Source organism: Lepidochelys kempii, chromosome 12 (genome assembly GCF_965140285.1).
Source record: "Lepidochelys kempii isolate rLepKem1 chromosome 12, rLepKem1.hap1, whole genome shotgun sequence".
Classification (NCBI taxonomy): domain Eukaryota; kingdom Metazoa; phylum Chordata; order Testudines; family Cheloniidae; genus Lepidochelys; species Lepidochelys kempii.
Window position 1 is genome coordinate 33,201,311 of NC_136391.1, and position 120,414 is coordinate 33,321,724.

General features: G+C 41.4%; 2 protein-coding genes and 1 long non-coding RNA gene across 6 annotated transcripts; 2 read left to right on the forward strand and 1 right to left on the reverse strand.

Annotated features, from left to right (window-relative positions):
• Positions 1-2,269: 2,269 nt before the first annotated feature.
• Positions 2,270-5,096, reverse strand: LOC140896357 (uncharacterized). The gene is made up of 3 exons (XR_012154529.1): positions 5,044-5,096; positions 4,312-4,355; positions 2,270-3,708 (listed from the first exon to the last, which is right to left on the reverse strand). It is a non-coding gene; the product is annotated as an uncharacterized LOC140896357 (long non-coding RNA).
• On the forward strand, positions 3,094-48,431 carry BCO1 (beta-carotene oxygenase 1). 2 transcript variants are annotated; one of them, XM_073308033.2, is made up of 11 exons: positions 3,094-3,239; positions 24,576-24,704; positions 29,079-29,208; positions 30,126-30,273; positions 31,334-31,481; positions 32,656-32,876; positions 33,826-34,083; positions 35,826-35,931; positions 37,005-37,099; positions 39,222-39,333; positions 42,445-48,431. In XM_073308033.2, the coding sequence occupies exons 1-11, from the start codon at positions 3,176-3,178 to the stop codon at positions 42,615-42,617; spliced, it is 1,584 nt and encodes a 527-aa protein (XP_073164134.2). In that variant the 5' UTR covers positions 3,094-3,175; the 3' UTR covers positions 42,618-48,431. The 2 variants fall into 2 exon arrangements, with proteins under 2 accessions (XP_073164134.2, XP_073164135.2); XM_073308034.2 differs by lacking the exons at positions 3,094-3,239; positions 24,576-24,704 and adding an exon at positions 26,814-27,017.
• An 8,492-nt stretch (positions 48,432-56,923) lies between these two features.
• On the forward strand, positions 56,924-114,249 carry GAN (gigaxonin). 3 transcript variants are annotated; one of them, XR_012154531.2, is made up of 12 exons: positions 56,924-57,454; positions 75,381-75,495; positions 76,907-77,257; positions 77,771-77,988; positions 79,855-79,976; positions 80,455-80,567; positions 82,032-82,181; positions 83,319-83,455; positions 84,340-84,468; positions 94,468-94,577; positions 96,589-107,072; positions 111,338-114,249. XR_012154531.2 is itself a non-coding variant. In XM_073308040.2 (11 exons), exons 1-11 carry the CDS (start codon positions 57,108-57,110, stop codon positions 96,768-96,770), a joined length of 1,974 nt encoding a protein of 657 aa, XP_073164141.1. In that variant the 5' UTR covers positions 56,924-57,107; the 3' UTR covers positions 96,771-114,249. The 3 variants fall into 3 exon arrangements, 1 of the variants encoding a protein (XP_073164141.1); XR_012154530.2 differs by having other exon boundaries at positions 96,589-96,889; positions 106,839-114,249; XM_073308040.2 differs by having other exon boundaries at positions 96,589-114,249.
• The last annotated feature ends 6,165 nt before the right edge of the window (positions 114,250-120,414 follow it).

The window sequence follows — 120,414 nt, forward strand, 5'->3', positions numbered from 1 at the left end:
CAGCAGACATGTAGTCTCAAGTTCATTTTTTCCACCTTCTAATCTGGACCAGCCTCTGGGACGGAGTAGATAGAGGCGTTGAAACATTTTTACTTGCGGGAGGAGGAAAAGGGAGGGTAGTATTTTAAAAGATAAATTTTAGAGAACAAAGGGGACACTCTTTCTCAGTGAAACAGGCAATTCATAGTACACACCATGTTCTTTCTGTACAAGGTTGTATTTTGCCTCTTATACTGAAGTGCCTGCCACTTTGGTGTGAGTAAGCCATCACATGCAGCTGGGCAACAGAATTCAGCTTGCAGGCAGTCATGGTAAGCCCTAGGGGCATGCAGGGTTCTGCTTCTTTCACATTCATTTCAATGCTTTCAAACTGCCGGGCCCCCTTTCTCATAACAAGCAATGCCTGGGTTTGCGATATAAAAGGAGGGCCTGCAGGCTGTCTGGGATGATTGCTTCACACAACCCCCGCCCCCACCACATGGCTCCGATGAGGCTCTGAGCAGGGATGAACCCTTTAAACTAAACGCGAACAGCCCAGCACGGCTGGGTTTCCCCTCACCCCCACCGCATGGCTCCAATCAGGCGCACTCACCAGAAGTGCTTTCTCCAGGGTCATGGTCCAGGAGCATGCCTTGGGAGTGGGGGGCGGCTATTGGCTCCAGCGTTAAGAATAGTTCCTGGCTAGGGGGGAAAACGGATTCCCCACTTGCCGCCTTTGCACTGTCCTCCTCCTCTTTGTCCTCCAATAACTCATCCTCCTCGCTCCGTGCAACTCCCCCCCCTTGCAGGTGTCCATGGACAGTGGTGAGGTAGTGGTGTCGTCACCCCCCATAACTGCATGCAGCTCACGGTAGAAGCAGCATGTATGGGGCTGTGACCCAGAGCACCCATTCGCCTCCCTGGCTTTTTGGTACGCTTGCCTGAGCGCCTTGATTTTTGTACGACTGCTCTATGTCCCTGGAGTAACCTCTTTCTGTCATGGCCCTGGAGACTTTAGCATATGTATTTGCATTCCTTTTTTTGGAACGTAGTTCTGCCATAACAGATTAGCCTCCCCAACATGCAATGAGATCCAGTACCTCCCGTTTGGACCATGCTGGAGCTTGTCTGCAAATCTGGGACTGCGTGGTCTCTTGTGATGGTGGACTGTGCATGGTTGCCTGTGATGGTGGACTGTGCTGATGGTCACCTGTGCTGATGAGCTCGCCACGGTGACAAACAGGAATTGAAATTCAAAAGTTCCCAGGGCTTTTACTGCCTACCTGGCTAGTGCATCGGAGTGAACAGTGTTGTCCAGAGCAGTCACGGGAGCATTCTGGGATAGCTCCCGGAGGCCAATAACGCCAAATTGCATCCACGGTACCTGTGACCCAGAACTGTGATCTCGATTTTAGCGCTACTCCACTTGTCGAGGTGGAGTGCGGAAACCGGATTAAAGAGCCCTTTAAATCAACAAAACCAGTTTGGTTGTATGGATGGACTGTTTTATTTTGAATTAACTAGGCTAATTCCAAAATAACCATGTACTGTAGACCAGGCGTCAGACTCCTTGGGACTGATTCTCAGTGACTTCCTTCCTGGCCTTTGGGAGGTGAGGAGAAAAGGTGGTTTTAAGCCATCGTTGTGCTCCCCATTTTCTGGGACTGTGCAGGGACCTGTTTGGCTCCTGATGTAATTTAGATCAGACTCTGCTTTATGTTCTGCTTCCCCTGCTCCCTTATTTGCCCTGTGCAGTATACTCTGGCCATGCCCTCCTCACCAGGGCAGGGAACAGGACCAGTGGAGAGCCTTATGTTGCAAGAGAGGCTCTTTGCACAGGGGGAAATGGGTGTAGTGTGAGAATCAGGCCCCTTATCTTTCCTCCCAAATGCTCTCCATTCTCTGTCACTGCTAACAAACCCATTACTCAACCTTTGATTCCTCCCCTCTCAAGCCCTCACTGTTAAAATCCTTGTGCTTCTTCACTAATGTTACAGACTCCAGCAAAGCACCTTTATTTCCATATTTAGAAGCCGTTTTGTGTTAATGTATTATCCTTTATTTCTGGTGGATCCCACAGTGTGTGAGGTGTCTTCCAAATGGAGAAGAAGGCATGATAGCTGCCTTGAGGAACTGTGCAGTGTGAAGGCAGACCTGTGGGAAGACTGCGAGTAAGGATAAAAGGAGCAATATCCACAAGGAAGCAAGAGCTGTCATAAGTAATGAAAGCTACATTTTACGTAAAATAAGCATGTAAATATTTTCATTGCTTAATCAGCTATTAGGAGGTGATTTATACATATTATGGGAACAAATAAGTCTCTGACTTCCAAGGTAATCTCATATGAAGTTGTATAATATTCAGTTGTACAAGGAGTCTTATCGTTCATGTTAAATGTAGTCCCTTGGTTTGCTCAGCAATCACATGATTTATATTGAAATAATTCTTTGACGGGAGCATTTCAAAATGAACAACACTGGAATCAGCTCAGAACCTAATCTTGAAACAAAAGCAGTGAAGTTAAAACTCCTTTAAAAAGAAAATCTCTAACCCCACTTCACTCAAATCACACAACGGTATGTATGTTACAACCCTTGTTTGTGAAGACAGCCATTTGTCATTCAGAGAGGTGCCCTTTAGCTTACTTTCCAACAGTCTGGTCAAAAAATAAAACACAGAGCACTGCACTGATCATTTTCTGCTAATTCTTAGAATGGCACAAGCTTGTATTCCAGAGAGAAGGATGTGATCAGCTCTGGAGACTTTTTTTTTTAATTAGCTTCTAAAAACAGGATCACAGTAGCAGGTGGAGATTTCTTTTGCTCTTTCCTTCAACATTGTCATATGGGCAAGGATCCCTATCTAATCAATATCTAAAGTTTCTCAGAATCCCTGGGATTCAGGTGGGATCAGACAATAACCCCCTGCCGAACTGATCTCTTGTTCAATCATGAGCAACACGACAAATGAATTAGTTCTCTCTGTCCATCAAAGGAGCTGAGATTAAGAGTTAAGTGTGGAGAGGGAGGGAGAGAATTATAGTATTACGTGCTATCAGTCACCAGCAGCTGGCTGGAGGTGCACTTTGGCCCTATAAATAACAGGAAAGAACTGTTCTCAGCCCAGTCAGAGGGGGTACCACAAGAGCAACACCAGCTGTGCAGCGGATATACAAGAAGTTTAAGTGCAGCAGACATGGATGTGATCTTTGGTAGAAATAAAGAGGAGCACCCAGAGCCCATAAAGGCAGAGGTGAAAGGTAAGGAAAATCTCGTCCAAACTGGGTGGGTATTTTTGTGTTTTCAAATGAGTTAATAATCTAGCACTTGTTTCCCCAAGACAACACTGAAAAGGGGAACTGCTGGGTCTAATGAAAGGGAGACTATGAGAGAGAGGTGAATGGCTGTTTAGAAGATTGAGATCAGATCGAATTTCTATCCCCTAATTGCAGGACTTTTCTCACTTTATGGACATTTTTGGATGTATGTTTCCTGTAAGTAAGTTTGAAAAGGAGTCACTGAAACTGGTGGTTGCCGACAAAGTCAGGTAGATTCAGATCTGGTGCCACCCCCCTTCCCCCCCCCTTTCTTTGTCCTTTCAGTTTCTCTCTTTCTGTAGTCCGTCACTAGCCTCTAGTCACTTTCTCCATGTTGCAGTTCAGAGAAGTGGCTGACATTGTCATTTTCACTTCCTGGAGTCAGAGCAGGACACTGTAACTGTTTGTAGAACTGTTTCGAAAGACAAATAGAAAGGCAGACATAATTAATGCCAAGTGGCTTTATTACAAAGAGAGCAGAACAAACCAGAGAAAAGAACGGTTTTCCTGAGTCAGGATAATTTAAAGTCATGTGATTTAAGTGGGTGATTTAATGAAAAAAATATATATTTGTAGAATGCATTTTGGGTGAAGGTCAAGGTTCCTTCCCCACTCTGAATTCTAGGGTACATGAAATTCTTGGGTAACCTGCATGAAAAACCCCCTAAGCTTATTTTTACCAGCTGAGGTTAAAACTTCCCCAAGGTACAAACTATTTTACCTTTTGCCCTTGGACTTTATTGCTGCCACCACCAAGCATCTAACAAATATATAACAGGGAAAAAGCCCGCTTGGAAACGTCTTCCCCGCCCCCACAAATCCTCCCAAACCCTACACCCTCTTTCCTGGGGAAGGCTTGATAAAAATCCTCACCAATTTGCATAGGTGAACACAGACCCAAACCCTTGGATCTTAAGAACAATGAAAAAGCAATCAGATTCTTAAAAGAAGAATTTTAATTGAAGGAAAAAGTAAAAGAATCACCTCTATAAAATCAGGATGGTAAATATCTTACCGGGTAATCAGATTCAAAACATAGAGAATCCCTCTAGGTAAAACCTTAAGTTACAAAAAGACACAAAAACAGGAATATACATTCCATTCAGCACAGCTTATTTTATCAGCCATTTAAACAAAACAGAATCTAACGCATATCTAGCTAGATTACTTACTAAGTTCTAAGACTCCATTCCTTTTCTGTTCCTGGGAAAAGCATCACACAGACCAAGAGAACCTTTGTTTCTCTCCCTCCCCCACCCAGCCCCTCCAGCTTTGAAAGTATCTTGTCTCCTCATTGGTCATTTTGGTCAGGTGCTGGCAAGGTTATCCTAGCTTCTTAACCCTTTACAGGTGAAAGGGTTTTTCCTCTGGCCAGGAGGTGTTTACCCTTTCCTTTATATTTATGACAGAAGTCATTTCAGTAGATACTGTGTCCATGGTTAGTATTTTTGCCTTGATTTGATTGCCACATTTTATCTCATTCTAAAGAGTTTTGTGATGCAGCGAGGTGAAGAATGATTTATAAAGAGTGCTGGTTGTCAGAACAGCAAGTAGGCAAAAGTGGCACCTTCTGAATCAACAGATCTGCCCCTGGTGTGAATTCAGAATCATGTCGTCTGATGTTAGAGACAAAAACAAGATTTTATTGCTTTTCACTCCTGTAGTCATGGCTAACACAGATAAGGGGTGAGCTGGATTCTATGTTCTCTGGCTTGCAATCCTCAACCAGAATTGCTTAAAATCTCACCTGCAAAATCTTTGTTAGTAGAGATGCAGTGCCTCAGAGGACCCAACTTGACTCTCAGATTCCAGGTTTAGGTCATGCTGCAGAGACAATGAGCACAGAATCCCACAATACTGATTTTTAAAGTCACTTTTCAGAATAGAACACACTTAAAACAGATGATGGTCCAGTTACTTATTGATTGAGGAAACAAAGAAAATCTTTAAACATTCAATATTTTTTTCAGTCAGCTATGCACACCTCCCCTTCTCTGTATTTTTCAGTGGCTTCTATTATCACTCACTCTATGTACTGATCTCAGTCTGCATCTGAGGCCTTTATTTGGCTTTCCTTCTTTCCAGGAATTTAACTCACAACTCACTGTGCTATCCTATTGTGAAAGTAGAATGAATTATATTGAAATTATAATTCATTAAAGAAATGCTGCTTGAAGGGTTTGTTGAAATATAGTTGTCAGGAAGAGAAACATTAAGGAGTGTGAGACAATGGGTCCTCAAACTAATTAACTTAGAGCTCCTACTGAATTAGGAGATTGGTAAACGTTAGTATGCAAATAAGATATGTATGTATATTTGTCAGTTTCTGCTTTCTTTTCTCTTTTATGTTAAATTGGCTTTGGCTTAGCTGTATAAATAAGTTATCTTGAGCCTCAGAGAGGGGCTCACATCTGGGTGCATCAGCAAAGCACTTTGCTAATAAACAGAGTGATCTGACAAATTATGTGAGTCCTGAATCTGACTTTGACAATTTGGAGGTTCCACCGAGATGGCAACCGTCTTCTCTGGGGCTGTGTGACTCCTGACTGTTCTTAGGATGGCCGTGGCAAGCCGGCACCTGGGCATTTGGCCCGAGCGGTCCTCCGCCAGAACGGAAGGGTACATGACCACAGTGAAGTCTACACCATCGAACCTGTTGGTTCCCACTCTGTTCTGGTAGGGATCCCAGGATCTGACATCAGGAATATGGTCAGGTAATTATTTCTGTGTTTTGTCCGGACTGAGGACTGTCTTGTCTCTGTGTCTATCCGTCCTCCCTGTGGTGTGTTTGAGTCTGGGTGCCGTCTCCGTCAGGGGATCGGCTGACCAAAGGGTTCCTGTCCCCACGGTCTGAGTGAGTGAAATCTGCACAATCGCAGCCGCACCGCGCCTTGGGTAAAACCCTTGGTGTGAAAGCAAGGGTGATTGAGGCAGTAGCCTGTGGGCTCCTTTTGTGTGTTGCACCGGGCATCGCTCTGACGAACCCAACTTTCCTTCTTGTGTGATTGGTGTGTAAAGTCCTCCTGTATGGGTAACCAGGCGTCTAAGTCGGGACAGTTCCCTAAAGGAACGCTGGCTCAGTTTATGTATTTTAGGAAGAGTTCGGACTCCTGTAAATTTCTGGAAAAATGGTCTAGGCTAAGGGGGTCAGGTAGAGTGGCTACTACCACCACTACGCTTCTGTCCCCAGAAGCCTTTACAGCTATTCTGAGGGAAAATGGGCCCTTTTCCCACAGAAATGGTCTATAAGGGACTGCTGCAGGCAGAGAGAGAATCTGATCAAAATTGTTTGACGATTGGGTAATGTAATCAAAATCACTAAAGGATGTAAGGAGTTTCTATTGGAACTTAACTTGGCTGCTCCTGGTTGTGTCTAGTTGTACAAGATGGAAGTGTAATCGGGGTACAGTTGTGTAAAAGAGTAATCCCAATGCAAGGGATGTTAGGCAAAAGAGAATTTTGTGTGTGTGTGTGTATAGTGCTAAAATCTGAAGCTGTCTCAGCTATTACCTGAGAATAAACTTATAGCTTGGTACAGCAGAGAAACTATTGCAAACATGGTCTGTTGCACAAGAAGGGAAACTGAGGTACACCAGCTCATGAATTTCATAAATGATCAGTGAGTGGGGTAATTCACTAGCCTGACTATAGAACAAAATAAGGAGAGCCTGGAGGTAATTCTTCTGTTTTTCCTGCAATTAGCAAGGAAATTTGTAAAAGAAAGTGGTATTATTATGAAGCAATAATCTGTCCCCACCAGGGGGCTGGAAATTGTTTCTTTTGTTTTTAGACTCTACAAGCAAGCTGGCGCTGGTGGAAGAAAAATTCAGAATACCATGGATCTAGGTTTTGTGTTTGTCTGTGGTGTTTGTCTTGTTGCTAGCATTGTTGTGTTTTAATGAACAGAAAACCTCATGACATGGGTGGGGGGTGGCTTCAAAAGGCTGACCTTGGGGAGGTGGAAGGGGAAGATGTATATGGGAATGCAAAAAGCTAACTCAGGAGAATCCCAAAATTCAGTGGCCCCTGTTAGGATCTTGGGACAAAGACTGAGTAGACGTCTTAAAAGACAAACTCGGCCAACTTAAAACTAAATTGGCAAAGGGAGAGGTTGATTGTTTCATGCAGTGGTGGGAAGAGGCAAATCATAGGTGGACAGAATCAAAACTTGCCTCTCTCAACGATTCTGGCTTTTATCCCACCAGATGTAACTCATTTTACTGTTGTTGATTTGTGCTCTGCTTTCTTTTCTGTCCCGGTTCACCCTGACTCCCAGTTCCTGTTTGCTTTTTCTTACAAGGGGCAACAGTACACATGGACCACACTGCCCCAGGGGTATACTGAAAGCCCGTCATATTTTTCCCAAGCATTAGCCCGAGACCTTGCTGACCTTGTTTTCCCGTCCAGGTCCACACTAGTCCAATATGTAGATGATCTACTCCTCTGTTCATTGTCTGCCTCTGAAACTGACTCTTTAGTGCTCCTTACTGCCCTAGCAAATAAGGGTCACAAAGCTTCTCGCTCTAAACTACAACTCTGTCAAGCTTCTGTCACATACCTTGGCTTTCTCCTCTCCCAGGGTTCCTGTGCACTTTCTCCCACCCTTGTCCAAGCTATCCTTAGCTTTCCCCGACCCTGCTCCCCACGCCAGGTCTGGAAGTTTTTAGGCATGGCTGGATTTTGCAGACAATGGATTCCCCAATATGCCTCCCTTGTAAAACCTCTCCAGGAACTCACTCGATTCTCTGTGCCTGACTCCATGCCATGGCCCCCTGAGACCAATTCTGCCTTTGTTTCCCTCAAACAGGGTTTGGCTTCTGCCCCTGCCTTAGGGCTGCCTGACTATTCTAAGCCTTTTACCCTTTTCTGCCACGAACAATCTGGGTGTGCACTTGGAGTTCTCACTCAGATGCACGGAGAAAAGAACCGCCCAGTGGCTTATTTCTCTGCCACTTTAGACCCTGTTGCCCAAGGCTTACCCCCCGCCTGCGTGCTGTGGCTGCTGCAGCGTGCCTAGTCGAAATGTCTGATGCCCTTGTTCTCCGCTCTCCTCTTACCCTCCTGGTCCCTCGCTGACCTCACTCTGCTCCAAGACTCTGCCCCAGAAACCGAGAGAGAATCCTGGGTTGCCCAGGGTTGCTCTCTACATCCCGATTCCTTTTGGCGCTCGCCTACTGGCACCTTTGTAGCCCCCTTTTCACTCTGCCTATCTCTGGCCGCCCTGCTACACGGTGTTTCGCATGTCGGAAAGGAGGGGATGGTCTCTGCTGTAACAAAGACAAGATGGTGGGCCCCCCATTTTAGCTCTTTTGCAGCCCGCCACTGTGCAGCCTGTACCATTTGCCAAAGCCATAATATTGGTAAATCTGTAAAAGTGGCCCAGGGGTTCCGGGGCCTGCCTCAAGCACCGTTCTTGCACAAATGCCTAAGTGTCGACAATATGAATTTATATGGGTTATGGTATGTTTATTCTCTGGTTGGATTGAAGCCTCTCCTTGTCGCAAGGCTGACTCACTGTCTGTTGCCAAATGTTTGTTAAATCTCATTATGCCTGCCAAGGGAATTCCTGCTACTCTGTCCAGTGATCGGGGTACGCATTTTACTGGACAACTTGTTCAACACCTGGACCGTATATTGCATACCAGACACCTATTGCACTGTCCCTACCACCCAGAGAGTGCAGGTGCAGTTGAAAGACGAAATGGTGTACGTAAGAATAAGCTTGCTAAAATTTGTGACTCTACAGGATTAAGCTGGCCAGTAGCCCTTATGGACATGAGATCCACTCCATCCCAAAGGCATAAATTAAGTCCCTTTGAAATTGTTATGGGACGCCCTATGCGAGCTATGACTACCATTACTCCCGTTCCAGATTTGAACTTGACTCACAGTGCACTCCTTCAGTATTGCAAGGGACTAATGCAAGCTGTAAGTCACTTCCATTCACAGGTTCGAGCCGCCTGGCCCACGGAACCCACCTCCGACGCTTGCACAAACTTGAGCCAGGTGATTGGGTCTCTATGTACGGCGCCATCATCGAAAGCACACCTTGGAGCCCCGGTGGAAGGGTCCTCATCAGGTACTGCTTACTACACAGACGGCTGTTAAACTATCTGGCATCGCAGCGTGGATACATGCTTCACAGTGTAAGAAGGCACCATCCCCAGAGAACCAATCCTCACCTCAGGACAACGCAGAGTCTATTTTGACTCCAAAAGAAGGTGTAGAGGAACAGTCTGCAATACCTTACAATCTACGCTCTCATAAGGGTTGCCAGAAGCAGATGACGAACCAAAAAAAAAAAGCAGTATCGAGCCTAGCGCCTGCTGGGCGTAAAACTGTGACTGAGGTTCCCTCAGTTGAGGTTGTCAGAACCAGAAGAGCCTTGACTCCAACATGCTCCTCTGCCTGTTCCTCAGCTGCTGATATCTTATGGTCTGGGGAGACCACGATGACCATTCTTTTATCCAGCAGCAGGTGTGGATAGCTCGGACCCTTAATATTTCTAATTGCTGGGTCTGCAGCCACATCCCAGCCCACTCTCAAACTGGTGTTCCTGTCCTGGCTATCCCACTCAAGTCCCCAGACCTCACTGGAGGGCCTCATCAGTTTAACAAAATATGGATCAGCAATGACACTTGGGAAGCGGTGGGAATAAATGCATCTAAATGGATAAGTGTGGTGGAGGGAAAAGATCATTGGTGTTGGGTGTGTAATGGGACAGGGCTGGATCTGGGGAAAAGCCTTTGCCTTCAGCATATTGTGGCCAATGGTGTATGGGATTATTCAAACAAAACTAAAAAGTGGCGGGCCGGGTATGGAGATATGAATTTTTTTCTCAACCTGGGATCAAACCGAGAAATCAATCTCATGTTCCCCCTACAGTAACCTTAGTGAAAACAATACAATCTTTCAATGTCATGCAAATAACACCACTCCTCGTAAGGAGAATTACCCTGTACCCTTTGGGGGATACTACTCCTCCTTTGCAAACACCTATATGACAAATGGGTGCAACTGACCCTTCCCGGCCTTAATAGGCCATCACTGGGTGTGTGGGACCAGAGCTTATACCACACTACCAGCTAATTGGTCAGGAATCTGTTATCCCACCCGACTCTTCCCACAATTCCGAGTGCTAGGAACCTTCCCTCGAGAACGCCTCCGCAATTTCAAGTGAAAAAGAAGGGACTTAACAGATGCCCAATGGTATGTAAATAACATAAGCCCCTTAACCTGGGAAGAGGCTACTGGCGGTTCCTTCATACCATTAGGGGGAGTAATACATCATGCAAAAAGGCTCCTAAGGTTACAAGCAGTAGTTGAAATAATGGCAAATGAAACCGGAGAAAGTTTAAGAGCCCCGGCCAAAGAAACAGGGGCAATCCGACAGATGGCCCTCCAAAACCGTCAGGCATTGGACATAGTGCTCGTGGCAAAAGGAGGGACTTGTGCTCTCATTGGAAAAGACTGCTGTGTGTATATACCAGACAACACCAATGAGGTAATAGATCGTGCTAGCCACTTAGAACAAATCGCATATCTTCCCCACGAAGAGCCAAGTTCTTTATGGAAGTGGCTAAGTAACCTTTTCAATTTCTCTGGCATAGGAAACTGGTTGTTTCAGGGAGCCCTAACTCTCCTGTTTGGAATCCTAATAATTTTTGTATGTTTTCAGTTACTTTCCTGTTGTATTGTGTCAGGCATGCTACACAGATAGCTGCCCCAAACCAGAGTGCTAATTTGATGATTTTAAATATCACTGATGAACAAACAGATAAAGAACGATTGATATGTGGAACCCAGTCATTATTGGTCATTGCGTAGCTTGACCAAAAGGAGGGATTGTGAAAGTAGAATGAATTATATTGAAATTATAATTCATTAAAGAAATGCTACTTGAAGGGTTTGTTGAAATATAGTTGTCAGGAAGAGAAACATTAAGGAGTGTGAGACAATGGGTCCTCAAACTAATTAACTTAGAGCTCCTACTGAACTAGGAGATTGGTAAACGTTAGTATGCAAATAAGATATGTATGTATATTTGTCAGTTTCTGCTTTCTTTTGTCTCTTATGTTAAATTGGCTTTGGCTTAACTGTATAAATAAGTTATCTTGAGCCTCAGAGAGGGCTCACATCTGGGTGCATCAGCAAAGCGCTTTGCTAATAAACAGAGTGATCTGACAAATTATGTGAGTCCTGAATCTGACTTTGACACCTATCTAATAACATGCTAATTTAACATGACTTTACCACTGTAATGTCTGATCACTTGCCAAACATTTATGGATTCATCTTCACATCGCTCAGGGGACATAGGAAATATCATCTAGTCTTTGCAGATGGAGGGGGAAAAAATTCTCACTAGGGCCCTGATCCTTAGGTACTTTAGGCATTACTCTGCTCAGCATTGCAATGTTTGACCAGCTGCTCAGTGGGATCTTCAGCCATGAGTTAGGCTCCATTCCTCCTAGTATAGAATCATAGAATATCAGGGTTGGAAGGGACCTCAGGAGGTCAAGTCCAACCCCCTGCTCAAAGCAGGACCAATCCCCAACTAAATTATCCCAGCCAGGGCTTTGTCAAGCCTGACCTTAAAAACCTCTAAGGAAGGAGATTCCGCTACCTCGCTAGGTAACCCATTCCAGTGCTTCACCATCCTCCTAGTGGAAAAAGCTTTTCCTAACATCCAACTTAAAACCTCCCCCACTGCAACTTGAGACCATTACTCCTTGTTCTGTCATCTGGTACCACTGAGAATAGTCTAGATCCATCCTCTTTAGAACCCTCCTTCAAGTAGTTGAAAGCAGCTATCAAATCCCCCCTCATTCTTCTCTTCTGCAGACTAAACAATCCCAGTTCCCTCAGCCTCTCCTTATAAGTCATGGGGTCCAGCCCCCTAATCATTTTTGTTGCCCTCTGATGGACTCTCTCCAATTTTTTCACATCCTTCTTGTAGTGTGGGGCCCAAAACTGGACACAGTACTCCAGGTGAGGCCTCACCAGTGTCGAATATAGAGGGGAATGATCATGTCCCTTGATCTGCTGGCAATGTCCCTACGTATACATCCCAAAATACCGTTAGCCTTCTTGGCAACAACGGCACATTGTTGACTCATATCCAGCTTCTCGTCCAACGGCTGCCTAGCCATTCGGTCCCCAGTCAGTAGCAGTGCATGGGATTCTTCCATCCTAAGTGTAGGACTCTGCACTTGTTCTTCTTGAACCTCATCAAATTTCTTTTGGCCCAATCCTCTAATTTGTCTAGGTCCGTCTGTATTCTGTCCCTACCCTCCAGCGTAGCTACCAATCCCAGTTTAGAGTCATCTACAAACTTGCTGAGGGTGCAGTCCATGCCATCCTCCCAGATCATTAATGAAGGTACTGAACAAAACCGGCTCCAGGACCGACCCTTGGGGCACTCTGCTTGATACTGGCTGCCAACTGGACATGGAGCCATTGATCACTACCCATTAAGCCTGCCGATCTAGCCAGCTTTCTATCCACTTTATAGTTCATTGATCCAGCCCATACTACTTTAACTTGCTGGTAAGAATACTGTGGGATTATAATTCATGAGGAGAGAGTTTCGTGTATGGAAGGGATCTTCAGAATCTGGACAGCTGAGCAGGAAGCTGCCTAAACTAGCCTAGAGCGGTATGCTGAGGTGAGGGGTAGAGAGAAAAGAGGGGCTTAGGCACCTAAAGTGGCTGACCTCTGCTTGGGAACCTCAGCCGCGAATCCTCTCCTGGAGCTAGGTGCCTAAGACAGGTCATCTGCTTATGTAGCCCATGGACTAGCAGTTGAAACAGTGTGTCTGTCTCTCACCTATGTTTCCCAGTGCCCCGGGCTGCCTTTTGTGCAGAAGCTTTGCTGAGCCTCCATGCATCAGTGGCTTCCTTCTGTTGCAGGGCGCTGGTAGGAAGCAAATGTTAGGTGTGCTCAGAACTTGCCTACTTGACTGGCCTTTGCTGGCAAGATAGGCTTTCCCCCACCTAGTTTGAGAATCCTGATTCAGGGCTTTGGCTTGAGCTAGGGCTGCAAGCAGCTCATTACCTGTGGAGTGGCTTCAGTGCATAGGCAGCTTTGCAAATGTTGACCGGTGGCAATTTAAAAACCTACAAGGTTAGGCAGCAGCTGAGCAGCAGATCTGAAAATGTAAGTGGTGCCAAAAGGGTGGACTTAAGATAGATCTACACTGGTTAAAAATCCCACGGCAGCGAGTTGCTGTGTTGGGCTTGCTCTAGGGGACTAAAAATAGCAGTGTAGATGTTCCCACTCAGGGGTGGGTCTCAGAGCCTGGGCTCCAGCCTGAGCAGGAATGTCTACACTGTGATTTTTAGCCCCGTGGCGCAAGCCTCACAAATCTTGTTACCCAGGGTTCTTTCAACCCAAAGCTCTTGGTAACTTTTACTCTGCGCAAGGTGGTGTCCGGAAATAAATCAGGGGAGACACGGCCGTCCAACCGATAGATGGCTGGCACAAACAGAACAACACGAGTGCTTTCACTTAAAGCTAAACTTTACTTAGTCTCAAGCACTTATGCACACATCCACAACACCCCCAACCCTTGATAATTACCAAAGCTGAGTGTGGCTCTTGAGTGGCACAGCAGCAGCCTGTTTGCCGCTGGGGAACACAAGATGCATCCAGAGGGAGAGTCCAGTCCTGAAGAGTCCCACCACCTCAAACTTTCCCCCTTATTTATACATTAGTAATAGAATGACATGTCCCTTAAAGCAACTTGTTAAGAAAGCAGTTTCAATGGTCAAGTGAGAGGTTCCTTCTGATTATCGATTAACCAGGTGTGGGTTTTTCCAGAGTTTGAAGCCTGGAGGCCCCAATAGACATTCCTGGGACACATTCTGCTCTTCTAAAATGCTTGTATCAGCAACTTCAACACAATTCTTACCAGGAAGGACGGCGGGGGGCATACTGTCCTCTCTGTGGCACCCAGAAAACTCCCTCCCCTCCTGCCTTGGTTAAACTGAGACTGCTGAATGGCCAATTTACAGCTTGCTGACTTGGCTGCTTTTAGCAATAAGCCATAGTGGTTTCAGGCACTTTACTGGTTTGCCAAAGTCTCCCCGTACAATCTGAGTCAGTTGACCCAGGCTCTGAGACGGGTTGACATGGGTTTATTTTGCAGTGTAGCTGTATCCAGATCCTGAAAGGTATTTAGGTGCCTATATACACCTTGAGGTGCCGGAATACCTTTAAAATATGGCCCTGGGTTATGTGTACAAGGTCATGCAAGAAGTTTGTGGCAGAGTTAGAAATTGAACCAGGTATTCTAAAGCTTTATACAATACCTTAGCCACAAAACCATCCTTGCCCCATTATATATGCCACTGAAAGAGTTTTGTCTTTGTTGTTTGACTCTCCAGATATCTTTAGAGTATTTTTAATCTGATGTGAGAACATGTTTTAATTAGGACTCTCTCTTAACTTGAATCTAGATGTTCTTTGAATTGCAAAGATGATTGCCGTTTCTTATGTGAAATATCCAAGGGCAGAGCATAGCTTTACCAAGGCCAAATCCTCTGCCGATCGACAAAGCCCCAAATGCTGCAGAAATACTACCTTTTTTTTTTTTTTTTTTTTTTGGATGCATGGTAGGAAAGGCAGGTTAGCCTGATCCTTAGGGGTATGAGGGTTGTCTGGGACATGGCCAGTGGGCCAAGTTCATTGCACAGATTCCTGTTCCAATGCCCCATTTAGGGTTGGGAGGGGCCCACAAAGGGCCACAGTCACCTAGACTGTCTTTGGAGACTGCATAACCTGAAGTGTTCTGTTGTGCAAATAAGAGCGTTAGATAAAATTCCTATTCCCAGATATTTATACTGGGCTACTTCAACTAAATATACTACTGAGCAAAAATGTTGTATTGTATCTAACTTGAATAGGCTGGATCTCTTACCATATGTCATTTCTTGAGTACTACTACTCCCTCTGAACACTCTCTTGTTCACTCTCTTGCTTTATCATCTTCCCTTTCCCCATTTATCTTCTACAGTGCTCTTCACCTTTTAGGTAATTCTATGCATCTAGGGCCAAATCTTGCTCACCTTACTCCAAAAAGTAAATCTGTTCTCTCCACTGGGACTACTTGTGTGAATAAGGCCAATGAAGTTTGTCCCGTGAAGTTTGTATAGTCTGTAAATATTTTAATTATGTTGTTAAGCCTTTCCGTTCTTGAGTGATTTCACAGCTGTCTCCACTTCTTCACGCAGTATTGGAAAGTCATCCTCCTCTGTCGAATCTGGGCTGCCTAAGACACTAGGATCTCCATTTGTCTGGTGGTTGTATAGATCAGAGCAGTAGTTTGTCCACCTATTGATGTCCCTTTCTTCTGTAAGACTGTTCCCTTCTTTGTCTTGATGATTTATGGAATTCGGAGGAGAAATAGTAATAGATATACTCACCAAGATCTGCAACAAGATTTGGCAGACCAGTGAGTGGCCCTCCGTGTGGACACAGTCACTAATCATCTCTCTGTCAAAGAAAGGCCACCTGCAATTGTCAAAATTACCAGACCATAAGCTTAATTAGCCATCCCAGCAAAGTGATGTTGAAAGTCATATTGAACAGATTGAAATCACAAGCGGAGAGCATCATCACTGAAGAACTGGCTGGCTTTCATGCTGGAAGAAGTATCACAGAACAGATTTTCAACCTTCGTGTTCTATGTGAGAAGTACTTACAACACCAGCAGGACATCAACCACGTCTTTGTTGACTTCAAGAAGGCGTTTGACAGAGTATAGCACGAAGCTCTCTGGGAACCATGAAGTACAATGTTGGTGGCAGCTTATTCTTACCGTTAGACAACTGTGTGCCAAGGCCAGCAGTGCCATTCTCGTCAATGGCACAATAGGAGAGTGGTTTCGCACCACGTTGGAGTCCGGCAAGGCTGCCTTCTTTCGCCCACACTGTTCAACATCTACTTGGAGTGGATAATGACTGATACCCTAGAAGATCACATATGCACAGTCAGCTCTTGGGGGAGAACAATCTCAAATCTTCGGTTCGCTGATGACATTGATGGCCTGGCAGGCAGTGAAGATAAACTTGCCAACCTTGTGAAACGATTGGATGAAACCTCCTCAAAATACGGCATGGAAATTAGTGCAGAGAAAACCAAGCTGATGACAGACAAACGTGATGGGATCAGCTCACATATCACTCGGTGGACGAGCTGGAGACAGTGAAACAGTTCAAGTATTTGGGGACAGTCCTCACTGATGAAGGATCCAAAGCAGAAATTCTGGCAAGAATTGCGCCAGCAGCAGCAGTGGCAAAGCTAAGGCCAATTTGGAGGAGTAAGACCATCTTCCTGGAATCCAAACTGAAACTGCTGCACGCACTGGTCATCTCCATTTTTCTGCATGTGTGAGACACATGGACCCTGTCGAAGTTTGACTCAGACTTACAATTTATCAGACCACTCTGTTTTATTAGCAAAGCTGCTCTGCTAATACATTTAGAAGTGAGCCCCCCGAGTGGGGCTTGTGTCTCTTAATTTATACAGTTTTTGGAGAACAAGTTACAGACAAAAGAAGAAAAAAGATTTTAGTCACCACCCTTCGAGATCCCTGAGACCAGTCACGTATCTTCAATTACCTGCCACCCTTAACAATCTCCTTTAACAGCTTCCAGTTAACTTAACTAATTGCCCTTCACACCTTCCATTCTGATGCCTGCTTCTTAGACCTGCTGGCTCTATCTTAATTGCTTCTCCATTCAAAAGCTAACTGTCCCTACATGTGCTCCCTCAGATACTTAGTAACATGTTTTGGCATGCCCTCTCATATACAATGTATCCAGCATGTCCCCTTATACAACGCTATACTTATACAGTGTTATACTTCCACAATCCTTATGGCAGAACTTGAACAGAAAATACGAGTAGTAGAGATGAGATACTTCCGTAAGATCCTGGGAATCTCCTACTTCTACCACCTCCCTAATGAAGAGGTCCGCAACATCATCACCCAATGCAGTAGGTCATACGAAGACCTCCTGATGACTGTAAAGAAGCGCAAGCTGAAGTGGCATGGCCATGTAACAAGATACTCTGGCCTATGCAAGATCATCCTCCAAGGGATAGTACAGGAGAAGCGAAGAAGAGATTGACAGAAGAAGAGATGGAATGACAACATAAAAGAGTGGACAGGAATGGACTTCAGAGACTCAAGCACTGACACACAATTGTCAGGGAAGGAGACAATTAGTTAATTGCTCATAGGGTGCCCCAACAACCAAATGCGGTTATGGGAATGATGATGAAATATTTTAATTAGGATTCTAGCTGTTTTCGCTAAGAGAATGAAAATAGATACAAGATCAGTGTTAGAAATAGTCTTTTTCACTGTGTGCAGAGTAACTCTTCTACTGTATACAGTATTGTGTACATACAGTAACAATGTCTTCCAGCTGAGCCCCACTTAATGAAGGCTGAAAGCAATCCCACCATGTGTTGTTAGAGACCTACTTAATCTGTGTCTGCCTAGTCCCGTGCCTTGGGGAAACTCTGCACGAACGCATTTTATGGAGCAGGGAAGGTGTTTAGATTATAGGGTTGTTCCCCCCCCCCCCTTCCAGGTACGAATCCTTTTTGGGGGAATTGAGGTGGAAAGGGAGAGAGAGAGTTAGTGAATTTTTGTGGTTTTCCCCCTGCAATTCTGTTATACATGTAACAAGAAATAAAGCTTTTGCAATCTGAAAAACCCTTGGAATATATTAAACGTACATTATTTATCTACTCTCAGCCCTTTAGTGGCAATACTAAAGAGAGCCACTTTCTTCATATGGCTAACTCTTACAGACTAAAGGAAAGTACATGAGAAGACTAGAATAATAACATATACCCCCTCATATTTCAGCGATGATTTCTTATCTGGCTCTTGTGTTTGCACATGTGTCATAAATATAAAGGGAAGGGTAAACCCCTTTGAAATCCCTCCTGGCCAGGGGAAAGCTCCTCTCACCTGTAAAGGGTTAAGAAGCTAAAGGTAACCTCGCTGGCACCTGACCAAAATGACCAATGAGGAGACAAGATACTTTCAAAAGCTGGGAGGAGGGAGAGAAACAAAGGGTCTGTGTGTCTGTCTATATGCTGGTTTTCTGCCAGGGATAGACCAGGAATGGAGTCTTAGAACTTTTAGTAAGTAATCCAGCTAGGTATGTGTTAGATTATGATTTCTTTAAATGGCTGAGAAAAGAATTGTGCTGAATAGAATAACTATTTCTGTCTGTGTATCTTTTTTGTAACTTAAGGTTTTGCCTAGAGGGGTTCTCTATGTTTTTGAATCTAATTACCCTGTAAGATATCTACCATCCTGATTTTACAGGGGGGATTTCTTTATTTCTATTTACTTCTATTTTTATTAAAAGTCGTCTTGTAGAAAACTGAATGCTTTTTCATTGTTCTCAGATCCAAGGGTTTGGGTCTGTGGTCACCTATGCAAATTGGTGAGGCTTTTTATCCAACATTTCCCAGGAAAGGGGGGGTGCAAGTGTTGGGAGGATTGTTCATTGTTCTTAAAATCCAAGGGTCTGGGTCTGTAGTCACCTAGGCAAATTGGTGAGGCTTTTTACCAAACCTTGTCCAGGAAGTGGGGTGCAAGGTTTTGGGAAGTATTTTGGGGGGAAAGACGCGTCCAAACAGCTCTTCCCCAGTAACCAGTATTAGTTTGGTGGTGGTAGCGGCCAATCCAAGGACGACAGGTGGAATATTTTGTACCTTGGGGAAGTTTTGACCTAAGCTGGTAAAGATAAGCTTAGGAGGTTTTTCATGCAGGTCCCCACATCTGTACCCTAGAGTTCAGAGTGGGGGAGGAACCTTGACAACATGTAACAAGAATTTTTATGCTGTCAGAGTCTAGACTCTTCTGTAGCTCTTGTTAGAACAGTCAAATGTGCATCTGTTATCTTCATCCATTTATTCTCCCTCTGCACAGAATTGCAAACCTAATACCATAGGAAGGTGTGTATGTTTGTACTGTGCCTAGCACAATGGGATCCTGGTCCATGACTGGACTGATTATAATATAAATAGTAGTAATGTGTATCCAGTATTAGTTAAATAAATGTTCTTGGAATGTATTAAAGACGGGCCTGTTAAAATTGCCTTTTATTAAGGTTGCCTGACTCTTTCCATTATACTAGCTTGTTTTCAGTTGCTTAGAACTTTGCCAAACTTTACCCATTTGGACTGAAATTTTCCATGCCGGGTGTCTGCCTCAGGCTGAATGTGTTTTGAAAAATGTCAGCCAGAATTGTTCAGCCAGTTTTGAGAACAAGGCTGGTGGGACAAGATGTTCTGTGTATTTTCAAAAATTTTGGTGATTTTTTTTTAAAAACTGTATTAGGCCTGTCCTGCTCCCTGTCTCCATGCTTTGGAGAAAGGACTTGAACTTTGACAGGGGTTTGGCCTTTGTGTCAGGGATGTGCCTTTTGCTATCCCTGTGAAAATCTATGCAAATTTGGCCAAGTTATAAGTCTTTGAAAACATCTGAGTCCACACATGCTCGGTAGAGACTTGAATTTTAGTATTCAGATTCCTTGAAGATTCCATCTAGTCTGAGCAGGTTCCAGTTTGGGCTGAGCAGGATTGTCCCTGAGGTTGCAGCTCTGGGCTGCTGAGAGCTGTGCCAGGTCCAGATCTCCCTGGAATTGAAAGTAGGGTGTTTGATAGCCCAGGAGAGTCAATGCCTCCTGCTGGGCTGAGGCAGCATGGAAGAGAAAATTGCATGATTCAAACATAGTGAGTACAAGAGCCAGACCTGGGAGAGGAGAATAGACTGGGACAAAGGGCATGGAGGCTGGCTGGTGGTGGGAGTCAAGGTGGGGCAGGGAAAGATTGGGACTAGCTGAGCAAGGAGATTGGCACTGAGGCAGAGATTGGAAGGAGACCATGGGGGACTTGAACGGGTGGGGGAAGGAGAGAGGGACTGGAATCGGGGAAGGGGCTGAGAGTAAATAAGTGGGGGGGAGACGGGGACTGTCTGGAACGGAGATGGGAACTGAGAATGAGTGGGTCAGGAGGAAAGAGGTCAGAGGGGTGGGGAAACAGATTGGAAAAGGACCTGGGGCAAAGGAGAACTGGGACAGGCTAGACAAAGAGATTAGGACAAGGAGCTTGGGGAGGTCTCACTGACATTGGACAAAGATCCCAGGAGGATGAGTAGGAGCAAGTGGGGATGGAGATTAATTGAGGAGCGAGGACTGGGATGGGGACTGGGAATGTCTGGTTAAAGAGACTGGAACTGGGAGTTGGGATGGGGGGAAGGCTGGGGGACAGGGATTCCAGAGGGGTGAGACTAAGACTTGCTGGGTAAAGAGCCTGGAGTTGAAACAAGAAGCCTGATTAGTGCTGACTGGAAGTGGAGAATGGGACAGGGTGATGATACAGATGTGCAGAAGAGAGAGGACTGGAGACAGGACAGGCTGGCAGGGGTATGGCAGAAGGAGTCACATTTGGGGAGAACAGGCAGAGGTCTGTGCCTATTAAATAACACTCCTCCAGAGTCTGGAATGGAACTCATGATTCCTGAGTCTTACCATTCCTCTGCTTTTAGCAAATATCTGTGAAACACATTGTGAAAGTGTTTGTCTCATCCTCCTCTAGTGCTGGTCCACAGAGGATACCAACCTACTTGTACTATCAGTTACTTTTGAAGTGGCCGAGGTCTGAGTGGTGGCTCTAAAGGTTCCATCCCTCATGATGACCGTTGCATCCCTCATGATGTCACATAGTAGAATAGCTGTATTTTTGGTTTGTTTACAACCTTAATTTGGACCCCTTGTGAATATGCATTATGATGCAGTTTTTAATTTGTAAGGAAGATAAATATTTATTTGGAAACAGAGCCAAATAGCCCTCAAATACTCTACGAAATTACTTTTTTCCTCCCCGAACAACCTAAAGGGCAACACACACACCCCTTCTTCAAATTAATAAACAAGCAAACTTAGTCAATTAACTTCTCACTGTGGGTAATTATTTAAACTTTTACTAAACTAAGTAAGACCACACAATACAAATTTTCACATCAAGGTCACAGTTGGAATGAAGCACCTTAACAATGATATGGAATGGAATCACCAATTGATTATAGTAGCAAATGAACACTGCCAGTAATCAAATCATAAAATTAAGACAACAGGTCAATTATTTCAAATACTAAATGCTGGAAGCTTAAGAAGGTGGTGTTTCCTTCTCTGTCCTTGATGTGCCTCCTCAACCCGGTGGGAAACTTCATGAGACCTTGGCAGTTGGGCTGGCCCCAGCTGAATAGGAGAGGGGAACATATGTCCATCCCCTTTAGAGTCTCTAAGCACTCAGGGGCTCGTTTAGGATGAAGGGAGCTGGCTGGTCCCTCACCTCCCCTTTCATTAATTTAAACCCTGGCTCAGGCCATGTGGATCTGCTTTTTGAACTGATCTGCAACTCTCCATTCCCCTCTTAGTGCAGAGCGGTGCATACAGACACAAACCAGGTAACAAAATGGTTTAAGGGAGGACTCACTTAGCATGTTGGTTGGGAAATGATTCATGGCATATACTGTTACTTACGCTTTTGCTTACATGTGCACAGTTTGTACACATGCACACCATACACCCTTTAAAAGGGTTAAAGAAAAATCAGAAATATTGCATGGAGACACCTGCCAATAACAAAATAGGGTGGGGGGGAGAAGAAAGTTTCTTAATAAAAGAAAAAGATTTGCTCTTCAGCTTTCGTGGCCTTCAGAGCATCAGCACAGAGCTGCAGGTCAGGGGAACAGATGATATCTCTGGTTGGTATCTCATGCTGACCGGTGGGCTTTCTCTGTGCTAGTCAAGCTGGCGTAACCAGTGGTGGTCTTAGTCTCCTCCTCGTTAGAGCTAGCCTACAGAAAGCAAAGGCATCAGCCCTTCCTGACATTGTGGTGGAGTAGGAGGAACATGCCATTCTCCACATCTACCTTGATCCTTATGGTGGTGATTTTTAGCTTGTCCGAACTTATAGCACCTCCCTGGAGCCAATCAGGGGACCACAAATCTAATAACCCAGAAACATGGTCCTCTCCCAGTCACGGATGGACAAGCTTGGCTCTTGGTCAGTTTGGAAAGTTCCTCCTTTAACTGGAAGTTCTCTTCTAATAACCGGTGTTAGACTAGACCACAAGCATAGGCTACTCCAAAAATGTGATAAGCAGGAGATTGCTTCATGGAAGTATCTCAGCCCCCTCTGCTCCTCTGGTGGGGGTAACAGTTGGGAGTGCACATGGCCCTGAATTTACTAGGGCCTTGACACATTCTTATATGTGACTTATGACCTAGTGGTGACTGCCATTGCTTTTCACCCACTCATATTCCCACTTAGCCTTTCTTAAAATACTCCTAGAGGTCCCTTTTCAACTGCCCTTTGCCCTTTTTACCAGCAAAAAATTAGGGAACAAGTTGTTCATGGCTTAATTAGGTGAAGGGTCACCTTCCTATTTGCATCAAGGCTGAGAGACAGAGTGGCCTTAGAGCCTGTTAATAACACATCCTACTTAAACTACAAAGAATTAAAGTTTATACCTACTAAAGAAAAATAAATGCTGAGCACTCACAGCTGCAATTGAAGTCAGTGGGAGCTGTGCTTTTAACAAAGTGCTATATAATACTAAGTATGCTGAAAAATCAGGTCATAGGTATCTTAAATTGGACACCCAAAATTGGTGGATCATTTTGACCTTACTCTCTGTGCCTCAGTTTCCCATTAGTAAAATAGGGATAATAATAGCTCCTCATCTCAAAGGAGTGTTGTGAAAATACATTAATTGATGTTTATGAAGCAGTCAGATACTAGAGCAATACATTTCACAAAAAAGCCTATGAGGCAATGAATAATTAGAGCTGACTAGAGGATGACCATTCAGTTTCAAGACAGCCTTCAAGGTTTCACAATTTGTTTTCATTCTGCATTGGAACAAAACCAGAACTTTTCAACCATTTTCACAAACCAAAACTGTGTTCAAACAGCCATTTTTTGGATAGAAAAGATCAGGAATGCTTCTCGGTGGAAGTGACCAGAAAGACCATCCTGGACCTCAAAAATCTTCCTATCAAAAACTTAGTCAAAATCAGTACATCCCTGCAAAATGTTTCAGCTTTGATGGACCCAGATATTTTGACAAACATTTCATTGAAAGAAGAACAGGAGTATTTGTGGCACCTTAGAAACGAACAAATTTATTAGAACATAAGCTTTCATGGGCTCTAATAAATTTGTTCGTCTCTAAGGTGCCACAAGTACTCCTGTTCTTTGTGAGGATACAGACTAACATGGCTGCTACTCCGAAACATTTCATTGAAAGTGTTTTGATCAGCTCTATTAATAATTCTGTCTTTGGAGCAGGGTTTGAACAGAGTGTAGTGGGATCTCCCATTGAACAATGAGGAAGACACAAAATATTGAAGAGCTTTTCATTAAATGAGTGCCATCCATTTTGTGCACTGACTGAGGCTGAGGTCTTGTGGGGAAAAAATAGAATGTGATAAAGTAATTTAAGACAATAGCATATGCATATGACAAAGGAAAAACAGGCAAGCTTAATTCTGGCATTTCCTAACTTGTGAATGCTTGACTTGGCAACCTTAATGCTTTTTTAGCAAAGATTTCTTTTGTGAATAACATGTAGTAACTTAGCTGATTTCTTGTTCCTCATGTGTCATAAATCACCAAATCCCTATATCTTGTATTCAACCCTGGACAGCACTTATGTAGCATCAATACAATATTTATAATCTTTATTTACACTCTGAGAATTGACATTTAGTGTTCTAAAGTGCTGCCATCACAACGCTTCATTACACTGTGTAATTTCATTAGTGGGATTGTTACTGGAATTCAACCAGCCTTCAGTTTACAATGGCATCTTGGCCACTGAAGCATTTGATCTGTAAATAACTCCTATAATTTATATCTGGTAACGCCTGGCTTTTGCTGGGAATAGCAAATGGGATTAGATGGATAATTTTAAAATGAAAGTTCAGGAAGAAAATGCTCCTCCCTCATCAATCTCTTATAATTAATAAATTATGTTCAGGTAATTTCATGTTTTCAGGTTTGCGTATAATGAGGGCCACATGGTTAGGCAAACCTAAATGGCACGAGCAAATACGTAATTGTAAAATCCTGACTTGCATCACCCATGGACTTGCTTACCTTTGGAAATTAGTCCTTTAGTGCACAAGGTCACCTTTGACTTGGAGTGGAAGTGAACTGTGTCCTTTCTCTTTACAGGTGAGCTACCAAGCTGGCTGCAGGGGATTCTTCTTCGCAATGGTCCAGGCATGCACACAGTGGGGGAAACCCACTATAATCATTGGTTTGATGGCTTGGCTCTGATGCACAGTTTTACATTTAAAAATGGTAGGTTGCAGCCTTATAGCGCGAGCACCCAAACCAAGTCTTGGTCTCTAAACAGGAGTGTGAGGTTTTATAAATGTGGGTGGAGTCTGCTTACAATACTCGTGTATTGAATTGTTTCAGATGCTTAGCTAAAGGTCCTGTCGGACATACGGCTGGTTAGGAGTCCTGCAAAACATCAGACTAACAAGGGCTTGTGTAGCTAGTGAGGATCAAATGAAGGGAAGGACAGTCAATGCAGTCTTACAGACACAGCTGCCAAAGAGAGAACAGGTGCTGGTCTTGCCCTTCTCAGTGTGACTTTCCTTCTCTGAGGTGGAAATGCTGTGCTCACCTCAGAAGGGGAATGTGCAAAGGTGGCTTAAAGTCAGCCTTGCATGTTCCCCTGATCCTGGGGCTTCTGTGCTGGATCAGTCTTTCTAAAGGCTGCTCTAATTTGCACCAGCTACCATTGGCCCCAAAAAGCCATTTGAGAACTCAGTACCAATGTGGACACAAGAACAAATGGATATAAACTGGCCACTAGGAAATTTAGATTAGAAATTAGACGAAGGTTTCTAACCATCAGAGGAGTGAAGTTTTGGAATAGCCTTCCGAGGGAAGTAGTGGGGGCAAAAGATCTATCTTGCTTTAAGATTAAACTCGATAAGTTTATGGAGGAGATGGTATGATGGGATAACATGGTTTTGGTAATTAAATATTCATGGTAAATAGGCCCAATGGACTGTGATGGGTTTTTAGATGGGGTAAGATCCAAGTTACCCAAGAAAGAATTTTCTGTAGTATCTGGCTGATGAATCTTGCCCATATGCTCAGGGTTTAGCTGATCGCCATATTTGGGGTCGGGAAGGAATTTTCCTCCAGGGCAGATTGGAAGGCCCTGGAGGTTTTTCGCCTTCCTCTGTAGCATGGGGCACGGGTCACTTGCTGGAGGATTCTCTGCTCCTTGAGGTCTTCAAACTACAATTTGAGGACTTCAATAGCACAGATATAGGTGTGAGGTCTTTTTTAGGAGTGGTGGGTGAAATTCTGTGGCCTGCATTGTGCAGGAGGTCAGACTAGATGATCATAATGGTCCCTTCTGACCTAAATATCTATGTATCTATGTAACCTTAGGATTGCTGGGCAGCAGGAATGCCCAGCCATGCCCTTTTCTTCCAGCTACAGCCCTTCTCTGGCTGCAGGGAAAGGGGTGCCTAGGAGCTGTTGTAGTGGCTCAGTGGCACAAGATGATCCCCCCCTTACACTGGGGTGACCCTCCCTGGGACAGCTAAACTGGCTTTAGGTCAGATTTATGCTGGTGTGGCATGAGACAAACCTGCCCTAATGCAGAGAAAAAGCTGGCTCATAGTAACTCATTGAAATATTTTAAAAATGTAAGTCAATTATGTTTTCCTCAAGGATGTTAGTACCCATTAAAGGGCCAGGTCTTTTGACCCTTCCTGAGGTTGACTTCAATGGGAGCTGGGGCGTCTGAGGCTCTCTCAGGCTTGTGCTGTGGGTACTAAGCGTAGAGCTGTGCAATACAGAATATTTACACCGGGGTAAAATCCTGGCTCCACTGAAGCCAATGGCGAATCTCCCACTGATTTCAGTGGGATCAAGATTTCACTCTAGGCCAGGATTTCTGGTTGACTGGTCTAGATACCATGGTTTTGAGTAGACATTAAAGTAAAGAGAAAAGGAGTACTTGTGGCACCTTAGAGACTAACCAATTTATTTGAGCATAAGCTTTCGTGAGCTACAGCTCACTTCATCGGATGCATAAAGTAGAAAATACAGTGAGGAGATTTATATACACACAGACCATGAAAAAATACACATAAGATGAGCTATTACCAGCAGGACTGTGGCGTGGGGGGGGAGAGAAAACCTTTTGAAGTGATAATCAAGGTGGGCCATTTCCAGCACATTTCCAGGAGTTAACAAGAACGTCTGAGGAACAGTGGGGGGGAGGGGGGAAGAGGAATAAACAAGGGGAAATAGTTTTACTTAGTATAATGACTCAACCACGCCCAATCTCTATTCAAGCCTATGTTAATTGTATCCAATTTGCAAATTAATTCCAATTCAGCAATCTCTCGTTGGAGTCTGTTTTTGGAGTTTTTTTGTTGAAGGATAGTCACTTTGAGATCAGAAATCGAGTGACCAGAGTGATTGAAGTGTTCTCCAACTGGTTTATGAACATTATAATTCTTGACATCTGATTTGTGTCCATTTATTCTTTTACGTAGAGACTGTCCAGTTTGACCAATGTACATGGCAGAGGGGCATTGCTGGCACATGATGGCATATATCACATTGGTGGATGTGCAGGTGAACGAGCCTCTGATAGTGTGGCTGATGTGATTAGGCCCTATGATGGTGTCCCCTGAATAGATATGTGGACACAGTTGGCAACTAACAGACTAACACGGCTGCTACTCTGAAACCTGTCATTAAAGTAAAGGATTAAGAAACGCAGCTCACAATAGGAGTTGTATTTCCATTTACAATTTCCATTCTGCAGCTGTTTGGAAGCACGTAGCAGCTTTTGCCTCCACCACAGCTGAAGGTAACCATGGCGCATCCAGGAGGTATAGAGACTTTGCTACTATGCTTCCTTCCAGAGCCCCAGTACCTGCATGATTCCAAACTGAATCAGCTAATAGTACCATCATGTACAGAGGTTTCCTGGACATGGGCAAACAGCCTATTTACATTATGGGTTAAACACCCTTCTTAGGATTTGAACCTAGTTAAGACAGCAGCCAAGAGTGAAACTAGGCCACTGTGCCACTTAGCTTGCAAATCAGGTCTCATGTATATTTAATGTGCTTATATAAACAATACTTAAATGAATGTCCAAATCCTACTTACTACCCTCAGGCAAGGTGCTGGAAATGATCAGAAGCAATATTTCCTCTGTCCATATTCTTTTTAATCTGAACCTGACCGTAAAATATGGAAATAGAATATTATTTCATCTGCTTTAGAATATAATGGGGGCTGTTTTTCATTGTGCTTATTTGCTGCACAATATACTAGCTTTGTAGGAGAATTGGGTTCCCTGCCCCCATTTTTTTTATTTTCCATTGCTGTGTTGGGATGAGAGATTCCAGAAACACATTTCCTGTCTGCCTGCCCAGTTCAGTGCCTGTTAAGAATGCAGCCATAAACAGAAATGGCCAGACATTGAAACTGCCAGTTTATTGCACCATCTAAAGCAAAGGGAGCTGTGTTTGTTCAGACACACAAGCCCATATGCTTGAAGTGGCTTACTCTGTACAGGCATTCCTTCAGGCCTAGAAGAGTGCTGGTTTTTTTACAAATACTGGAGACTGAAATTTGCCAAGAAAATCAATTTCCACCACCCCTCCCCCATTGTCTGGGGATACATACTGTTTTCCTGATGGAGGAACCATGGGCTGGTGATTAAAGCACAGAAATAAGAGTTCTGGGATCTGGGTTCTGTGTGTGACTCTCCCACAGACTTATGTGATGACTGGCAAGTCACTTCACCTCTCTGTGATAGTTCCTAGTGTATAAAATGAGAATAATAATCCTTCCCTACTTCACAAGGGTCTGTGAGGCGTAATTCATTGTTTACAGGTGTTCAAATATGTTAGTGATGAGTATCATAAACATGCCCATGAACAGCTGCCTGCAAGTATTCCAGCTCTAGAGAGGAGGTTTTTAGGAATGTAACAAAGGGTTATTCTGGACTAGGGGTGGATTAGATGACCTAATAGGACTCTTCCTGCTCTGTAATCATCATCAGAGAAATTACAGATTCTTCTTGGGGACTGTTTTAGTGACAGCATCATTGAGAGTTTAAAGAAACTGCCTTTAAAGCTTAAGTGGTCAAATTTAGTAAAGTGGGATTTTTAAAAAGGAAAAAGCCATGTTGTCTTTCATAAATTTAGAACTCCCTCAATGTTTGTTTTAACAATTCCTTAGGAACTTGAAACTTACAATTTATTCTTCCCGCTCCATCATGTAGATAGTTAATGTAGAGTTGCTTTCGCGTGCTGGCATTTTTAGTTTAAAACCACCTTCTCAACATCCGATACACAAAATATTGCCTAAACATTTTGTGAACCAAGGAAAATGGGTAAGTCAAAATTTGGGCGATCAATGTTGACAGCCCATAAGTATAAACAATGGGAATAAAGTACAGACAGCCCCATTTTCCCCTGAAATTTTTTCAGAGACCCAGAACACCACCTGAAAAATTAGGGGTTGAAAGCAATCCATAGTCTGCTTAACTGGAGGCCAACCAGATGAGGTTCTGCTGTAATTTCTTTATCTGACAGGTGTTCTATATTAATTTTCTAAGGAAAATAAATATCTTCTGAGGATGCATGTAATACAAAGATTTTGTTTGCCCTTTGTCAGGCGAAGTTTACTACAGAAGTAAATACCTCCGCAGTGACGCATACAATTGTAATATAGAAGCAAACAGAATTGTGGTGTCAGAGTTTGGAACTATGGCTTATCCAGATCCATGCAAAAACCTATTTGCCAAGTAAGCAATGTTTTTCTAACGAGGTTCTGCTATCTATTTCTCCAACACAACTGCTTTTCAATTTCCCCTCTGCATATACAAAATAAGCCCCAATGTTTGTATGTAAGTTTAGAATTGACACACCATTGGCAATGCCAGGGATCTAATTCCCAGTCTTTCTATACATTTTAAAAAATTTAATACTTGCTTATAGAAATCAAAGGATTTATTGGCACATTGCAAGTAACAACTACAAATTTAAGTCCTGCCTCTGTGTGCTGGAGTTATTACTTGCAGTACTCCAATAAATCTTTTGATTTCTTTAAGCAAGAATTACAGAAAACAATCAAGCAGTTTATGCCCAAAGTCTTTATTTTAACGCTGTGGTGATATGATAGGGAATATTATTGGGAATAAAAAGGTATTGTCAGAGGAAGTATTCATCCACCACTTTCTTACCAAAGCCTATTGAAAAAGTTATCAATATCTATGACCTACTGGACCAGACTTTCAAAATGTGATCTCTAACTGCATGCACGCACACACACGATAGTGTCTACTCCCATTCAAGTCAATGGTTGTTTTGCCATTGATTCCAAGAGGAGCAGGATGGGCCAGATATTAGATGAACTGTTTGTGCATGTAAAAGCAGCAGTTGTGTGTGTCCACACTTCCAGATTGGGTTAAGACTGTTGCTGTAGGACTAGCCAGCAGAGAGAGTACAAATTCAATAATAAACCCACTTCCAATGATTGTGCCGCATAGAGGTCACATCCTGCTCTCCAATAGCAGGCACAACTTCCAGTTCTATGTGTGGCTCACGGGGAGGATAACACTAAACAAGTAACAAACAGAGCCATGATCACGTCTGTCCCATTTGAGAGCGAAAGCAACTTCTCAAAGATTAATGTATTTATATAACATTTTCATCCCCACAGAGCATTCTGCTACTTGTCCCACACCATTCCTGAGTTCACAGACAACTGCCTGATCAATATTATGAAAACTGGTGAGGATTATTATGCTACAAGCGAGACTAATTTCATTAGGAAAATTAATCCTCACACCCTGGAGACATTAGAGAAGGTAAAGCATCCATGTTGGATACCATGTTTTATCTGCTAATGAATACAGTGTCATGCTGACCTTTACAGCCTGGGGTGTCAGGTTAAAGGCGGCCAAATTTGACATAAGTAAATGTGAAAAGATGTTTTTTTAGCCAGTGCTTCCTGTGTCAGAATAGGCCATTTGGGAGCCATGGAGATTGGGGTGGTTGTTGTTGCCAACTTACAATGTCAGTTATTTTAACTTACAATATTTTATTCTTCATTTCTTTCAAACTACAAAATTCCCGGTGTCTTAGGGTAAGTATTGGCTTTTGCAGTTTTAACTTGTGCATAATCCTACTTGGCTGTAGGCATAATGTCAGGTCTTGTGTTTATGGCATCTGATTATTTTTGGTTGATTAATGATCCTACTAGCTATCCCCCCTATTATGCAACAATTTATATGATGTGTAATTAATTCTCTAGGCCAGTTATATCACAACTTTCTCAGTCATTAGACCATCTGAATTTCCTTATGCAAGACATTTCTTTAATTTTCTAAAAAAGTGAGTCTAGATACATTAAGACATGTTTTTAGTTAACCTTTTCTACTATGTATAACCTCCCAGGCCCTATCCCCAGCTATAATACGGTTTATCGACTTTAAATAACTTAGAAATCTTTTTGCTCATGAAAGCTGCTGGTTTAACAGCCTTGCTGTGTGAAGCCCATTCAGTAAGGGATTGGCAATGGCAATTACCTTTGGTTACACAAACCTTCTTCCCATGTGCCTCACCCTGGAGGTGACCTTTAGGATTAAATGCTCAGCATCCATGACCCATTCAAGCCCAGAATAAGGAAATCCTTTTAGCACATGCTTAAGTCCCACTGAGTTCAATGTTTTTAACTTCAAGACTTAAAAGTTAAGCAAGTTGTTTCCTGAATTGGAAGGCTTTCCTGAAACAGGGCCTGAGTCTTTGGTCTCATGCTGGGGTTGCCAGTGGAAAGGCCACTAGTGCCAAAGGTAGAGAGAGTTTTTGTGATATAGGTTAAGTAATTTCATGTACTCTTTATACATCCTTATGCTGTCACTTGGTTAGGTTGACTACAATAAATATGTAGCGGTGAACCTGGCGACTTCTCATCCCCATTATGACAGCGCTGGAAATGTTCTCAATATGGGCACCTCTATAGTTGACAAGGGGAAGACAAAATATGTTATATTTAAGATTCCTTCCTCAGTGCCAGGTAAGAGATGGCTTCTGCTAGTGTCCGAGTTCCTTGTTGTTTTCTTTTGAGGGTGGAAGGCTGTGCCACAAACGGTCTAGAAACCAACTGAATCACTGTTTGTTTTTTAACATCACTTCTTTGTACAAAGACATTTGACATTTCACTGTTAAGGTGACAGGTGGTAAGTAACTGCATGTAAATTACACTGAAAAAAGACTGATGGGACTCCTGAACTAGCTGCTCGGCCTAGTTGGGTATTTGGTGTTTGAACAGGTTCATCTTTATCACTGTATCCTGTTCATATTTCAGTACCAAAGAATGTCGTTGTTTCAGAAGGATTGGTCCCTACTCCTAGCTTGCCATTCTCTGCATTGTGAGATATGTTAGCGGATGATGCACAGAAAAAAAAAATGTATCCAGTATGTAGTATTTGAATTTGTAAAATGTGTCTCTTTATAAATATACTTTCAGGGAAAAGGACAGTGGGTGAAAATGCCTATAAAAGTGGGGACAGACAGTGTTTGGTTAGAGTGAGGCACAATACATGAAACTGTTTCCTCACCAGCTTTGCCAATGCTAGCCCTCACCAAAGCAAAGGCTGTTCATTGGTTTCTTTGCACTCGTGTCGCAGCTCATACAGTTGCTCCCCTTTTCTTCTTTACGATGATCTACTATCTGTGTATTTCTGTTAAATGTAGCAGTGGAGCAGGGCCTGGCTGCTAATGGCCAACACACCAGGACTGAACTTGAGCCTTCCAGAGTGAAAAGAATGAACGGCTACAATTTAAGAGCCAGGCACTATAGGTAGGGTTGTAATAGACTCCAATAATCTGTGGCACAGAGTGACCAGAAGCACAAGCTCACCAGGAGGTTACACTAGCATGGGGCATACAGTCACTTCTGTACAGCTATCAGTACGTACAGTACTTATCTTCTGTCCCCCTCCATGCTGGAACTTCAGGGGCAGTGGCCTGTGAGTAACTCCCCAGTGGCTGGGAGTAACTGCAAAGGCTCAGGTCCTCTGCATGGATGGCCCTGGTCTTATCTGTGTGAGTTGTTGGCTAGGGGGCCAATTCCCCTGATAATCCTGGAGAAGGGAAGGAACTCTGCCCCTATGAGGAGAATGCAAAGGATTCTGGGTGGCAAATACTATGTACATAATTATAGTTTCATCTTTCTAATTTATGTTCAGAGAAAGAAAAGAAGTTGTCCTATCTCAAACACCTGGAAGTGTTGTGCTCTATCCCTTCCCAGTCTCTCCTTCACCCAAGCTACTATCACAGCTTTGGAGTTACAGAAAATTATATCATCTTCATGGAGCAGCCATTCAAACTGGACATTCTCAAGTTGGCAACTGCCTACTTCAGAGGTGTCAACTGGGCATCCTGCCTTTCCTTCCATAAGGAAGATAAGGTACCTTTCCTACTACGTACCAAGCAGTGGGGGAAGCCAAGAAAATAATCACAACCACTCTCACTCTATACTATATTTTCCCTGGCTGTAAAAGTTCAGTAACTTCCCATTAGAGGAATGTGTTTTCCCCTCTCTTCCTACATATATTTTCAGTAGCTAGCAGGCTCTTTCCTTAAGACTCCTAAACCACCCCATCTAAAATTCCAGTAAGTAAATCTCTGGTGTCAAGGAACCTGAGAAAAAGGATAGAAATATCCCACACCAGCAGAGAGATTCTGCTCATCTGTCATGCCAAGTAACCACGTACAATCACCTCTAGTTTAAACAACATATTATATAATAGTATACACATTTAGGTCAATAAGTGTAGAGACTTTAGGTGAGATTCCAATCCCCATTCTGGCTCCTTTATGTGAGGCAAGAGGACCAGATTGGCATAAAGGCACTCTAAAAACCCTGGATTCGGCTGAGGGAGAATTCTCCTAATGCAGAAACAGGAGAAGGCAAATGCAGGCTGTCTTCTGAGGATGCCCCTGGTATGCCAGAGTTGGAATCATGGGTGAGAGGGCATGTTGGGCCTCTGAATGTAGCACTGTGTAGATTCCGGTCAGGTGACGCAGGTGACTGTAATTTAGACACCTCCCAGGGGTCCTAAATTTTTTTATGGGGGCCACTTCAGCTCCCAGAGAAGCCCTGAATTGGGAGGGTGTAAAGCTGGATTGAAAGCCGCCGCCTCACCCCACCTCCAGCCTGCATGCTCTGTGCTGTGCCTCTTACCCAGAATCTCGCCTCTTAATGGCACAACCTGAGTACTCCAAATCCATCATTATAAATAAACCAAATGTACCATCATTGAGTTAGAAACACTGGTTTGCAATGAAATAACTTTTTTTTAAAAAAATTAAGTATTCGCTGCTTATTAAACATTAGTGTGTTTGCCATCTTTCAGACTTGGATTCACCTCATAGACAAACAGACCAAAAAGGATATATCCACCAAGATTTATACAGATGCCATGGTCCTTTTTCACCATGTGAATGCTTATGAGGAGGATGGCCATGTTGTTATTGATGTCATTTCCTATTCAGACAATAGCCTGTATCAAATGTTCTATTTAAAAAACTTGAATGAAGGCTTTGAGGAAAACACCAAACTCACTTCCATACCAGCCTGCAAGCGATTTGTGGTACCTCTGCGGTTTGGCAAGGTAATGTTCAATCTATTGTATTTGAGCAGTAATTTTGAATAACTCACTAAATGAAAAAGCGTATGAAGCATTGGTTTGCCAGGCCACATCCAAATTCCTGATTTTTTTTTAAATGATAGCCACAAAATTTGGGGAGGTATGTAATTGTTTGTGTGCACAGGGCAATTTACATTTGCACAAGCAATGGGCAGTTACCTGGTGCCAGCTTCTGATTCCTTTGTTCATGGAGACTAGTCAAGTTGAATAGGACCTGTCTCTTCAAAGACAATGAAACTGTTTGTGGGGCAAGGTGCTACCCCACATGAACAGATGTATCAATATGGCTCTTGATTGGCAGGTGCAAGCATGGGTTTTTGCACATACAATCTGATGCACGTTAGTGGAAGCCTGTGAAAAATTATTCCCGCCCCCCCCGCCACAGAACCCCCGCAACCTACCCACCAAACTCCCCTCTGAAAAAAAGCTTAGCTGCTTTTCAATAATAATTTTATGAAGATGATGGGATTTTTATTTCAATGAGAGCTTTACTAAAGTGGGGAAAAGGATCAAACCTTTCTGTAGCTTTGAAACAGCTTATCTGTTTAACATCATTGTTTTGTAGGAAAAACTCATATTCTGCTCAGCAACTTGCCAGGCAAGTTTCAGCCTGATTCAGTTTGGAATGGCTGATACTGTCTGCCTTGTTACGCCCTGGAAACTGGGTCTTGTTAATGCCATGAAAACAGTTCTGCAGCAATGCAGGAGGATACATCTGATGCATGGAGAAGAGGTCCATAAATGGCTAATAGCCAAGATGGTCAAGGATGAAACCCTGTGCTTTGGGTGTTCCTAACCTCCCACTGCCAGAAGCTGGGACTGCACAACAAGGGATGGATGACTTGAAATTGCCCTGTTCTGTTAATTTCCTCTGAAGCATGTGGCACCAGCCACTGTCAGAAGACAGGATACTGGGCTAGATGGACTATTGGTCTGACCCAGTATGGCTGTTCTTGCATTCTTATGATGGATCCGCTCAAATTGTCCTGCTTTCCTACCTTGCAATCTAAGAATTCAGCAACATTGTACAGAAAGACACTATACTGAAAAATCTCATTGAACTACTAATATGAACACTCTGTGGCATTTTCATTAAAGTAAATATCAGCGTTAAGCTTTTTAAAAAACACCAAATGGCCTCAATATACATGGTGTCTATTTAACATTGTCTGAGGATAATACATGGGCTAGATATATACACACACACACACACACACACACACACATGCGCACGCTTAAAATGAGAAGCCATTACAATTATTTTTTTATACACTGGGATTTTCAAAGGAGTTGAAGGGATATGAGAGCCCAAGCCCTAATGACTTAGGTGCCTCACTCCCTTAAATGCCTGTGAAAATCCCAGCCTTAAGCCCTAATTTCCAAATAACATGATGAATTTACACTGCTGCTGTGATAAAGCAAAAATACCATCTGGGCTGACACCTTTATCAAGATTGACCTATAGCCGATTTATTAGAATTTAGAATCCCCTGCAAATTAAGGGCTTTTAAATGGAAATGCTCATAGTTTAATAATGCAAGATAAATGCATCTGAGAAGGCAGCCTTTTGAAGTTGGATCGTCTGGCTTATGCCAAATGGAACCTAATAGCAATTTACATACAGTAAAATCAACCTTGATGAAGGTCCTAAATTAGAAATATGTCCTTTGAAATGTCTTGTTGTTTTTAGCATCTCTCTCTTGCAGGATGCAGAAGTAGGTACTAATTTAGTCAAACTTCCATCAACTACTGCAACTGCTCTGAAAGAAAAAGATGGAAACATCTATTGTCAGCCTGAAATGTTATGTGAGGGTGAGATGTGTTCATTAAAAATCTTCCATTGTATTTTCTCAAATGTAGGTACATTATAATAACAGACTAGTGTGATATCGAGGGTGTTCGAAGTGGGGGTGTTGGAGATGCGGCAGCACCCCATGGCTTGAAGTGGTTTCCATCAAATACAGGGATTACAGTTTGGTTCAATGGCTTTCAGCACCCCCACTATAAAAAATTGTCCCAGCACCCTGCTTGTATCTCTTAAATACTTCTATATAATCTAGCCCTGATCTAGCAGTCAGGTCCTGGAGGTGAACAGTGGGGTTCTGCATGGCCACATGGGTTCACCTCGGTGACCTAACTACTAGATCCAGGCTAAATGAAGAATTAATGCAAGTCTAATAGGAATAGCTGTTCAAGGAACAGTAGATTATGAATGCTCAAAATATCATGACATTAAGGTTACAGGTCAGATCTGAGATCATAGGATCTAAATATGCAAGATTATCTATATGCATACATTTATCTATTTTTACTTTGGGGAAGAGATCTCCAATTACACCTCACAGGTAAACACTATATTACTATGTATTTATGGAAAAATGAAAGGTAACTGAATAGTAAGGCTATAAATACATTGGGGGATTATGAGGCTGAGGCTAAACCATGAGAGTGAAATGTTAGTGGTTTATGAATTTGTATCACCTATATACTTGTTCAGCTTTCAGTTTTTTAAAAATATATCCATATATCTGTACATAAAGTCTAAGCAAAACTTAACTTAGACCGTGCCAAGGCATATAAATTGCAGAGGTTAAGTGAAGATCTTGACGATATTTACTACTTTTTTTTTTAACATGTCTTACAGAGGGGGATAGCTCAGTGGTTTGAGCATTGGCCTGCTAAACCCAGGGTTGTGAATTCAATCCTTGAGGGGGGGGCCATTTAGGGATCTGGGGCAAAAATTGGGGTTTGGCCCTGCTTTGAGCAGGGGGCTGGATTAGATGACCTCCTGAGGTCCCTTCCAACCCTGATATTCTATGATTCTGGGTACAGTTGTGCTATTTTTCTTCCTTGTTATCAGTATGTATGTTTCACTTTACCTGTAGGAATAGAGCTGCCTCGCATCAACTATGATTATAATGGCAAAAAATACAGATATTTCTATGCAACAGAAGTTCGGTGGAGTCCAGTTCCCACAAAGGTATAATATAACACTGATTGCATATTGCATGACTGTATTCATATAACCCAAATCAAATTAAACTGTGTTCAAATACTGAAGGCAGTTTATTTCACTAGCTAACCTACATGGTCCAAATTATGCCCTGACCTACATCCATACAACCATAGTGAAGCTGCCTGGTTGTGAGGTCAGAATTGGAACACTACTAACCTGTGGTTCTGCTCTGTACTGTGAATGTTCCAAACATAAAAAATCCACATTTCTTAAACAAGTAAGTCGCAACAATATGTTTACGTATCAAATTTACAAACTCCGGCACTTAAAAGCAAAAGGATGAAAAGTTAAGGACATAAGTCCTACATTGCCCACATGACAAAAATAAAACCAATTGGGCCAGATTCTCAGCTGCTGTAAATCCGCGTAGCTTCATTATGGAGCTATGTCCACTTAACACCAGCTGAGAATACGGATGGTTATTACCACAAACAGAGATGCCTATTTCATCACAACGCACCCTTCACTCTGACCCTCTGATGTTTTCAGGAAGCTTTAACTTATGTTGCAGCACCAGCCCTAGACTGGAAGAGCCCCAGCCCCACACTCCTCCATGATACCAATTTTTAAAGAGAGACTTCTTAGGACACAAGTACACTGTAAGCTAGAAAATCCTGTTAACTGAGGGTAGGAGAAAGTTCTGTAGACAAGCTGGCTCTTGATGCTTGTTGCTCATTCAGCACAATCTATCCTAAAACCTACACTGAGAATATAAGGCCAAGCAGATAGAGCTCACTATTTGTTCCTGTTTTTAATTATCCCAGCTGCTTACAAAATAAAGTTGGATATGTAATATTATATAGTCGATGATGCAATAAAATGTTTGTCAGCGTATCTGGTACTAACTCAAACAAATCAGCAATTTTGTGATTTCTAACAAAGATAATCATCCTTTACAGATGACTTAAATACAACCATTGTTGTTGTTAGAATTTGTTTTGGTGAGTTTTTTTTTTTTACATTGCCTAATCCTTTGGGCATCTGTGATATGCAGTAGATGCAATGAAGACATCTGATATTGTTTTGTATATTTTCTCTTATAATTTATTTAAATACCTTTAAGTTCTAAGTCAGGGATCTCTTCAGATTTGGGGTTGAGAAGGGGAACTGTGACTTACCTTTAGCAATGCAGATGCAAACAGAAGATAACGGAGCTGAATGTGAAATAGTAACTCTGTCATACTGGGCGTTGGGTGAGATGTGGAGATATTTACAGTACATGGGTGAAATCCTGGCCCCATTGGTTTACTAGCTACTTAACCATCACAATGAACTGACTTTGTTTTTTGCAGTGTGGTTGTAGTTGTGTTGATTACACAACATTAGAGAGGCAAGGTGAGTGAGGTAATATCTTTCATTGGACCAACCTCTGGTGGTGAAAGAGACAAGCTTTCAAGCTGACAATGCGTTCTTCTGCTTTATGTAAGCACAAAAGCTTGTCTTTCACCAACAGACACTGGTCCAATAAAAGATATTACCTCACTCACCTTGTCTCTTTGATTTTGTTTTAATATTTGTTCGGTTTAACTACTTAAGGTTTTTTACCTCGGTGAAGACTGAGGTCACACCAAAAAGAAAATGATTGAACCACAGGACTAAGGATCAGGAGGTTCTGAATTCTGTTCCTTGCTTTGCTATAAACTTCCTGTGCGACCTTGCGCAGGTCACTTAAACTTTGTGTCTCTAGCTCATGTTCTGTAAAATGGGGATAATTGACTCACCTGACACAGAGATGTCATCTGGCTTAAATAACTAACTAATATTTGTGAAATGCTTTGAGATCCTTGGTTGACAGGTATAGTTGTAATGTAGTAAAACAGTATCAATTTCTGCTCTAAAGTGAAATTGTCTCCTATTAAATACAAAGATTCTGTGGCTATACAGCCACTAAACCTGACTGAGGAGCCTAAAGTTTTCCAAATATTTCATCTGTGGCATGCTGGAGTAATTATATCTCATTGCTTCCTGACTTGCAGTACTGATCCCATCTTTTTACCCAGCCACTCTGTTGTACGGTACACAGAACGATTGTAAAATTAAGAGCTAGAATGGAGATTGAAGAATTATTTTTGTCTTAATAATTTAGATAACAAAATGTGATGTTCTGACAAAGAAAAAGCTCAGCTGGGAAGAGGAGCACTGCTGGCCAGCCGAGCCTGTCTTTGTTCCCAGTCCTGATTTAAAAGAAGAAGATGATGGTAAGAAGACTGCTCTTCTGATAAATTGGGGATAAACATATATATATATAAGTATGTAGAGCCCTTAGCTGTCAAGATGACTTGCAATGAAGAATCAGAAATTTTAACTGTTTTATTGTCAATGACCTTTAATATGAAATCTCTTCCACTGAGCAACGGTGCCACAGGGTAAGTAAAATTAGCCCCAGTCATTGTGCTCCTGCAAACAAAGATGTCTGCTACTTCTTCTCCCTCGCTCTGTAGCCCATGGAGATGGAGGTCCTTAACTTCTTTCACCATCTGCCCTAACCTCTTTCTCTCAATGGCATATTTTCCCCATTAATGGTAATTTTTTCTGTTAATGGTAATTCACATTAGGCGCTCTTAGATTTTTCTCAGTATTATTCTTCCATCTTCTCCTTGGTGAGCCATGAGGTCAAAGACCGTAAGGTTATCCTTCCAAGATATGCTTCGCTCAGAACCTTCCTCACCTAGTGTCCCATTACCAGCCATTGGCGATATTTGCTGCTAGCAGTTGCAGATCGGCATTATGCCATTGGGGGCAGTCCTGTCATACCAGCCTCTCCATAAACTCGTCAAGCTCAGTCTTGAAGCCAGTTAGGTTTTTTGCCCACCACTGCTCCCCGGGGAGGCTGCTCCAGAACTTCACTCCTCTGGTTAGAAATCTTCACCTAATTTCAAGCCTAAACTTGTTGATGGCCAGTTACATCCATTTGTTCTAGGATCCACATTGGTGCTTAACTTAAATAACTCCTCTCCCTTCCTGGTATTTATCCCTCTGATGTATTTATAGAGAGCAGTCCTATCTCCCCTCAACCTTATTTTGGTTAGGCTAAACAAGCCCAGCTCCTTGAGGCTCCTCTCATAAGGTGGGTTTTCCATTCTGAGGATCATGCTAGTACCAGCTGTACCATCCTAATAATTTTGTCAGGGATTTTTTCCTTGAGGCCCAGAGGCCATCTTGTGATTATACGATCATGTGCTTTCCTATAAAGTCTATAAAAACTATGTATGTATTGTGACAAACTCAGGACAAATTACTGCAAAGGGGGGGGGGGGTAGAAAGCAGTCCCAGAAGATTAAAAGGTCGTCCTCCCTATCAACTGGGGAGGAGTGACTACAGGTCAATCAGGTTCAGCTGAAAAGGGGTTACCAGAGAATAATTAGGATCAGCTGAGAGGGAGTTGCCTGAGGTCAGTTAGGATCAGCTGATTCCAACTAAGGGCTGTGTGAGACCTTTTTAAACCCTCCCCTTTGGGGAGAGAGAAAAAAGCTACCAGTAGGGGAGGAGCAATCCTCTCTAGGAAGGGAGGCTGCATTCCCTCCCATAAGGGAGAAAAACAAGCACAAAACACTGGCTGAGAGAAGGATGGACTGCCCCTGTGCAGTCAACAGGGACTGTTTTACCCCAACCAAGAAGGTGCCTTGTCACAATATTTTGATCATATTCCCATTTTTTCCTCAAGTAGTGTATGAATTGAAAATACTTGATCCACAATGAACCTGTTTTTCCAGAATCCACACTGATCATCTCCTACTATTTCCTCTCTTGAAGCAGGTTTCAGAGTAACAGCCGTGTTAGTCTGTATTCGCAAAAAGAAAAGGAGTACTTGTGGCACCTTAGAGACTAACCAATTTATTAGAGCATAAGCTTTCGTGAGCTATAGCTCACTTCATCAGATGCATATCGTGGAAACTGCAGCAGACTTTATATATACACAGAGAATATGAACCAATACCTCCTCCCACCCCACTGTCCTGCTGGTAATAGCTTATCTAAAGTGATCATCAGGTGGGCCATTTCCAGCACAAATCCAGGTTTTCTCACCCTCCACCCCCCCACACAAATTCACTCTCCTGCTGGTGATAGCCCATCCAAAGTGACAACTCTTTACACAATATGCATGACAATCAAGTTGGGCTATTTCCTGCACAAATCCAGGTTTTCTCACATCCCCCCCACCCCCATACACACACAAACTCACTCTCCTGCTGGTAATAGCTCATCCAAACTGACCACTCTTCAAGTTTAAATCCAAGTTAAACTAGAACATCTGGGGGGGGGGGTAGGAAAAAACAAGAGGAAACAGGCTACCTTGCATAATGACTTAGCCACTCCAAGCAATAAGTCTATGTAAGAGTATCCAAAATAAGATTTTTATAGGCTGTAATGAGGAAGGAGATGACCTGCTAGTTCTTACATTTCATTGTGTCACCCTTCCTCAAAGTTGGGCATATGACTGCTTCCTTCCACTCCTGCAAAGGAACAATGGGCCAAAATCAACTCATGTGTATGCTCCCAAGCTAGACTTTAAAAACAACTGGATTTTTCATGTAGCCCAGTGGAGCCATCTTTTATCAGGTTGGCATCAAAGAATTCTTCAAAACTGCTAGACTGAATGGTCTGAAGCTTGAAGCTGTCTAACTACAGACCAGATCCAACAGATGCAGTAGTATTGCAAGCTCCCACATCATCTCCTGCCAGTGCTATTCTGGAGGAACCACAGGGGTGGGTGGGGAGTGCAGTCGGACCCATTCAAGTCCCTAGCCTCACAGCTGAGATGCCCAACAATGTTACCAGTTGTGATGTGTAATTGAGACTATTGCTTCAGCGTCTTTTCTTTGTGGCATACACCAGGCAGACCAGCAACAAGATGGAGGCATTCATTAGTTTTGTTTTAGCATTCTTAGGGCTTGTCTACATTACCCACTGGATCAACAGGCAGCAATCGATCCAGCGGGGGTCAATTTATTGTGTCTAGTCTAGACGTGATAAATCGACTGCCGAGTGCTCTCCTGTCTACTCCGGTACTCCACCAGGGTGAGAGGCATAGGCAGAGCTGACAGGAGAGCGTCAGCTGTTGACTTACTGCAGTGAAGACACTGCAGTAAGTAGATCTAAGTACGTCGACTTCAGCTACATTATTCATGGCAATAATAGATCGATTTCCCCGCCCAGCGTAGACCAGGCCTCAGTTTTTGATCCACAAAGCAGTTTTCATTGCTGTCCTTTGTTATCCAGACTTATCAGTTGATGATGTTGCCTTTTCTATTTGGGAAAGCAAGTCTGTCTCTCTTTTTAAATACATTCCTTATTTATACTTTTTTTAGGTCTTATTTTATCCTCCATTGTGACATCAGATCCCAGGAAAGCACCCTTCCTGCTCATCTTGGATGCTAAAACATTCACAGAGATGGCTCGGGCCACAGTTAATGTAAACTTGCATCTGGACCTGCATGGACTCTTCATACCAGAGAAGGATTTGAATGCAGAGTATGAATAGAAGACTCTTCATCTTACTACATGAACATTAAAATGCAACAACCCACCTCCTGACCCTAGGCAAATACCCCTTTTGTCCTTTGCGAACCACCTTATGTCATGGCAAAGAATAACCAAATACTACATCTATACAGTTACTTTTCATTACAAATAATAGTGATTTGCACAACAGGCAAGTAACTGTTGCAAAAAAGCAATATTTAACAGAATACAAAACAAGGCTGAACGCTGACCACTCCTCTCTCTTACATAACACCTTACAAGTTGTATACACTATGTGCAGTGAGCTGTGTTTTATTCTATACATCACTGACTATACTGAGCAAGGGGAGGTACTGTATTTACAATATGGCATACAGCAGGAGTCAGGCTTGCCCAGTTTGTATAACTTCCATGGATTGTTTCAAGACAGCATATGATCAAAGTTCTCTCTCTCTCTCTCTCCTGTCAGAAATCCTGATATTTTTAAGGTTTCAGAGTAACAGCCGTGTTAGTCTGTATTCGCAAAAAGAAAAGGAGTACTTGTGGCACCTTAGAGACTAACCAATTTATTTGAGCATAAGCTTTCGTGAGCTACAGCTCACTTCATCGGATGCATACTGTGGAAAGTGTAGAAGATCTTTTTATACACATAAAGCATGAAAAAATACCTCCTCCCACCCCACTCTCCTGCTGGTAATAGCTTATCTAAAGTGATCACTCTCCTTACAATGTGTATGATAATCAAGTTGGGCCATTTCCAGCACAAATCCAGGTTTTCTCACCCCTTCCCCTTCCCCTCCCCCTCACAAACCCACTCTCCTGTTGGTAATAGCTTATCTAAAGTGACCACTCTCCTTACAATGTGTATGATAATCAAGGTGGGCCATTTCCAGCACAAATCCAGGGTTTAACAAGAACGTGGGGGGGGGGGAGGAAAAAACAAGGGGAAACAGGTTACCTTGCATAATGACTTAGCCACTCCCAGTCTCTATTCAAGCCTAAGTTAATTGTATCCAATTTGCAAATGAATTCCAAATCAACAGTTTCTCGCTGGAGTCTGGATTTGAAGTTTTTTTGTTTTAAGATAGCGACCTTCATGTCTAATCGCGTGACCAGAGAGATTGAAGTGTTCTCCGACTGGTTTATGAATGTTATAATTCTTGACATCTGATTTGTGTCCATTTATTCTTTTACGTAGAGACTGTCCAGTTTGACCAATGTACATGGCAGAGGGGCATTGCTGGCACATGATGGCATATATCACATTGGTGGATGTGCAGGTGAACGAGCCTCTGATAGTGTGGCTGATGTTATTAGGCCCTGTGATGGTGTCCCCTGAATAGATATGTGGGCACAGTTGGCAATGGGCTTTGTTGCAAGGATAGGTTCCTGGGATATTTTTAAGTATGAGCTACGGCAGTAATGATTCATAGAAATCTGTTGCTTTGGTGCTTGACTTCTAAAGCTCCAGTAAGACCAAAGCGAAATGTCTAAAGTGTTGCAGCTTTTTGATCAGGAGCCTAGAAAACTTTTGCAGTATTAATCATTTTGTGGCATTAAAAAAAGGGAGCGGGTGGTGAGCTTTGTGAAAGAAACTGAAGCTTAAGTAACTTAATTTCAAATGGAACGTATGCTTTTATTAACACTTAATTATATTTTAATGGTATTTAAATTAATCTTTACCTTGCACTGTAATTATGTTTGTTTTTCCCTTAGGAATATCTGATATGGCATTTAACTGTATTGTCTCAAAGATAAATGATGATTTGTCTCTTTACTTGTAATGTTGTTATATGCATATCAAGGGACCGTCTTCTTGGAAATGAGGCACCTATCCCAGGTTCTCAGAACCAGCACTGATCCCCAAGCTATCCCAGTTACTTAAACACACCCCGCTCCTAGACCACCACCCAAAAGGGGTGAAGTTTCAGGTGACAGTTTAACTCTCTCAGGGGCATGCAGCAATTATGATCACACACCTTGCACAGTCTAACACCTTTATGCTTTTCTTTACTTAATCATACAAAGCACAGAAAAGTACCGATCATACAAAACAAATGCATGTCCCTGCTTCAGTTTCCTCACTACCCTAGGCCAATGGTCCCCGACCTTTCTGTGGGACTAACATATTCCTATTTCCAGAAGACTGTGGTGGGCACCAGACACCATGCCACCGAAAAGTGGCAACGGCAAGAAGCGTTGCCACCGAAATGCCGCTGAGAAAAGGCAACACTTCTCGGCGACGGCATTTCGGCGGTGCGGTGTCCTGCGGGCGCACACAACTGCCCCACCGGGCGTGATTGCACCCGCGGGCACCGCGTTGGGGACCCCTGCCCTAGGCCATTCTTTGGGTGGTCCAGAGTCCCTGGGGCCATCTGAACTCAGGAAAGCAGGCAGGGACTCCTGGCCCCATGCAGTTTCTATATGCTATGTGACCTCTCCCTCCTGGTGCCCCTTACCCAGCTTTGTGACCTTCAGGGCCGGCTCTAGGATTTTTGCCGCCCCAAGCAAAAAATTTGCCGCCCCCAAGCTCCAAGAGCGCGACTGCCCAAGCCAAAAAAAAAAAAAAGGAAGACCGGAATGCTGCCCCTGCACGTGCTTGCTTGGCTGGTGCCTAGAGCCGGTCCTAGTGACCTTGCACTCTCTCCTGCACTGTGTTTCCTCTTCCCATATGACCCCTGTTCTTCTGTGTTCTTTATTTTAAACCCCTCCTGGTCACCTGGCCTCCTTTGTTCTATATCTGGTAAACTTCCACTGCTCTTACCTTACCCCCTCCTTTCACACAGGGGAAGAAAGATAACTTAGGGCCTATCTGCACGGCAAGTATAACTGTGCACTAACAGGTGTTGTCTATCATTACTCTGGCTAGGCATTTGCACCATGATCAGTTTGGAGCATCTGTGTTCTAATATGGGTATGCTGTTGTTGCAGTGGACAGGACAAATATTCCCTAATGTGATTAGAAAACTCTTTTGTCTCCCCCCATATTTGCAGTTTAAAAAATTGTTAGAGCACAACGGTGCCAAAGCATTGCAGACAAGCATGGTAGTATATGACTATTTTTGTACTGTAACTGGGCCAGGGGTGAAATTAACTGAGGACACTTACTGGTACGGGTTGGGGGGGGCGCCTCTGGCCCCCAGAAGGGGCAGGGCCTCGAGCAGAAGGGGCGGGGCTAGGGTCAGCATCCTCCAGCCAGCCCTTCCTTGCTGTGTGGCCCTTGCCGCCCGGGGCCCCAGATGCCACTGCTGGGGTAGTGACAGCGGCATCCAGAGCCCCGGGCCCTTTTAAATCGCCGGCCCCAGGACAGCTGCTCCCTTTGCCCCCACCAGGTCCATTGGCGGTGTGGGGGGTGGCAAAAGGGCCAGGGACGTTAAAGCGCTACAGGGTCCTTTGCCGTGGCAGCGCATTAATATCCCTGCTCCTTTTGCCTCCTCTGAGGGAGCCCCACATGAGAATATCCCACAGCCCCATGTTAGGGCACTCAGGTGGCAGATCCCTTTTCAAAGTCCTTCTCCCCACCCAGGTGGAGGGGGACTTGAACTGGGGATCTCCTACATCCCAGCTGAGTACCCTAACTATTGGGCCAAAAGTGATGAGGGAGTTCAGCCTCTTCCTCCCTCCATTTTGTGCAAGCTTGCCTATAAGGGCCTGGTTCAGTAAGTGAGCTATGAGCACACTTACGGGATCAGGCCTGTAGGCAAAGGAACGCCTACTTTCCCCTAGTTTGTGCATTGCTTTGGGGCCTAGGCATTCGGACACCTGGCATGGAGCTGCAGTGCAGATATGCAGAGGCAGAAACATAGGCACAGAGGGAACGTTTACTGCAAAAATGTAGATGCCAATGTTTTTGTGAATCCCAGTCGAGCCTGATTCTGGGATTTAGGTACCTAAAGTGGCAGTTCGGCACCGAAATCCTCTTGTGGATCTAGCCCACAATATCAAAATGGCTTGAAGCCAGACTCTAAATTAATCATGCAGTTTTGGGCATCCAACTATTTGCATGCCCTCGAATAGATTTCTACCCTAAAATTTAACGAGCCATTTCACAATGTGATGTGCATGCACAAATGGTAGTCTTTGAGGTTTTCAAGACACACATACACCACTCCACTCCCAGTGTCCTAGAACTTGACCCACTAAGGAACAGATTGATTACCCTTTGTGATACAGCATGGCCAGAAGGCAGCAGGAGAGTGATATAGGAGAGATATGTAAGTCCCAGGATGAGGAGAAGCCTTATTCCCTGTAGAGGGAAGAAGGGTTTCTATAGATTAATTAAAAGCACCTGAAGCCAGTTAGAGCACCTGAAGCTAGTCACCTAATTAAAAAATCCCTGCTTCAATCAGGCAGGGGAAGGAGTTAGAGCAAAGGAGAGTTTGGAGAAGTGCTGTGGCTGGCTAGAAGACCAAGACCCTAGGTAAAGAGACACCCGGCTTGTGCAGAGAGAGAGGGCGGGAAGTCCCACAAGCTGAAGAGCAGGAGAGGGAAGTAGCCCAAGGGAAGGAAGCACTAGTTCAAGTGGTTTACCACTATCCCTAGGGCCCCTGGGCTGGGACCCTCCCTCTCCCCTACCCTTCTCTTGGTTACTAGTGGGACAGTAAATATGCTAGTTCAGGGGCAGGAAACTGTGCCTGAACACCCACCCCAAACAAGAAGAGGAAATGCGGGACCCATCATAATCGTACTGGCAATTTGCCACACATTTTATAAGTAACCCAATAACACCACCAGTGTGGAAAACTACACTTAAAATAAGAGCGATTACTTCCATTCTTTGGAGAGTGCCATTTTAAAAGAAAGCCAGCCTACTGTCCTTTATCTGCAAACATTCATGTAAAATAGCTCTCACCTTTAAAACTTGTTGGGCTTCAGCCTTCAAGTAAAAAGACAGGTGTTTAACCACCACTGCAGGCTTCCCTTTAGTAACGATGTGGGGTGTGGACTCCATCTGTAGTAGAAAACGCGTTGTTCATATTTGACTACCAAGTCTATGGTAATTATGTAGAGCAAATGTGATTCTTAACCCAGTCAACTTCTTTAACCTAGTCAGCTTTGGGACTTTCTGACACTGGTAGACATAAAATGTGGTACAGGAAAATGTTTTCCAAGAATAATTCAGATCTGTCTACTAATTTCTAAATAAGTATTTGGGATTTATGTTGAAGGTAGAAAAACAGTCAAAAGTCATTGTAAGACTTATTTTCTTTATTCATCGCTTTATTATTCCTGAGCTGCTCCATACATAGTTGGGCTATGTAATGCAGGGCATGTTAACATGATTTCTACTGTCTGATTGAAGTGAGAGAGAAACAGTACAAATGAAGAAAATTTTCAGATTTAACTAAAAGCCACTTACCAACCCAAAAGTGTACTCCAGGTCCCATTGACTTGAAAGCAAGATGGTTTGGGCCATGTCATAAATGTAAAGGGAAGGGTAAACCCCTTTAAAATCCCTCGTGGCCAGAGGAAAAATCCTCTCACCTGTAATGGGTTAAGAAGCTAAAGGTACCCTCCTTGGCACCTGACCAAAATGACCAATGAGGAGACAAGATACTTTCAAAAGCTGGGAGGAGGGAGAGAAACAAAGGGTTTGTGTGTCTCTGTATGCTGTTTTTGCTAGGGACAGAACAGGAATGGAGTCTTAGAACTTTTAGTAAGTAATCTAGCTAGGTATGCGTTAGATTATGATTTCTTTAAATGGCTGAGAAAAGAATTGTGCTGAATAGAATAATTATTTCTGTGTCTTTTTTGTAACTTAAGGTTTTGCCTAGAGGGATTCTCTATGTTTTGAATCTAATTACCCTGTAAGATACCTCCCATCCTGATTTTACAGGGGTGATTCCTTTACTCCTATTTACTTCTATTTCTATTAAAAATCTTCTTGTAAGAAAACTGAATGCTTTTTCATTGTTCTCAGATCCAAGGGTTTGGGTCTGTGGTCACCTATGCAAATTGATGAGGATTTTTACCAAACCTTTCCCGGGAAGTGGGGTGCAAGGGTTGGGAGGATTTTTGGGGGAAAGACGTGTCCAAACTACATTTCCCAGTAAACCTAATTAGAGTTTGGTGGTGGCAGTGGTTATTCCAAGGACAAAGGATAAAATTAATTTGTACTTTGGGGAAGTTTTAACCTAAGCTGGTAAAAGTAAGCTTAGGAGGTTTTCATGCAGGTCCCCACATCTGTACCCTAGAGTTCAGAGTGGGGGAGGAAACTTGACAGGCCACAACTCTTTAAATTCCTAGCCTACCCATCCAAATTGATTCCTTTGGAATCAAGAATAAAATAACCCAAAAAGTTGCTCCAGCAGAATTTTGGAAGAAGTTTCTTCTTTTAAGATGTAATTTGTGGCTGATTATGACAATACTGTCACTTTTAGGCTGAAAATATCAAGGGGTGTGTGTTTTTGCAGACTGGGACAGGGCTCACTGATTACTCTGGTGTGGCAACTTGGCATAAATCTATGCCTGTGGAAAGGATATGTGGTAATCAGATGTATATCACAATGACTTGGACTCCTGCCATTCTTCACTATGAACAAAACTGAAAGGCTTCATTCTCCTCTTGCACCAATATAGATCAAGAGACTACCAGTGTAAGTCAGAGAGAATCTAGCCTGGTGCCTTTGAACTGTAGTAATGTAGTTTAACTGGCCCCAATTGAATTTAGAAAACAAGAAATTATCGTGCAGCAGAATCAGGCCAGTCAGGATATAATTACTCCAAAGATGTGACCATTGGCCCTCTAACTGGTACCAGTACTCATGTGATCTTTATCAACTAATCCAAACATTTCATTAAATGGCCCAAATAGCAAAGCAGGACAATTATTTTGTCCTACTAAAACTGTGTATTATTTGTTACACCTTCCCTTATTGACCTACATATACTATATGAGGAACCAAGTCATGGTTTACTAATTTGAGGGAAAACCAGACACACAACCATGTTTTCCCTACATAATAACCCACGCCGGTGGCAGTAGAAACATAACAACTTACTTGTTTTTGAATAAATCAGGCCACTTAATGACAGCTTTCAAACTAATTTATTCAAAGCACTACTCCCTTGGTTGTGCAAGCCCCAAAGTATGAGTAATAATGTCCCTTTCAATATATACTGCAAGGTGCAGAGTGCTTGCAACTCCCACCCACCTCAACAGTTGAGGGGCATTGGCACCTTCTGGGGTCTCCCCAGCCCAGCCCCACCCAGTAACTTGCACCCAAAGCAGAAGATTTAGCCTGCTGATATTTAAAAATATATATTTATCCATGTTTTATATCACACTGACCATGTAGTGGAAAGTATTTCACTGCTGGGGTTCTAAGTCACATAGTCCCCTCTATTTTTGTGCTTTCTTTCTTTTATGTTGTACAAGGACATTAAGCACATACTCAATGTCTGTCAACATTCTTTTTCAGATGTGCACAACAAACCTGGAGCATGATATTTTTGTTCTGTGACACCCATTCAGCAAAGCACATGAACAAGTGTCTAACTGTAAGTTTTGGCTTCAATGAGCCTATTCACATATTTAAAAGCTAAGTACTTGCTTCAGTGCCTTGCTGTATCAGGGCCTATGGTGCAGATCTCCCAGCGCCATCATTAGATCTGCCTTCATGAAGAGCAAAATATCATAGTCTAGGGATGCTGTGTTGCTCGGAGAAGAGAAAGTTGCCTTTGCAAAACCACTCATTATTTCTCATGTTAAAATTTTATTTAAGGCTATTACATTTTGATTCTTCCGGTAGCAGGACTATTGAACAAGACGCCATCAAGCTGTTTAAGCCATACATTTAACATATGATAAAAGATAGTATAAATTTATATGTCCTCCTGATTTCAAGTATATTTTTGTTGTTAAAATAATTTCTGATATCTCCGCTTTAAAGAAAAGCGAGTAACAAAAATATGCATCTGAGCTGGTATATAAGGGGATCAGACACACTGTAACTTTGATAGAGTAGCATCACAGTTGTTAAGACATTTTTATTCAGTGCCAAATTGTAATTTTGATATCACTTAAACACTGAATGCTATTAAGGAAAGGAGAATCAGCTGGAATCAGGCCATTTCCTAATGTGCAATGAAGGCATGTTAAATATATGGCCTAAAAATCTTGTGTAGAGTCCTTTTTTAAATAAAGTCTCTATAACTGGAAAAGGGCCAGCTTCTGGTTCCCTTCTGGGAATGTTACTTTAGCTGGCAGCTGTGGCTCTGAAAAGAATGAATGAATCCAAATAAATCTCGCTTTATTTATTTCTTATTTTCTTAATTTTTTTCTTGTTAATGGTTAGTCTTTAGTTTCTCTTAATGTGAAAAGATGTCTTTCTAACAAGTGTCAGATTTTATAGGAAAAAACATAAATATTGTAAAAAGCAGAATAAAAAAGACTGAAGATGTGAACCTGAATTTGGGCGACTGATTTCCTGAACCCCCCCCAAAGGAAAAACTGACTCACCAGCCTTATTTTATTTTTGCCTCAGCTTATTGCCCCTCCATTTTAAAAGTACCCTAGCAATACTGCCTTCAGGGATTTCCACTATCCAATAGCTCTGATAGAAAAGAATTGAAGGTCCAATCTCACATGTTGCTATAAATTCTCATTGACATCAAACCCTGGGGGTTCTCCTGAGATTCTCAATGAGGAGGAAGAGGTGGAATTATATTTTAACTTTTGAGCTGAGAACACAAGTCCATTGAAGCTGGACTAAACCCACCATTTCATTTCCCAAATAAAAATTAAGCTAGACTAAAACCACCAATATATTTCACATTGGGCATTGGATGGTGTGAAATTCACTGGTGGTTTAAGACTTCGCCCTCAGCACAAAAACTACCATAATGCTCCATCCCTCCCCCATTTTTGGCAAATTTCAGCATTAAGAGCAAGAATTGAATGGTATGAGCAAAGAGACAGAACAGACAGATCCAGCTCAAAGTTGAGGCACATTGGCAGGAACATTTAGTGAAGCTTGCCCAGCAGTGCCTGTGCTGTAGCTGTTCTGAAGCTGAATTCTTCGATCTCTAACCCAGTCATGCTGCCACGTTTCTCCTGTGTCTCTCAATGATGGTCAAACAGACTGTCACCTTTTTTCAAAGCCAAATTCACTTTAAAGGAATACAGGCCAAAATTATTTTTATTTTACAGAACTATTTCCTCACCTGTGTTGCAAACAACACTTTGATTAGACCTGGAAGAGTACTTATATCTAAATTTTCTTCACTCTGCTTTCCATTCTCTTCTGCTTCAGCAAGGTAAGTGAGTCAGTTTCTTCTTTGGGACTCATGCACTAGATAGGATGTGGCATTGTTTGGTTGGAGATTCTGCGAGGGGAACTTTGGCCATTTTAACTTTTTTTTTTTTTTTAAACTTTTACAACCCTAAAGACCAATAGAAATGTTTGTATACTGGAAAACAACACACAACAAGACACACATACACAATCCTTCCCCCCACAACTCCCCAAATTGAACATTGGGCTGAAAGTGACCTGATGATAACCCTTTAAAGCAGTTTGTGATCTATAGAATTTGCCTTCATGGCATTGCACGCCAGAGCCATATACAGAAGTGGTGTGCTTCTAGCTAGCTAAAGCATCCCCCAGGACATGTATACCTTCAATAATAGAATGCAGAGTTTGGAAAGGGCTGAGTGCATATCTTTCAAACCCTACATTCTATTATTGAAGGTATACATGTTCTGGGGGATGCTTTAGCTAGAGGTGTGATAGTGTCCTGGGGCAAACTAAACCAATGTAAGGCCTTGTCTATACACAAAAGTTGTAATGGTATGATTGAAGTGGTATAACTGCCCCTAGTGTAGCCAAGCTGCTATACAATCCATTTTGGCTCTCTCCAGATTGCTCTTTGTCAGTCCAAGGTGAGAGCTGCTGAGTTTTTCCAAAAGCCACCTGATGCCTTTCAGCCCATTGTCCTTCTGCAGGACCACAGTGGGTTCACCTGCTTGATGGAGTTTCCTGTTGTTAGGTGCAAACTGTTCAGTCCTTGGGGCTCCATTGTCTTTCCTGATCCTCCACTGATATGGGTCAGTTTCAGCCAGTCCTCTAATGACCCTTTCTTATCACCCCAGATGATTCTGTGAAACACACCCTCCCTCAGGTCTCCAGCTCTGCCTTCGGCACCCAATGGATAGCAATCTCCAGTCAAATTACTACTGGCATGCATATTATTCTTTAAAATATTATTAAAAATTCCCACTGTGTCACATCTCTTCCCCCTTTGAGAGCAAACAGAGTGGGGTCACTTTAACCAGTAACCTAGGGAAGTTTGAACCTCCAGTCATTATTCATAGATGTTACCACCATAGTTCCCATCCACCTGGTAGCTATCCTATGGGGCACTTTCAAGATTCTTATGTACAGCACAGTTTTCATAGCACAGTACGGAGCAGTTCCACATCCTCCCCCTAGGACTTGTCTGAGATGACACTAGTAGTGTGCACATGGGGAGTTTTATGTATCCCTCTGCTCTTTTGCCATCCCAACACCTTTAGCATTGAAACTGGAATGGGATCTTGCCATCACCTCTGCCCACTCGCCTTCCAGGGGGTGAGGAGGGCAGTGATCCCACATTCCTCCATGTGTCAGCCATCTTGGCTGCAGCCTGGGGTGTCCTTAGCTCTAGTGGGGGTAGGAAATGACCCCCCTCTTGAGCATTTGGGGGGATCTAGGTAGGTTTATTCACCTGGAAAGCTCATCTTAACCTAGCTGTATTTCTGGGACTCTGGAAATTGGATAGCATGGCGCTCCCCAGCACTGACAGATCCCCCCCCCCCCCCCCCGAGTTGTGTCTTCACCCCAGGACTGTGCATATGGGAGGAACACATTTCCCCTTTTGGAAATCAACCTGTTGCCCCCTCCCGGTAGGAAGTGATTTGGGGATCTCTTGGTTAAGAGAACCCACCATATCTATAGCCACCACATGACTATGCTTCTTTTACTAGCAGTAGTATTCTGGTTGCTTTACTTTTCTCTGGGGCTTCTCTCATGCCAAGACAGGGCAAACATGTTTGGCAGTCCTCCTTCCCTGCATGTCTCTCCTTGTACTCAGCTGGGGTCTCAGCCACCCAGGGCTCAGCTCTTCCTCTGCTTCTGTGTAAGGATAGGCAGTGAGCTTGCTCCTTTGGTCATAGCATTGGGCTCCAGGGGGGTCACTCCTTAGCTCCATGGTGACTCACACCTCCAGTGTGGAGATGCATGGGAACTCTTCCTCCCACCACCCCACTCAATTTCAGGTGTGTGCTTACAGACAGGAAGGTATCCTGAGCTTAAAAGCCTTTCCCTTGTGTTACCATAAAGGGGGAAACCCCCTCCTGCTCCCTGCCAGCCACTCTATTTGCATTTTGGCTAACACCTTCTGTGCAGCTCTCTGGCTCCGTGTCAGCGCCTGGTTCAAGCCCTTGGCTGTTACAAGAAGAGTCACTGTGTTTTGTCTTAAAGTGATACAGTCATTCCTAAGAAGGATGTCAAAGGCGAGATCATGAAGAACCCTGCTACCAATCAGTCCTGTGTCTGTACAGGGATGCAAGCTGTAGGCAGGGCACATGGCTTCACATTTGGAACCTTACTCGGAGTTGTACATCCCTTCAGCGTTTGATGGAGTTTTACCACACAGGGTTTGCCAAGAGTTCTCTCCCCCAGAATCTCTCTACCACATGAATATCTCCCCATTAACTATCACCTATCCTCCAAAGCACTTACAATCCCTCCCAGCTTGGTATCATATGCAAATTTTATAAGTATACTCTCTAAGCCATTATCTAAATCACTAAGGAAGATATTGAACAGAACCAGACCCAGAACTGATCCCTGCAGGGTGTCACACCTTTGGTGTTTTGCAGACCCAGAAACCTTTTCCTTTGAGCCTCAGGTGTCAATTCAAGCTTAGTCAGTAGAGCCTTTTTGAACTGTTCATAGTCCCCAATATCACCTCCATCCATCTGGCTATATGCCTCTATCACCTTGGGAGCAAGTACGGGGGTGACAACAGTGGTGCCGGTCCACAGGATCAACCTAGTTCAAACTGCAAGCCTTCTCAAAGGCAGTGAGATAGTCATCTATGTCCCTCTCACACCTTAAATTGGGGCCACAATTTGGTATGTAGGCTTCCCCTGGTCTCTCCCATCAGTGCAATATCACATCTTTAGTTAAACAAGTACAACTTTTCATTTCAGAGAATCATAAAATATCAGGGTTGGAAGGGACCTCAGGTCATCTACTCCAACCCCCTGCTTAAAGCAGGACCAATCCCCAACTAAATCATCCCAGCCAGGGCTTTGTCAAGCCTGACCTTGAAAACCTCTAAAGAAGAAGATTCCACCACCTCCCTAGGTAACCATTCCAGAGCTTCACCACCCACCTAGAGAAAAAGTTTTTCCTAACATCCAACCTAAACCTCCCCTACTGCAACTTGAGACCATTACTCCTTGTTCTGTCATCTGCTACCACTGAGAACAGTCTAGATCCATCCTCTTTGGAACCGTCCTTCAGGTAGTTGAAAGCAGCTATGAAATCACCCCTCATTCTTTTCTTCTACAGCCTAAGCAATCCCAGTTCCCTCAACCTCTCCTCATAAGTCATGTGCTCCAGCCCCCTAATAATTTTTGTTGCCCTCTGCTGGACTCTTTCCAATTTTTCCACATCCTTCTTGTAGTGTGGGGCCCAAAACTGGACACAGTACTCCAGAAGAGGCCTCACCAATGTCAAATAGAGGGGAACGATCAAGTCCCTCGAGCTGCTGGCAATGCCCCTACTTATACATCCCAAAATGCCCTTGGCCTTCTTGGTAACAACGGCACACTGTTGACTCATATCCAGCTTCTCCTCCACTTTGAGCCCTCGGGCCTTTTCTGCAGAAGTGCTGCCTAGCCATTTGGTCCCTAGTCTGTAGCAGTGCATGGGATTCTTCTGTCCTAAGTGCAGGACTCTGCACTTGTCCTTGTTGAATTCCATCAGATTTCTTTTGGCCCAATCCTCTAATTTGTCTAGGGCCCTCTGTATCCTATCCCTACCTTCCAGCGTATCTACCAATCCTCCCAGTTTAGTGTCATCTGCAAACTTGCTGAGGGTGCAGTCCATGCCATCCTCCAGATCATTAATGAAGATATTGAACAAAACCGGCCCCAGGACCGACCCTTGGGGTACTCCGCTTGATACCGGCTGCTAACTAGACATGGAGCCATTGATCCCTACCCCTTGAGCCCGATGATCTAGCCAACTTTCTATCCACCTTATAGTCCATTCATCCAGCCCATATTACTTTAACTTGCTGGCAAGAATACTGTGGGAGACTGTATCAAAAGCTTTGTAAAGTCAAGGAATAACACATCCACTGCTTTCCCTGCATCCACAGAGCCAGTAATCTTGTCATAGAAATCAATTAGGTTAGTCAGGCATGACTTGCCCTTGGTGAATCCATGCTGACTGTTCCTGATCACTTTCCTCTCCTCTAAGTGCTTCAGAATGGATTCCTTGAGGACCTACTCCATAATTTTTACAGGGACTGAGGTGAGGCTGACTGGCCTGTAGTTCCCTGGATCCTCCTCCTTTCCTTTTTTAAAGGTGGGTATTACATTAGCCCTTTTCCAATCTTCCGGGAAGACCAAACTCACATGGATAATGCTTTGCATCCAGTCCCATCCCTTTGATAATGTCAAAAAAGCAAAAGTGATGATGTTTCCCCCCTAAATTTTCAAAAATAAACGGTTCTCCAGTTTGTCCAGGCCAAGGCACCTTACACCCAAACATCCGGAAGGCCATGAGACCAGCTACAGAGATCTGTAAGATGGTCAGTCCCTAGCCTCGGGAATCACTTTCCTTCCCATGTCAGAGCAGTTACAAGGGCCTGTGCCAGCGGGAAGGTCCCTGCTTCCTAGGCCCTACAGTGGGGCTCAGGGGAGGCCTCAGAGGGCATGTCTACACTGCACTACATTGTAATGCCAGGTCTATGGGACCTGGGCTTGCAGAGTCACGGTTTCCAAGCCCATGCTGGAGCACCCACGCTGCCCTGTAATCCTGTGTTTACACCTGAGTCGGAGGTGCTAACACATCCACACTGCACTATGCAGCCCTTCTAACTCGGGCCCATGGCTCGCGCGGCTCCCACACAGCAAACCAACAGGGCTCCTACCTAAATCACAACACGCCTCGGCCCCGCCCCACCCCACAGCGCAGCCCCACAGCCAGGGCCTGAGCGCCGGCTGACGCGAGTCAGCCTGACCTGTGTCAACTGAGGGGGGCTGGGGCTCAGCCCTGAGGCGGAGGGGCGCGGTGCGGCCAGCCCCCCAGCGCGGGAGGAGGGGAGTTGGGCCGGGAGCGGAGCCGCTGGCGGGAAGCCCCGCGGGCGCTGCGGCAGGGCGGCGCGCTGGGAGGACCGGGCGGCAGCCTCCCCCCAGCCCCGAGGCCGGAGCCGCCCTCGCAGCCGCCGCCGCCGCCCCGCGCGGCTCCCCGGCTCCTCCCCGCCAGGCGGGGCCGGCGAGCGCAGGGAGATGATGTCAGCTCCGAGCCGGGCCGGGCGCGATGGTGCCGGGGCAGTGAGGGAGGAAGCCGGTCGCCGAGCAGGCGGGGGACGGAGGAGCGGGACGCGGCAGCCGGGCGAGACGGAGCCGGCCCCGGTCTCAGCGGCGGCCCTGGCGGGCGGCGGCGACGCGGCCCTGGGCGGCGGCGGCATGTCGGGACCGAGCGCGGTGAGCGACCCCCAGCACGCCGCCCGCCTGCTGCGGGCCCTCAGCTCCTTCCGCGAGGAGAGCCGCTTCTGCGACGCCCACCTGGTGCTGGAGGGCGCGGAGATCCCCGTGCAGAAGAACATCCTGGCGGCCGCCAGCCCCTACATCAGGTGAGGGGGCGGCGGGGGCATGTTGACAAGGCCGGGAGCGGGGTCCTGGGGCACGGGCCGGAGCCCAGGGACGGCGCCTTCGGAGGTGGAGGGGCGCAGGGCCCTGGCGTGTCCGCGAGGGAAAGGGGGCAGCGGGCCCCGGCCCGCGCTGAGGCCGCTGCTCGGGCCCTGACTCCGCCTCGAGACCCTCCGCTCCCTCGGAGGCCCCGGCCCGCGGCCCCCATCGGCAGGTGAGCCCCGGGCGAGCCCATTGCCCTGCGGGAAGGGCAGCGGGCACAGGGGCCCAGCAGAGCGCGGGTTCTTCCCCCCCGCCCCCGAAAGTAAGTTCAGCCCCGGGCGCCAGCCTTGCAGTGCCTGGGCACTTGCTGTGTGTGTGTGGGATGGCTCTGCCAATTCCCCGCCCAGCCCATCTCTTCCTAGGAGGCTGCCAGTAAATTGATACAGGAAGTCTGATTTTTGTTTTGTTTACCAACATTATTTATTTAAGTGCTTATCCACTTGTTTCCATTACAACCTGGCAAACACAATCTCAGCTGGGGAGAGACCTGTTTAGTTTTGAAAATTAAGGGGAGAGACCTCCTGCATTTAGCTTTTTGACATTCTCCTAGGGGAAATAATTGGAAAGTGGGTGGGTTTTTGTGTGTGTACTTGTGGTCCTATAACTTTAAAAGAAAAAAAGCTTTTGTTTTTAAGGAGGAAATCTAATTGCCCTTGGCATTTTGGAGACAAGTTGTAAACAGCTGAGATGGAAGTTTCACAATCTGCTATATAGATATGCTGTCAATTAAATCTAAGGCTTTTAATACTTTCCTGAGTATTTTACCATTCTAAAGAAAGAGCTGCTACAGTTTAGTGATTAAAACACACCAAAAAACGCTTTATAAAAGAAAAGTTTAACTTGACCAATGCTGCAATTCAAGTTGATTAAAATTATATAACTGAGTGTAGAATGGTCTGAAATGCCTTTGGAGGAAAAGTGATATTCTGTTGCATTAACTCATGCCTTTATTATGAGGTTATTTGTTTGTTAAACAGAATATGTCCTAAACTATTACATTTCCCAGACCCGAAGAAGAGCTCTGTGTAAGCTGGAGATCTTGCCTCTCATACCAATAAAAGATAGTACCTCACCTACTTTGTCTTTTCCAAACTACTTAGGGAATATTAAGGGCATGATTTAAACCAACAAACCAGGAAAACAAAAGTTAATTCTGAGTGGTAGGGAGATTATGAAAGTAAAGGGCAGTGTTTCAGTATGGTTTGTTGTTCTCAATAGTATGTACTTTGTATAGTGCTCTCAGAGCAATGCACATATGCTAAGTAATTTCATCTTTATAAATGCTGGGTTTATGGTCTGTCAGATGCTCTAAACAAAGTCAGCACTCTAGACTTGGGTATTTGCTTTTTGTAAATTCATGTGACAGTTTGGCTCTTCCAGGGTTTGTAAACTAGTCATTATCCTGCTTCACTGTTGGTTTAAAGTTGTTTTTTGTTTGTTTGTTTTAAAGCTTGGTTTAGTATTAAATATATTGCCTGTGTCACAGATGGTGTCAGATGTTTTATTTCTGGCAATATGTAAGCTTCCAGCAGACACTTATTGGTTCTGAAATACACCTATTTTAACTTTAAACACAACATGAATGGGCTGCTTCTTTCTTTGTACAAAATTTTGCAGTTCTCTTACCCTAACAATATAATGAAATGTTCTTTGGATCTCACCAAACATACCATAGCGGAGTCTGCACTGCGAAAACTGGCTGTTATTGGCAAGGGGGTCACAGTTTAACTGCAAGTGTAGGACAGAACAGACAATAGTCAACACAATCCTGGTTTCTGAATTGGTGCTGAACAATTTGTTCTGGACTGTGCTCACAATTAAACCATAATTACACTGAGTTCAGGTGCAGCCATTGCTAGCAGTGGGAAACTTTCCTAGTGTAGTCAAAGTTTAAGAATCCAATGATGTGACAATTTTGCCTTTGATGGCAGGATATTTACAGTACGTGGCAGTGTGTGACTCAGAGTACATGAACTAAAAATGATTATTTTTTAAACATTTTAAAGGATTGTACCACTGTTAGCAGGTGACAAATGTCTAATTCTCTTGTATCTGAAGAGGCAGTATACGGCTGACTATTATTAAAGTACAGTAAATCCCAAATGATGGCAGGCCTCTGTTAATACTTGGGTACTTGCTCAGATCCACGCCAGTTGCATTTGCCTGTAGAAAATGTTACGATAATCTGCATAGATTGGGCTAGATGTAGATGACGTGTGTAGTTGACTACTTTCTGGGAAGTACATGTGTGATGGTTGTTTGAACAGTAATCTGTCAGGCAATACTACTTCAGTTTAATTTAGTCCAAGTTCACAAACTGTTTGAAGTTTTTAACATAAATGAACCCACACTCACTGAAGATCAGCATCTTGGAAGAATGCTGTGCATCACATATTGAACATGTTTCCCTAAGGTATTTAGTAAAGTTCTGACTACGTGCATCAGCCCTGTCAGAATTAAGGGCGTGTCTTTGCTGCCCCACAGTTTGGACTACAGAGATGTGAATAGCAGTGTGCACCCCAATGTGCTGCACATTAACATGATCCTCTTCAAACAGGACTATGTTAATGTGAACTAGGAACCTTTTGATGCGTGCCTGCTGCATCCACATGGGGGAGTTACAGTGCAGCACTTTGTTGCTGACTGCTATTTACACCCCTGTTGCCCAAACTGTGGGGCAGTGTAGACACACCCAGAGATACATTGTTTTATTTGGGTTAAGGAAAAATGCATTCTAGAAATTGTTTCCCTTCAGTATTATTGTATTTATGGCAACTCTACACACACTTCAGATAATGTGATATTTGAACATACAGTACTATAGCTTCAACATGCTTAGCAATTAAAACTAAATAAAAATATACAGAATGAAACAGCCACGAACTTTATAAATTTTAAATTTGACTTCATGATTATTTCTGTAGTACTTTTACTTCTGCATGATAGTAGAGAGACCGAAAAAGAACTACTCCCTACCCATTCAACTTAAGTGCTAGGGCCCTACTCTCTGCAAGAGCACAAGGATTTGCTCTGTAGATTGGCTTTCAGGATTGGGGCCTAAAGTAAGACATGACACGGTGGGATAAGAAGAGAGAGGGTATAGAAAACAGGTGACAGTGAAATAAAATGAGATGTATAAGTAACAACAAGCATTTTATCCATATTTTTTTAAAACTATCAACATTAAGGGAGGGAAGTCAGTGATAGGCTAATCAAATACATGAGTTTGAAATCAGTGAGAGTAATGTGGGTAGGATTTGGCCCAATATTTTAAATGCCTTGTTGCCAACTGAATATTTCTTCGAATTACTCATTTTTGTTAGTCCCCAGTAGGATTTGAAGTTAATGTCTTTTTGAGGTTACTAGGCTGCCGAGAGGGGTTTAGAGAGATCATATTCTTGCAAGGCTGGTTTAACCAGGGTAACAGTGTATCTATTTACATTAAGTAGGCTACTTTCGCAATTGAAAAGCCTATACATTTTTTTAACTAAAAGACTAGAGTTATTGATTGATACCATAAGATCAATTTGAGATGCTCTCTATGGAAGAAGAAGAAAAATATCATGCATTTTGAGAGTACATGCACTGCACCCCTTGATAATGTGCTAGAAGAGTTAAGGTTACTCAGGCACAAATCCCACCTTCACAAGGAACTTGCTAATTAAAAGTAACCTTCATTGACATATCTTAACACTCAAAGATCATGTTTCTCTCAGTTTCCTCATCTCTTCAGTGAATTCCCTTGAGCTTCCAACATATAACCAGGTTCTTCCAAACCAAACTCTGAGATACAACTGTAATTTTGCCCCTCCCCACCCCCCAACCACTTTTTACCAAGGCTGCTCATCTTCCCTACTTCTACCCTTCTCCCTGCCTCCTATACTCTTCTCCTTTTCTTATCGCAGCTGTCTAGCCTGACTCCCTGACTTCTCAGGGTCTTTAGTTTAGCAAAACTGGTAAGACAGGGTACTGGCATTGGAGAACAGAAGTGTCGAGCAGAACTTGACAGTTCAATAGTTTTTCCCTTTCAGATGAAATAGGTCATGGCAAATAAGGGAATTATCTCTTCACATCTAAACGTAAAATTTAGGAAGTAGCCTGTGACTGAGATGTTATGGGAATGTGTGTGTGAAATGTAGAAAGTCTAAAAACAAGGCAAAAACCAGCTTAAAAATAATATGAGGTCAGTTTTATGCATCATAAAGGAGTGGTAAAGTTAAAATGATTTTATTACTTTGCTCTGTAACTCATCTTTAACTTTTATGTAGGTGCTGTGAACATTAGTCCCATTTATTGTTGTACAAACCATACTAATTTTTAAATGGTACTGCATTTCTGAGATCTGCTTGATCGTTGCTATATTTGGTGTCACTGTAAGATATTCTGGAGCTTGAAGTCATAGAAGCATAGAGTATTAGGTTTGGAAGAGACATCAGGAGGTCACCTAGTCCAATCCCCTGCTGAAAGCAGGACCAACACCAACTAAATCATCCCAGACAAGGCTTTGTCAAGCCGGGCCTTAAAAACTTCTAAGGATGGAGGTTCCACCACCTCCCTAGGTAACCCATTCCAGTGCTTCACCACCCACCTGGTGAAATAGCGTTTCCTAATATCCAATCTAGACCGCCCCCACTGCAACTTGACACCATTGCTTCTTGTTCTGTCATCTGCTATCACTGAGAACAGCCAAGCTCCATCCTCTTTGGAATCCCCCTTCAGGTAGTTGAAGGCTGCTATCAAATCGCCCCTTACTCTTCCCTTTTGCAGACTAAACAAGCCCAGTTCCCTCAGCCTCTCCTTGTAAGTCATGTGCCCCAGCTCCCTGATCGTTTTTGTTGCCCTCCGCTTGGCTCTCTCCAATTTGTCCACATCCCTTCTGTAGTGGAGGGACCAAAACTGGACTCAGTACTCCAGGTGGGGCCTCACCAGTGCCCAATAGAGGGGAATAATCACTTCCCTCCATCTGCTGGCAATGCTCCTGCTAATACAGCCCAATATGCCATTGGCCTTCTTGGCAACAAGGGCACACTGCTGACTCATATCCAGCTTCTTGTTCACTGTAATCCCCAGGTCCTTTTCTGCAGAACTGCTGCTTCGCCAGTCATCCAATTTAAGCCTAGACTAAGGATTCTAAATGAGACCTTGTGTGTCTGTCTTGTGAACTCAGTGCGAGACACCATCTCCTAGGTCTCAACACAATATGGGTTCACTTCACTTCAATGTATAGGTCCCAGTTTAAGGTTTAGAATTAATGAAACAGTCCTAGCAGCTTTCCTTAGCCTGGAAGAAGTGGGTAGTTATGCTTGGGAAATCAGATTTGTATGTACCCAGTATGTGAGGTGGTATTTTAAATGTAACCAAATTGGGAGGAAGTAGAGATAATCCTTAGAGCACAGGAGTCAAGACTGGAGTTCTGGTTTCTATTTCTTGCTGTGTCACATGCACTGAAACCTTGGGCAAGTCGTTGGTCAGATTTTCCAAATCTGTGTACTGTCTGCCCAAATCAACATGTAAATACTTAGTTTAGGGTGTGTCAGAGAGAGAGGCTCTGCTTGGCATGGCTACAGAGAGAGGTGCATGGCCTGTTTTTAGATTTGCATGAGGATTGCTTAGACTGATAGTTGTGACTTAGGCACATGTATGTTAGGAGGCAAAGATGCGGTGGTTTCCCACTGGTCCTCTGACAGACGGATTACCCACTGCAGTTAAAAATAGCAGCTGCTAAAGGAAAGGAAAGAAGGGTCTGGCAAATACTCAGCAATTCTGAACCTCCACGGGCTTACCATACAGAAGGTCTACATATGCTAGTTCCTATCTGCCTTTGCTTCCCTGTGGACACCCATATTGCATTAGCTGGGATGCAAGTAAAGGAAATCTGCTTAATCTGTGAATGTTCGTTGGCTGAAGTGGCAGTAAGGTCTTCACTGCTGAGTTGTCCTGCGGGCTTGTCATGATCTTCCGTCCAATCACATTTGTAATACTATGAGGGCAGTGAGATCCAGGGAGGCTGGGTGAGTGCTTCCAAAGGCACTTTATAGATGTACATATTTATCTGATGCCACAATGTGTAACCAGGGCAAAGTTTCTCACCCACAAGAGGCAGAAGACTTCACCTGCATCTCTGGCACCTGAATCTTGTACATCACTAGGCTTGAGCAGAGGAGAATTACAGCATACCATTTTGCAGCCTCTAGAAATGGCCCTTTTGATATCTTGACATGTCCAAAGGGACTTTGTTACACAACCCAGGGAAGGTGAATAGAGCTAGGTCTGTACTGCTGATGATGGCTTCTTACAACATTTTTATACTGGTAAAAGCTCTAGAGTAATAATAATACCTACCCCTTTCCTAGGGTTTTTCATCATTACGTCTTAAAGTGCTGTACCAAATGAAACAGAGTCATTATCTCCATTTTACAGATGGGAGAAACTGAAGCACAGGGAGGTGAAGTGACTTGTCCAAGGTCACCCGGTAGGCCAGTGACAGAGCCAGGAATAGAGTCCAGGTCACCTGAGGCCCAATCAATACTCTAACCTCTCGGATCCCCTGCCTCCCATCAGGGAACTGGTATAAGCTTTATACCAGCAAAAGCATTCTTTTACTGGAATAAGCTGCATCTGTACTAAGGTTCTTGGCTGGTATTTTTACCATAATTTTCAATGTGCATACCTAAACCTTTGAAAATCTTAACTGTCTTACATGTGCAGAACAGCAAGGGCCTGCAAAGGCCTACAAACAGTGCTGTGCGCTTGCATGAGACTCATTGAAAACGTAACCCTTACGCCCTCTGTGCCACATTTTCTCCATCTGTATAATTGCTATAATAATGCTTTTCTACTTCACAATACTGTTGGGGCTGTTTAAATTAATTTGCACTTCTATAGTATCTTTCCTCACAGGATCTTAAAGCACTTTACAAAGTTATTTCTCTCTTGCCTTTTTTTAAAAAAGTGACATTCAGTAGGTAACATGCAAAGATTATCTGTCCTAACCTGGGTAATAGCGTATTAAAGAGAACACTATTTACACTGAGCTGGACAGTTGGGTACATCTCCACGGCAGTTAACTCGGGTTGTTACTTGGGTGTTGCCCCTTGATCCCCCCCACTTGTCCACACACACGAAAACCCTCTCACCTGAGTTTAGTGATGCTTTAAATTCCAGGCTAGCTGATCTGGCTGGGGGGGGCGGGGGGTGTAGGTTAGTGCTCAGGCTAGTAGCTGACCCACTTTGCACTGAGGACAAAGAATAAATTACTCGAGTGCTGATAATCCTCCAGTGCCTTCCCACAGTTGCTCCCATGTACCCAGAAGGACAAACAAGTTCTTCCACAATTCACTGGGGAAAAGATTATACAACAGCTCAGCTTACTGCATGCAGCACATGGAATAGGACTAAGACTCCTAGCAACACACATGTGATTGCAGCACTGAGGATGCAGGAACTTGATTTGGGATGTGCATTATGGCTGTTCACTCCCGATCTAGGTTGACTTGGGTGCTAAGCACCTGAATTGACTGCAGTGAAGACATAGCCTAGGAGACTTAAAATGATCCTCTAATAGGATCAAATCAGTTCATTTATTTTATGGTAGACCTTGCTGTAGATATGCCTGTGAGGATTATTGTTAACAAAGAAAAATTTTCTGAGGTCATATTTATAGATAAAATAAACTTTATTATAGAGTCAGTGCTTTGAAGGGTTAAGTATTGTATTTGAAATTAAATTTAGACTTTCAGCTACATGGACATGTTTTTGTCCTTCGTTTTCAAACTGTCGCTATGCTTAGCTGCAGCTGACGTATGCACATGGTGCTATTACTAAATAATCTCCTAATTTAGTAATATATCTATTACCACATCTTACTTTTTCTCTAGTAATCTAATTTGGTTTGTCTCCAGTACAATAATCTGGTATATGTAAAAATAAGCACACAGTATTTTTCAATTTATTTAAAATTAACTCTAACCCCAGTCTCATGGAAATAGCTTTCAGGCAAACAAATACTGTAGTTTATTTATGTATTTTTGGTCATGTGCAAACTTCTCCATTCAAAACTTGAGACCAACTCATCTCATGGAGGTTCTTAAATAAAACAAGCCTTGAAACTAACAAGATGTTTGCTGCCTTTACACAATTCACTCTGCCTGTGTTGTACTCCTTCCCTTATCCTGTGTCAGTCTGGTCTATTTAGACTGTAAGCTCTGAGGAGCAGGGACTGATTACTATTCTGTTTGTGCAGTGCCTAGTGCAATGGGGCCCTGTTCTCAGTTGGCCTGTAGGCACTACTATAATGTACATTATTAACAATAAACAACCTTAGGATGTTAACCTGTCTCTGTCAACTTTTAACTGAACTGGATTTGAATTGGAGACCCAACTGCGAAAGGCTTTGTGTCACATTATTAATCCCGTGTTTCCCTCTATCCTAAGTACTGTTGATTTACAGCATTTTGATTTGTTGTTGTGAAGTCTGAGAAGCCAGATGACTAAAATGTCTTACTCATTGTATACATTTAGTTCTAAGCATTGCTTAACACTGGACTTAATAAACAAGTGCTATTCAAAATCAGTCTGAGAATTTATGTAAGATTTTAATTAGGAAAATAATATAGCAGCCACAGTATCACTTGTCTTACATCATTTATTGGCTAATATAAATGTTGTCTTTTTCCTCATGAGTGCTGGAATCTTCTCTTTGCTTTTTATTTGTTCATTTGTTCAGTTGCTCTCTGCAGTTACAAAAGGTTTCTATAGATGTTTCATAAACATTTCTATTTGAAAACAGTCTCCTTAACTGAATGAGATTGTGACATTAACAATGAAATAATTTAATGCAAAATTCTGCTGTAGTTAAAGTTGCAGAAGCACTCTTGATACAAGGCCTTGTTTTTTTCCGACATGTACTGATAAAACTAACTTTAGGGATTGAAATTTCCTATAGTTACCCACAGTCCAAAGTTCAACTCTCACCCTTCCTTTCAGCTCAGCTACTTTTTAATTACATACACACAAATCATGATATACAATGGTAATACATTCTTCAATGTGCTGGGTTTGAAGCCATTCTGTAGTCCAGGGATGTTATGGGAAGCTAGTTTTCACCTTAGCTTTAATCTTCTTTACAAGTCTCCCTGCGTCTTAAGGTAGAATTTTTCTAGGACATTTGGAATAAATCACAAAAGTAGTTTTAAAAGTAATGGGGAGAAATCCTGGCCCCACTGAAGTCAGTGTAAAAACTCCTATTGACTTAAATGGAGTTACTTCTTAAACGCCATGCTTGAAAATTTATCTGAGTTGTTGGCTTTCTGAAAAACTTTCTCTAACTTTCATTTGGTTTACCATATCCCAAAAAATAGCTTGGCCGAGAAACTCAATGTGTCTGGCCTTCCTGAGAAGTGCTTTTTAAGAGTGTGTTTATTTGGATGGGGGCATGGTGGAGCATAATGATATACTGTATATAAAATGAGGTTGTAATGCAGTATACAATGCTCATGCTAAGGTTGATAAGGAAGATGTTAATTAGGGCTTGTTAAAGCAGGACTATACAAAGAAGGTCTCACTGGCAGAAATTTAGGTACCTAAGGGATTTTAGGTGCCTAGACATTTGGACATCAGCTAAGCAGGGTTTTAAGAATCTAAATTTTGGATTTAAGTGCCTAAATCCCTTTGTGCCTCTAACCCATTTTGATTTTACATAAAAAGTTGTAATACTAAAGAGACAGAGGTCGCTACGATATGAATGTCTACTAATCTGTTATCTTTCATACTAAACACAATCAATCCAAAAATGTATATTTACTGCTCGAGTCCTTAAGAATGTAGAGCCATGGAACTGGTGAAGGTCTGTGCAATACCCTAGATGCACAGTTTATTGAATTGATAAACTTGATTTTGTTTTCAGTGGCCTGTTCTACACAAAGAGACTACAGTAACTCCTCATTTAAAGTCATCCCAGTTAATGTTGTTTCATCGTTAGGTTGCTGATCAATTAGGGAACATGCTCATTTAAAGCTGTGCAATGCTGCCTTATAAAGTCATTGGCAGCTGCCTGCTTTGTCCACTGCTTGCAGGAAGAGCAGCCCGTTGCAGCTAGCTGGTGGGGGCTTGGAACCAGGGTGAACTGGCAGCCCTGGCTCTCCTCCCTCCATTCGTGCTGCCTTGTAGAGTGTGAGGCTACATTAACAACAATGAGTTAACCCTTGAGGGCTCAGCCAATTGCTAGTTCATCATTTAGCAGTAAGGTATTCCCTAGGAAATATCCCACCCTCTGACTTCACCACCTCAACCAAGCTTCACAGTCATCATCACTGTGTACAGTATTAAATTGTTTGTTTAAAATTTATACTGTGTATGTGTATGTATGTGTGTGTATATATATATAAATAAGTCTTTTGTCTGGTGAAAAAATTTCCCTGGAGCCTAACCCTCTCCCCCCCCCCCCCCATTTACATGAATTCTTATGGGGAAATTGGATTCACTTGTCATCGTTTCGCTTAAAGTTGCATTTTTCAGGATCGTAACTCCTCACTTAACGTTGTAGTTACTGTATTTTCTTTTATTTGGACAAGAGAATTCAAATTTGAGAAACCAATTGGGAATCAAATAGCGCTCTCTTCTAGCTCCCTTGTCAGTTCAGACCAATTGTTTCCTCCACGTATGTTCTCCTTGATCTCAAACTCTCTTTCTACCACACTTCTATTTATGTAAATCAGCCTGTCACTACCTAGGAATTGTCATCCTGGACCAGACCATCAGTTTATAGTGTCTGGTAGCCTGTCTTCGGAAGTACCAGATGCCGTAGAGGAAAATGCAAGAAACTCTATAGTGTACATTATGGAATAATAAAAGGGAAATCATTCCTAATCCCAAATACTTAATGATAGGTTAAATCCTGAGGCATGTGGGTTTATACCTTTTTACAGTTTTATTCTATCTAGTGCGACTGTAGCTATCTTTGCAAATATTTACCCCTTTTTTTTTTTTTTAATCCTCCTAAGTCTTGGCTTCAGTGGCTATGTCTACACAGCAAAGAAAAACCCGGTGCTGGCTGACTCTGGCTGCGGGGCTCTTTCACTGCTGTGTAGGCTTCTGGGCTTGGGCTGGAGCCCGAGTAAGCTGGCAAAGGTTTTTCTTTGCTGTGTAGACCTACCCAATATCTTGTGCCAGCGAGTTTGCACTCTGCAATACTGGCTGTGTGCATCATTGCCTTTGCTGAAATCCTCATCTGATCTCTTTTTCTCCTTGACTGTCTCATGTTCCTTCCTCATAGCCTCCCAAGATCTCAGTTGTCCAGCTGACTGCCTTCTCACATCTACAAAGTAGCATGATCATGACACCCCTATCTTCACACTGTTTTATTGGGTTTTTTTATAATTTATTTTCATTCACACTGCTTCATCCTCCAGTTGCTATAAAGCTTGGCTGCATTTTGCTGCTTTCTTCTTTCAGGTACCATGGTGATGGGCATGTATAAAGACCTGAAAAAATAGATTTCTCTCTGGTAACTCATTAAGGCCAATGTTTTCCAATTATGATGATCTCATAAGGTTGCAAGTTCTAAATTATTAGCAGGGACCTGCCATCTCATATTTTTAATATATATATCTTATTTTTTATAATGTGTACATTTAGCAACCCTAATCTGCAGTTGGTCTTGTTCCTTTCTAGTACATGTTGGTAAGATGTTTGAGAGCAGAGTGAACAAATTGGCAGACAGTTTGTATTTCTAAGCAAGGCAAAGGCCCAGCTCATGTGGTTAAGAGCCAAACTCCAGGCATGGCATCCTTTGAACAGAAGTGGAGACGACAAAGTAGACAAGTAATAGTTTCAAAATGATGCCTAATACATATGGAAATGTTTTAGTAAGAATCTGCAAGCTATTTTCAATTTCAAGTTGTTATGAAGTGGAAGTTAGAAAACATGAGCTATATAATGGCCAAATTTAGGTGGCACCTGCAGCAGAATGATGGCTTGAAGCTTTATAATTGAAACTCTAAGTTAAAGTTAATCAAAGAGAGATAATGACGACTAGTTTTTTTTTAATACTAGCTAAGCTGTTACCTGTTGAATAATATTGTATGGGTTTTTGTAGTTTTTTAAAGATTACTTTAGAATAGTTCAGTTCACTTTCCAAATGCGTTGACACAAAAAGGTTAAGGATTGTCTATGTGCAGAATGTACCCATAGCTGAATTGGTTCTGATCACAGTTCAAACGAACACAAGCTGTGATCGACACTTTCAGATATGCCTGTTGTCACTAATGAGTGTGTTTGTGGTGGACAAGATTTTCTAGTTGGGATTAGTTGTGATTTTCTCCATCAGTGGCCAGAAACTTGTGCAGCTACATGAGTACAAATCACAAACGTAGACAAGGAAAACTGCAATTTGTACCAGTTGAGATTATCTAACTTTAGAACCAAGATGAACTCAACTGTTGCAAATTGTAGCTTCTTTGTCTGTGCTTGGGTTTTGCACTGGCATAGCTAAGTAGTTTCTGCCCACTGATAAGGGTGGATAAAAAGAAGTGATTTTCTGGGGGGGAATCAAAATGTAATTTTTTTAATTTATATTGGATATTTTTCATGTTTTTATTTAAATTATAATTTTTCTTTTTAAAAAAATATGCTGAATCCGCATAAACCTTTATGAAAAACTTTAGTTAAAGGCTACTTCTCTGTTATATAAAGAAAAATCAGGGGAAAACATCTAACTTTTGAGATCAAGCTTTATAAATATGTCTCAATAGGTCATGTACTATATTAAGGGCTTGATCCTGTGGGGGAGCTAGAGGCTATCCTACTGGGTGCAAGAGACTGGAAAAATCATCACAGGCATTGGGAGCCAGCCTCTGACTCCAGGATACACCATCATCAGGATTATCCATTGAGCTCACCCCAGTGGTTTCATGCACCTATTTTATAGTCTCTTTCCCTAAGCTTTGCTTGGCTCAGTTCTCAAGTTATGAATATTTGATTCCACCCATCATTCACCATTTTCTAACAATGTACAGCTAATAAGAATCTGAAAATAGTAAGCTATGTAATTGCTTAAATAAATGTATATAGTTACAGCTTACCCTCCTAGGTAGCAAAGAAGATGTACTAAATTGAATAGAAAGGCTCTGTTTAGCTGTAAATCAACATATTTTAGTAGTTACATTCTCACTGGTTGATGTATCTTTTTTTAGAAAATAACTGAAGAACAAATAGAAAAGTTGACTAAAATGATGATTTAAATCAATCCATCTTGCCACTGATGGCTAAATCCCAACTATAGAGAAGGCCTCAGGCTTGACGGCCAGATTCCAATCCACACTGGCTGTAAATCTTAAATCCATTGGCTGCAGCAGAATACTATCAGATTTCTAGTGGGGCAAATGAAATCATGATCCAGCACAATGCCTTTAAAACACAGTAAAATGAATCAAAAATTCCAGTGACGTTATAGAAGTGGGGCCCTAACTTGGAAATGCTGATAGTGCTAGAAAAACATGCTGAATGCTATGTATTAACTGTCTCTGTGGCTGCTGTTGAAGGAATTGTCTTGTTCCTCCTCTAATATGCAAACACTTAATTATCTAATTTTTAGCCAAACTTAATTTTTCTATACTCTGAAAAGCTTTAAACTATATGCAATCCTCTCCTCCTCCTCCTTACAAAACAAAAAATAAAAAATAATTTAAAAAAAAATTCTCCTTTTCCCTTCCCCCTCCCCTTTTTTATTTTTTACACTGAGCTGTTGTGTGGATTATTTGCCTTGGGATCTGACATTGCTCATTCGTTACAGAGCACCTAAAAACCAAGTACGTAGGCAAAATATTTGGAAAGCTGGCACTCTTTACAGGGTGTGGTGAAGACAGATATCTTTCATGTGTGCTGCCAAAGGGCCGGGGTGTGACCTGAAAAAGAAATCCTACTTCTTTCATTGTAACATGTATTTTGGAGGAGGAAGTGGGTGGTATTAAACTGCTTCATCATGTTTCTATGTCTGACCTATTTTATAATATGATCTAAAAAATTTTGCACGCGCAAAATTCAAGCCTAATGAGAGGAGAGTGTTACAGGTATAAACCCAAACACATTATCAGATGTCTAGCTTTTTTAATGGTAAAATTAAACAAGACTTAGTGTTAATGTGGGGAGATGGTGCTCTGATGTGTCTCAAACCCATATGTGGGACCTGAATTGGGAGGAGACCAAGTTAGCCTTAATTGTGTCTTGGCGTGGAGCAGGTTTGTACCTAAATCTGCAGAGGAGGTTTCAATGCTTATTATTGATGGGGAGTCTGGAGTATTGCCTTGACATGTCAAATCTCTCTAACTAGTATTGAGTAGAGCTCACTTTCTAAAATTTGGGATTGAGTCACTACGACAAACATGTTTTAGCCTTAGGCTAGGTCTACACTAGAAACTTGTCAGAATAGCAGTGTTGGTAAAGGATATTCCTTTTTTTGGCACTTCTGAACTGCCCAAAGTCCAAGTGTAGATGCAGTTATACCAACAAAAAAGTGCTTTTGCTGATACAGTTTTTTTTTTTCCAAGGAACTGGTATAAACTATACCGGCAAAACAAATCTCTTTTGTTGATCTAAGATGTGTCTATGCTAGGAGGGTTTGCTGGTCTACCTATAGTTTAGTTATAGCTTAGTCTTTCTGGTGCAAAGTGATAATCCGGGAAGGAAGGTGTGTGTGTGTTTGTTTGTTTGTTTTTAAAGTGAGAAATTGTAGGTATTTATTTCTTGATTTTTGTTTTTTGCCATCCTACAATAGCTTTGTAGGCATTTTTATGAAGCTGGGTGGTTTTCAATGTGAGATAAAGTAGCTGAGAATTTTTCACTGTTCAAAGAAAAGGAGTACTTGTGGCACCTTAGAGACTAGCAAACTTATTTATTTACTGTTCAGTTTCAAAGACAAGATTTATTTCTTATTGTAACCTATTGAAGGTAAAATAACTCGCCATGAAGACTGTGCCCCAGACTTCCTTATTGTAATCAGTGGAGGTACACAAGAATAGGGCAGTACTCTTCAAAAAGGCTGAAATTGCATCTCTTTTTTGAGAGTGTGGAGCCTTTGCAGACATAATATCTATGTCCTCCACTTAGGCTGCTTTTTTTGTGTGTGTGTGTGTCATTGAGGAACATGCCAGCATTCTGAAGGTTAAAACTGTATTATAACTGGTGTTACTACTATAGAAATATATACTGCTATCTTATTACTGTCAGTTCACAATAAGTAAGCATTGCATTTTATTCATATTTTTTTCCCCTTTCACAAATGTGTCTGACTTGGTTGGATATTGGAGACACAAGGTGAGTGACGTAATATCTTTTATTGGACCAACTTCTGTTGGTGAGAGAGACAGGCTTTGGAGCCACACAACACTCTTCTTTAGGTCTGGGAAAGGTATTCCCAGTGTCACAGCACAATGGAAGGTGGATATGTCATTAAGTAAAATGTTTATTTCTAGATGTGCCTAAAAGGATCAAACTTAAATTGACCAAGAGTAATGTCACTTTGAGTTTTACTGATTTGAAATTGTATGAATCTGCTGAACTCATTGTATACCCTTGGTTGTGAATGTGTGGTTCTGGTCAACTTCAGACTTTGTCCTTAAACGTGGGCCTTTTCTTTTCATCTGAAGTACTCCTTTATATATGTGAATTGTTATATGTTTACTAAACAGCTGTCATTCTGTTTTTTCATATTGTCTTTTTCATATTGTTTTTCAAGAGCAGATTCTGGATTTGCACATCTGATATCACACACTTTTTTTGGCTAATTTTTTCAGATATCCTACATGCACTGTGGCTTCGTAACAGGAAGACGGGATTTCATAATTTTATTTATTTATGGGTATCTATATATAATTGCGCACACAACATTTTGTATTTATTACTGAATAAATAGGAAGCAGCTTCATGGTATTATACTGATATTAGAAATTAAGCACTGTATTCAAATTTTAAGTGAAAGTAGGGAAAACAAATTCTCAAAATACCCTAATAAAATACGCCCTAATAAAATATGCTCTCAACCTGTTGCAAATTAAATGGTTTAAGAAAATAGTTTAAAAAAATCCTCTTAACCTTTCTCCCTTATTTTTCTTCTTCCTCTTATAGAAATCTCTCTGTCCACTTCAGTCAGCAGGGCTCTTCTCCCCAGGATAACAATATACTTTTGCTTACATTGTTTTCAAAGGTGAATTTGGAGCAAGAGGCTGTACTTACTCCCAGGGCATACAATGTAATAACAAATATTGCAGCTATTCTGGTAGGGAAAAAGATTGATGCTCTGGAAGGGGAGGGCCGAGTTGAGAAGTGGACAAACAAAAACTCCACTTTACCCCTTCTTCCTTACCCTAATTTCCCTTTTTACTGGTTGATACAATGTTTTCTTTGCTGTTTTGATATGTTGGGGTGTTTTGTTTTGTTTTTTTTGTTTCGTTTTTTTTTTGCCTTGCATGTAAATCTTAGTGTTGTATTTCCTTAAGTTAACATAAGAAAAGCTGAAGCAGCCTTATCTGTTGATGCCAAACAACTCCAAAGTTCGGAGAATTGTATAGGAGCCAATCAGAGAAAAGACCTTTGCCTATTCCCAAATTAGAGACTGAAACAACCAAACTGCAATTATGTAAATCAATACATGCGGGTTTGCTAATAACAGCTGTCAGCCTCCCCAGTCACTTAGATATGTGACTATGCAGCAGGTATGCAACTCAGACACTCGGAATAAATCAGTGTCCTGGGAATTTTAATTAAATATCTGCTATTCTACCATCCGTGTGTACTTACTGGCTGAAACATCTCTATTTAAACAATTTCAAAATCTTTTAAAATTAAATTACAGAAATTCACAGTTAAGCACAGCCCAGCCTCCATACCTATACCTACCTTTTTTTCACACACTGAGAACAAATAGAAATTCTAAGACCACTTTATCTATCACATAAATTAATTAAGATTAAAAGTAAGCTATTAACATTTTTGTGCTCACTGATAAAGTTAACCTGTCTAATGGATAATGTGGTCTAATTGTTTCCAGTTGTCCTCAGGGTAGAATATGGGGATAGAGTTAAGGTTGAAAGGGGTATATTCAGTGTGCATTTGCATGGTTCTGAATAGATATATGTTTCTGGGCTTCTTATATTTGTCCTTTTTCTCCAAAACATAATCGCCCATTCTGTAAAAGTACAATGTTCTCAAGATTTTTTTTTTTTCTGTTCTTGTTTTTTGGATTTGGGCTGAAGTAAGTGATTTCAGGTTAACCATTATTATGGCCTGAAACAGGACACTGTTTAAGACAGTCGTACATTTGGTTAGATCTGAAACCTCTAAACAGAATTGTCTCATTAATAGGAGGGTTTCTGTTTTAAGTCCATACAATGAAGTGATCTAAGGAGGGTGGGTTCTGATGCTAAGATCAGCACTAGTGGAGACCCTAGGCGTGCCCCGCCGCCCTGAGCACCCAGGTTTTAGTCAGGGGTATATAGTACAAGCCATGGACAGGTCACAGGCTGTGAATTTTTGTTTACAGCCTGTGACCTGTCCATTACTTTTATTAAAAATACCCGTGACTAAAATGTAGCCATAATCATGATTACTGGTTAATCGGACTAGCCTCTTAAATTATATTAACCTAATTTCTCCAACATAGCTGGTATAAAGTCTGTTTGTTATATACATTACATCTAGATTCAGATCCCCTCACCCTGTTGGAATGCTCAGGTATCTGTGTAGGATATCACAAAAATACCTTTCTTCTAACAATATCCTGGTACCTTGCTTTGAGAGCTTCTGCAAGGAAGTACTACCCATGATGTTTTGGTAATCAGATACTGCAGACTCATTGGTTATTGTTTTTCCCCCCAGAACAAAATTGAACTATAATCCTCCAAAGGATGATGGATCTACATATAAGATTGAACTCGAAGGGATCTCTGTCGAAATCATGAGAGAGATACTGGATTACATCTTCAGTGGGCAGGTACAGTGCTTAACAGAATTATTGCATCTCTCACTGTCTAATTCAGCAGGACCATTTAGAGATAAACCCCTGCTTTTTGTCTTATCCTGTCATCCAAAAAAGGCAGTAATAGTGAACTTTGTGCTTTAAGTCTTTGCTATGAAATGACTTCTGTACGCCAGAATGCAGGCTTCTGGTATGAACCAAAAATAGATTGTAAGCACTTCAGATGTGCTTCTCTTGCTCTGCTTAATGTCATGTATCCCAAGAAACAAACTTTAAACAATAAACGTTAAACTTAAAAAAACCCACAAAAAAGAAAAACCCTACTAGTTTCTTCACTGAGTTGGTTTTAAAGCATGTGTGATTTGATACTTGTGAAAGGTGTCTGGATTGGGAGACTGAAGACCTTCCCACAGAACAGTTTCTATCTGGGCAGTCCACGCTTCCCACCTCATTGCCTTGCCGATATCCATCAACTCCAGCCATTTAAGGCTGGCAAAGTTCTATTTGTCTCCACAGCCGTTCAGTCCTCCCTAATCCCTACTAAGACTCCCAGCAAAATTCAGATTAAAATCCACTTTTGTTTTGTCCATCAGGAACAAGACTGACATTGCCAAATTAATTTCAAATAGGTCTCCAGACAGGCATCAGGTGGCATCGGCTCTTGGTTAGCTGAAACCATTTTTTTAAAAATAGTTTCTTCATCAAGGCCACAATAAAGAAGAAAAAAGTGCATTTGGGGCTGTAATGTCTCTTTTCTGCATGTACTGATTTGTCTTACCAGCATAATATAGTTCATTTTCCCAGATGAGTTTACCAATTTCATGGTTCCTTCAGACAAAACACCCCTTCAGATGTCCTCTACCCAGCTTTCACCCTCCCTCTCCCCAGTTAAGTTGCCCACCAGCAGTGGCTTTATCCTTCTGCATGGTAGTTTCGAATCATCCTCTACACCTGTGTTATATTCCATTATTCAGCCACTAAGGGCAAGTCTGCACTGAAGCCTACATTGGCGCAGCTGCAGCGCATCTGGTGAAGACAAGGTATGCTGACAGGAGAGCACTCTTCTGTTGGCATAATTACTGCACCTCCATAAGGTGTGGACAGCGCTTACATGGATGTAATTTACGTCACTTAGGGGGCTGTCTTTTTCATACCCTGGGTAAGTGTGAACATCAACGTAAGTGATAGTGTAGACCAGCCCTAAGAATCAGTTATAAAGTTTGAGCATAAACTTTTGTGAGCTACAGCTCACTTCATCATGAAAGCTTATGCTCAAATAAATTTGTTAGTCTCTGAGGTGCCACAAATACTCCTTTTCTTTTTGCGAATACAAACTAACACGGCTGCTACTCTGAAACCAGTTATAAAGTTATATCAGACAGAATTGTGAATTGTAGTTGTAACTTTTTACAACAAACTCTTGCAGATCAGGCTAAATGAAGACACTATCCAAGATGTTCTGCAGGCAGCTGATCTCCTGCTTCTTACAGATCTTAAAACTCTCTGCTGTGAGTTTTTAGAAGGTTGTATAGCTGCTGAGAACTGTATTGGTATTCGAGACTTTGCACTGCACTATTGTTTGCATCACGTTTACTACCTTGCCTCGGAGTATCTGGAAACTCACTTCCGAGATGTCAGCAGCACAGAGGAGTTCCTGGAACTGAGTCCCCAAAAACTGAAAGAAGTGCTATCCCTGGAAAAGCTGAATGTTGGAAATGAAAGATATGTATTTGAAGCAGTAATTAGATGGATCTCCCATGATTCAGAATTAAGAAAGGTTAGGATGCACTAAATTAAGTAGTCTGTTTAGTAAATTGGGCCCACATTCTATGCTTGTTTAAAGTTCCCTGATGGGAATACAGTGTAGATAAATTTTCTTTTTCCTGTATTCTTGCATTTCTAGGATTTAGATATTACACTGTGTATATAGATGGAAAGTAGATTGGGGCTGTTGAGCTGAATTCTTGCTTATACTGTAGCTGCATCCCTTCTTATTGCAGATAAAAACACTGAAAGAAGTTGTTAGTCTTTGTGTGTTTGATGTATGAGCTTATTGTTGGGTATGGGGAAGTAACCATTGTTTGCCACAAGACCTAGAGACTTAAACTGTGCTTACTAAAATAGTTTTATTTAGAAAGTTGTTTTATCCATAAAATATTTTTCAGTATTTTCTGTGTATAAAATAAATACATCACATTAGAATTCTCTTGAAGCTATATTCTAAAGTATGGTGAACAAAATTCTGTTTTTTAAACTGTTCTGGAAATATTGAATTTTTCTGGTTCTCTAGGTTCACCTGAAGGATGTCATGTCAGCAGTGTGGGTTTCAGGATTAGATTCAACTTATTTGCGTGAGCAGATGATGAGCGAACCACTGGTACGGGAGATTGTCAAAGAATGTAACAACATTCCACTTACTCCACCACAGCAGGGGGAGGCAATGTTAGCCTCTTTCAAGCCCAGAGGTTATTCTGAGTGTATAGTGACTGTTGGTGGTGAAGAAAGAGTGTAAGTATTCAGTATGTTACTGACAGAAATGACTTGCACTATTTAAGCAATTAGTGGGACGATGGTAACTTTCATAAAAATTATATCATATTGCCTCTATATAAATCCATGGTACACACACATCTTGAATTCTGCATGCAGATGTGGTTGCCACATCTCAAAAAAGATATACTGGAATTGGAAAAGGTTCAGAAAAGGGCAACAAAAATTATTAGGAATGTGTAACAGCTTTCATATGAGAAGAGATGAAGAAGACTGGGACTTGTCAGCTTGGAAAAGAGATGACTAAGGGGGGATATAATAGAGGTCTATAAAATCATGACTGGTGTGGAGAAAGTAAGGAATTTTTTATTTGCTACTCCTCCTAACTCACGAACTAGGGGTCACCAAATGAAATTAATAGGCAGCAGGTTTAAAACAAACAAAAGGAAGTATTTTTTCACACGACACACAGTCAGTCTATGCAACTCCTTGCCAGAGGATGTTGTGAAGGCCAAGACTATTAACAGGGTTCAAAAAAGAACTAGATAAGTTCATGGAGGATAGGTCCATCAATGGCTATTAGCCAGGATGGGAAGGGATGATGTCCCTAGCCTCTGTTTGCGAGAAGCTTGGAATGGGTGACAGGAGATGGATCACTTGATGATTACTTGTTCTGTTCATTCCCTCTGGGGCACCTGGCATTCATTGGCCACTGTCAGAAGACAGGATGCTGGACTAGATGGACCTTTACTCTGACCCAGTATGGCCAGTCTTATGTTCTTACTAATGATAAAGAAGTGAAGTTAATATTAGCCCATTTAGTGCTGAATTAATTGGGCACATTTACAAAACTTGTTTTTTATCATGGTTAGATGTGCCTAGAACACCCTGATGTTTGATCCATTTTAGAATGTCAAATTTCTTCAGTGAATGAGCTACTTAACTTAAACCTCTGAAAATCCATCTTTATTTGTATTTTAATACTTGTTAAATATTTAGCATTATCATAGTCCTTAGACACCATACAAACAAAAACTATTCTAATCAAATTTAATCATAGGTCCACTGATTGGCTGAGTGAGGTTTCTGAGTGTCCTTATAATAGCAGTGTGGTTCCATAGCAAACTTCGGATTAAAACAGTGTTGATAGTTGTTGTGTCTTCGGCTTTCTGCCTCACTTTTTGTGGTGCCATATGCTGGTGTCAGAAAAATTTTGTTCAGACTTGTAAACTGAGTGGGTTTGATGTGAAAGTCCTGAATAAGAATAAATATGGAACACCAAAAGTAACACTTACTTTACAGGGGTTTTTTTTTCAGATCAGTGTTACATTTTAATAAAATATTAAATCTCTGCTTTAGCATCAGGACCTACCTGCAGTGCCAAAGTAGATTCTTTGTTTGTTACATTGCAATTTAAGGTGACAATGTCCATTCTCCTTTCCTTTTTCAAGTATTTTGTGGGGTTGGGAGGAGGGAATTGTTCTTTGCTGACCCTGCTCTGACCTTAACTCACTATTGATAAAAACTCAGTAACACATCTTGTTCAGTTACATTTAAAACTCATTCTACTGGGAGAAGAAATACTAATGTTCTATGATAGTATACTCTGCTTTTTATATAAAATTCCTCATTGGCTAGGGCCATATCTAATTACCTTGCATCACATATTCTCCCCACCTCCCTCCCTCTTGCTTGTATGCTTACAAACTTAGATTGTAAGCTCTTTTGTGCTGGGACCGTGTCTTTGCGGTATTTTCCAGATGCACACGTTTATGAATCTATACTTAAAATACTTGACTGAGCAAGCAATTTTAGTGACCCTGCATTGTAAGTATTCATTCATACATATATAAAATAGAACATCTGTATTTCCTCCTTTTTCAGGTCACGGAAACCAACAGCTGTGATGCGATGCATGTGTCCTCTTTATGATCCTAATAGGCAACTCTGGATTGAACTTGCCCCTATGAGTATTCCAAGAATCAACCATGGAGTACTCTCAGCAGGTAAATGACAGCATGTTACTTTAAGCCAATGGAGTGTAAACTCACCAGATTGTCAAAATGGGGTATAGTTTGTAATGTAGTTTGCTTTCTTAGAGCAAGCTGCACTCAAACCTGTTCGTTTCCCCCACCCGCCTTCCCCCAGTTTGCTGCTTTGTTTTGTGAGGATTCCCTCTGATGGAATCATAATTTGATATTTTGTTGGAGTCTGCTGAATCTGTCGCTTTGGGAATGTTTTACTCAAGTAACCACACTATAACTTCAGTAGTGTTGCACTGGATACACCAGTGCTGAATTTGCCTGTAGAGTCGGCACTGGTGGGTTAAACCACAGGGAAAAGTACATTCTTTATCCTTTGCCAGTCTGGAGTTCAATAAGGCATTTTTAGGAACCCGTGATTTCCAAGATGTAGCTCAATGCCCTGTGACAAGTGTTGGTGTGACTTCCATTTTAAAATCTTCACATGCACTTTGTTTTACAGAAGGATTTTTGTTTGTACTTGGAGGTCAAGATGAAAATAAGGAAACTCTGAGCTCTGGAGAAAAATATGATCCTGATACCAATTCATGGAGTTCCTTGCCAGCAATGAACGAGGCAAGATCACTATCCAACTGTATGGGGGTTTATTTTTCCTTTGAAAAATACAGGATGGATGGCGTAGTAGTTAGACCACTAGCTTAGGACTTGGAAGATCCCTGCTCTGCCAGAAACTTCTACTGTGACCTTGGGCAAGTCTCTTGGCCTCTCTGTACCTCAGTTCCCGGTCTGTAAAATGATGATGATAGTAATTCCCTACCTAACAGGAATGTTGTAAGGATAAATACATTAAAAGATTTGGAGGCACTCAGATGCTATGTTGATGAGGTTCATATAAGTACCATGGACAGATGGTACTTATAGGATGAAGTATATAGGTCAGACCAATTTGATTTTCCAGCTGCTTGCACCTGATCCAACCAAAGCCATGGTGCAGATTTTTTTTCTTGTATATTTCCTAGATGCCAAGCTTGGATTAGTAATAACTGCAACTGCTGGAAAACATTGGTTGTTACTGAAGAACTAGCTATGGAGCTGAGCTGTAGAATTCCTTATGAACTCTGGTGGTTGGTTCTGTTCATGAAGTAACCCATTAGAGTTTATTGGCCTTTTAAAAAAAAATGTGTATATATAAAAATAGTATTGAGAATCTAACATGATGAGAGGATTGGACCATGCAGAAGGATGGGCAGGAAATGGGGGCAGAGCAACACATAGATAGTGTCTAGAACCTTATCATAGACTTGCCAGCTTGGCTTCGTGGGTGGGGATGGGGGGGTTCTTTTTTCATGTTTTAGTTGCCATCAAAAAGTGACTATTCCAATTTTTATGAATTTAGGTCCTGAAAGTCACATTTATGGGGTGTTGATTTTTTTAAGCAGGTATGGGATTTTATTTTATTTAAGAAGTTGATTGTGCTGCAGAATTTTCTTCACCATAGGCCTCCTATTAAATAACTTATCCTTGCACCTGAGAAGATCTTAGCATAGCTCTTCTGGTGATGATGGTGGAATCTGTAGCAGTGTTTTTACAGCCTACTTTGAATAAGGTTAGAGAAAACGTGTTTAAAAATACTTGTACTCAGACTAAACTACAGGTTCCACCACTGCTACCACCCGGAGAGCTGGACCAATGCGGAATTATGGGTGCAGATTGTTTGTTTGCAGCATTGATTGGCCAGACCTGGTCACTGGAAGGGGAAATTCTTGCTTCCGGATTAGTTGAAGAATGGAGTATGGTCCATAGCTCAGATACTTGAATACTAAAGAAACATGCTACAATTCACTTGCTGAACCTCTGTTTTAACATAATGCTCTTATTTGTCCTATATTATGTTCTTATATTAAATTAGAGAATTAAAAGCTTGCTCTGGAGATTGATATTTTGCATCATGACTTTTTTTTTTTAAACAGAGGTGATCTGAGTTACAAACTTCTGCAGGTAGGGCAAGTGTTAAAAATGATTACACAACCATTACTGTTGTAAATATGCTACTACAGTGTTTATTGGTGTCTCCTATAGGCACGACATAATTTTGGTTTGGTAGAGATTGATGGAATTCTGTATATTCTGGGAGGTGAGGATGGAGAAAGGGAGCTATGCTCTATGGAGTGTTATGACATTTATAACAAGACCTGGACCAAGCAGCCAGATCTGACCATGGTTAGAAAGGTAAGAGAACTTTATCATAATTTAGAAAAGCATTATTGTTAAACTCTCTTTTTAAAGTCCCTATTCAAATACTTGCACTGTTTATGTTACAGCTTTTACTTGAAGTGAATATTTCTCAATGAAAATAATATGGGGGTGGAGTGGGGGGAGCAAAGGAGTCTCTCTTCTCTTAATTTATATATCAAAGCAAAATGTTTTTCTAGACCAAATTTTTATAGACTTTGCTGTTTGAGATGCAGTTTGGGTAAACCAAATGTCCTTTTCTTTCCATAGCTTTCATCGTTCCCTTAGATGCAAAATTCATCAATGGTGATTAATTTTAAAATGAAAGAAGGAACCTGTGCTGGGCTTTTTTATGCATGTTGTTTACTTGTTTAATGATACTGCCCTTTCAAAATAATGTAAAATCTTATTTCATTTGGTCTGATCTCTTTTATGTTATTACTAAAAATGAATAAACTTGAAGAAAAACTAGTGCAACTACATCAGTCTGACTAATGAAAATTTGAAAGCTAATATATCCTACAGCTAATTCATTGGCTTTATTTTGTAAGCAAAATGTTGGTAATGCATTTTTGTACAGTCAATACATTTTGTTGAAGAGAACCTCAGGAATCATTGTAAGAAGGTATAATAAATGGAAATAAATGAGTTTAAAATTTAGGCATCACTGTACAAACTGAACTGCAGCCCAATGTGAAAATTGCTTTACCTTCACTCTTGCTGTACTTTTTTCCCTTTGGACAGAGATTAATAAGCTAACGGACTGTTATTTATGGTTATCTATCCATAATAAGTCTTATATTTTTTTAGCTAATTATAAGGGGCAGTTTTAGGGGATACTTGTTCTACTGTTTCTACAGAGTAATTCTAAGTGAAAATGGGGTGTGTAACTCAATGTGAACTTGTTTTCTTTTCTTTTCCAAGCAAATACAAATGTTGTTCTTTTGCTGAAAACTAGAAATTCAGTATTTATTTATTTATTGTTAGAAATTGCTTCCTTACTGCTCAGACTGTGTTGTATTAATGAGACTGGCTGACTACTGAACAATGAATTTATTGCCACTTTTAGAACACAGAACATTGTCTGTTTAAGGTACTATAGATTTCAACTTCTGATTTTTCTTTTTTTTAAAGATTGGCTGCTATGCAGCTATGAAGAAGAAAATCTATGCCATGGGCGGAGGCTCCTATGGAAAACTGTTCGAATCTGTTGAATGTTACGATCCTCGGATTCAGCAATGGACAGCCATCTGTCCACTAAAAGAGAGAAGGTGAATAAGATGCACATGCACATCCAGGTTACAAGGACACTTGTTTATCATTTAAAACCAAAAATTATATGGATTTAAAAACATGGTCCCAACCCACTTATTTTTAAAAAAACTAATCAATTGTTAATGTTAATTTCAGTGTGGCTGTGTGCGTGTCTGACATTAGTATATGTTTACTAGTTAACAGCTGTTTTAACACTAAGGCCCGGGTCATTTGGTAAGTTGAGGCTGTTTTGTGCCATTCTGGTAATGCAAAGCAGCCCTGAAGTTGGCAAAAGTGGCCTGAAGGTGGATTCCGTGTGTCTCACTTAATTGTCGGGTGGTGTGAAGCTGTCATAGTAGCTGCTGCCTCAGATGGAGTGCTGGAGAGGTGGGATGGGAAAGGGGATAGCCAGGGCACCATTGTGTAGGCCCCAGTGATTTCTGGCTGCTGACACAGTCCTTTGGTTCTCCTATTGCTACTGCAATTTAGAGCAGTATTCTCAGACAACTCCATGGTCAAAGCCACCTTTGACCCCCTTTGCTCCGAGAAGCATTGGATACTTCTCAGTTGCAGCTGAGGATCTGTGGCCAAAGATAGTTGTTTCATGTAGACTCCCTATGTTGCAAGAATTACTGCTATTATACAGGATGAAAAACATAAATGGTATTGTGTCAGTATTTACAATTCATACTGAATTTGAACTTAGATCTTTGTCTCCAAAGAGATACTCTGCTGCTCTATTATTTTGTACAATGACTTATGAGCGGTTTTAAATATTACTTCATACTTGATCTAATTCTGCTGAATATGGAAGAGCTAGAGAATTGTGCTAGGGCATGGACAGGGTGATGGGTGTATATATGTTAAATATTCTTTGTTTCCTTCTCCTTTTGGCTCTCAGATTTGGGGCAGTGGCATGTGGAGTTGCCTCAGAGCTTTACGTGTTTGGTGGAGTCAGAAGTCGTGATGATAATCAGGCCAGTGAGATGGTGACATGCAAATCTGAATTCTATCATGATGAGTTTAAAAGGTAAGTAGTTCTAGGAGTAGACCTAGAAAATCTCTAACTCCGCTCCTACTCTTTTTTTCTCTCCTTGTGGTATAATAGAGCATTGCAGTTCATGTAATTTCTCAACAAATGCCAATTATTCTTTTTCCTCTTACCTCAAAAAAACTGACCTAGATATTTCTAACTGTGGTATCAATTTTATCAAAGGAAGTGGCTGTTAGCAAGGTAATGGCTATGCATAATTCCTGGTTGTTCATAACTTACAAGGTCTAATATCTGCTGTGTTTCTTTCCCTCCTTATTTCACTATAAATCAGGAATGTGCTCTAGTTTTTATAATTGTCAAAAATTCTAAGAGTTTCAAGGAGTGACCTGGAGTGGATAGAGGGGATAAAAATGTTCATGTCTCAAGACCTTGTCTTTATATATAAAGACTTGTGGGCTTTCCATTGAATGAAAATAAAATAGTGGGATCTAGGTTGATTTTTATCTCTGAAGATGGAGATTTAAAGTGACATCGTCAACTTTGGTGTGAAAATATTTTATCTATTGTTACAAGTAAAACCGAAGATGACTATAACTGAAATAACCTAAAAGAAAAATAGCTTTTTCTATATTTTTTCCAGTTTGTTTACTTTGTGTATAGTCCAGCTGTCATTGGTGTCTCCTGTTGCTTCCATGGTCCCTTCATATAGCAATAGAGGGGAGAGAGGCTTTGGGGAAAATGTAACTATAAACCAACAAAAATGGCAAGAGGGTTGGGGGCTCAGAAAAGAAAGATCTAGCTTCTGAAATTGTGTTAAACACCCACCCCCACTGACTGCCACTCTTTTGTACTGAAATGCTTCCAGGTTGCATCTGTTTTTCAAAAGTTGTTTGGAGTAGGACTCCAGATCCCATGTTAACATGATAATTTTAAAACTTCCAGCAATGCTGATTGATTCATGTTAAAGTTTCTAAAAAGTTTTGGATATGGATGGGATGACAGGTGAGTTGTTGTCATTGCTTCTTAGTGGGTTTAGTACAAATGTTGATAACTGGCAATGGTTTAAAAACTCTTCCAAGGATGCCACTTTTGGGCAGAGACGTTAGATGAGGAACCACAGTAGATTCTATTCAACTGAGTAAAGCTACAACTATGCAGCAGTTACAATGATGGGTTTCTTTATAGTAAGTTTTGGTATTGACTCTTGTAAAACTAGTAAAGGAAAAGGCAAATTAGTAATACTGTAACTGTCAATGTTAATTGAACTTGTCAAATTTTTAAAGAATATCTCTCAAGACTATAAGGTCTCTTTCCCTCCCCGCAGAAAAAATTTAACCTTCACTTCCATTTTAGTCATCATCTGGGCCAGGATTTCAGACAATAGCCTCCGTGTCTTGCAGATGCCAATAACTAAGAGTGCATTTAGGGACCTGGACTTCTAAGCATCTTGAAGCACAAGTGTAAAATTATGCTAGGTTTATTGGTGCCTGCAAAAATGGAGAAGTGATGAAGACCAAGATAAAAATTTGGCCCATAGTCCAGAAGTAAATGATGGTAATATTCCAGCTTTGTAACACTTGCTTCCTGTCTTGGATGGTATGGTAGCTTCAGTAACCAGAGCTAGAAGGGATAGTATTTTTTTTATAATGCTGTTTACCAGAAGAGGGTGCTATATTACCATGTAATATTTTAGTTGAATAAATCTTGGTAATGAAGATTAGCAGTCATTGAGTATTTCAAATACATTCAGAATGCTGCATAACTTGAATATAGTTCATCTTAGTCATTAAAAGCATTTTAGAGTCTAGTGAAGTTGTAACTATTGCAGTCACATCTATTTAAAAAAGACTGTATACAAAGAGGCTGCATTTTAAGAAACAAAACACTTTTTATAGTGTCTCAATAGTGCTCATATTCTCTGAAGAAAGATTGCTGGTATAATGAAGTGATCTTGTTACTGATATAATACAGTGTGTGTTAAGTTTCAAAATGAAACAAAATGAGGGTAAGTTGGCTGTCACTGGAAAAACATGTAAAACTCATTTTTCTCATCTAATTCAGCCTTGTCATTTCCTACTTTTCATTACTTGAATTTGAGTGGAAGGCTGAAATTTAAATAATTGTTCAAATCTGTGGATAATGTATTCTAATAATAATAAAAAATATCTGTACTGCTTTGCTTGGAGTACAGAATCTTCTACTTATGTCCTATAAAAGATATGCTTTGTTATATACATCATTATAACTTCATTAACACTCTGCTGAGCATGAGTTTTGAATTAAATGAGTAACATTTGCTCCTCATATTACAGAATGATTCAACAGTATGTCATTACTATGATATACACAAATATTAAATCTTTACCTGTTTGCCGCTAATTAATCCGTCTTCTCTTAACTGCATAGTAGTTTGTCACTGGACAATTTACTTGTTCCCATAGTAGGGGAATTGTGAAGGAAACTGCATGCTTTGAAGATGTCCCTTCAAAAAGGCTTCCCTTATATAAAGGAAGAGAAAACACATCTCGGATCCCAATACCATTAGAAAGGCAGTGCACTTCAAAATTTGTGTCTAGTTAAAATGCATGGATGATATTGGAACCACTTATTTTCTGACTAAAGCTGCAGTGGTGTTGGTGTGTATGCATGTGACTCACAGCTATCCAGAGTGTTAAGTTTAAGGAAATATAATTGGGATTTTGCCTCTGTGTTAAATGGAGGAGCAGAAATGAGATTAGTGCATAATATACATACTTTGGGAGGATACTTACAAAAAACCTTTTGGACTTTTCCTTTATCTGTTGATTTTTGTGTATTGTACCACAGAGAGCCAATTACTGTTGTGTAGACAGAAACTAAATGTTTTCTGTTCTCTGGCTTTCACTTGTGATGATAGCAACATCCCCTTCTACAGTTTGCTGCATGAATAAACATCTTTAGACTATTGACTGGAAGATTCTCACGTTCTCATTGATATGTTCATAGCAGGAAATCAAATTGTAAGTGGGCCCCAAAAATGAATTAAAACAACAACAACAACAAAAACTTTGCCTGTTTTGGCCCAACATCTCTGAGAGAAGCAGAAAAACGACAGCTGCTGCATACTTGCAGATCGTGGAGATTTGAGGTTAGTTACAGGTAGCAGATGCTGGAATAGTCTGTACATTGTCATGAAGTACATCTCCTTTGTGAATGGAAACAAATTTTTCTTAATAAATCCCCAGCTGTCAACTCAGCCATTTGATATTAATATTTATTACTTATATAGCAACATATATGTGCCGATTATCCAATCCCCTTCTTATATCCCTCACCCCTTCAGTAGCATTCCAACTCCTGGATCTTGTTACTTGAGAACTTGGGCCTCATTTTGGTTATCTGATCTGCACAGGCTCAAGGGTGCATTGGTATGGAAGCAGAAGGTATGAACTGAATTGCAGGAGCGAGGCCTTAATTTGTTAATGCCTTTATCTCACTCTGACAATAGGCTGCCACATATGGTTTTAGTGTTCATAGTTTTCCCTCTGCCCCCACCTAAATTACTATCTTTTTCTGTTATTACAAACTCTTATAATGCCTAGCAGTTTGCCTACATCTCTTCATACCAGATGAGGCATTTTTAGAAACAAACGTCTAAATGTTGAGACCTGTACAAAACTTAATTATAAGGACCATTAATAAAATAGCTGTCAGAGCTTTTAAAGGGAAACAAGGTGGAGTGTCAGCATACACTATAATATGATGTGGACAAGATTAAATAGTTTTAGTAGTCCTCATGACGTCTTAAGTGTTGCTCTATCTGATAATCTCACTTTTTAAAATTCTGCATCAGTTTGGTTTTGGAATGATCTTGCATCTAGGCATATGAATTTGACTGACAATATGTCGGTAATGTATTTTGCTCTCCAGGCCTCTTGAGATCGTTCTATAATCCACGTTGTTTGAGTTCGGTTGTGAACTATATGTCCTAGTTAAAACAGTTTGGATATATTTAGATAGCTTTAAAGGAAGTTTTGAAAAGATGGGGTGGAGGTGGCTTTAAGATGTAGCACCAGACTTTGTGTCTGAACTCTGAAGACCCACAGGTCAAGGCAACTCAGTCTTTCATGCCTCCAAAGTTTTATCTGATGAGCGACATCCAGCTCACCCTGGTGTATCAGGTGTGGGGATGGAAGAATTTGGATGATGACTTTAAGCAAAGATTTTGCCTGTTTAATGTCAGTATTGGGGATCCTATGACTCCATTCAAAAACGTACAGAGTGGCCCATAAGAATTCTGCATTCCTCCAACATATAGTGCCACATTCTGTGAGAAAACGGACTTCCTGGCTCTGCCCTCAACCCCATAAACTGCTGCATAGCACTGGTGCTCTGTACACTGGATTTGAGATGCTTTGATAGTCTTGGGGTTGAGAGGCACTATTAAAATTTGTATGCATTTTTTTTTGGCTGTTTTAGAAGTGATGCCTTGTTAAACTGAATTTTTTAAAATGACTGACTAATTTCTATAATATTCCAGTATTTGATAGAGAGAGAAGCCTTTAAATAGGATGTCCAGATTTTTTTTTTATTTTATTTTTTTTTAATTTGCAACAAAATTTATAACCAGAAACAGAAAAATGCTCCCATGAAATGTACCAGGATACCTTCAGTATCAGTAAAGGAGATATGGACGATGCATGAAGTGCTGTCAAATGTATAAAGTAAAATTGAAAATAGACACTTTTTTTTATTTGTAAGGATTGTGTTCACAGTAGGTACACACTTTAGACAGTGTATTTTTCATGTAAACTGCTGTATTCTGTCTCTGTACTTCACTTTTAATTCAGAATTAGAACGCTTACCAATTCTTATTATGAATTCCAGCTGTTTGGGCCATGTCTTAGTTGTATTCACTTATTGCTTTAAAAAAAATGAAAAGCTCAAGTGTCCCTCTCCCTCCCCCGTCATCTTCAATGGAGATATACAAACATATGTTGTTAGTCTTACATGCCTTATCTATCAGCTCTGTCTACAGTTACAAAGGAAGCTGTCACCGCCTCTTCCTTCAGTTTGATTTCAGCAGAACGATTTACAGAAAATAAGTGCACAAAAGAGTAGCCTTACAAAAGAGTACTTCGTAGCTCTTGCGTATTGTGAACTTCTCAGTACAGTATAGTTGCATACTATGCAAACAGCAGGCAAATAAGCAACCTACAATAAGCTGGAATTGAATCAAACTCTGATGAAAAATGACCTCTTGCCCTTCCTGTTTTTGTTGCTTCCTTGCTTAACTGTTAGAACTGCTGTAATCATTTCTGAAAAGTTTGGCTATTTTTTAAATACATAGTTTTCATGAGCAATTACAACTTCGATTATTTCTGTTTTTGGTTCCAGTCCACACTAGAAAAGCTGTTGGGCTCTCAGCTAGTTTTAGGATCACATAGGCTCATAATCCGTGAGTTCCTTGTGTAAATGAACCCAAAAGCTGAATTGATTCACGTGATTTCCCAGCACAAACTGACGTCAGGTCCATTAAGAAAGAACATGTTTCCAGTGGAGTTGTGAAAAGTTCTCACGCTTCTGCATATTCAGCGTACCTTTCTGTATTGGTATACTTCCTAGGGTTGCCAACTTTGGTTGGACGAATTCCTGAAGATTTCATCACAACATAATCTTTAATTCCTGGAGACTCCAGGCCAATCCTGGAGGGTTGACAACCTCAGAACTTCCTCCTACTCAAAGTAGTCTTATTTTTTATTAAAAAGAAAAGGAGTACTTGTGGCACCTTAGAGACTAACCAATTTATTTGAGCATGAGCTTTCGTGAGCTACAGCTCACTTCATCGGATGCATGCCGTGGAAACTGTAGCAGACTTTATATATACACAGAGAATATGAAAAAATACCTCCTCCCACCCCACTGTCCAGCTGGTAATAGCTTATCTAAAGTGATCATCAGGTGGGCCATTTCCAGCACAAATCCAGGTTTTCTCACCCTCCACCCCCCCACACAGATTCACTCTCCTGCTGGTGATAGCCCATCCAAAGTGACAACTCTTTACACAATGTGCATGATAATCAAGTTGGGCCATTTTCTGCACAAATCCAGGTTCTCTCACCCCCTCACCCCCCTCCCAAAAACCACACACACAAACTCACTATCCTGCTGGTAATAGCTCATCCAAAGTGACCATTCTCCCTACAATGTGCATAATTAAGGTGGGCCATTTCCAGCACAAATCCAGGTTTTCTCACATCCTCCCCACCCCCATACACACACAAACTCACTCTCCTGCTGGTAAAACCCCTTCAAAACTGACCACTCTCCAAGTTTAAATCCAAGTTAAACCAGAACATCTGCGGGGGGGGCTAGGAAAAAACAAGAGGAAATAGGCTACCTTGCATAATGACTTAGCCACTCATTATTTTTTATTGTAAATCAAATTAAATTCCCCTTCCCCCCCCCCATTTGCCTTTTATTCACATTAAAATTTTTGTCAGTTTATCTAGATCTAATCCAGAATGAGATTCTCGGATGTAGTGAAAATATTGGTATGTGCATTCCTTGCAGTAGGTGGAAGCAAAAATGAAATCTTAGAATCTATGCCTTCATGACTGTCCTTTAGTAAGGGAGATGGAAGAGACCCAATGAAGCGGCCCTCCTAAAGTGTCTGCTCTGTAAGGGGTTAGCTGATGGTAGACGGTTGCTCTCCTGCCCCACATCTCTTCAGCTGCAGCCATAAATGACAGCTATAACAAGATCTGGTACTTTCTGCAGAATCCCCTTCATTCAGGCAAAGAGAAGTAAAATTGCCAAAAACAGTAAGGGGTTGTTTCCATACAGCTCCCACGGGGGTACAGAAGGGAAGCAGTGTGTTTGCAGCAGGGGGTGTTTGTCTGTAAAACTCTCTCTTCCTCTGATTCACGAGATTGTAACCCGCAGGGCAGCGTGAACACAACTATTCTGGTAGGCTTCACAGTTGAACTTTTCTAGAGTGCTGTGATAGAAGAAGTTGTCTCATGTTGCCTTTCATTGTGAATGTTGTCCTTGGGCTCCTGCAGAACTGGCAGTGGTTTTCTCCCTATACACAAGTTACATTGTGTATGTGGTTTGTTAAATAATGCGAGATGCCCAGATGTTGTACCAGTTGGTGCTAGATAAATGAATAAAACCCCACCATCTTAAAGTAAGACTGCAGTGGTGAATTAGACTGAAAAGTCCTTTTTCCAGGTTATAGTGATTCACTGTGAGTTTCTATGGGAACTAGAGTGAGCAGCCACAAGCAGAGTAATTGGATCTTTTGTAAATTTCAGCTGATCTTGAAACCTATACTTGTAGACTTGAAGGGACCCGATAGGCTGTATCAAGTTAACTTGGGGGATGGAAAGAATCAGGCAGAGCAGATATTTGTACCCACCTTTCATAAAAGTTTTGTGTGAGGGGGACTAGGGCATGGGAACCAACTAAAAAACCCTGCCTCTCTATACCATACTACCACAGCTGAGATCAGTGGAAGCACTCAAGCTGGAGCTTCGCCTGGTCCGTAGGAGGGAGCTGTTGGCAGGCTGTTCTCTGTAAGGGCGGGCCCCATGACTTAACATGGATGGATAAGTAAATTGTAAACTTTCAAGGCATGCTCAAAAGCTCATCATCTTAAGACAACACTTGAGGAAGGCTGATGTGGTGGGGAGTGGGAATGCAAGCTGGAGGAAAGAAGTCCTTCACTAACATTAGTCTCAACTGTAGTTGGACATGCTGGTGGGGGGGTTTATATACATAAAAACACATATTATTTATATACATAAAAACACATTTTATACATATCACCACCAGATCCCTGGAAAAGGTAGCAATTACAATGTGTATTACCTATGTTGCCTGTAAACAGTGGAAAGACAACTACCATCCATCCTGTAATAATTCAAATGTTTCAAATCAACTAGGGGAACAATAATGTAGTTATTACTCTATCAATGAACCTTCTATAGACAAACCTCAGTATTGCATGACTGCCTTGCTGATGAAATCAATGTAATATATACATGGCAGTTTAGAACTAAAATTATGAGTTTTAAAAGGGTGCATTATTCAAGGTGAAGTGATGCAACAACCGTTGATGATGATAAATTCTGAGGTTTCTCAATTGTGCCGCTACACAGCTCTTAAGTTTGAACAGCTGTTTCCATTACAAACCCATTGTTTTCAGGGATTTATAACTGTTCTATAAAAATTTACTCTGGATGAAACTTGGAATGCAGCGTAGTGTCCCAGAAGCACTTTTCTAAAGATATTTCCAAAGTAGTTTGAGCCCATTGAACAGTCTCAACACAGAGAAAGATACTACAGTTTTTTAGCAGACTAACTTGTTTACTTTCCCCCTCCTTCTCCCCCCCCACCCCGGTTTGAAGGTTGGGGTTCTATAAAAGGATGGATTTTAAAACAAATTATTTACAGCATTAGCACTGACCCTGGTAATGCACTGGTATGTTTACCAAGGTGTTGCAGACCAGTGGTGATTTAGAAAAGATATTTTGGAGAGATTAAGTGACTTGTCCAAAAGAATACAGCCCAAGTCTCCTGACTTTTAGTCTTGTACCTGAGCACAAGACCATCCTTTCTCCTTGTTTTAAACAAAGTATGATGCTATTTGCTTGTTTTAAAGATATAAATCTGAATGTACTGAACCGTGAGACTGGAGTGAGCTTCTGTCATACAATACAGAAAGCTCAGAGCAAAGTAGAAATGTAGGCGTCTAATTCTTAGTTTTAATCAGCCCTTACAAATCGTTCGGTTTCTTTCTAAAATAACTTATTTGTATATCAGCTTCCCATCAAATTGACTGAGTTGAATCAAGAAAGAATTTACTTTTGAGTAATGAATGGGGATGGAACAGGAATACAAAAAAGTCGGCAACATCTGTGGGGATATTTTTCCTTAAATCTCCAGGCATTTTATCCAAAATCTTCAGGACTCCTGTAAATTTTTTTCCCCAAAAGTTCTTGTCCTTACCCATATTGTCCTTTATGGCCCTTGTAAGGTTACTTTTAAGTAGTCTTGATTATTCTGCACTGAACTGTAAATAAAAGTATATCAGCATCTGTAGAAATGTGGCAGGAATCTGTAGATATTTGCTTCAAAACCATGGAAGAGGCAATTAAATTGGCAGCTCTGTACTTCAAGTATTTACAATCAGACAACTGTATAAACCAGTCTTGTCAGCATATTTGTTGTGAATGCACATTAGTTTTCTGGCTTGCAAGGGTATTTGTAGGAACAATTGGTCTTCTTCAGTCAGTAAGAAAGTCAGACTGCCATGGTGTTGAAGATGGAGGATCCTTTTAATGAGAAAACAGCTGTGATTCCTAGTATTTCAACAGGGGTGGAAACCAAACAGAGCATGATATAAAATTGGAAAAACTGTCTTCCTCTCCGAAAAGGCTAGACATTTCATTCACTTACCAAAAATCCTCAAGCACTCTGAGTGTCTACTCTCCTGTTCCTGGTTTGAAAATAAAACTCATCAACTGCTGCATACTTCTTAAGTAATAATTTACCTCTGACGATGACTGAGTAGGACTACAAGTTTGGCATGAGAATTTTAGGGGGGGAGATACTGGTAACAAAAACATAGTATAAGAGCTTACTATTTCCTGTACTGTGTCCTAAAATCAGCATAGATGTAAAAGCAAGTATTAAAGACTGAGACTTTTCAAAGCTTGCTAAAGTCTTGTCTACCCAGGGAAATTGACCGGCATAGCTGTTGTGGAATAAGCTATTTCAGAATAACTCTCCATGTGGAATTCTGGAATAACGTCCACACAGGGAGCTATTGTGGAATAACTAAATAGCTTATTCCACAATATCTTTGCTGATCGACAAGGACTAAGGAACTTCGATGCCCAGTTCCCAGTGAGAGCCTCTTTCTAAAATGTCAGTTTGCATGATTTTGCTTTCGTTTATAATTGGCAAAACTGTTTTGTCGAAAAGCGTCTGAGTTTTTAGCGCACAGATCTTGTCAATAATCATGTACAAAATTTTTGCTTTTTCTTACAGATGGATTTATCTAAATGATCAGAATTTATGCATCCCAGCCAGTTCTTCCTTTGTGTATGGAGCTGTACCTATTGGGGCCAGTATTTATGTCATTGGAGATCTTGATACAGGTTAGAATCAGAACTAGTAACTTCAGGTTGCTTGTTTTCTTCTAATTTTCTTACGTTTTAAAATTATTTAAATTGACTTCTTAGAATAAAAGAGTAAGATTTTTGTATTTTGGTCCAAGTTTCAAGATTTTGAGTCACATTGTGCTCTTAGTTGCCATTGACCTTGGGGGTGGGGGAGTTGTTATATTAAATTGACAGATAACGAACAGCAGAATTTAGCCTTTTGACTGGGAATCCTATGTTTGTGTTTCTGAGCACCAACACGATTTAAAATGCCCCAGAAGATTTCAGAATTCTTTTAGGATATTTTGGTTGATTACTGCTGCTAAGGTTAGGAAAATAGACCAAGGCTAACAGCAAGTTCTTGGATTTGTGTGTACAATAGAGAAGGAACCTCATAACTGTTCCTCAAAATCATTGTCATTGGTATGTCAGCAATTTGGTGCATCTGCTTAGCCTACAAATTGAGTAACAATAATAACTCATAGCAAGACTATGCTGTGGAGATTTCTGCAACGATGTCATTGCTTCTTTGCACTAGTAAATGTTGCTAAGAGAATATATACCAAGGACAATCACCGCACATTTGAAAGAAAGGAGAGCAATGAAGTTATGTAGGAAACATTTTAGAAACTAGTGTTACAAGTTTACCTCTTCAAGATAGGTTTCAGAGTAACAGCCGTGTTAGTCTGTATTCGCAAAAAGAAAAGGAGTACTTGTGGCACCTTAGAGACTAACACATTTATTTGAGCATAAGCTTTTGTGAGCTACAGCTCACTTCATTGGATGCATACTGTGGAAAATACAGAAGATGTTTTTATACACACAAATCATGAAAAAATGGGTGTTTATCACTACAAAAGGTTTTCTCTCCCCCCACCCCACTCTCCTGCTGGTAATAGCTTATGTAAAGTGATCACTCTCCTTACAATGTGTATGATGATCAAGGTGGGCCATTTCCAGCACAAATCCAGGTTTTCTCCCTACCCAGACTCCAGTGAGAGACTGCTGAATTGGAATTAATTTGCAAACTGGATAGCATTAACTTAGGCTTGAATAGAGACTGGGAGTGGCTAAGTCATTATGCAAGGTAGCCTATTTCCCTTTGTTTTCCTACCGCTCCCCGCCCCCCGCCCCCCGACGTTCTTGTTAAACCCTGGATTTGTGCTGGAAATGGCTCTGACACACAGAGCTGGCATAGTTGCCAAGCAAATACTAAGAAATCTTTATAGTAGTTTAAAGAAAGAAGAGCAGGTACCCATGGCACTTCCAGTAATGATTAGAGTGGGATACTGGTCTTTGAAACATTAAAGAATTAGTTCATTACATCCGTATAGGATATTGATTTGTACATCCACAGAACATCTCTTTAGCTTCTGAAATATATGGACCTATTCCTTACTTGTGGTGAATGTCTGACTTTGTTTTCTACATGTTTTTTCAAAGGCCTGTATTATAATTCTTTGCTTTGGAACTTGCCCAAAATGATGATCTGTCACAACAGAAACTAGGTGTCATATGAACACGACATACATATTTTATTCATAATTGCTAAACCTCTTTTTCCCAGATGTTCTCTTTCACATGGAGTGCTCCATCTTCCAGCAAAGAACCCATCCCACTGGTGTTTTGAAATCCTCAAACATTGTAGCTTCTAAAATTGGCATTGCCTGTACCAATGTTTGGAACTAATTACTCTGGATGTCACCTACCTCTCTACTGGCTCTTGAAAGATTTTTAATTTACTTTCATAGCTACCTATGTGTAACTGTGAAAATTAGGTAAAATGGGTCCCAAATTTGTTGTTGCTCTTTCCTTTGTTTTGTTCTTCTAAAACAAGTTTTTCTCAGCTTTTCTTTTGAAAACTTGTCTGCCAACATATTCAGAAATTGATCAGAACAGTTTTTGTTCTTCCATTTGGTCTGGAAATATATTGGCATCATTAGATTTAAATTGCTTGATACTTTGTAACTGAGTGTACAATGAATTTCTGTTTTTTATTTAACTTTAGGTACCAATTATGACTACGTTAGAGAGTTTAAAAGGAGCACAGGAACATGGCACCATACTAAACCATTATTTCCATCAGACCTTCGCCGCACTGGCTGCGCAGCCTTGCGGATTGCAAACTGCAAGCTTTTCCGACTGCAGCTTCAGCAAGGATTGTTCCGTATTCGTGTTCCTTCCCCATGATTAGTCCTGCAAAAATGGAGGAGATGGGAAGAAACCTAACACAGTCCACCGTAACATAGCTTTATATAAGGAAAAACAAAGCTATTGCAACTGAAACTTACATTATATGCTGTGCTTTGGTATGGTATCTGTTTTTGTTTTTGTTTTAAAATGCTTAAAAACTTGAGTCTCAGCTCTTGTTTGGGGGATAAATAGCTCTATATTAAACAAAAAAAATACCATGACAAAGGGAACACCTTCAGTCCTAACTATCTAAAAAAGTAAACTACACTAATGAGGGAGTTCCTTGCGTCTGAAGCAGGAAGGAATGGGTAATATAACAAATGGTATCGAAAAGTAAAAAAAAAAATTTAAGGTGCATTTCCCCTGAGGGGAATTGATAAGAATTAGCATGCTGTCTTCGACTGGATAGCTTTAATACAGATATGCTGTATGAAAATCAACCTCTCTGGTATACTGCAAGACTGTTCTTCATCTGAATCGGTTCAAGGGAGATGTTGGTCATTGCACCTTTATTTCTAGCCCTTCCTCACTAGTCAAGGTCTGTGCCTACAAGGGTGGAGGTGTACATATGTTTTTCATTCATTTCCGATGTTTTCATTCCTAAGGATCTTTTAAATATATTTAAAATTGAACTAAGAGTTACAATATATTGTAGATGTGTAAACTGTTTTTCTACACTGTGTCATTCAAATGCTCTGAAGATTCCGTGTATTGGGGGTGGGCCAGCATGCATTCTTTGTGTGGATTTTGGAAGCTGCAATGAGTGAAGTAAAGGGAAGGACTGAGGCGTAGAATATGTCACACCTTTACTGTGGCTGGTAAAGGAATGCAGCACGAGTCGCTTTTCTGAGAGAAATAGGACTCCTTTTCCCTTCAGATCACTTAAAAATCACTGCACGTTTGCAGTGTTGAGGATGTGTATTTGTGCAAAAGGGGAGAAGGAAAGGTGGGGCATTAAAAGGGATATATATGTATTGTGGAAAACTTGATTTCAGGTTCCTGTTTTAAAGGAAATTGTACAGGCAACTTATATTGGGATCAGAAGCTGGTTTACTTATCATTTCTGTGCTAAGGTTTTTGGCTTTGAAAGCTTGTTTTAGAATTCAGTTGTAGTGAAGAATTTGTCTTATGGCTTTTTCCTTTTAAGTCTTGTTACCACTGCGAGTAATATTTAATTGAGTTATGTTAGTACGAAAGATCTGCTGGTAGAACACACTTTACCTCATTACTTAATTTCATTTTTGTTACTTGTGATGGGTGACACACAACACTACTGAAAAACAAAAGAAAGAAAGAAGAAAAGGGGGGAGGGGAAGAAATTGAGCTGGAAATGCAGTTGAAACTTATCCCTATCTCCACCCTAAAAAGACTCTTCTAATACTTTGTAGTGTTGCCGGTTCTATTACAAGACACTGTTCTTTCCACTCGGAAACTTTGAAGGACCTCAATCAAAAATCAGTGGGCCAGGTTTTGCCCTCAGTTATTCACACACACAAATCCAGATTAACTCCTTTGATCCATCCAAAATAATCTTCTCAAATACAGGCCACAAATAGAACAAAATAGCTAGTGTTCAACTATCTAAATTTTCCTTAATGAAACATTCCAAGGCTTACTAATTTTCATCATCATTCTGTAATGTTAACAGAATAATCCAATTAAATCAATAACTGCAGGCAGAATTTAGTCCATTGATTTTTTTTTTTTTTGTAATGCTGAAGTGCTGCAGAATCTGAACAGTATATGTAGTAACCTATTTTTAATCACTATATTTTTAATGGTTTTGTACACATTGCGGTAGAAATTTACTTGACTTAGTATTTGTCTTTAAATTTGTTATATTCTTTATTACAAAAATATAAACCTCTGTTTCCATCTTCAGATTTTTTTGTTGAAAAAGTTTTGTAAAGATTTCCACTTTTTATAAATTAAAGGCTTATGGTAAAATGTTCAAAATCACATAAGTTCTGTTTTCAAAAATGATTTAGGCATTTAGGAGCCTAAGGCCTGGTCTACATTTAAAATTAGATCAACCTCGCTATATTGCATAGTGCTGTGAAAAATTGTATACATGGTACAACATAGTTAGAGGTTGACCTAACCCCAGGTGTAGATGCAGCTAGGTCAACAGAAGAGCTTTCTGGTGACTTGCCTCGTGCTTCTCAAAGAGGTAGATTAGCTACATTGACTGAAAAATCCCTTTTGTTGATATGGGAAGCATCCATACTATGGCACTATAGCGGCTGTGTATAGACATGCTCTAAGTCTAAAGAGCCTAAGTACCCAAGTCACTTTGAAAATGAACTTTGGCTCCTAAATAATTTAGATGCTTTTGAAAACTTTAGCTAATATCTTGCAAGAAATACCTCCTGAGAACTGAAGTTAGTGAGAGCAAATGGTATTCATCACCCAGCAAGACTGGGTAGTAAATACACAAAATAAATTTAAATAAATCACAAATTCTGTGTGCTCTGGCCATGTTTTATGGTAAAAGTTAATAAGTAAAAGTTAGTTTACATTTAACAAGGTAAAGTAGGATTAACATTAGGGTTATTTTTGGATTTTCTAAAAAAGGAAAATTAAAATAATTGTCTTGTGTAGCTAAAATACTCTGTTGGATTTGACAGAGGAGTGTAAGCAACTTATTCTGAAACACCTACACACTTTAAGCATGTGAATAGTTCTATTAACTACTGCAGGACTGGGGCCTAAATTTTTTGAACCAATAAGTGTACATTTAAGTGTACAGCTAACTAACTTCCTGTGTACACAGTGCATGCGTTAAGGAAAACATTCATCACGCATGCTTAGTATGCAGTTTTTAAATGGTCGTGTCTTAATGAAAAGTATTTATTGTAAACTCAGAGGCCTCAGTGAGAATTGTTTGGGTCAAGTTTCAAACTTCAGCCATTTTTGTATTAGCCCTATCTTTAAAAAAAAAATTGAAAATGGTAATAGTGGTGGTTTGTGTTGCTTTCCCTTAGGTTGAACTTTACAATAAATAAATGAAAAGAGAATTTTGTTCACTTTACCAAAAAAATGCACCTTAAGGTGGAGGCTAGAGTTGAGAACTTCAGAATAAAACGTGAATGTTTTGGAAAGTTATTAAAATAAATAAATAAAATAAATAGGGGTTAATGGTTCTGCAACCTTAACCATAGTGGGCACTGTCCTATTCCTGTTTTAAGAGTGTAAGCCTGTGGCTTCTTTGCCAGAGGGGTAGAGGGCATGTTCAAAAACAGAAATAACTAGTATAGTGCATGGTTTCTGGTAAAGTTTTGCTTTGAGGACTCTGGCAAAGGCTAAGGAAAGATCCACCTGGCACCTTTTCCTCCCCAGCCAACCAATGTGGCTTCAGTATAGTAACCAGTCTCTGGTCTTTTAAGCCTGGGAATCCAAGTCTATTTCTACACATTGGATAATCATATGGGAAATTTGTGCTGCTGAACATCCAATGCTAGATTGGGTTTCAAATTCACCACCTCTTTGCTTGTTTACCCTTTATACAGCTCTAGTTAAGAGTCCTCTGCTTAACTATAGCAAAACAGGTCATTTTTCCTTTTAATATTTTACCAGCAACAGCACATGATTTATCCTGACAATGCCATGTCAACTTTGCTGTCCTCAATCAAGTGACTTGCAGTAGCCCTGAAGCTCTCTTTAAAACTAACAAGAAAAGATGAATCTGGAAATTAATCCCAATTTTTAAAGGCTTATTTATTAATCACTGCAGACAAACTTTGTCCTGTGTGCCTGTGGAATCCTAATACTCAAAAGTGTGTTCATACACTGTCTTATGAGTCGGAGTTACCACTGAAAATATAAAAGGTGGATATTCATCAAAGCTACAGCAGCACTTGACTTTTACCTTTATGCATTGGGTTCCCCTTCCAAAAAATCCCAGGCAGTTTCATTTCCAGTAGAGATGTTAGTACAGTAATTTTTTCAAAAGAGTTCAGTAGTAGTAGTATTTAATTTTTTTGCAATATTTCTTGTGCTTGCATGTCTTGGTAATTGCACAATGGTACAAAAGTGAATTTTTACGTTTTAAGTGCAGTTTCTTGATTTGGTAGTTCCATAAATATACAGTCTGTACAGGATGATTGTTCATGGTATTATGTATTTGCCATACACGGTGTGGTATGCAATAACAAAAGGAAAGCTGTTATAAGTGCCAAACTTTTGGTTTTCTCTGTATATACAGATAATACACTACTCTTCTGTTGCGGTACAGGGATATTTAAAATTCACTGTGTTAAAAAAAAGTGATTTTTTTTGTAAAATAATGCTTCTTTTAAACACTGTAAATCTCTTTATTATTTTTAATACTGTTCTGCAGGTTTTTGTTACTGTACGTTGCTGCCTTGAAACATCACTCCACGTGATGCGTATGGTCACTCTGCTCTTTATTAGGGCACTAGTTACATGCATGTAAATAAAAAATGGCAGCTGACAATAATAATATTTAGATAAAGTGCAATTCATTTTAACTAATCTCGCCCGCAGAAAGAAGGTTGTGTCTCAGGTTAAGTCACAGCAAATGTGAGTTTTAACAGGGACACAGAAGTACTCATAGGCTACAGTTCCTTATATTGTAACCAATGTGTATTTTTGTGCCACTCTCAATGACACTTTTCAAGGAGTTTTGTGTTGTTTAATTGAATTTAGGATCAGGATATTTTCTGTTCTTGACATATTAAGCATTCTGTCTGGATTTCTCTTAACTTTATTTTGTTCCTGAGCTGCGTGTATAAATTCTGACTCCAGGGTTCATTAGATATAAATTTATTTTCAATTAGAATGTACTGATTCTTGGTTAATTTGCAGGATTTTTGGTGCTGTTGATGTTAAACTGGTGGCAAGTGTTCAGCTCTAGACAGACATTAGTACTGTAACTTTTTTAATGTTTGCCATCCTCTTGCTTTATTAGTGTGATTAAAAGCTTTCTTTACCAGGTAGGGTCCATGTTTCAGGAGCATGCTACATCATAAAGGAAAATATACATATATTTTGAGGCACAGTGTTTACTTTTGTAAGCCTTGCATCTGGGGTTGCCAATTTTGGTAGGACATATTCCTGGAGGTTTCATCACATTACAGATTAATCTTTAATTCCTGGAGACTCCAGGACAATTCTGGAGGGTTGGCAACCACACTTACATCATTCATCTAATAAGATTTGGGACCTGATTGCTTTCAGTGTCCATTGACTTGAAGATAGCACTTGGCTCCCTGTAGGATTTAGTCCAGGGGGTGTATAAATATAAATATGCTTTACTTCAGAATGCACAAGCAAATGTTCTAAGGTCTGTTGGTAGGTTGGGCCTTTTGAATACACAACCTATCTCCAAAACCTCTGTAGGGTGTGATGTTAAATTTCATCACTCTAGGAAGAACCACTTGTTTACAGACAGTACTTACTAAATGCTATAATAACATGGCAGCCCTACTGAGTTTGGCAAAATGGCAGATGACATTTCTGTAACTTAATAGTTGGACTAGTTACCAGTTTTTAAATAAAATCTAGATTAATATATGCTTTAAGACCTTTCCAAGTGCCTAATTAAACCGACACAAAGCTTTCTCTGTTATATAAAATAGGGACTATGGTAATAAATGCATTAAACCATAAGGCATTACCAACAGGTGAGGTACTTTAACTTTCTCTGTGATTTGAATCCCTTAAATTTTCTTGGCAAACCTAAAATAGGTAGCTTGCATGCTACTTATAAAAATTAAATTACCATACATGTTTAAAACTAAGGGGAAATTGTACCCAATAATATTTGGAGATCAGCTGAAAGACCATGTTGTAATGCCTTAAAACAACTGGAAGGCTGGAACTTTTCAGCATAATAGCTTATATCTTGTTGCATGGTATCTTTTATATTCAATTCCAACCAGGACGAGCATGTGAATACCAAATACGTCTGTCACAGAGTTGCTCAGACTGTAGATGAATTATGCCATCAGCTAGGTATGGCCTTCTCATTTAATAATGAAATGAGATCATATTGAGACCTTTTTGGTGAAGGGAAGCTTTCTTCTTATCTCTAGAAGAAATTCTTACCTAAATTATTTCTTCAATGATCAGTTATGAAAATGTAAATATGTGGGGAGGGGGTTTTAATTATACATAGTAAGTACTTCTAAATCTGATTTCCCTTCCCTCTCCAAATCAGTGCTAATGTTAATGTATTTTTTTAAAGCTGTATTTAATTTAAATCCAGTTTGGGGGCCTGATTTTTCAACCAGGTCCCAGCTCTGTCACTGTTTTTATTGATGTAATCTTGTGCATGCACATGAATACCTGTGTTTGTTTAATGGCACGCTAAAAACAATTTTTTTGCACAAAATTGCACCTTTAAAATCAAAGACCATTGCTGAAAATCTGGGTCTTAATGTGCAATAGGAAGTAGGCTACAACATATTTATCATTCGCTGTTCCTGAGTTTCTCTCTCTTTAGTGAATTCATGTTTGAGAGCTCCGGCTAGGCAGCATCTGTTTGTTTTGATTAATTTATTCATGGAGCACAATAGGAAAACATAGATTCTAGCTTAAAGGTAAGAAGTAAGCTGTGTCACTTATTGCTTGTATTAATGGTTTGAGTTTAAAAAAATGTAGCACTAGAGCAGCAGAAAAATACCTTTTCAACCTTTTGTGGTTAGAATAAGAGCTGGTAAATGATAAATGCTTTACAGACAAATAAGACTTTGTTCCCCAAAACTTGGAACAAGAAATTTACTAACTTCCGTTAAGGTTGTATATTGACTAAGAGCTAGCAGGAGTACAAAGAAGGATGTCTGGTACAGTAATCAAGTTGTACTGTACTAAGGTAGCATTCATTAAAGCACTTGTTACGGTTTCAGATCATTTTCAGTAGAAATCAAGAGATGCAGTCACATGAACAAATGTTTTAAGAATTAGTGTTAAACTTTTTAGTTGGTGGCTCTAACACACACACAGAATAATTTGTGGATGATCTGCTAAAATACAGTTTATCCTTATTTTGGGGCAAAAAAAGGGCTAATCTTCAGCCCCATTTGAGTTTAATTTTTTTCCTGAGGTTCCAAAACCTAGTAGTTTTTCTCCTCAGACCTGGAGTTTTTTGTTTTTTTGTTTTTTGTTTTTTTTAACACTAGAGAAATATATTTCTCATTGAGACTGGATAGTATTATACTGAGTAGTGCAATATTGTATTGATACTTAAGTGCATTTGATTCAGACCTTACATAGTACTAATAGCGGGCTTTTAAAATGTCATTAATATTAAACATGAGAGTGAGGAGGGAAATATCAAGCTCCAAGAGACAGACACGCACGCTTAGAGTCTTGTGGCATGCCAGGCAAAGGGCCCATAAATTCTGGCACACGTGCTGCCTCCTTTGCAGCTCCTGGCATTGAAACCATGGCTAGAATGATCCAGTGCCCCAGTAATCCTAAACTGCCAGAATGGCCTCTAGGGGCCTGACCTTGTAGAAATCTGGCTGCAACTGGCTTCTTTTCTGACCCTCTCCTCAACTGCATCCATCACGTATTTGACACAGCTAGTAATTTGGGCCTAGAGCTCACTCTGCAGTGTTAACGACCAATTGCCTAATCAAGGGGCAGAGGATTTGCAGACCTCTGTTGGAAATCCAGAGGGGCAGCTTTCAAATCCTTATGGAATCAGAGGGTCACAGGTCTCCCGCCATTCTTGTGGAGGGCCTGCTATTTAACTACTTCCTGCCCTCTCCATTTTCTTCCTTGCTAGCACCATGGCTCTGTTACTGCTCCAGCCCAGTTTTGATCCCTAAATTTGCATGGAACTGCACGGAATATGTCACAAACAACTCTACTTTTGTATACACTGGCATTTTGCTACTGGCTAGCATCAGTACCAGGCAACTTAGTTGAAACAATAGTAAAGAATAAAATTGTCAGACACATAGAAGAACATAAATTGTTGGGCAAAAGTCAACATGGTTTCTGTAAAGGGAAATCATGTCTTACTGATCCATTAGAGTTCTTTGAAGGGGTCAACAAACATGTGGGCAAGGGGATCCAGCGGACATAGTATACTTAGATTTCCAGAAAGCCTTTGACAAGGTCCCTCACCAAAGGCTCTTATGTAAATTAAGTTGTTATGGGATAAGAGGGAAGATCCTTTCATGGATTGAGAACTGGTTAAAAGACAAGGAAAAAGGGTAGGAATAAATGGTAAATTTTCAGAATGGAGAGGGGTAACTAGTGGTGTTCCCCCAGGGTCAGTCCTAGGACAAATCTTATTCAACTTATTCATAAATTATCTGGAGAAAGGGGTAAACAGTGAGGTGGCAAAGTTTGCAGATGATGCTAAACTGCTCAAGATAGTTAAGACCAAAGCAGACTGTGAAGAACTTCAAAAAGATCTCACAAAACTAAGTGATTGGGCAACAAAATGGCAAATTTAATGTGGATAAATGTAAAGTAATGCACATTGGAAAAAATAACCCCAAATATACATACAATATGATGGGGGCTAATTTAGCTACAATGAATCAGGAGAAAGATCTTGGAGTCATCGTGAAGAGTTCTCTGGAGACATCCACGCAGTGTGCAGCGGCAGTCAGAAAAGCAAACAGGATGTTAGGGATCATTTAAAAAGGGATAGAAAATAAGACGGAGAATATCTTATTGCCTTTATATAAATCCATGGTACGCCCACATCTTGAATACTGTGTACAGATGTGGTCCCCTCATCTCAAAAATGATATACTGGCATTAGAAAAGGTTCAGAAAAGGGCAACTAAAATGATTAGGGGTTTGGAACGGGCCCCATATGAGGGGAGATTAAAGAGGCTAGGACTTTTCAGCTTGGAAAAGAGGAGACTAAGAGGGAATATGATAGAGGTATATAAAATCATGAGTGGTGTGGAGAAAGTGAATAAGGAAAAGTTATTTACTTGTTCCCATAATATAAGAACTAGGGGCCACTAAATGAAATTAATGGTCAGCAGGTTTAAAACAAATAAAAGGAAGTTCTTCTTCACTCAGCTCAGTCAACCTGTGGAACTCCTTGCCTGAGGAGGTTGTGAAGGCTAGGACTAAAACAGGGTTTAAAAGAGAACTAGATAAATTCATGGAGTTTCAGTCCATTAATGGCTATGAGCCAGGATGGTGTCCCTAGCCTCTGTTTGTCAGAGGGTGGAGATGGATGGCAGGAGAAAGATCACCTGATCATTACCTGTTAGGTTCACTCCCTCTGGGACACCTGGCATTGGCCACTGTCGGTAGACAGGATACTGGGCTGGATGGACCTTTGGTCTGACCCAGTATGGCCATTCTTGTGTTAAGAACATAAGAACCAATGGCAATGGCCATTCTTATGTTATGTTGGCTTTGTACTCTCTTCTATGCTACGCATTGCATTATTTATCTTTAATAATTCAGTTGTGCATTTTCAGTTAAGACTTGCTTTCCATCAAACATCTAGAATTACAATATGTATGGGTTATAATTCACCTGAATACCTATGATTGGTCTATGGATAGACCATGTGTAGCACGCTTCCACGTATCTGTTGTATTTGTAGCAGGAAGTATTTCTTTTTAATAATTTGTCCTTTGATTTTTTTTTTGTTTGGGGATAAACCCTTATACCCAGCTACCTCAGTGGTTTATTTTATTTTTTGCACTTTGCCAAATTGTGGGATTTTTTTTTTTAGATTGCATTCTAGCCTTTAACAAAAGGCTAGAAGCAAATGGGAAGCAGGGTGGAATATTGCCATTGTCCAAGGATGGTTTTCCCTAGTTTCCTTTAACAATGTTTGTCTTCACTAGCAGGTATAGGGGTTCTCCTGCAGCTGCTGCAAGACAATTGCTTGAAAGTAACTAAACTTTTATAAGTATCATGAGGTAGCCGTGTTAGTCTGTATCCACAAAAACAAGAAGTCCAGTGGCACCTTAAAGACTAACTGGTTTATTTGAGCATAAGCTTTCGTGGGTAAAAACCGTAAATGTAAGAAGCAGTCAAAGGCATATGTTCTTATGGCTTTAAATAGGAAAGTATTTTAATATATTAAAATTTTTTGTACTTGTGAACTAGACCAGTTGGACAAGCTTCTCTCTATTCCTACTGTATATTCTGCTCTTTGTGTGGACTTGATTACATCTCCTTTGAAGTAAATGGAAAAACTCCTATTGACTTGATTGATGTTGGATCAGGCCCTTTTTGTGTGGAATTCCCAACCTGCCCATCTAGGGAGAGCAGAATATCTACGATGATTTCCATCTTCCAGATTTGAGAGCATGATTTTTCCACCTACCTTGGAACCTTCAGGTATCCAGCTTCTGTTCAGTTGAATAAAAAGGGACCAATTCATTCTTTCTTTCCTAAATGTACTGTTTTGACACACTTCTGATTTCTTAAACACTGTGTTTGACTTGTTAAAATGACACTAGTAAATTGATAACTGTTAGTGCTCTTTTTCTTGAATATTCAGTGCTTATATGCAATTACCTTTAGTTTTGTACAGCTCCTTAACTTGTAAGGGCCTTAAAGATACAAATGAAAATTTTAAGAAATACCCGTCAGATCTTTCTGTAAAATCAAAATATGAAACATTTCACAATGAAAGCTTTCCTCAAAATATTCATATTAAATTGCAGTTCAGATAAATTTAACCCAGTTAAACTAAAATTGTAATGTACCATTTGCTGGAACATGCATAGTCATCTACTTTGCACTTGGGAGGTGTGACTGCAGCTAGCTTCGATTTAGGTAGATTAATGATAGCAGCGAAGCCCTGGCCGAATGATTTAGCCTCATCCACCCAGGACACCCCCCTGGTACATACTTGATCAGCTGCCCCGGCTTCACTGCTATTGTTACGTGGGCAAGCTTTGATCTAGCTAGATTGTATCTACTGATTGCAGCGTAGATATACCCTTAATGAGTACGAAACAAGGAGCTCTGTACACTGCCAGTGGAGTATACTGATAAGTTATGAATTGAGGAACGTTTCATTGGGAACATAGGGGATACCCATTACATTCTTTTTATTCATAGTTCTTCAGCCAGTTCTGAGGATCTGGCTCAAGGTTGCCCCATGCATCCTGCCTGTGGGGAGCATTCCCACCCATGTGGCTCCCTGATTTTTCTGGTTGTTGGGCCAGTCCTGAGGCACAGTCTTCAGGGCTGATCCAAGTTGCATTTGGTGCAGTGGCCTACAAAGGGCCACTATCGCAGCTAGGGACCACTGCACCACAGTGGAGCTCTGGATATGGCCTCCCTCTACCCCCACGTTTTTTCCCTCAGCCTTGCCACTTACGTGGTGTGCCAGCTTGAAGTGGTATAGCTTTATTTGCTTTGCAGAGCAGCACAAAACAGTCTTAGTGGGTCTGATGATCAAGTTCCTTAAACGCCGGCTAAGGGATAAAAAGCTGTGTTTTAATCCTGTTTTCTTTTAATCAAGATCATCAGCTTAGTTTGGGGAATTGGTAACTGACAATTATAAAACATTTTTGATGCCATGGAGAACATAGAAGCTCTTGCTCCTGCACCAGTTGGGGGAGGGGGAAGAATCATGGGATTATAGCCATTTATGAGCCTATGTCACTCCTCCAAACATAAAATGGGGTCAGCTACCCCCATGGCAAGCATTACAAACTTACTAAGAATCCTCCATGCAGGGAACCCATAAGTGAAGGGGGGATGGGAGTTATATGCATTGTCCACTTGCCTGTTGGGGAATTCACCAAAAAGTAATGGAACCTAAAGCATCCCCATACTTCATTATAGACTCTTCCCCCTTTTTTAGGAAAGCTGAAGGAGGGGGCACCAGAGCCAAACCCACTGACAGATCGTCTCTGGATACGTCTGCGCTACAACTGGGAGGTGTAATTCCTAGCTCAGGTGGACATACACAAGCTAGCTCTGCTCAAGGTGTCATGCTGTAAAGAGCAATGTGGCCCTGGTGGCTCTGGTTTGCTGCCCCAGTAGATACCCAAGATCTCAGACAGGGTTGTGCTTCGGTGGCTAGCCTGAACTACTGCCTGTGTGGCCACATTGCTTGAGCGAGCATGCTAAAAATGGCAGAGTTAGTATGTATATATCTGCCCAAACTGGGAATAACGTTTCCCTGCTGCAGTGTAGACGTGGCCTCTGCAGCTCTCTGAGAGTTTTGGTAAGGATGGGTCCACATCATTTCCTATGTAGCAGGGCAAGAAAAAATGGGTTATACAAGCCCTGGGATGAGAGATGTAGGTGGCATTACATGTCACTACATCATGGTTGAAGTTTGTGATTCTACTTTGCTGTGATACTGGTAGGGCTTTAGGAAACTGAAAGTGTTTTGTTTCAGTTCTCCCAATTTCATTGCAATTAACTCCATGCTTGTCCAATGTCCATCCTCTGAAATCTTGTAAAACGTGATTTTTGCATGGCTATAAAAAGTCAATTTTTTCATGTTCTTCATTGGGAAGGTTGATAATGTTCCAAATCAGACAGTTTAAACTCAAAATAGTGACATTAAAAAAGGCTAGAATTTTTGCTCAAAAAAGGATGTTTTGAGTGAAAATGAGAAATAGTAAAATTTCACAGACCTTTTATGAAAATGGAATGTTTTTTGTGACATTGCAACAAAATGCAAATCTCAACAACGTAAAACATTTTTGTTCTGAACAAGGCTAGAATAGGGCTCCCTTTGGTTTGTGGGCCTGCAAGCAGTGGTTCTGTGATTAATTCAGCCCTGCTAATACCTGTGGCAGAGGAACTAATTGTCCTCTTACGCAGTATTGCCATGTTGGTGGAAGATAATGGAAATTTGGGAGTGAAGAATGTGGAAGTCTTACTACAAGGCAGTATAGCAAGTATTGTAATAAATATTAGGAAGAATTTGACAGTTAAATTCTTTACAAGCATATAGAAAAGAACTATAGGGATGTGTACACTTTGATTAATTGTTTGAACACTTTTCACGATTTTTTCTTTTGGAGTCTGGCTATTTGAGATTCTTCTAATCTTTCCTTCAAAAGAAAAGTCACCGTTTTCCTTCTTACGCTGACTTCAGGATTTGCGTTCTTTAAACCAGGTATATACAATATCGTGGATCCTGTTGAGTTGGGCTAAAGAATAATAAAACACTCATGCTTTTTATTAGGTCCAGTCTTGCTGCTGAATCATATGCAATCCCTACTGGGCCCTTAATGTTTTTTTGCAGTGTAGTTGTAGCCATGTTGGTCCCAGGGTATGAGACACAGAAAGTGGGTGAAGTTACTGGACAAACTTCCATTGTTGAAAGAGACAAGCTTTTGAGGTGCACATAACTCTTCTTCAGGTGTCCTGAAGAAGAGCTCTCTGTAGCTCAAAAGCTTGTCTCTTTCAGCAACAGATGTTGGTCCAGTAAAAGATACTACCTCACACACCTTGTTTCCTTCCTATGTTTTAGCACTAGACAATGCAATAACAATCCCAATAGAGCATTTGTAATTGCATTAGTCATTCAGTGAAACTAGTGTTAGAAAAGTCAGAATGCTGACATCCCCATAATGTCTAGCCTTTGCATAGTGCTACGCCTGCGGTATCCTACATCAATATCTTCTATGACAGCACTATCTTATGAGGACTTTCCTGTAAAACCCTGTCTGACTGGGTCAAGGAAAATATATTGTCACTTTTCCATAAGAAAGCCTCCAAGTATAGGTTTTTCTGGAGACGTGCTTATCTGGTCGGTCCCATATACGCAGTTTAGGAACAAGGTTAATACATCACTGAATTGTTCATAGACTGTCATTCTGTAAACTTGCTGGTTGTTGAAGGTTTTAACTTGGATTTTTTTTTTTTTTGTAATTTATGGAAACTGATCTTTTATTTCCATCTTATTCCCCACTCTGGATCTTCATTAATTGACTTAAAACTGAATAGTATAAGTCACTCGGGGCCAAATCGGGGAATCAGGCTGAGGTTGAGTGTATCTGCTTGAGAGATGGGGGTCTGGAAGAGCCTTGACTCATGATCGTAGGAATCCTCTTTAGCCTCACCCTGCCTCTTCCATAGGGGAAGGACTGGAGGATCTGTGCAACTGGGGACCCTGTGTAGTCACACAAGGATCACCATGGAGCCAATCCTTTTGCAACACAGGGGTGCATGTGTTGTGTGGCTTTTCCAAATGCAGTCCTCTTTCCTCTCCCCCATCAGCCCTACCACAATAGCTCTATTGCATGAGAGGCCTGCCATGGTCATGGAGGTGAGGTTGGATTTCTCACTTTAATGTCTCCCCAGGTTATTCTGACTCCCTCTGCAAAATGGGGGTGTTAATGGTTAAAGCTTTTTGAAGATGAAACTTATTGAAGTGCTTAGTTTTTAATATCAGCATGTTTTGGCTATGATATTTTTTCTTTAAAATAAAACCAATTACTTATCCACTCAAATACTTGTCACTTTATACTATGCTGATCTTAGCTTCGGAAAGCTTTGGATGGACTGATGCCCAAGAATCTTACATCCAAATAAACTACATCCACCATTTCCTGCCAGATTTTTCTCTGATTTGTTAAGCATTCTGACTCTCTCTAAATAATATACTTCCCGGTGTCTCCCACTAGGCAGTCTCTTATTACTATTGCCAATAACTTCTTCCTGTTGAAGCAGAGCTTCTAGACATGGAGCCAGATCTACCAGCAGTTGGAGTGAGTATCATCCCATTAACTTCATAGCATTTGTACTCCTTTATGCCAGTGGTTTATTGGGTCATTGTAGCTTACTGGATCCTTCCAGGTAAATGTAGATCTTGCATGTGTCCCTATGTCATCCACTGGTGCTGCTGATATTTTCAGAAATACTTGTAGCTTGGACTTTTCAAAAGAGCCTAAAGAAGTTAGATACCAAAAACCCAGCCTAAATCTGTTTAATTTCTGCCACTCTTCTGGTTTTGCCACTTACATTAGAATTCAGAGATGGATCCTGTGTGCTCCGGAGTCTTGCTAGAGATCCTGAGTTCTCTCACTATTTTGTCTTCCAGTAAAGTTTGTTTTGTCTTATGGTGTTTCTATCCCCTTTGACTCATCCCCTTGTTAACACGATTAAAAATGGAAAACGTTTGCCTCTAATTGTACATTCTACTGGTAAATTATCAGTGGAATAATTTTCAATTACCACCTCTTGCCTGCATTCACTTGCCGCCTCTATATTAACCTCTAGGTGGACTTTTTGGTTTACTGGACATATTTTTACCTTACCCCATGCCTCTTTCTTAATCCCCATTACTATTTTTTGCCCTTTGTAATTCAGGTTAGCCTTTGTTTACTTGTACATATCCCTCTGACCTGACATATCGCACTGTGAAGTGTCTGAAATCAACTCTGCTTGGCTGAAATTAAATGTCTTGTTGGTTTCACTTCAGTCCTAGACCCCAATTCTTCTATAGAACAATGCAATCAGAACAAAGTCTGAAAGTGTTTTGTTTTTGTTTACTGAAAATGTTAGATTCTAGGAAATGTTTTTCTTCCTTAGAAGTAGCCAGTCCACATTGTTAGCAGATTAGAAGTTTCTTATGCTTCCATATTCAATATTTTTAATTGAGAAACATTATTTTGGGAAATGTACAATTTTTGTACTTTGATGTCAAAGTGGCCTTTATAGGAAAAGCACATACAATATTTAGATTAAAATTCATTAGCTATGTAATTTTAGTGGGGATTTTTGTATTGACAGGGTTTTTATGCATTTTTCAAATATACTTACTGTTTTGTGTTAAAATTATTTGTAATATTTTTTAAACTACATCATGAAATTTTCCCATGGTTCCTCCTTCCATTCCATTCAGTTACTACAAAGCTGTTAGCTAACCCTGTACATTAATTCCCCCCCCACAAAGTTTTTTCGTAGTATCAGTATAGTGAGTTTAGAATGGACTTGTAGCTTTAAGGGAATAATCCTAGCAGTGTGGGCAGAATGCTGGAACATTTTATCTTTTGAGAAGAGCGGGGTGCAGTAATTCAGTCGTACTTGACCAATTAAGTTACCAAATTTATAGTTATTGTAATTTCTTTCCATCCTATAGTTTTTACATTTGAGTGCTAATTACAGAATATGTACTACTTGTGCAGTATGCAACTTTCCTTCATTATATCATTGTGACATTAATGGTCACCAACCTGAAAAGTTCCAGAGTTCTTATGGTATCCCAGTTAATGGGCTCTGAATCAGAACCAGATGAGATGTGTTGAAAAAAATTAAATATACATGTAATTGGATTGGTTTATATATTTTCCCTTAACTGATCCACAAGATTCTTTTAGCATTAGTGGAAACAATAAAGTAAGTGAACTTTCAATTAAATTGTAAGCAAAATTAGGCTACTGGAGAACTACTACAGGGAAAAATAAAAAGACTGATTTTGAAAACTGCAGGCAGAAAATATGAATCGCACAACTAATTTGCATGAGCAATTGCCTCGACTGCCTATGCAACATAAGGTATACAGTTTGCAAAAATCAGATCGCTTATATTTTGTCATTACTCTGATTTAGTTTCTCTTCTCCAAAACATTTTGGTTATGTTTGCTACTTAGGGACTTCCAAGTGAATGTTTGTCAACCCACACTTCAATTTTCATCATAGTTGTATATATTTTCTGATTTGTTGGTGTGTTTTGCTTAATAAGAGATTCCACATCTTTCATAGGTTAGCAAAAGTCCAAGCTCTTAGGAATAGTTATGAACAAACATGTATTCTCATTTTTTTTTTTAAATGTGCAATTTTAAACGGCACTTTGTGACCTACTGCTGAAAAAATGGGGTTTGCAATGGAACAAATTGTATAAACAGTTAAAAGAAGACTGTGTGTACTTGAATGTCTTTCAAGTGTTGAAATTGGTAATTTTTCAAGATGTACCCTCAAATAATTTGGTAGGGATGTGATTTGAGAGCTTTATAATACATTATTAGGAATAATATGTTGCTGAATGTACTTTGTCTAAAATCTCCCAACAAACTCTGGTCCACCTCCATCAGTTTATTTTCATGGAGTAATCCTGCATAACTTTAGTTACACTGTGGAACAATTAATTGAGTCTTATCAGTAACCTTTCTTGCAGAATTGCTTTAAGGTTTACATGTTTTAATGATGCAAAAAGGGATAATAAAAACTTTTTCCTGGATTAAGTAGCACTTACTTTGTTTACATGTTCAGTATAATGGTGGGTAACTAAGGGGAGGTTCCCTTTTAAAAGCACATGAATTGTGCTCTGGGGAGTTAGTTGCCAATGTGCAAATTGTGCTGTAATATTGTACCAAGGATCAGTGAAAGTGTTTTATCTTTTTTAATGTAGTTTGTATTGACCGGGTTTTATAAATGTCAGAAAACAGTGTGTTGTATTTTGATCTGAAATTTGTGTATGGTAAAGTAACCTTTGCTTTACGTATTGGAGGTCCGTTCAAAACTTGAAATATTTTTAGAAGGGTGCAGACCAAAAGTAATTGTCTTAAAGGTGTTTAATAAACTAACAAAATAAAACATTAATGGCTTGAAGACTTATGAATTACTCCATGTTATACCTAATGCATCTTTTTTTTATTTTTCTGATTTTTTTTTAAATGGTGAAATGTAGTTCCCTATAACTTTGAAAGTGAATTTTGATCTCTTTTAAACATGATTACTGAACCACCAAAATTGATTATTTCAAGTGAAATTTTCAGTGTTCCCCTTTTCTTCTTTAAATGGAAGGTTAAAAAGAGGACACAACTTGAAATCTAGTCTCTTTTTTTAAATGAATGATTAGTATTTTCAGGTGCTCCCCCTTACCCTGGGTCCCTTTGCCAATTTTTATGATTTTACACTCACATTTTCCTGTCTCAAGCAGCAGCAGAAAAGGAGGGAAACCTTTTTAAAATACACACACACACACACACACAGTGAAAACTTAACTATGCACAAAGTGCTGTCAAATATACAATAGATAAAAGTTTTCAAAAGCACATAGGTCACATAGGCACTTTTGAAACTTTTAACCAAAGTAACAAACTTAGAAAAATAGATGGGTAAATAGGTCACATAAAGTACAAAAAGGTATATATGCATTCTGTCCTTATCAGGCATACTTTATATTAATGTTCCATTTATTAGGGGTAAGTATATGATTGATAGATAACTATTAGTCCAGGTCAATATAACACCACTTATCGATGTAGTTATCATTTATAACACTCAATATTCATCTCTGAAACATGGGTATAACAACATATATTATTAACATTGTATAAATGGTACCTTAATATAAAATATGATAGAGATACATTTTGCACTTTCTTGGACTATTGGGGCTTACACATCTTTCATAAAAACTAGATTTGGGTAATAAATGAAATTCAGAAAGATGGATCTTGGGAGAAGCAAGAGGATGCAATTTGAAGTACTAGGTAACAAAAACAACCTAACTAGTATCAGAGTCACAAGTTCTTCTATAGGTTAGAAAGAGTTCTGCATGCATGACTGAAAGACCCTTCCTTCAGTGCTGCTTCTCATTAATCAGAAGCTTATCAGTTGTCATGGTGAGGCTAGAGAAGCAAGACACAATTCTTCACCAGAAGCCATGAATTTTTGTCCCAGGCTCTTCACTTGATCAAACAGTCAAACCTGATCTTTTTTCCGGCCGACCCAGATTCACTTTTTGCGTTCAGTGAAGAAACTATGGCTCTGACCATTTTGGAGGCACATCCTCTCCAGACGCTTCTCTAGAATGGCTCCTTTATGCAATAAAGTATATTAAAGAAACCAAAACTGGAAACCAAATTCAGACTTGCTGCAAGTGGGTGCAGCTCCAACAATTTCACATGCTTGTATTAGGACTGTTTGGCCCAATTACTTTTGAATAACTGGTCAATTAGTGTTGCACAGATTAACTCACCCTATTGAACCACTAGCAGCCCTACATGGGTGTATGGCTTGTAGATCTTTGGATGAGTGTGATAAACAGCAACATCAATAGATGGTGACTGGTTTGATATTTGGAATGTCATCTCTCTGCTGTGCTTCAGCAAATAGTTAATGCTGTGGTGTGCATCTGTTCCTGTGTACCTTACTTCCTAAGAGAGCCACTTGGGCTCAGTCCTGGGAGGTGCGAAGTCCCTGTCAAAGCAAGTGAGAGTTGGAGGATGCTCAGGGCCTTGTGGGAAGCACTTAGTACCTTAGAAGATACGACCCTGTGATATGAAAGCTGGAATTCCAGAAATGATGCCTTGTCCATGCCCCAGGTAACTGCTATTTTGGTTGCAACTCTAGCAGAATTTGGAGTCCTTAGGACCATACCGACCTTATATTTTATATATCCATAAATAGGCTTTCTTTCCAAAAGTCTCAAAGTAATTTGTATGCTATCGGGGGTGGGCAGTGAAATGCAGCTAACTATAGGGTGGAGGGCAACATCCACTGCAAAAGTAGTGAGAGGGTGACATTTTCGTCTGAGTCTCCAAGGGCTAAACTCTACAATTATGAAAATAGCTTTGGGCTCTTCAGTGCCCATGCGCACCTTGGCTGAGATCTCCTGTGCCCTACACTGCATACCAGATAGTTCACTGCCAGTATCTAACTTAGTATGACAAGGCGCTGTCAGTAGTTCCAGCAAGATGTGGTATTTTCAGACCTGATGGTTCAGGCTATTATGCCATCCACCATGTGATACATGGCTAGAGCATGGAAATCTGTGGTCCTGTCTCTGGACTTAGTGTATGACCTTGGGCAAGTGACTTAACCTCTCTGTTCCTCAGTTTCCTCATCTTTTGCAAAGTGCTTTTAAGATCCTTGCATGAAAAGTGCTATGTCTACACATTACAGTACTTTCCTACCTGCACTCTTTGCAAATCATTTGGTTTTTGTCCCCTTTGTGGTTCAAAAATTAAAACAAAAAATAAGCCTCCACTTTCTGGGTGGGGTAAAATAGAGTCTTCAAGCCTTCGGGGGAGCAATATCTCCACTGTACATGAAAGGCAAAGGAAACCCAGCAGCAGTTAGGATTCCGGCCCGTGGAATAAAGATAAATCCAAGTTCAACCTCCCCTCGTTGTTTCCAAGTCTCAGTGAGACAGAGGAGATACGGCAGAGCCCATCTACGCAGCAATAACCATGGGAACACCAGCAACAAAAGTAAATCAACATTAGATTCTGTATCATCGAGCCCATGTTTACACTGGAGCCCTCAGGTTGTCTGCACCAACCTTCCTGGCGGTTGAGTTTGGATCTGTGCTTCTTGTTTATGTAGCTTTTGCACTTAACAACAATAAAAGGTTTTTACGTAGCAGTTCTGTCCTCCAGATGAATTTGAGCAATGGGCCTTTCGTGTCTGCTTAGGAAAGGCACCTATTGTATTTACAGAACACTGAGGTGTTTGTTCTGTTAACTGCAGAGCTACCTTCCCATGCTGCCCCTTCCTCAATGCTTCTCAAAACATCTTTTTTTATTTTATTTTATTTTTTGCCTTCCCTAGCACCGTGGGCCTTGCTGAGTACGGCAACACCCTGCCCACAGTGGCTGAGTGGACGGCCATCACAGCACTCCTAGCACAAACTCATTTGGTATCATGCCTGCTCCTTTGGCTGTGTCTTTTGGCCAGTAACACACACAGGGCTGGAGCCACAAATGGGTTTAGGCACCCAACTCCAAAATTTAGATCCTCAAAACCCCTGTTTAGCTGTTGCCTAAATTTCTGCTGCTGAGATCCTCAGACTATGTAATCCCCTGCCTGTCTCAACAGCGGGACCTGAGCTGGTAAGCATGCTCTGAGCATGCCTACTGGATAGGGCCCAGCACAAAACACTGGGAGGGGTACCCATTTTGGATCCTATAGTCCAGCGATTAGAACACTCACCTGGAATGCAGGAGACCTAGGTTCAAATCCCCACTGTGCCTGATGTGGGGCAGGCCCTTGATCCGAGAATCTCCCAGGGGCAGGGCTCAGCTATAGGGCATTCTGGGGCAGGGCTCAGCTATAGGGCATTCTGGGACAGGGCTCGCTGTCTCTCTCCCCTGTTGAAGCTGTTCCACTTCGTATCAAATAATTAAATTTGCATTGGGCCAGAGAAAGAGCATGAGAATGAAGCTGAGGGGTAAGAGATCACCACTCAAATCCTTTCTCCACATCAGGCAGAGAGGAGAACTGAATCCAGGTCTCCCCACAGCCTGGGGGAATGCCCTAATCCCTGGGCTAAAGGTTATAAGGGAGCAGCTGCTTCCCCTGTATACATGGGCGGCACGTGATCTGCCCATTGGGGGAGGCTAGCCCCCGGCCCCTCCCCTGCCAGAGCCTAGAGCACCCCCACCACAGCTGCCAGCCCCGCGCTGCCCCAACCCCAGAGTGCCAGGTGGGCACGCAGTGCGTACGGTGACCATACCTCTCATTTTGGCAGGGACAGTCCCTTTTTTAAGCTCTGTCCCAGCCGTCCTGACTTTTTTGGCCTAAAAGGGCATTTGTCCCATTCTTGCCAACTGATCAAAAACAAACGGGACAAACACCCATTTTTGTCAAAAACGTGGGCTGCAGTGTGGAGGAATGTGCAGGGGGCGAGTGGAGATGCCAGCCCTGTGCAGGCGGGAGGCTGGGGTGGAGGTGGGTGGAGGAAAGGTTCCAGCAACCAGTGACAGCCTCGAGAGCAGCGCCAGCAGGGTTCGAAAGACGAGAGACCAGCGACAGCCTCGAGCAGGGGATTGGCAGGGTTTGAGGGACCAGTGACAGTCTGGGGAGCACCTTGGGCAATCAGCTGGGGCTAGCCCTGCAGGGGGAGGGGGCCTCGGGTGAGTGACTGGGGCCAGCCCTGTGCGGTCCTGTTTTCCCTTTGGGGAAATATGGTCGTCTTAGCAGTGTGGCACTAGCCGGGCAGCGCAGTCCCCGCTGTCCTGAGTCCCAACCCAAGCCCCAGCAGTTGAGGGGGAACTGGAAGCAGGCAGGAGGAAGCCTGGGGGCGGAGTATGGGCAGGGCAGGCCCACACCTCCCCTGGCCTGTGATACCTGCCGCCCATGCCTGGATGTTCTCTGGGGCGTTAGATATGCTCTGTCAACACCTTCCTGACTGAGATAAGCAGGGCAAGGCCTAGCCAACCCTGCTGGGGCTTAGCTGTGAGATGGGCACTGATGCTCACTGACAGACCCTTAAGCAGCATGGGGACTTTCATTCCTCCAAAATGAGACAGCAGCTGAGCAGGGGTCCTGAAGACCTTAGTGGTGCCTAACGGTTGGACTTGGTGCCTAAAGTGGCAGTTAGATACCTAAGTCCTTTTATGGCTCTGGCCCACCTGAAACCCATGGCAGATCATGAAATTAAACCCACGTTTTTGGAGTCCCAAACTAGAGCTTTACCCCCTAGACCATCTGTTCCCACTTTGTGGCACATCGCTCTGCATTGCCAGTACAGAAATCTGTGGCACACTGGAAAATGTAGGGAAAGAGGATTTAATTAGACAACAGATCTGCTGCTCAGATTTAATTCAACAAAGCCCTCCATTTTCTTTCATGTATTTGAAGTTGCTGAAGAATTGAGGTCCAATTTGCTGCCAAGTCAATGGGACCCTGTGAAAGAATATGTAATTTAGAGCTGTATTCCTGTTGCCATGGTCTAGATCTTGAGGGGTCTGTCCAGGTGAAGCCAATGGGTGTTGTGTCGTTGACTTTGATGTGAGAAAACTCAGGCTATTATTGTTTCTCCCTTTGCTCTTCAGAGTTTAAACAGGCAAAGCTCTTGGGCTTCCTATGCCTGTAAGGAAGCCTAAATCCCAACACCCAGCCTGGGATGAAGGAGTTGACAAAAGGGAATTTACGGTAAGAACAAATGTATTTTTATCCACCAGGATATGCTTATCGTCAGGAAAGGGAAAGCCACGCAGCAATCCTATCTCTCTGGGGAAGGGGAAGTGTCGCGTGTGTGACTTTATTTTTTTCCAAGTTCTTTCAACCTTTGAAATGTTTTCTTTTCTTGCTGTGCAACATCATCAGATTAGTCCACAGAGCGAAATATTCGTCAGCCCATAGGCTAGGCCAGGGTTGCAGGTGAAAAATATTAAAAGCAAGGCTTGCCGTTTTGCTGGTGTCTAGGAACGGGAACCATTTCCCGTTTCGTATTCAGCAAGGACCTTTGGAACGAGTGCTTTGAAATAGATCCATGTTTTGCTTTTTATTAATATATTAAGACCCTAACCAGAAGTTTTAATTTTTTAGGGCAGCTTTGATGTGCTTTGGTTTGACGAGGAAAACAGATTCCCCCCCCCCCCCCCGCCCCAGCCCCTTTTGGAGCACACAGCACTATCAGGTTTATGCAACATTACAGGAAAAAGCCGTTTGCCATAGCCGCTCAGACCACAAAAAGGCAGTAAACTTTCCCTACCCCTGTGTCACCCCATGTGCATGTGCAGTGGCAAAAGAGACCTATGAACAGCTTCTACCATGTATGCATCATAAAGCAGATGCTGCAGAGTGGGCTGGGCTGCATCACTAATTGGGGGTGGGAGGACTGGATTCTGTAGTTCTGTCACAAAGAGCCACATTCTCCAGTCCATAGAACCATGCTCTAAAGTGGACGCAGCCAGGGAAGGATGAGCTCAGCGCAGAGGGGGGTCCTCTGCTGGTGAGGAGCAGGCTAATGGCTCCTTCCCAGTCTGTGGTTGATGTAGGGGGTCATGACTAGGGTTGCCTTGTCCTAC

Excerpts from the sequence above, each read along its gene's own strand:
- BCO1 (XM_073308033.2), top strand. The coding sequence starts at position 3,176 with ATGGATGTGATCTTTGGTAGAAATAAAGAGGAGCACCCAGAGCCCATA. Across the intron at positions 37,100-39,221 it reads GGAGTCCAGTTCCCACAAAG|ATAACAAAATGTGATGTTCT; the intron begins GTATAATATAAC and ends TTAATAATTTAG. Across the intron at positions 39,334-42,444 it reads TTTAAAAGAAGAAGATGATG|GTCTTATTTTATCCTCCATT; the intron begins GTAAGAAGACTG and ends TACTTTTTTTAG.
- GAN (XM_073308040.2), top strand. The coding sequence starts at position 57,108 with ATGATGTCAGCTCCGAGCCGGGCCGGGCGCGATGGTGCCGGGGCAGTG. Across the intron at positions 77,258-77,770 it reads ATGATTCAGAATTAAGAAAG|GTTCACCTGAAGGATGTCAT; the intron begins GTTAGGATGCAC and ends CTGGTTCTCTAG. Across the intron at positions 77,989-79,854 it reads GTTGGTGGTGAAGAAAGAGT|GTCACGGAAACCAACAGCTG; the intron begins GTAAGTATTCAG and ends CTCCTTTTTCAG.